A 144179-nucleotide genomic window follows, 5' to 3' on the forward strand; every position below is an offset into this window, starting at 1 on the left:
TTTGATGCTAGGCATCCCTCTGTGAGGGCCTACAGATGTGAGCCTGTTCCACCTTGACTATAGGTCAAAGAGTTTGAACTTCTTTGTGCTCTCTCAAAGTTGTTGACAACAGATGTGGGTAAAAAGAAGAGATTCTGACCTAGGGTGTGGCTGCTTACTATTTTGGGTATAGAGGTGAATCTATTCCACCTGGACCAAAGGTAGGAGAATTCAAGTCTATACCTTACATAATGCTAATGAACTCTTTTGCCTCCCCACTTCTTTTTTGGAGTCAAGTATATAGGTATGTGGAAAACAAACGTGGACGATTCACTGAACTTCCCTCTCGATGCTGTTCTGTGCTTCTGCCTCTTATTTCTCTCATATCTTTGTTCCTTTTGCTTTATATTTCTAATCCTCATGCTACTACCCTGGAATGTATGAATTTCGTCCAGGCTGGTCTTTGACATCCATCTTGGTACCCACTAATCATTTGTCTCTGTTTCCAGTCCCTGGGAAGGAAATTTCCAGAAATTGTGACTCAGTGACCTCCATCCAAAAATGTACAATTGTGAATATCTACTTTTTATGATATGTTTTACTGCCTTTTTTAACTTCTGTAACTTTCTTATGCAGATACACAAAATTTGTTTTGTTTTGAGTTGTCTGTTAAGTTTTGATTTTTTTCTGTTTGAGAAGTCTGTTCTGTTATTGTTTTGAGCTGCCACTTTAACTTGGCAAAACAGAACAATTTTTGCTTGCTTGCATAGATATTGAAGGTCTTCTTGTGGGTTTTGCCTTTAAAACACCCTTCCCCATTCTTTTCCTTCATGGCAATCTCAGATTTGAATCAGAGATTGTTTGTCCTGCTTAGCAGCTAATAAATAAATCTTGTACTTATACTTGCATTGAATCTATGATCTTTCCCAAGGAATCACAAACTCCATTACGCTATGTTGTTTGTTTCTTTATTTGTTTCTTTAGACCAGTAAGTAGTACTTGGTTTTACCCTAAGTGCATATGTTATTCAATCTCTGGTTTTGGTTACCCAAAAAGTATTGGGTATGGGTTCCATCTCAAAGTGGTCTTAGGTCAAATCAGATATTGGTTTGTTACTCCCGTAAGCTTTGTGTCACCATTGCTTAGCATATCTTGCAGGCAGGGCACCACTGTAGATCAAAAAATTTGTGGCTGGCTTGACGTTCCCCCTCCTCTTTGGTAGGTGCACACTACTTTTCTGTACCAAAAATATTAGCGGGGAAGGCTCTACATAGGCACAAGCTGGACTTCTTGACGTTCCATGAGTTGTGTAGGTGTTGCTCCAGCAGCAATGGAGCCTTGCCAGTCAGTTTGTGGAAAGCAACCTACAGACTTGGCAATAGCCTGGGTGGTTTGGGGATTCCTGTGGGATCTCTTTGGCCAACAACTCAATTAGAAGTAACCCAATCATGGTCCTTGAAACTCCATTTGGTGACTAGAAATAGTCAGTGGGACCCTGTCTCCCCCATTATTTGGAGACTTCATTTAGACTCCCTTCATAGACATATATATTTGGGGAAGTTTTGTGTACTTTCCCACAAATGGACCTTAATTTTAGCTGTCTTTCCCCAAATTGGAGTTTCACATAGACTAGATATTTTAAAGAGACTAAAATGTTTGAATTCTTTAGAACTATGGGACTTTTAAAACAAAGTGTGTTTTATATTGAGATTGTTCCTGTTAACAAGTAGTACTAGGGATTAGTAAGAAAAGGTTGTGGTTTAGTATTTTAATGCATTGGTATGTCAAATTAAGAAGGGCAATTGTCTTGGTTAGTATTTTATCAACTTGATACAAGTTGGAGTCATTTGGAAAGATGGAACGTCAGCTGAGAAAATGCCCCCACCAGACTGGCATACAGTCATGTGTATGGTATATTTTATTAATGGTTGATGTAAAAGAAGTCAGGCCACTGTGGGCAGTGTCACTGCTGAGCAGGTAGTCCTGGAGTACATATGAAAGGAGACTAAGCAAGCTGTGAGGTGCAAGACACAAAACAGACCTGCATGGCCTCTGCATCAGTTCCTGCCTTGGGTTCCTACCCTGATTTTCCTCAGTGATTGAGTGCAACCTGACAGTTATAAGATGAAGTAAACCATGTTTTCCCCAAATTGTTTTGGGTCATGATATTTTGTTACAACAATATAATTCTAAGACAGTAATGGTAACTAAGCATAACTAAAGACAATGGCTAAACAAAAATAAAATTAGTATGTCCTTCAGTTAATGTAGCACGTGACCATTAGCGCAGACACCAAGCTGGAGAAGCATCAAGTGGAGGCATGGAGGGGCTAAATGTCAAGGATGCACAGGGGTTCTGACAAAAGCAAAGGAGAGAGGCACTGGGGATATTTGAGCAGATAAGCAGAAAGCACCAAAAGGACAGGATGTCCCCGCCAGGGATCTTAAAGAACCAGTAGTTTGTAACAAATTTGTATTAATAACCTTGGAAAGATTAAGTAGCCAAGCTTGAGTAAAAGGAAAGTCTTTGATAATAAGACGCTCAAATAATTGAGACTACTGGATTTGTTATTCAACATGGATGCTGAGATCTTTCAGAAATTGCCAGATTTTTCATCCTAGAAAGCAATGAGGACAACTAGCTGGAATATCTACTGAACTGATGAAGTGACTATGATGTCAACAATGTGGTGAACAACAGTGTAGCTCTGGTTGACTGACAGTGGGAAGCAGCAGAAGGCAAAATTGCAATGACTCTCACATTTCTATCCTGACTAAATGAGTAGCTAGCTGCAGGTAAAAACCGCAATGGAGTTGCCATTTTAACTGAGCAAATGACGACTCCACAGACAGATAACATTCCTTGTTTTCCTTCAGAGGTAGATGTTATGAAAAGACTGAGTTCTGGATACATATAAGTAGTATGCTTTGTACCTATAGCTTTCAAGAATATGCATCAAATGAATGATATTTTATTTTTCTCTTTCTCATTCTGGATGATATGTGCATGATAATTACAAGTCTATTAACTCTCATGGGCCATTTACTTAATTTAACCATGACAACCACAAAAGGTGGAGCAATAAAATATGAAAGCATGAGTCTATGCCTTCTTGCACTAGAAATAAAAGGAAATTCTGTTTTGATGGTGACGATTGTTCTCTAGTACTAAGGACTGGACCAAGGGCCTTACCATACTCAGCAAGAATTTTACTCTTGAGTTAGATACTCAGAATTTTATTTCATTGGTTTGTTTTGTTTTAAGACAGGGTCTCATGGAGTTTACCAGACTGGTCTTGAACTTGTAATCTCCCTATGAAAGTCTCCCAAATAGCTGAGATTACATGTCTGAGCTCCAAGGAATTTCTTCTTAAAACCACTTATTTTGCAGCTTTCTATTATAGCTTAACCTAATCCTAATAAATGTGTTAAGTTTGAGGTACCAAGGAAACTCTTTTATGTTTTATATTTATTTTGGGGAATTTCTGACAGTATATTTTGATCATATTATTTCCTTTTTGGCAATTCCTATCAGATCCTCTTCCTACTCATCCAAATTCATGTTCCTTCCTACTCTTCAAAAACAAAAGAGTCAGAAGCGTGCATGTGGATGCACGCACACACACACAGATGACATCTGATTCGTGTTGTCCAGCTACTCCTGAGCATGAAGCCTGTCCTGAGGGATGCACAACTGAACATTGGCGGGGAACTGGACTAGACACTGGAGTTGAAGACAAGGGAGCGCAGATCCTTCTAAAAAAGGAAAGGACTATGATTCTGTTCTCAACCCTAAACAGCCTGATCTAAGAGGACAAAGGTTGATGAGTGTTTGCTTGGACAGATATCCACATTAAACCCTAAGTAAACTAGAAGTCAATGTTGCTTTGTATTTATAACGTCTGTGAAGACAGCAGTGACTACAGCAATTCTTTGCAAAGAGTGGTTAGTTTTCATGAACCGCTTATGTCACCTTACGACTGTTGAGTCCAAACCCTTTCCACTGAAGAAGAAATTATGATTTAAAAAAAAAACGAAGAGATAAAGACTCATATTGCTTAACCCAGTCCAATGGATAGAAAATGTTTGGAAATTTACACTGACTTCATTTGTACAGAAAATAATATGGAAGTAAAGAGCATGATTCTTTACAGACCCAACTGAATGCTTGAATGCTCACATATTTAAGAAAATATACGTGTAACCTATATTTACATTTGTTAAATTGCTAATGCTAGTATGCAAAATATCTATATAAAATATATAGGAATTAGGGTCTGTGTAGATGCTGTTTTCCAGCTGTAGACCTCACTAGAAGTAATAACCTGTGGCCATAGAAATCTCAGGCCCCATTCTCTCTTGAAGTTGGAGCCTCACCTTCATATACACAAAATAGACATCAGTGGATGTTAGAGTGGTCTCATATTGAAACATTACTAAGAATGTCCTTTGTGTTGTATGGCATTCTCTTCCAAGAAATCTTCAATAAATAAACCAATACCTGCATATTTGACATTTCTGGGATTTTGTCACTGTTTACATCCAAACTACATCATCTCTTCTCTTCAAAGTTTACTGTGTATATGCACAGTTAATAATGAAATGTGTTATGAAAATAAAAATCATGTGTGTCAGAATTGCATGAAAAAATATTTTCAATTACAAAAATCACATGTATTCTAGCTCCTTACTAACGCTCTGTTCAGGAATGGCTTGGCCCCAGTCCTTTCTTCCAGAGCAAACTAGAAAGTAGTGGTGAACCAAGACATTACAAACCCCCATCTAGTCAATCATTACTTTGTGCTTCAAATTCATGTGGCTGGGACCTCACTGAGTCAGAGACCTGAGGACCCATTTTCAGACTCCTAATCCAAGGGCTCGTCAAGGAACATTCAAACCACAACTGAATAAGAAACGACATTGGGGAAATCTTTGAGGTTTGAAAGACCCTGCCTGGAGACTCAGCTGTAAAGGGCTGGGGGAGAGGCAGAAAACACATCTGCCTACAGAGTAAGAAAGAAAGAGCATCAGTCTTCTTCTTAGGCTAGAGCAAAGTTGAGTTCTTCCCACAGCCTAGTGAAGAGGGGGACTGACAGAACCTCAGTGCTCTCCAGTTTTAAAATGTGAGTGAAAAGTTGAGAATGAGAGAAAAATGCTACGAGTTAACCATCTACTCAAAGCCTCTTAACTGACATCCATTAATGTACCATCTACGCTTTTTCATCTTGAACTCCAAGGAAAATTTACTGCATGTCTTGCCCCATGAAAATCCCTTCCACTGTCCCTCGCTTTTCAGTTGATGTTGGTTTCTTTCAAACAGACATTTGCATCATTTTTTTATGTTTAAGATGCTCTTATTGCATTTTTAAGTGGAAAAGAAAAGTTTACTTAAAATAAATTTTTCCATTAAGGAATTTTCCTCTTTGCAATTAAATTTGCTATTGGGCAAAGTATAGGAAAGTAATTAAATGCACACAAAATCATGTGGGTTGTAGATTATTTGGTTGCTTGGGGTCTCCTAGGATACCTCATTATTTTTCCACCAGCCCACACATCCTCTACATTCCTAATAAAACCTTTGGAATCTGCCGGATTTCTTAAGGCTCTCACCACTCTCTTCAATGACTTCACCATAGCATTAAAAAAAAAATCTAAAGTTATTTAGCATAATTTAACAGTATTAGTAAGATTTGTAACCGTATCCAAGGATATTAATTTGTTTGTTGTAACAACCACTCAAGCATTCCAAAAGGCTCTTCGAAGAAAAAGAACATGCCATATCAAATTTTCAGTAGTTTTATTGAAAAATGCCTCTTTTGTTTCAGAAATAAATAATATAAGGCAGTGAAATTCACAATCTGCAGTTAAAATATAAAAAGCAGCAATTCTATGTTCATAGTCTTGAAGACAATTTCCAACTGCTTTGATAACTAAGAAACAAGTTCTGCAAAAAGTTCATTCTAAATATACAACACAAACATGCAATTCCGTTTCTGCAGAATAATCTGCGATTTGGCGTAAATGTTAGTGTGTCAAAACAAGGAGGTCTACGGCAATAGGAAACAGTATCCAGTTGATACACTAGCTTCAGCTTCGTGGCGGAAGGTCTGTGGTTGTTAAGAGACTAAGAGTCTGTGCCCTAAAGCGGGACGGGAGGAAGGGGGAAAAGGAGAAACATGGCAGTGAGTTGGTGTTTCCCTCCATTTTGGTTTAAGGAAAGGAATGACTAGAAATGGGATGTGATTGAATTGCAGATTAGTACTGAGAAAGACAAAGGCTCTTTCCAAATATATAGCTGCTCTGGTTTCCAGGGCTTGCTGCTTCAACCTGGAAGTTTGGCTGCCACCGCCCACCCTGGGCGTGTTCTCTCCTCGCAGCTTCTGTGAACAGCGTGTGTTGTTGTGAGCATTTGAACGGCAAAGGCTTATAAATGTCTACAGACTGTCGCAGACTAGGCTGCCTGGAGAAACAAGGTTCCCTACAGTCAGAAAAGAGCACTGGTGGATGAAGCAACGCGAAGAAAACATCACAGAAAAGACGTACGCTGCCCTGCCTGACCTGTGAATGAGAATCCCAACACCTCCCACCTCGATGAACCCGTGGTCTCGGGTTCACTGCCCAGGGCCTGGGCGCAGGGCGCGCCGCCAACGCCTGTGGTCAGGGTGCTCCCGTTCAGGCTCGTCTGCACCGTAGTCCTCCTCATATTCTGCTGTCCTCTCCGGCTCCACAGGCACGATGAAGGGCTCACGATCAGGCAGGTAGGCCCCACCCTCGGGCACATAAGGCTCTGTCCGATTCAACATTACAGTTATGGCATGACTTGGAATGTACATACGCATAGTAAAAGTTAAGTCATCACCTGAGGTGACGGCCCTCCAGTCTTAATCTCACAACCATAAATAAATGCGTTACAGTGGTCCAATTCTTTCCATGTGCACATGCGCAGAGAGAATTTGGTAATCAAATGGGGAGGGGGCACACCTTCAAAGATCCAGCAGTAAATACAATCAATGGACAAACCCTGGCAAGGGTCAGAAATTATGGGCCAAAGAATTGTAAACACAGTACGTAGGTAGAATTTCTGACAAATCCCTAAATAACTGTTCGTAACTTCAAAGTCCTCACGTCAAAGAACAACTTGGAGAGCTGAGGACATGAAGCGAATGGGCGCCTAAAAACTGAACTCGGGTCAGACGGAACTGTCACCGGGTCTCACACAGACAGAGTTACAGTCAACGGGTGAGAAACACCTGGGACCACATCCAAACAGGAAGGAACGGTGATTTTAGACATTGGTTTGAAAACCTGTGCTTAAAAAAACCAAATGGGAGTATGCACACGGAATACTGAGAAGACACAGGCCCTGAACTCACGCATGCGCTGAACTCAGACACACCGCTAACAAGCAAGACGGGAGCAGATCCATTCGCTGTTATTGCAGAGAGCAAGCAGCCAGCAGGCTTGGGTGCAGAAGCAGACTGTTGGGTTGTTACAGAATTTTAGTGGGTAGGATCCCATCCAGATCATGTACAAGCCTCAATTAGTTTATTATTTACATAGGACATTTCTCTTCAACCAGGTTAATCGTCGTTCGTAACATGGCGTATCTCTGCTGGTTAGTAGCTTATTAGGCACCTTCGTCACAGCCAAGGGTCCTCGCGGCTGTGTCTGAACTTTCTAAAAGATGGTTTTCTACGTTACTGCTGAGAAGCATCGGGCTGACACCACTGCTTTTGTAACATTCGGGTTAGTATCGAGTCTCCACCCTCCTGTATGATGCCGACCCGGGTCGTTAACCATATCTGCGGTGAGATTTCCATACAGACTCATTTTCTAATAAGCACGTGCGCAAACATCTCAGAAACAGGGTTTTCATGTATTCAAACTGTAAGCAGCACTGGAGACTTAGAAAATTTGTTAGCCGGAACCTGAAACAGGTCAGAGATGATAGTTTTTAAAAGTTGAATTACTATGCAAAATATATATATACACATCCATCTATGTAAATGTTAAAGTATATATATATATCCATATATTTTCAGTTCACATATGCCATAAGGCAGTAATAATTTAAATTTGTTTTACAAAGAATTAAATTTTATTCTCACGAATGAGTTACATAGGACTATGCACTTGGATTTATTACTTTTGATAATATAAAATTATGCACATAAATATATAGATATATAGATATTTAGGTATTCAACTACTCATGCACTATTTGCTAGTAGCAAACCATATCAAACAGCAGTATCATTTTTAAACTTGCAAGATGCATGAGGATGCACTGATAAAAAGTCGCCATTGACCACAACATGCCAGTCTTCTATCCAGACCAGCATGCTTCCCAAACCTCACATCCCCAGTGTCAGGACAGAGACTTCTGCTGTCTACAAGTAGGGAACACTAGAATTTCATTAACAACCCTTTTAAGCTCCAGATTTGATAAGCATCAATTCCACGGCTGGTACGAGACAGTGAATTATTTCAGATATATTTCTTGTGCTATCACATGTAAATGAGATTCCAAAAATACTTTCACTATATATTTTCAGCATTCTATAACTGTATTTCTTTTTTGTTTATCTCTCTATTCTTTTAGGAAATAAAAAAAACTCATGAATTGGTAGCATTCATTTAACTCCCAGGAGAGTTGCAGAGAGGTTTATGATGTAGTTTGGTAAATCCAGAAATGCAGCAAAGGAAAAGGTTATTTAAATCCTAATAGTGAAAGATGTTGTGCTTTAGAGGGCAGCAACATCTAAAACACAAAACTGCAAAAAGCTTTGGCATCTCCAGAAAATCCTTAACTCTACCTTCCTTCCATCCTAGGGCTCCTTACTTGTGAGGAATTGCGATCCTTAGGTTGGCAACCACATACCTGGATAGCCTTGCCCATTGTATGGGATGCTGGCACACTGCGATGAATCACAATACCCAGGAGGACCTGGGGGTCCTCGGATACCTGAGTTTCCGGGACGGCCAGGGGGACCAGGAGGGCCTCTTGAGCCTGTAGACCCTGGTGGACCCGTTCTGGATTCTCCTTGTGGACCTAGTGTGAAGTTAAAACAAATACATTTCCCCTCTTGTCAAAAACCACCTGAGGCAGGCTCCAATACTCAAGGGACATCTCCCCTAACTTGAGGTTACACTGCCATTCACCAGAGCATAAGAAAGCAATTCAATAAGAAATTCTTATAAGAACCAAAGAACTTCCTTGTGATGAATTAATGCCAGCAATCCACCTCTGTAGCAATTTAATTTAAGGAAAACTGATGTGGCAAGAAGTAAGACAAGCTAAAATTATTTGTGAATTCTCTTGTTTGCTCCTATTCATATGGGGACAAGGATGCCTGGAATGGTTGCATCAGGCAGGAAGGTGAGTATCGGGTCCACACCTCCAGTTTATATGACACAAGTAACGTTCTTTCTGGATAAAGTGGCACTTAGTCATGATTAATGTAAATATTGTAAATATAAAGACTTAATCATAAGGTTGACCCTGGGTGCAAAGATCCAGCAACCACATAAAGAGAAGAAAAATATGGGGCAGCAAGATGGCTTTGGTGAGTAAAAGTACTTGCTACCAAGCCTAAAAACCAGAGTTCAATTCCCAGGACTTCTATGGCGGAAGAAGAGAACCACCCTCTCCAAGTTGTCCTCTGGCAAGCACATGTCATCATGGAATAAACACCTGTGCGCACACACAAATAAGTAGATGGTAAATAGACATTTAGACCGACAGACAGAAAGATAACTAGACAGACAAGCAGACAGACAGATACGGATATTTAGACAGAAAGAAAGAGGATTTTTTTAATCTTTAAATAAGAATAAAATTTCTTTTCAACCTAGTGAAAACAATGCGTAAGTCAACTGGACAGCTACTGCTTCCTTGGAGCACGCTGGGGAAATACTGTAAAGGAAAGTTTGTGTCAAGTCTTTCATTTTTCTCACTCTAATAACTCCATATTGAAGCATACTAGAAAAAATAGCATTTAGAGGGTATAAAGCAAACAAAAGCAACAACAACACAAAACACCACACAGAAAGTCCCTACCAAATGAAAGTAATCCTTCCTTCTTTAAGTCAGCGACCATCCCACCTTCATATACCAAAGCTGTGAGCAAACCCAATGGAGTATGCTCTTTAACAAAGAGAACAACCCAACTGGACTGTGCACTCAGAGCCCGCCATATTGGTGTAAAACTGATGCTATGAAGTTGCCTCTCACGCTTTATAGACTTTTCCAATCTGATGTCTTAACAAACCTACCTGGCGGTCCAGGCGGCCCGCGGGATCCTGGAGACCCGATACCCCTTTCACCTTTCTCTCCAGGCAAACCTACAGAGAGAGAAAGAGAAAGAGAGAGAGAGAGAGAGAGAGAGAGAGAGAGAGAGAGAGAGAGAAGAAAAGCATGGGAAATTTTTATCTGGAAACATGATTTTTCATCGTAAATAATAATAATTCAAGTAACTCATTTCCTTAGTGAAAACAGAACCTAATTTTTCCCAGAAGTTCACTCCTGAAGCCAAATTCTCTCTAGACATTTGTGTAATTCCAGGTTCATGGCCAAGAAACAAATCTGGCTGAAAGTCAGAGGGGAATTATTTGAAGGATACAAATATGCCTAATATATTGTCAAATAGTAATTAAAAACAAAGGTCTTAGAGAAGGCCCGTCAGGTAGACTTTAGGAGCTGTGTGTGCACAGCATTCACACCATCAGATAGCAGGGTTACATAACTCTTAAACTGGCATTCACTGACCTGAAACATCTGGAAGCCGAAAGATCCCGTTTTTCTTACCTCCCCCTCCCTTTCAATTTCATTTATCTACCATGAAATTAAAGTCAAACAAATATCCTAGAACCAGTGCCAGGCCTTGAATGAAGGAATAGAAAAAATTTGGACCTAAGACCATTGGGCTGCTCAGATGTCCTGGGTGGCTTCTCAGTTCTTGCCACAGTCACAACACTCGGTCAAATGTGAGGCCTGATTCCACGTGCCAAGACCCTGCTTCCCACGAATGCCACAGAAAGCTCAATGGATAGAAACGTCTCTACTGAGATCCCCTGAAAGTGGTGTCTATTTTCTCACACCCCTATCACCAGGATACACTCCTGTGAACTGCAGATTACCACAGGCAAAGGTGACCCCCAGGCAGCTCGTCTGGACTGTCCAAATAGCACCAAAGTGGCTCGCCAAATTCTGCCCTCCCAATACTTTCAACCTGCCCCAATTCTAGCACATGCAAGCTCTTCCCTTATCTCTGGGTAAAGTCATAAAGACCCACCTCGTTCACCAGGGGGTCCCTGCATCCCCGGTGTGCCAGGGAATCCTGGTCGCCCCCCAGGCCCTGGTTCTCCTCTGGCTCCAGCATCACCAGGGGGCCCTGGGGGCCCTGGTGGGCCAGGCTGGTTGCGATTTGAGTGGTAATCATTTGGAATCTGATTCAGCATCTGATTGAATCTGCTCATCTGGCCTGTAAAATAGAAAGACTTGTTAGAAAGAAACCCAGGAAGGGAAGTGCGAGACTGGGAAGTTGCTTCCTCTTAGCATCTAAAGATATCTACCTTCTTCCTTCCTTCTCTCTAGGAAGTGTTCTAATTAGTAGAAACAACAACAACAACAACAACAAAGAGATACATCAGCCACCCAGTACAAAATGACCTTTGATAGAAGGTCATTTCCCCAAAATGCTCAACTCAAGCCATAAGCATTGTTGTAAATATAAGAATTATCAAAGTGTGGGGTGGCTCTGAAATACAAATGGTAAGCAATGAATTACTACTTCCAGAGTGCTGAATGATGTCACTCAAAAGTGAGCCCTTTTGAAATAAGGACAGTGTGTCATTTTTCTAGATACCTAAGGCAATGACACCCAGATTTTAGCACAAATGAGAACTTTTGTAAGCGTACACTGAAAAATATATTATTTCTGGGCCTCATTTCCAAGCACAGTAATTCACTGGGTGTAGAACATAGTCTAGGAACTCTCGTTTCTAACAAGCAAATTAAACAATTTGAGGGGATGTGTTCCTTAGGATCATGCAGTAAGAAACACTAACTAAACTTCAGAGAGAGAGCCCTGAGTTGGCCTGTACTCCATCTTCCGAGAGAGAGAGAGAGAGAGCTCTGAGTTCAAGGTTGCCTACACTCCATCTTCAGAGAAAGAGCCCTGAGTTCAAGACTGGCCTGCTCTCCATTTTCAGAGAGAGAGCCCTGAGTTCAAGTCTAGCCCACACTCCATCTTCAGGCAAGGCACTGTCTGAATTGGGAATTTCTCTGATCAACTTCATGACTCAAGTTCCGTAGGTTTCCTAGAATTACTTTAAAAGTCATTCAAATGGTAAGCAATGAATTACTACTTATAAGTCGTTCACAGACTCCGATGGTTAACAGTGAATCACCACTCACTAGCTGTTCACAGACTCAGATGGTAAACAATAAATTACCACTTATTAGTTGTTCGCAGACTTGTCTTGCAACTGCTCTCATCATGTTCTGGGAAGCAATGTCTCCCTGGGTAATTAAATTTAAAAAAAATAAAATATTATTTCTATAATTTTGGATGTCAACATTTAACTCTTGAAACAAAATTAAGTCAAATTTTAAGAAATACATACCCTGTCACCTTTTTCTCCTTTTAACCCAGATTGGCCCTAAAACACAGGAATGTCACACTTTAGAAACAGGAAGATAGGGGCTAAAAGAGCAGTTCTCAACCTGTGGGTCATGACTCCTTGGGGAGTCAAATGACCCTTTCAGGGGGGTCACCAAAAAATGTCAGCCAGCCCAGATATTTACATTACAATCATAACAGTAGCAAAATTATAGTTGTGAAGTAGCAACGAAACTAATTTTATGATTGGGGGCCACCACAGCGTGAGGAACTGTATTAAAGGCTCACAGCAGCACTAGGAAGACTGAGAGCCACTGGTCTCAAGTGATACATAGACAGAAATGACAAGAGAGAGGCCAGAGCCCATCATCTAATTTAAGCCAACGAAATCTAATTAATCTAGCTAATTCTTCCTCCAGCTAATCTTTGTGAATTGAATAGGGGAAAAAAAAGTGTTTTTCTTTCTTAATTGTCTCACATGCAAACAACCACATAATCTTTATCCCTCTCAATCAGAAGCCCCTCCCTGTCCAGGAAAGGGCAGGAACTTCCTATCTTTCGGTAGCATCTTTTCAAACTGCCAGCTGCCATTACAGAAGGAACATCCAAGTCGTTAACAAATCCGATGTTGGAATACTGTTCCAGCCAAACCAACTTGGACCGTGTCTATGAAAACCATTGTAGTTCAAATCAGGGCCTAGTGTAACTATTCCAATATCCTCTTAACTGACCTCCCTACTTCCTGCTTTTGTTCCTAATAGCCTATTCTCGATACAGATGCAAGAATGGTATTTTTAAAGAAAAAGCACTTCACATGAGCTCCAAATAAATACATACCGAATTAAAGAATTATTCTAAGAAAAACTTGTGCTTGGCTTTCTTATTGCCAAGAGTATTATGTTTTGGTGGAAATATTAATAATGAATATGGAATTTTGTGCAAACTGCAGTTATTTTTTTTCATTTCTTGCTCTTTTGAAAAGCTTCTGACTTACTTTTTTATTTTATTCCTACTCCAAAATGACTATTTAAATTTTTCGAGAAATAGATTCACAAGTACCATATGTATGTCACAACTACCCTTCCAGCTCCCCACTAAGTCTTCTTGTGTCCCCCCCCCAATTCTTACTGTTTTGCACACACATACTGACACACAGACACCCTACTAAGGGAATTTAGTATTTCTCCTGTGTGCATATGTTTAGGGTTGACCATTTGGGGTTGGTAACCTATCTGGGTCTCACGTCTGAAGGAAACTAAGTTTCCTTCTCCCAGTGGCCATTAACTGCCTTCAGTTCTTCATCTAGGGGTGAGGCCTTGTGGTATCCCCCCCCATACATGTTGGCATGACAACTAGTGTTGCCATTATTCAGTCCTGTTTAGACAATCATATCGTTAGGAGTTCATGGGAATATTTTCCCCGTCCCCTCGTCCATGATCTTGTAGAAGCATTCTTAACTTACTACCTGTTACTGGAAAATCCATCTCCAGTAAAAGCAATAGAAATTTTTGAGCCTCTGCTTGCTAGATTAGCAATACCCTTGCCTCGTGCTAATGCAAAACTAAGCATGAAGTGTATGAAGTCTAATGGTTATTGCAAATACTTGTGGAAATTTTAGAAACTCCAAATTCAATAGGAAGGTACTAATTTGAAAGCACATGATAGGTATAATGATATTGCAATTCTTATTTCTCACTAAACATAAGAGTGAGAGAGAGCTAAATCAGATATAAACTGAGGAAGGACCACATTAGAAAAAGTAAAATAAGCAACTCAAGTTTAGCTTCTTATTTATTTGTTTGTGCTAAGTGTTGAAGCCACGGCCTTGCACATGGTAGACAAGCACTACACCACTGAGCTACCCCCTCAGTCTAGCACATAATTTTGTTTGCACACGCACATGTGTGGTGAGGGCACTTGAATATACATATGTCAGTGCATGTGTGCCATGCCATGGCATACATGTGGAGATCTGAGGACAGCCTTGGGTGTTCATCCTCAACTTCCATATTATTTGAGACAAAGTCTCTTTGCTGTTTTTCCACTGTGGGTGCCAGATCCCTAGCCTGAGCCCTTCCAGGGATTCTCCCATTTCTTCCTCCTGTCTCTCTGTAGGAACACTGGGATAACAAATACTCATACATGTCCAGTTCTTTAGAAATGTTCAGGAGATTCAAACTTAGACCCTCATGTTTGCATAGCTGGCATTTTTACCCACCAAGCCATCTCCTTAAGTCCCAGTAGACACTTTTAACACTGGTCTGATACTTCAGCATCCTCAGCTACGGAGCAAGAAACAAATGGTGCAGCTAAGCAGTGTTGTCCGCCAAAGGGTTAACATTCACAAACTAAGGAAGTAGGCGCCCTGCACTCCAATCATGCAGCTTTATGCCTTAAACGGCATACCACTTATAAATAAAAAGAATGATTTTGCTGACCCAGCTCTGAAGCTCTGAGTGTTTATGCAGTGCAGAAATATGTGTCTTGGCTCATACTCCCTTCCTCCTTTTAAAGAAACCCGATGACCACAATTTTCATCCCAGGAAATTATAGCAACCCAGGAGGGGGAAAAATATCTTTAGAACTATTCCCAAGTCAAATCCATGGGTTTATCCTTGTTTCAGCAAGGCTCCAAACACATTTATGACTGAGATAACCTAAATATGCCCAAGCCTTGGAGTTCTCATTATCTGTATCCACAAGAGAACAGAAGTCAGTAAACATGCAAAGCATCTACTTACTGGTCTGCCATGGTCTCCAGGTTTCCCTGGTTTTCCACTTGGCCCTGTAGCTCCTGGAGAACCAGGGGTTCCCTACAATCACAGACCAAGAAAGGCAATGTTAGGGTGAGGAAAAATCCTAGTCACAGTAACTAAATAACTGCAGCCAGGTTTAAAAACTTGTAAAAGAAGCAGACTATCATTACACGGTAAGGAAAAGGACAACCACATTTTGAGGTAACATGGGGGGGGGGGAGTAAGTCTTGGCATTTCGGTCTGCACTGTATCTTAAATCCAATGAAAAAATGCATGCACACGAATAACCAGCTTCACAATCTTTGTTGGACTACAACCCCAGTAATTTGCTACAGTGCATATCTACAGAAGGAAACTCCTGAATTTTTAGCTTATTTCTGAAACAAAAAAATAAGAATAAAAGCTCCAAAAGACAGGAATGGAAACTTTGGCTAGAGTGGGATTTAAAAGGTGGCTGGGTTTATCATGGTTTGGCGGCACTTCTGATGTCTGCAGAGGAGTCTAGAAATCACTTCTTCCTCAGGGACATTCCCCAGGCTCCAAGTCTCTCTAGCCTATCAGCGCTCTTCAACCCAGAGAAACCACAAGAATTCCTCCCTGGTGCTTTTAAGTCAACTTTCAGGCATTTCCGCCATATATCTACTGGGCTATTTATAATATAATATCTAATACATCTTGTTCTAAAGCCTACCGTTTCCATTAAATAGAATCATAAGATTTTTTAAATAGTTCTCTGTCAATTTATGCAAAAAAATTGAACTCTACAGTAAACACTTAGATTTAATATTTAAACCTGAAAACATATGTATTAAAGATAAATAATAAAATCACTTAAACATATGTTCCAGAATCTCCAAATCCTGCCACACAGACAGGGGCACAGCCACAGTCTCCATCCCACTGTGACCTCACCTATGGGCAGTGCTCCTCTAAGAAGCTTCAGAATCTCTTATCTTCAGTGTCTTCTCCATAAATAATAAGAAGACCCTTTAAGTTGTAGATAAAACCTACTTCTCCAGAATGACTGATGGTTACTCATTAATAATGTCCTTAACATTTAAATGTCACAAGCTTCAGAATCACGAGGTAACCATTGAGGTCCTGAACATAACCACTCAACACGGAGGAAAATCACGAGACTAGCCAGCTAGTAGCCAAGTCAGTCTGAGATTTTTCTAAAACATAACTTAATTAAGCATCTGTATTTTGACATATCTGCTTTCTCTAACACATTTTGATTTATTAAAAAAAAAAACAAAGCCAAATAGCTCATGTAACAATATACTCCAGAGCACAGGCAGAGGGTAACTCAAACCATGTTTTCTCACTAGCAAAATTAGAACAAAGGGAAAGAAGAGTGGGGGCCAGGTGAAGACCATGTAACCCGCTCGGCTCTTACCGGTGGCCCGGGCGGGCCTCTCGGTCCCATGGCACCATCCTTTCCAGTGAACCCCTAGGTAAGAATGAAATCACAATTACAGATTAGGAAGAGAATGAACAAGTGAAAGGAAGCTGACTAGACCGTTAAGAGTGAATGGGAAATACGAAGGACTGAGTACAGTTTGGTGTTTGGTAGATAAGCTTTCAACACGAAGACCATTTCAAAACAACTCATTTCAACTTACATTACACTGTTACAGAGCAATTAGTTCCTATGCTCGTTAATTTGTGGAGTAACACACAAAACCATTTTAAATGCCAAACTAATCTTTGTCAAATAAGGAAGATTCTGGCTTTTACTTCTATAAGACTGTAAAGAAAGGCGAAGAGAGATTGACTCTGTCCACTAAGCAGCTGCTCTCTGAGAGGGAAAAACTGTATTAACTGCCCTACACCCTAAGAGGAAAGGAAGTTTTCTCACAACGAGCATTAAACTCTCTCCCTTCTTCCACAGAGCCAAGCAGTGTCGGCAGCGTGAGCATCAAGGAGAGGGCAGGGTGCACCTCCCCGCGGGGCTGCCCTTTGGCTCCCGTGTCCCAGCTGATGAGCTCCTTCTCTCTGTGCGGTGCCAAATGACCTCTGCCCGGAGTGAGTCACCCTGCTACCTAGTCTGCTTTCATTCCCAAGACCAGATCTCTGAACCCCAGCCGAGGACTTCTGAGTCAGCCTTCTGTTTATGTTTGCCGCATTCCTCCGTCAGAAATGATTTTTCTCCCATTCTCTGCAGAGAGTAAGAATGATCAGGACCAGGCATGGTGGCTCCATGCCTGTAATTCCAGCATTTAGGAAGCTGAGACAGAAGGGTGGCTGCGAGTTCTGGGCCAGTCTGGCTTTGAAAAATCGAGCATGAAAGAATAATTATTTTGTCCGTAGTTATTCAGCATCCATATTTCTTAGTCTACGGACTTCACAAGAGCAGAAACTTAAAGGGTTTTATTTAAGGGAATTTTTGAAATACTCCACACCCAGAAAACATATATTTTCAGAAACTCAAAGGGATAAACTTTCAGGCTGCTCTCTGAAGGAGCAAGGCCAGCTTAACACAAACCAGATTCTGAGTCTATCTGATACAAAACCAACATTACTTCTAAGGGCCACTTAAGAAACAAGAATGTTCCAGTAGCTTTGCTGAGATGGTCGGAACGACATTTATTCCATATAAACATAGCCAACTGCTACCTAGTATGCTCTTTCTCATTCTTTAGTGAGTATGATGTTTCCAACAATCTAGTCGTGCTTGGGACTTCGAAGGAACATATCTAAATTGAGGAGAGGGGATTTAGTCTGATAGTCCTTAAAGGGGCTATCTTGAGTCACCTGCAGACCACCATGCTTCAACTTCTAGTTTCACTTCTTGTTGCAGGCCTGAAGCTGTTATGTTCAGCCATGTGACAGTGCTGAAGAGCCTAGCAATCATTTTACATAAATATGTATACCAGATACAAGTGCCTGGGGTTCTTCTGCTGTTTCCCCGTTGTCACAGGCCCTGCTATTCCTGCAGAGCCTTAATCCTTGGCTTCACTTCCCTGCTTCTGTCTCTAAGCCTGTTCTTTTCTTATTTTGTTGGCCAAGATCCCCCTACCCAGTCTCTCTGGATGTCTGAAGTTGTTTGTGGCCTGCTCCCTCTGTGCACCTGTCTTTAGCCTCAGAGGCAGTACTGAGAAATACGTAGGGAGACGGAGCTGTGGACGAAGGGGGGAACGAGTTCTTGAAATCTTTCTTCATTTTCATCCCAGACCAGAATAGACTCACCACAATGTTGGACCCGGATTATATTTTCAGAGACAAAAAGCACAGGTTCCCTCAGTCTTTCTAGAAACAGCACTCTGGAGAGCACCGCCCGCTATTCTAAGATGTCTTGGTGAACCATTGCTCCCAGAGTGATACATCCTCACCAACAAGTACTCACAGATATTAAGGTTATCAGATCACGTGCTTACTGACAGCGGGTATAGCACTAACCCTTCCAGAGAGGCTGATAGTAGCAGTTTAGCCTGACTGATAGAGTGCAGACAGCCTTCACGCTGTTGTTGAAACCATAAAATGATGAAAAGTTGCACGATTTGTGGGCTTTGAGGAATTTAACATCTCTAAATTCCTCTTACTAAAGCAATTTTGGTCTCTTCTTGAAACACATGTTCTCATAGCATTGGTGAGTGAGGCATAAATGTCATGTTCACAAGGTTACCAATTAGCCTATCCCAGAACGTAATGGCTTTCCTACCTTGTTATTACCTTGAGTCAAGAGCAAATTTGAATGCTGCTGCAAATAAAGTCCCTACTGAATACCAGCTCTCTGCACCGGCATCAATCTCAGAAGGGACACTTGTCTTCTGAAGGTGTAGAGTTCCTCAGGACTTCAAAAACAATGCTATGAAATCTAAGGCTACTCTCCAACTTATATAAAATCTATCTCATGATAAAGATTTTTATTTCAGAAACTAAAACAATTCCTAAGTTTCTTTAATGTTTTCCTAATCAGTTAAAAATGATTTACTGGGCTCTGAATCTAATACAACTTAAAAATTCTCAAAATTAAAATGTCAAATACTTCCCCCAAAGTCCCATCAATTTGTTTAAGGGAACTCATGGTGATTCTGATGTTGGATACCGATACCAGTTTGAAGCCTTCCACAAGATATGTGAATTCCACATCTACAACAGTGCAAACACGACTTGGGGATTCTGTAGTTAATGCAGATTTGTGGCCCAAAACTTACTCTGTCTCCTGGCGGTCCCATTGGTCCTGGTGGGCCAGGTAATCCTGGGGTTCCCTGCACAAAGGGGAGCAAGCAATTAGTGCACAGTGAAATACTGCGTGTGTAGAAAGTGATGATTAACATCCTTCAAAAATGTTAAAAAAAATAAGAAGAAGAAAGGAAGGAAGGAAGGAAAGAAGGAAGGAAGGAAGGAAGGAAGGAAGGAAGGAAGGAAGGAAGGAAGGAAGGAAGGAAAGAAGGAAGGAAGGGAAATACACAGTTGGGGGGGCTCTGAAAAGAAACAGAAGATCATAGCCAAACACAGCACCAGGCATACAGACATCAGTCAGCAAGGCAGAATCTGAATTAAACACTGTACCTTAAGCTCTAAGAACAGAGTGAGACGTGCAGGTTCAGCCTTACGCTTCACTACTTCACTTTTTCACCTTTTGTAATTAAAATTCCTTTTTCATATAATATATTCTGATCATGTTTTTCTCTCCCTCCAGATCCTCCCATTTCCACCTCACCCACCAAACTCTACAGTCTTTCTCTGTGTCTGTCTGTCTCTCTCTGTGTCTCTGTCTCTGTCTCTGTGTCTCTGTCTCTGTCTCTGTCTCTCTCTCTCTCTCTCTCTCTCTCTCTCTCACACACACACACACACACACACACACACACACACACATTCGCAACACTCAAAGACAGCTTTTCAAACAGCCCATGAGAACTCACAGTCCGGCCGGGAAGCCCTGGCTCTCCTGCGTCACCTTTCATTCCCTGGCGACCCTAGAGTGGGCAGCGAGAAGATGGTTCTCAGAGATTATGGAGATTAAGTTTAAAGGAAGAAGTGAGTCACTTATGGACTTTCATCAATTTATTATTCCAGTGTAAAGGTTCAGAGACAAGCACATAGGTCTGTTTTAGGGGAGATGAATAAACCAGTTATTATTATTATTATTATTATTATTATTATTATTATCATTAATCACTCACTTTCTCCAGTAAATGCCATCTGTACTTCCTACTTTACATTATACAATGTTATTATATATTTACATGATTATATATCTAACAAAAGTGATATGTGCATTAATTTTAGGAAGTTTTTGAGAGATCAAATAAGTAGAACAAATTTTTCTGCAGTTATTTATTGCATATTCCACTTACATATCTAAAATAAGTTTCATTTACTACAGGAAGCCTTTATGCCTACCTGTTCTCCTGGAATGGAGAGTCCATTGGGTCCCTGGGGGCCTGGAGGACCCTGAGGGCCTGGGGGACCTGTATCTCCACGGGGACCTGGAGGCCCCTAAAATATATGAGGAAAAGAGAGGGGGGATGGAGGGGAGGGTGGTGATGTAATAGCCTCCAGTAGGAACATTTAGATGTTTCTTCATAGCCTGAAAGCATCACCACTTAGTCTTCATAAACATTTTGGAAATACATACTTGTAGAAAACTGTGTTGATGTCATTCTTTCATTCCCTTTACTACATATTTAAAAAACAGAATGTGGTGAATTCACAAGAACACTTAGATTTCAATAAAAGTCCTATTAAAAGTAGACTTTTTTAAAGTGAAAAGCATTATATAATACAGAGTGCATTCATAGATTCCCAAGAGCTCAAAGTTTAAATTTCATTAGATTTAATCTTTAATAATTGCTCACTATTTCTGAAACCAAGAATAGTGATATACCTTGGGGCACACTAAACTGAGGTCAAATACCTCCTTCACAGAAACTTAAACAAGCACACTTCAACTAACTGATGAATATTTGGAATATTAAAATGTACTTACAACTGCTCCGTTGAGGCCCCTTTCACCTCTGGGACCTTTCGCACCAGGTCCTCCCTAAAACACATAAAAAGAACACATTTTGGTGTGAGCATAAGGAAAATAAAAATGGATATATAAAAAATAGTGTTTAAAGAAGGAAAAAATAGTCCCTAAACAGTTAATACCTTTACAGTTATTAAAATGACTTTTTAATATTTATTAAAATAAATATTTTATTTTATAAAATAAAATATGCAAAATAATAAAGTAAAACTCTCATGTTACAGCTGGTGTGCAGCACTGTGACTAATCGCTTGCCTAGCATGTGCAAAGCCCTGGTTTGAGGCCCCACATGGCTGAGAAATAAACTTGGGTCATACAAACCCACAAAAGAATAGAATTTCAAAACTTTTCACATTCTTTGTTTCTTCCTATTATACTTATAGCAGTAGAATAAAAAGAAAAATACATTTGAGAATTATATGAATTATATTCTCAAAGAAAAGTGGCCAAAAGAATTATATTGATTGAGGAAAATATCCTAATCTCTCTGGACCTCGGAGCATGTACTTAAGAAACAAGAATTCAAAGCCAACAAGCAAAGCCAAAATAAATATAATAATGACGTCAGAAAATGGTACCTGAAAACTGGAGGGAAAAAAAAACCTGAAAAGTATCTGTAAGATCCAAGTTATATGCCAAGTACGTATCAAATTAATGATACTAATTCCAGTGACATTTGAAACTGCTTATTAAAACTTGCTTGTAACTAACCTAAAATAAATTATTTACTATAACCCAAGAATAACAAGGGTTGGTGTTCTTGGTATCTTTGAGTTGCTCCCAAAGCAATAACTGTTGTCTTAAGTCAATGAAATTAGAGCAATCACTTTTATTCCTCAATGCGGCTCAAGTCGGCTCAACCCTAAACTGAGGAGTACACACTGATTGATCAATGTCCTCTACCATAATTGTCATCTTCAATGTTTCACTTTGCATTTTCTTAGTCTCCCATCTTTACTGCATAGCATCCAGTCATAGACTCTCCACTCAAGTTATTCCAAACTCTAGCACTTTCTCCCAGCGCTTAGACTATGACCATATATTTGAGTTGTCGTCTTCATGTACCATGTTCATGGTGTGTCCATGTCAAGTTCATATGTCTAGGTTCTAAGTAAGTTGTTCTTGACCAGCTTTCCAAACCATGGCTCTATTCCATTCATGCAAGAAACTTTCAGGAAATGTAAGACTTTCCAAGTTCTTGAATTTACAAATGGAAACCCAAGCTTATGTTTTTAAGAGAAAAGTCTTAAAGAGTGCCAATGTTATTAACCCTGGGCAGATATAGAAATGAGCCAAGCACTAGAACCAAATTATCTTTCAAAAAAAAAAATAATTCTTATTACACTCATGGCACATGAGTGGAAGTCAGAGGACAACTTGAAGAAGTTGGTTCTTTTATTTCACCTTGGCGTCCCAGGAATAAAACACAGGTCATTAGGCTTGGCAGTAAGGACATTTATCCACTGACTCATCTTGACAGCTCCCAAATTTTCTTTGTGATTTACTTCACTTCAGATCTCAAAATCTATTTTAAAGATGGCTAGAAGTTTAGCATATTTTATCGCCAAGAACACAAATGGGAAAATAGCATGTTATAGGTGATCATTCCAAAGATCCCCCTCCAAAAAGATTTCCAAACTAAACAATAATGCTCTAAGTGACTATTTTGGTCTCCTTACTGCGGGGCCTGGAGGGCCTGGAGGTCCAACGCTGTCCTGTGTACACGTGCAAGCATTCGGAAGAGCAGGGCATTTTGCTTCATCTCTCTGAAATGTCGAAAAGATTATTTGCAGATAAATTTAGTGAGGAGTGACAGGTGACATCCTATCCACTAACCCTATTTGCATACATAAGAATCTGTTTCCCAACTGGAAGAAATGGCTGTTAGTTATCATCGCTTATAAATTATCTAACAGAACCTTCTCTGGTCCTCTGATCTTTGTTTGAGCAAACCCCACACATAATAAAGTAATGTTCGCAAGATTAACAGAACAACTGGCCATTTAAAGCAATTTTCTTTAATCCCTGTTATAGAAATGCTACATATCTTAAACACCAACTCCATTTAATTCAGATAAATTAAAATTAAAAAGCCAAGCTTTTTGTCTTCCTCTATCATCCACATAGTGTTTTCCTCACTTCACTGGGACCTCTGCTAAACACTCTTATCACCAAAAGTTGATGGCACCTGCCATCACTCCCCCTCACTTCTCCTTGACTTGGTTTTCATCCTAGGTCCCCCACTATGCAGCATAACACCAGTGTCTGGGGCTATCTGTTCCAGGACTTCCTGAGAATACCAAGACCTAAGGATACTAAAATCCCTCTTAGAAAATGCTACAGTTTTTGCATGTAGCCTAAGTACATCCCCCTGCATACTTCAGCCCATGTCTAGATTACTTAGTACAGTGGAAGTGCTATGAATAGCTGACACCTTATGCTATCTAGAAAATAATGGCAAGAAAAATGTCTGTGTGAGGTTGGTAATATCTGTTAGGAAAATATTAGAGAAAAAAATGTTGGTAAGTTCAATAGATACAGTCTTTTTTTATATTTCCAGTCTGCATTTGGTTGAACCCACAGCTAAGAAGACCAGAGTCAGAGAGAACCAATGTATCTACTTATTAATTTCTCTCATTGCCGTTCACAGATACTCCTTTTTACTGCTACAACCCTGGCATATTGAGGGGTTGATGGATTATTACAAATGTTCACTAATATTTAATAGTAACATTTACCTAGCAAATATATGCAGCTGTGCCTGCCAAAGCATCATCTCACCAACAATAAACTTTAACCCGTACTGCCTATCCATAACACAGACACACACATGCACACACATATGTATGTATGTATGTATGTATGTTGTATTCCTTCCATCAAAGGACCCTTAGTAATCCAGAAAATTAGTAGCTTATTCGGTAAAAGGCTATTACGCTGTAGGAGGTCTGCAGTAAGTAGGTTTATCAAACACATGGGCTCAGCATGACCTTCCTGGCTGTTGCTGAGAGAATTTCCAGATATGGTCTTGTGCATGCCTCGCCTTGGTGAAGGGTCACATGAGCTCTGGCCTGAGCAGTAGCAGCTGAAAAGCACACACACGTTGCACATCTCTGGGCTCCAACCTAGAACTGCAGCTGTTGAGTGCTACTTTCTGTCCCAGGCCATTTGCATCATAAGGGTTCCTTCTTGGGGGACAAATAAAGCCAGGACAGGACTTACTCACCCGAGAGGGAATATCACAGCATCTGTCTCTGCTGGTCCACACTGGGCTGCAGACAATGTCAAAGCTCTGGATTTGGAACTGCAAACAACCAACAGCCACATCAGCTAAGCATGCAGAAAGACACTAAACATTTTAATCTTGCCAACTTCAGACAGAGTCTGTCTAGAGCTTACACTCCTGAGAACACTGTTATGCTTCTGTGTGGTGAGGGGAAGCAGGAAATGTGGGCCTAAAAGAGACAGTAATGGGAACTGCGTCTACCCAAAACCTATTCCAGATTCACTTGCTGAAAAGAAATGTTTGAGTGAGGGATTTAAGAACATTAGTTTCTGTGTTTAAATTAATTTGAATACTACACACTTTTAAATCAAATTTAAAGATATGTCTTTGTAAAAAAGAAATATTAAAGAAACTTTCACCTTATTCTATAGTTGATGACCTTTGCTTTAGAAATTTTTGTCTGGAAAAATCGACTAATAGTTTTTATGGCCCTCGGATGAATATTTCAGTGAGGCAGATGCCATCTCTCTTTTTAGAATTTAAGACAGAACTGTTTACACAAAAAGAAAAAGGCTGTCTAGACACAGCCATTCCTTTAAAGATCTGCTGGTTGTTTCCTCCCTGCAGCCTGAAGATCCTGTGCACGCTATTGGAGGAGAAAAGACATTGACATTTCCCCCAGCCATCAACCTCACAAACTACAATACCAACCTGCCAACCAACTGTTCTCTGTCGGGATCTGAGACCTGCTCCTCTAGAGGGAATTCAACTATAAACCTAGTCAAAATACCCTTGACTGAGGAGGTCTTAATTCTTCAACTGTGATGGTACTACTCTGCCATCCAAATATTTATAGGCAAATATGATCCCCAGCCATAATCAGAGAAGCTTCTCTTCGCAGTGAAGGCAGAGATACAAGGCTGCTGAGGATGCTTGAGAACACACAATCGTGAGTGCTCAGCCCTGAGCAGGACACTTATGCCACACTCTCTATGGCCCCGTTTATGCCCCCACCCCATGGCCCAGGAGAGAATGTCCTATCTGGAAGATAGGGATAAGAGTTAGGAGACGCTGTCTTCCGAGCTCTACGCAGCCAAGGCAGTCATCTTACTGTCACTATGGTTGCTTGCAATGGGCCTGCACAAGCCTGGGCCTGTCAACTGCCAATTGGGGAATCAGCCAGGGGTTCATAAGGCCCCACTTCTCCCTATTAGCCATTAGTCACTGATAATTTCTGGGAGAAAGGCAGACTCCATCTTCAGTTATGTAACTACTGATGAGCCCACCAAAGGACAGCTCCAAATCTGGTCACACGATCAATCTTGGTTAAACTCAGTGGGTCTCAAAAGGAGAGAGGATCAGAAATAAAAATATCTGATAATAGCTTTATTTAAATATCAAAGCCAATATTCATCAAAATGTTGGGTCTATCATAATTCTATTAAATTTATACTAATTGTTCCCATACTATAGCCAAAAAACTTATCCTGTCTACAGAAGAAAACTAAAATAATGACATTCAAAAATAATAATAACAGAAACCAAAACTGTTAGCTTCTAGGACAAAGTTTATTGGTTGACATTTAGGATGTCTAATGAGCCTGGGACAGTGAAAGTTTGAGACTTGAGTCTCCATTTCTGGATCACGGTGTGAATAAAGGCCGTGTGCTTGCCTTAAATCCAAAGCAATGAAACTTGAGATTGGGCGTCAGTTGGCTGCAGTGCCATGGCAATGGTTCTAAGACAACCCTCTCTGTGGGTGACAGGAACAGCTAATGACCGTGGAGGCTTCATGTCCCACTTGCACAAATTCAGGTTAACAATTATTTTGAAATCATGAACTCTTGCGACCTCACTGGATATGTAAGCATTTATTTGCCTTGTTTCTTTCCAGGGTGACCCTGTTTTAAGAGATTTCATGGTGTCTCTTGAAGCCTGAGTACCTCATTTTGACTACAGTAGTAACAAAAAGCACATTATAGTGTTCTCTTGGTAGCAAGTTCTCTGACTGTAACTTTCCCACACCTTCAAACTGACTAATAAACCTGACAGTTTAAAACACACTGAGGGAAATAAATAAAATTCAGAAAGATTTAGAAAATACCACATCAATCTTATTTACTAAAAGGCACTAAACATCAAAAATACCAAAATGCGTTACTTACTGTGGCTGACTTCTTCTCCCCTTTAAGAAGTTTTCCAAGAATTTCATAGCCATCAGTTGTGATATTTCCAGCTTCCTTGATATCTTTTTCTACAATTTCATAGCAGTCAATGTAAATCTTAACACTTTTTGAGGTCACTACAATATGGACCTAAAAAGACAATTTCCATTATGAAATTTCTCTCAAAAAAAAAAATAACCTGATGTTTGCATACTTTATATTACATTCTTTATAACTACTTCTTAAACCACTTCTTTCCAAGCCAAAAGTCTTGGGTTAAAAATCCAAGAACCCAGGTTTCAAATGATGTCCTAGGAAACGGTACTGGCCACTCACTGCATTTCAAAGTCTGTCACTCGTGTACATGGGTTTCATTTCATAAATTCCCATTGTGTGAGACAACCAGAGAGGATGTAGTAGATGAAAGACCTTGTAAACCATAAAGAATTACCTGAAAATGGTTAATGAACCACTATATATTTCTTTTTTGTTTTGTTTTGTTTTTTGTTTTTTTTGATTGTTATTATTTTATTATAAGTATGAGTTTGTCAAGCTTTGCTCAGGTTGCAAACCACTTTAGCAGATTTCCAAAATTCATTATGCCAATATTTTGTTATAATTTGCCAGATTTTGAACCACTATATATTTCATTTAGTACAAACAATCTTCAGAGTTATTAGTTAGATATCGCCCACTGATGTCAGTTCTGACTTGCTCACCCCTCCCATTCACAAGTAAACTATGTATCTCACAGCTCTCTGACATAGTAAGAGTTCGCACATCATGTACAGTCAAACCTGGAAATAATAGAACTCAAGATTCATCTGAAGAAAGAAGTGCACGCTGATTGAATTGCATCTGCTATTGGAGATGGCAGACATTAGGAAGTCTATGGACACAGAAAATAAGTGAAGCATTTGTATAGACACAAGGAAGAGAATGGCTGTGGGTAACTGTTGTCTTCACAGCTCTGCTTATGGATTGCACCATCTCAGCACAAATACCAAAGCAAGAATTTGGAGATTACTGTGAAAAGTTTACAGAAAGTTAAAAATATCAGAAATAGTTTTGACTGCTCTGGAGCAGGTAGAATAAGAAATTTTCCTAAAGTTTTATTTTAAAACTAAATATTTTTCTTACAAGGAGTCATCACCAAAGCACTGGCTCATAACATCTATGATAAATAGGAATTGCATGTCTTTGTATACAAGTAATTCATGGCTTACTAAAAATAAAGTTTAAACATCTGTGAGATAGTCAGCAAATACTGAACTCAAGAACATCCCATAAGCATTTCTAGGATACTTAGTATATAACAAAAATTAAAACTTTTTCTGGGGCTTTAAGTGAACAACCGCAGAAACAAGAATCCACGGGGGTTATTTCAAAAGCAAAATCATTTTTAATTTGTATCATTCAAAATATACTTGTCTTTCACTGTGAACCATAAATGTCTACATCCTAAGAACACATTTTGCTATAATTTATTCACTCATCTTACTGCATTTTAATCTTATGCATAATTGCATTTCAACATGGATTCTTCATCGGTAGATCACTGGCCCAAGAATTCAGGATTATGGTTGCCTGCATTGGCCTGAAGAAGATTGTGCCTGTCACCAGTCTAGCGTGGATGGGGAGGACTCACGGGACCAGAGCCTATTCTGATTCATAGTTATTAGTTACTAGTAGATTTGGGGCAGAGGAGACATTCATTGTCCTCAGTGTATACTACAAGTAAGTTCCTCAGGCCCCAGTGGATAATTTTGAAACTCATGGTCACACAGAGAGCCCTAGTTTAACTCACACGCAAACACTCACACACATAAAACTAAAATAAAATAGAGAATGGTGTTGAAAAGGAAAGAGGAAACACTGTAAAGAACTTTAAAACACTAGAGTATGAAGAGAAGAAAGGTACACATGGCCTGGCCCAGCCCACCCCGGACAAAGCCTACTCTCAGTCTTCATGGAAGAAGTTTCTGCTTAAAATGAATGAAGGTGAAAGAGAGACCCACGACTGCACAAGATGCTGAGAAAAGGAGATGATTGAGGGCTAAGCCCTAAATAAGCCATTTACACCACTCCCTTAAGGTTCAGGGAGCGCCCAAAGAAAAAGAGGTAGAAAGAATGTAAGATTCAGAAAACAGAGAACTGCAAGATGCTGTCTTCTAAGTAGGACATTGTCACAGCAGTCCTGAACTCATAGCGGCTGTGCCTACTGGCACTGGGTCCAAACAAGTGAGGAACTCCTAAAAATTAATTGTTGGTGGGGAAGAAGAACACAGAACCCTACCACTTACTGTTGTTCTACTGGCAATTAACAGATTCTTGGAGAAGGGGAGGTATAAGGTCCAAGTGTATAGCCACTGGAGAACCCACCAGTCTCTGGTGATTAGTTCTAAACTCATACTCAAACAGATGGGGCCGAGTTAAACTCTGATGTGCACTAAACTCATTAAAAGTTAGTAAATATGGGGGAAGGATTCATAAAACAGGGGTGCTGATAGGAAGGAATAAAGGAGGGTGGGGAATGTAAACACATATATACATTTATATGTACAATTCAATATATGTGAAATTGTCAAAAATACTAATAAAAAAGACAAAAGCAGAAGAACATAGAGAATTTGGGGGAAAGAGACAACCACTGAGAAGAAAGAAATATTAAAAGTATGGAAACTTCTCTAGGAAGACAAACAGTTCAAGGAAGGCAATGTTAAGAAAATTTTATCTTGATTTGCAATAATTAATTACCAGCAGTACAGATCTCTGAAAATACTGCCTGTTTGGCATCAATAAAATGGAGGGTTCCATGAAAGTTGGAGATTTTTTAAATAGCTATAAAATGACTGCAAGTTGTTCAGAGATTAAATTCTTACTATCTCCAGTGACTATGACAGAGGCATAAAATCATCTTCTCAGCATGCTACTCAATTATAATTTTAATAGGTTTATCAATGACCTAAGGCTGTTCCTAAGAACTTTGCCAGAATCAACATCTATTGTTGGATAAGGATGAGTCAAAATCAATCACATCCTCAAGTGAAAATGTCCTTTCCCAAGGAGGAACTTATCTACTGAATTGCATCAAGGTCTGTAAGATTTTTAGCAAGAAATACTCTACTATAGCATTTGGGTATCTTTTGGTTTCTTCTATTGCTGTATTATTGTTGTCATCATTATTGCTCCCCATAGCCATAAGAAAGCTTCTTGTCTCTTTAAGCAATAGCAGAAAAGCCCTTCTCCACTCTCATTAAGAATCTATAACTATCTATTCTATTGTGAATAAATAGGAGAAAACAGAAATGGGAGGATAAAACAGGAGGAAAAAGTGATGAAGGAGGGAATGAAGGGAGAGACAGCTAAAACAAAGGGCCATTTGAGGGGTCATGTGGAAATTTAATACAGTAGAAGTTTTCTGCAATATATGTACATATGTGAAATCAATCAAAATGAAATCACAAAATAACAGAAAAGACAGAACCCCAACTGAACATCTATCATCACCAAATAAAGCTTTCAGTACTGGTAATGGATTATATATAGTCAAATTGTTGGCCAAAAGGGTCTCATGGTAACCCCCAAACAACCCAGGCTATTGTCAATAATATTAGTGACTCTTCACTAACTGACAACAAGGTCCATGGAGAACTCAAGTTGCTGCCTTCCTAGAGCCTTCACCTCTATGGGTAGTTTTAATGGCACTGGAGGCTACTCTGCACACTACCAGAGGAGAAAAGTAAAAACCAACCCGGCTGCAAACCCTTCCATCTATATGGTGACCTGCCTGCAAGATACACCGGTGCAATAGTGGCACAAAGCTTGTGGGCACAACCAACGGATATCTGATTTGAGTTAAAGCATGGTCCATAAGATGGAACCCACACCCAATGCTGTTTGGGTGACCAAGAACCTAACATAAGATAGCCCAGGGACCTAGAGGAAAATAAAAAACTACTGCTATGCTGAAGGAATGTAGCAATAAAATGACTTCTAATGACATTCTACTATACTCATAGATCTGTGCTTTGCTCAGCCATCATCAGAGAGCTTCCTCCTACAGCAAATGGGAACAAATACAGAGACCCACAGCCAGACATTATGCAGAGATTGAGAGACCTTGGAACACTCAGGCCAAAATGGGATGTCTCCATCAAATCCCTCCCCTCAGGGTTCAGGGAACTCTCAGAAAAGGAAGACAGAAAGAGTGTAAGATCCGGAGTGGATGAAGAACACCAAAGAATGAAGACTTTCTAGACACACAAGGATTGACATATATATAAACTCAAATACTGTGGCAACGTGTACAGAGTCTGTGCAGTTGTACAACATATAAGGTCCTAGGGCTGAATAGAAAAGTGGACACACACACACACACCCATCCCCAATCCAGAAGCTATCTCGACAATTGATAGTCACATGCAAATGAAAACGAAGCTTTATCTAAGAATCTCACTAGAGAAACAAACTCAATAGCATATTTGTCGGTTCTTTGTTTCGTAACATTAAGTCAGAGTGATTTTTTTTTCTACATTACAGGTCCTTTGTGTATATATTATGGCTTCTGACTTGGGGTTTTTATGGTATTCCTGAGTGTGTGAATGTGTGTATCTCTGCATCTCTAAGTATTTCTTATGCTTTTTCTTTGGCTCCTTTTCCTGTCTTGTTGTTTTGTCATATTCCAATTTGTTTGCTTTTTATTTATCTTATTTTATTATTATTATTTCTTGGATGCCCATTTGGTTTTTTAAAGAATGAAGAAAGGACGTTGATCCAAATGGAAGGGGAGGTGGGGGAGGAACTGGGAGGAATAGGGGAAGAGAACACCATAATCGGAATATAGTATATGAAAAAGAAATCTATTTTAAGTAAAAGACTGAGAAAAATCTCAAAGAACTAATGTTATTTTAATACAGAGGGGAAAGAAATCTACTTCATGAATTAGAAAATGCTATGAAAAGAAATTAGGCAGGAAGAGACCTCAATGACCTATTCAAGCAAGAGAAAGTCTCTTTAGTTTCACTTGGGGATTAGAGTGAACTAAAAAGGCACGTTTTTGTGTATGTGGCTCTTCTTTTGGTATGTAATACATAGAAAAATTTTAGATTATCAGTACAATAACTTTGTACTACTATTAACACAATCCATTATGTGAAGAACAGCATTAAAAATGTATTCCCAAACTAGACTGTTCCTTTTGTTTCTAATAATCCAGTCTTGATGTGGGATTCCCCTCTGTATGCTGTGAATACCATTGGTTAATAAAAAAAAAAACAGTCTTAGGCCTGTGATAGGGCAGAGTAGACGTAGGTAAGAAAAACTAAGCTGAATGCTGGAAGAAAGAAGGCGGAGTGAGGGAGAAGCCATGGAGCCACCAGCAGAGACAGACATGCTGGAACCTTGCCAGTAGGCCAAAAACCTTGTGGTAAAATATAAAATAATGGAAATGGGTTAAATTAAGATGTAAAAGCTAGCCAATAAGAAGTTAGTGCTAATAGGCCAAGCAGTGATTTAATTAATACAGTTTCTGCGTGGTTATTTTGGGAATCTGGGGAACCAGGAAACGAACAAGTGGCCTACTACTATACAATCTCATTACTAGCCTTTGTCACGTGACTGTCCTTTAGAAACCTATAAGTTTCAACAACCCTCTCAATGCTGACAAAAACTCAAGATCTCCGAGTATAAGAAACCATCTCAAATATGTCTTAGAACTTGAATGTGATTATTTAGAAAACTCTGCATTAAGAAATTAGTGTTTTAGACTGTGTGTTCATATAATAATCTATTACATATTTACCTTAATCATTTTATCAATTATTATGAATGTTTGGATTTAGAAATGTTTATTCTACAGTTTGCTTACATGCTTGTAACATTTTAATAGGCAAGGAAGAAAAAGAAAGTGCCTGCACTCAATAAAATAATAATATGACCAACTAAAATATAATCCATTAAATTATAAACTCCTCAAAATAAATGACAGAAATGTTTACAATGAAGTGGTAAGTAGAGGGGCTAGAGAGTTAGATTAAAGGTTAGGAGCACTTGTAGCTCTTCCAGAGGACCTGAGTTTAGTTTCTAATTCCACAGTCAAGTGGTACACAGCTACCTGTAACTCCTGAGTTACATATATATATATATATATGGTATACATTTACACAGACAAACACACATAAACATAAATATCATTAAATCTTAGACTAGAAAAATGAAAAGCAGAAAAACAAGCAAACTTCATTATATATAATTATTAATTCAAACTTTGAAAGATACAGTGAAAATATATCAAAATACTAATGACAGCTATTGTTTTATTTAAATTTTATCTTTTGAATTAATCAAACCAATTAAAATAAAAGTTTGCAGAAGACATAGCTAGAATTCTAATTTGGTGTAACACTAAACACAACAAAATACTTAAGCTATTGTTTTTAAGCTCATATTCTTATTCTAAAAATAAGACTCAGATAAGCTTACATTTTTACCTTATGAAAACTTCCATAAAATAATGTCTTCACTTCGTCTGTGTCAAATGTAATTGTTTGCACCTCTCCTCTTGTATCCTTGTTAAAGAAAGATAGTGTCTTGCTAGAAGCTGCAATCAAGATAAAATCATTGTCAAAGTATATACATGGTGTGCTTCTTATTCAAAGTACACAGTATTTCTTGTTGGAGAAACTGAAAAGAAGTTCATTATCTGCCAGGGAAGATGTGTCCACTGGTACAATAGTGGCACAGCTCCATTGGGGTAACCAACCACTCTCTGATTGGATCTGTGCTGCATTCCACTGGAGGGATTTCAGGTCTGGCACTGTATACCTGCAAAGGCTCCCACAGCTGAGGAGGCCATCAGCCAGAATCAGAGCGAGGGAGGGGAGGCTGCTCCTCTTCGTTGGTAAATGAGCATGCTATCAGACTACCTTCTGAACACACGTGTTCATAACCATAGGTTAGCACCACTTTCAGTCTTTGTCAGAGAAGCTTCCTATCACTGCAGGCAGTGGCTACTGCTGAGACTCATAACTAGTCAGACTGTCAGTGATAAGTGATAGTGGAGTGCTCAGCCCTAAACAAGACGTCTCAATTACTCCTTCCACAACTCTGAGAACACTGAAGAAAGGGGGGCAAAAAAAAAAGTTTAAAAAAATAGAGGATAGAGAAATGTACGACAAAAACAAACAAACAAATGTCTTCTAAACATGGCGTAACAATTGCACTCATGAGCTCGCTGCAGTTGTGGTTGCCTGCACAAGATTGAATCCATTAACATTCTTCATTGATGCAGGAGAGCTCATGAGGTCCTACCTCTCCCTAAACAACCTTTGTCAATTAATGGTTGCCTGGGGAGATGCTTGCTTGCTTCTTCAGTGGTGTAGCCATTGAAATGCTGTCCACACTCCAATAAATAACTTCCCACTCACTCATGTATGGAATCCAAATTAAATTTAGTGCTTCACAAATAAACAATAAAAAAATAAGGGTCGGAGGGAGAGGGCTCTTGGGAAGAAGAAGGGTTGCAGCAGAGAAGGGAAGAGAGAGGAGAGAGGATAAGGGAGGTAAAAAGAAATAAGATTCACTATGTATGATAAAATTGGCCAAGAACAAATAATTTTCTGAAATAAATGAGAAAAAAGGAATTATTTCAATTGTGAGAAGATGCAATTTGAGTGTTTGCTGACTGACATGTTATTTGAAGACATTTAAATTTAAAATATATACCAAGTAAATAAATATATATCAATACATATATATCCAGAAGGTTTCTGGAGAAAGAAAGGATAAAGCATAGTCAAAACAATACATAGTTTAGTTGATTCTGTGAGTTTCCTTGTGATATACTTGACCCCTCTGAGTCCTACAATCCTCTCTCTGCCTCTTCTGCAGGATTCCTAGAGCTCTGCCTAATGTTTAGCTGTGGATTTTTACATGTTTCCATCAGTTGCTGATGACAATTGGGCTAGGCACCAATCTAGGCTCACAGAGACTAAACCCAACAACCAGGGAACCTGCATGAAATTGACCTGTGCCCTCTGCGTAGGTTACAGTTGTGTGACTTGGTCCTGTTTTGGGACTACTAAGAGTAGCAGCAGGGACCATCTCTGGCTCTGAGACTCTGCTCCTCATACTGGGTCACCTTGTCCAGCCTTAACACAAAGGGAGGTGTTTAGTCTTCCTGCTACTTGGTATGCTATATTTTGTTAATACTTATGGAAGACCTGCCCTTGCCTAAACAGAAACAGAGGAGGAGTGAATTGGGGGTGGGAAGAGAGGATTTGGAGGAGAAGAGAGAGGGGAAACTGTGGCCAGGACACAAAATAAATTAATTTTAGTAAAAGAAAAAACTAGACATAGGGTTTAATATAGGATAAAGTCCCTTACGATCAGCAATAACTCCAACTTGTGGTCTGTAGTCTCTGTCTGTGATTTGCCAAATTGCAAAGGGGTCACTGGGAGTTTCTGGGAGAAGTCTAAACAATAATATGATCGTGTATGAAGGAGGGAGTCCGTTTGGATGGAGTTCTCTGTTGGATGAAGCAAAATAAATAAATAAATGGGATTATTCATCAGTAAGAGACCATTTTAAACTTTTACACAAGAATCTCATTATAGGTAATACTAAAACCCAATCATAGTCACCAGGCCTTAGAGCAGAAGAAAAAACCTGTGACACAAACAAAGGAGCAAACACTTAACAGATTGCTAATAATTTGATCAAGTCACAAAAATGTGGGAAATTACTAAATAGCCTTTATCTTCCTATCCATAACTACTTTTTTCTAGACACATGGAAGTACTCACTTTAAGAGCGCAAACACTATGACTGTAGATACAATAAAGAGAGGGAGTCTTACCCAAATATACTTAATTTCTAGTGGCAGGGATCTGGCAATGTAGATAAAATGGCTTAAAGTTGTAATTTCTCTCTTGTTCTCACTATGCTCTTATACTTCTAAATTCTTCCCTGAACATCAAATAAAGCACCTCAATAAACTTACATATTCCCCAAAACAGGACCAACTGTAAATGTTTAGGCCTCGTACATATGCAAACAATTAGTAATGAAACAAGGATGTGATTCAACTAGACAGAAATGAGTTTTGGCTCTAAAGACATGAGACAAAATATTTCCATCCCTTGTGTCCTTCTAACATTGAATAAACCATTGTTCTGGGAGAATGTTTGAAATAGAATTAATGCTTTTCTGTCTGATACTATGTAACACTTTCTCCCTGGAGGCAGAACAAAAGCCTAGAGAGTAGATCCTGGGAAGGAAGGAGCTATTCCTCAGCAAGCTTTGGCAGGGGGTACAGGATACCTCTGAAGGCTCAGTGTCCTGAGGCAATGTCATTACTGTGTGCCAGGGTATGATGTGCTCTTGCTCCTTGGGCATAATCTCTGAGAAAGCTAACATGATGCCTTTTATGTGTTAAAGAGCTATCTTTTCATGTTTCCAGTTAAAAATACTGATTCTGGTTTTTTTCCTTTATTACCCCCATCTCTTTCATTTAGCCCATTTTTCTCCTTCCTTAGTGAACCAAAAAAAATCTGATTACATTTATTCTTCCTTTCAAGTCAAAAATTGTGACTTCTGAAGAGACAATAGGCTGCCATCATTTAAATTCATATCTTGAGGTGACAGAAAAAGTTAAATATAGAGTAATACTGTCCTCTGGAAAACTTAGCATATTGAACCATTGTAACTAAGTATAAAAAACTTCAGAATTTATAATGGATCAAACTACGCTATGTGCTCCGCCTTAAAACAAATTTCTTTTGGTTTTAGAATTAGCTTTCCATTGGCTTGCCTGATGCATTTCAAATTTCAGACATTATTTTCTGACCCTCTTCTACCTTTCTGGAAGTTTTGTTTCTTCTTGTCCTTTCCTTCCCTGGACTTGCCAAACACATATTTTTTTCAAAATAAAACACTTTCATTTTAATGACTAAGAAATATTAATGTCTGTTATCATACCCAGGTGCAAACCTTCATGAAATAGAATACATCTAGGCCTACCCAGCAGATTGCTAGAGTGTCTGCCAGTAACAACTACCCTCAGCCCGCCTGATTGTAGGCAAGCCCTTCGTTTTCTAAGGTCTGAAACCCGAGCCAGAACGTTTGCTCTCGTTCCTCACTTATTCCACCCAGCACTTCTGCACCACAGAGGTGAAATGTTCAAAATAATAAATGGCCTTCCTGTTTTAACAGCCTCCCTCAGAAGAAGGGAGTAAACTGAAACCCTAGCCTTCAGTTCCAGAGTGTGTTATCCATCGTGTTGTGACCAGGATAAGAGGCTTGGGTCTGGGAATAATGAGGTTTGGGAGACGGTTTTATGTGGACAAGCTGCTACATAACCCCAGGAATATAATTAAGCTGTGTTTAGGAAAGCAAAACAGCTCAACCATAAGGAGTTTTCTGGCAATCCTTAAGTTCCAAGATTCTAGGAAACCAGCAGCAATTCCAAGAGCCTCCTGACCACTCGAAGAAAAGGGGAGTCCCATTTTCAAACTTACGCTGTTGGCTGGTTGATAAAGGCATTCTTCTGAAGCCTGTAGGCGGAATAGCTGGGGAAAGACCCTGATTCCAAAGACACCCCTTGGACAGAAGCAAAATTCTTCTCTGTCAGGTTGTAAGCTTCAAGCATCTTAAAGCCTTGACATCAAAGGAGATGATATTAAATGAGTGCATTATAGTTATGTTAGGATGAATATCTTGAAATCTTGAAATCAATTACCTGGAGGACATACAAAGGCTTACCTGGTGAGGTGTAGCCATCCAGATAGATGAGAGGACAACCTGGAACATGAAATGTTCTTTCAGTATGAGTCACCAGCATGATTTAAAGAGATGCACAGAAAGTAGCAATGCACATGTACAAAGCAGAGTTTTTCATTTTTAATATACGATTTATTGCTAGGCATAATACACACATAAGTACAGCCCTGCCTAGGAGTAGTGCTCTGAACTTTTCTCATAGTCGTCTCCATCATCTAATACCACAAGAACTGTTGCTAATGGTTGAGGGGAAGAGAAAGGGATTTAATCTACCTTTATCATCTGTAGTGGAAAACTGAACTTGAAATTTTTACATTACAAAAAAAAAAAAAAACTAAGCCTCAACTGACTGAACTGAGAACACAGCTCAATGGCAGAGCACTAGCCTAGCACATGCTAGATCCTAGGTTCAATCTCTAGCACTCCAGAAGAAGAAAAACAAATAAACAAAAGGAAAAGGCTAGCTTTCTCAGTGTTCTCTTTGAGCAGAAGCTAGCAAGAGACCAACTGATTACAAACAGAAAACCACCTTACTGAAATTCTCCTATATATACAATTCAAAACTGAAGAGTACCTTACCAAATGCCATAGGCATTAGGCTGGTAGGAAAGATATATTAAAATGATTTGTTTCCATGTGGGGGTTATTATATCTTCAAGGCTAAAAATGGACCTCTGGTAAGCACACATTTAGACTGATCTCAAAAGAGCAATGATTCACTAGTTTCAAGTGATTTCCCAGAGTCTATTTATGCCCTGGACTGTATCCCACACAGTATGGATAACTGCCTATAAGCAGCCATTTCTCAGATGAGGTCATGACTCTGCGCTGACCGTGACTTACTTGAAGTGGCAGTTTCGCAAACAAAGGTGATGAGATTGTCCTCGATCTTCTCGAAAGATTCGAAGTCATCCACAATGAACACATGCCTTTCACTGGGCTTGCTGGCAATATTGGCGAGTTCATTGTAGTCCACATCAGCCACACCAACAACGAACACACTGAATCCTGCAAAGTCCCGTGGACAAGGGAATCACATATCCTCTTTCCATCATTTATTGTTTGAGCAATCAAAACTGAGAGCATCAGAGATCATGCTGTGTCAGCATGGACAGCAAGTACTTTTCAGGCACAAACTCAGCCTACGAGAAGAGTGTGTACTCTTAAACAAAGATACACCTCTTCCCTGCCACCCTATTTCTGGCATATAAAACTCAATTCAAACGACACCCTAACAACCAAAATGTGAACCTTTCAGTAGCAGAAGGGCTGTGCAGTGCACCTCATCTTTCACAGACCCACAATTCAAACACGCAAGTCCAACAGCTCTGTTGGGTCCCATTAACAACTTAAATGCAAAACAGGCTGTTTTAAATTTGAATTCTCAAACCTGATTTTTTTTTCATCAAGCTTGTGCTCAAGGGTAACACTGACTACCTTTAAAATAAAAACTACAGCGCTTACTGGAAACAAACATTCTACTATTTAAGCAAATATAAGTAAAGTTTTCACTCTAAATGCTTAATTTGACATCGTAAGAAACAGGCTACCTAAGGATTGAGATATTTACTGACGCAAGCATTCATATTCTCAACTTTTCTTTATGGCTGAACAAAATTCCTTGTGTGTGTATATCACATTTTTGCCGTCAGTTCATTTGTTCTACTAAGGGAGGTAGACAAGGCTCGGAATGAGAAAAGCTCCTTGGGCTCTTAAAAGGAGATCCCAACTCCTAATTTGTATATATGTGTCCTCATGTGTCCTGAGTGTGGATAGAGGCCAATAACTAGAAAAGAGCCCATGACAAGAGAAAATTATACCTTACGGGAAGGGAAGAGAACACATACCATAGGAAAATAGTTGGAGTAATATTTGGGGTAGAAGGGTACAAACAGGGGTAGAGAGGTTCAAAGAGATGGCAAAGAGAAGCAGGTGGGAGAGCAGCAGCCAAAGTCAAGTGTGTATGGGAATTCCATAAGGTAAGCTATTATTTTATAAGATAATTTAAAACTAAAACTAAAAGAAAATGGAATGGCTTCATACTAAGTGTGAATCACAGTCTCAGACAAACAATTGCGTGAGCTGATGACAACTTCCATGTAACCAAGTTCTCTACTGTTGAGTACAGCGGATCACACCTAGCATAGAATACTTCCCAAAATATGCTCACCTGAAGCCCTGCTTGGGGCAATGGCACAAGAGACAACCCTAATACAAATCCTAGAAAAGCCTGCTGTCCTGTCTAATAAGTCTAAACAACGAATCAACAGATCCATGCTATCAAGACTCCTAGGATGTCTGGTTGGCGAAATCAGCCCCAGCACCATCGCCCTGAGACCTCATACTTATTTGCAGTCTGCCTTTCAGCGATCTGCATTTGGTCTGCACCCGCAAGGATGAGCTACGGCAGAAGGAATCCTATGGCTTCCCTTGCCCAGGAACCAGTATCAAGATTCATCTTGGATAAAGCAAGAACATTATCATGGTTTTCTGTAGTCTTCCGCCATCCATTGGGGAGAGTCAGTTGACAACCCTGAACCACACCTCATGATATGAGTCCCATCACATGTCATTTTTAAAAAAGTAGCAATTCATTCCCTAATTCAATACAAATTAACATTTTAATTATGAAGCACACAACAAAACAAAGTAATAGAGTAAAATCAGCAGTATAAAAGACTCCCTCTTGCATACTTAAAACTTAAGGTATTATATGCCACAGAGTCCGTGTTTGTGCTTACCTGACTGCTGGATGACAAACGCTGCCTTCTTCACCTCATCCTGGGACCGGCCGTCTGTAACCACAACTAGCACCTTTGGGACGTTCTTCCTCATGCCGCTCTCCCAGGTCAAGACTTTCTCCTTGATGAACGTGAGGGCCTTGCCTGCAGAGTGGGGTGTGAGTGCTTTAGTGTCACCTCGGTGAGAACTTGCATTGACCATGCCCAGGTGACAGGGGAACGACTATCAGAACCAGATGGGCGCTGGCTTCCATCATCCTGCCAGCCCTGGGAAGAGAAGGCCTGCACCGGTGATGCTGCACGGTACCTGTTCTTGTGTTTCCTCCTCTGTACCGAATGTTCTGGAGGGCTCCAAGGGCCATAGCCTTATCGTTGTATGTGTTCAGCTTGAACTCGGACTTGACCTCATCACTGTACTGCACAAAGGAAACCTGAAGGGAAATACATTTAGAGACAAGTGTCATTTATTCAGTTTGACCTCAGTCTTCCGGTAGTTCCTCCAGTGGCAAAGTGGGGACTTAGGGGTCTTGGACTTAACAAGGTATTTTAAACTCTTAATACCTAATACTGAAACTGTGACTGCTGTAGTCTCATTACCGTCACTAATTTCCAATCTCTATTGAAACTGCAACCATTTTACATTAATGCCAAAAATTTCGTATGTGTCTTTCTCCAATGTAAGAGCAGATGAGTCCAGCAGGGTGACAGTGATAGCCCAGTGTCAGAAACAAGAGTTCACCGTCATGGCTCATGGGCTATTGGCTCTCGGCCACCTGCTTCTTCTCATGGACCGCACTCGTTCAACACAGTACACAAAAAATGTCATAGCATGATCATAATCACTAGTCATAACAAACTTAGTAGCAGTATGATTTACTGTGATTTATGTGATTTAGAGGTTTATAGTCGACTCACAGGCTCAAATCTTAGCTCTGGGTAACTATAGCTGTGTAATAGTGGGCAGTCCCTACTTTACTGGACTTTGGTTTCCTTATCAACAAGGTCAGGATAATTATATTTACCTTGTAGGATCGTCTTAAGGATTGATAACCATGTATTCAAGTGAAGCTAAAAGTGCGATTAATAGGTATTGTTTTTAGAAATCCAAGAAATAGCAAATAATAGCTTGGATAACAGTCTCAAAGGAGTTTGGAAGATCACCTCAAAGGGTTTAGAGTCAGAGTGTGGATGTTCATTTATTCATGGGTGTCCAGGAACGGTGGAGGAGGGTCTTAGTTTGGGGACAGGTTACAATGAAATGACTAATCACTCCTTGAGGCTTCTTGCATAAACATAAATTTCTCTAGCTCCCACTCTAGTACAAAGAAAATACGTTGGAAATGATTCCATAGGAATTTAATTGGCAATTACCATCTTAGAAAAGCAAACTAGCCTTGGGTCACTAATGGATGTTCTTCTGGCTGGGGTGATGTATACGATGGAATAGCAGGGTTAGACACACACCCTGTCCAAGCACCATTCTCATGCTGAGGGCACGACACGACAATGCATTTAATGTGCAGAACTTTGGATGACCCTCCACGGAATGAGCTTTGTGGGGAGTCTCAAGCAGGATGTTAGAGTCAGAATCTCCTAAATTCTCCAAGAGGAATATCATCTAAACAGAGAGGAAAGCTAAACGGATATTTACTTTTCTATTCGCTTATCCCCAGCACCAAATTCTTTCTCAAAGACATGTTCAATGGACGTAGCAAACCATGAAGGTAAAAAGACAGAACGGATACCGAAATGTCTTTCCACTTTAACAGAGAGCTGGAAGAAAACAGTAGACGCTGCTAATAATAAAATAGCAGGACATTACAGCTAAGCAGGCTCTGCTAATAATGCGACACTCACCTGAATCCCACCAGGGTTGACTTCATCAAAGGCCCCCACAGTATTAAAGATAAATTTTACAACTTTGTTAAAATTGTCATCTCCAATACTCCAAGAGGCATCCGTCAAGAACACAATATCTGCCTTAGCCCCTTTGCATACTGAAAAAACGAAAAGGAAAAATCCAAATCTTAATTTTCTCGTCACTTGGCACTGCATAACTGAAAAGCATCTAAAACCTCACTACTCCAAGTGTGGCTACATGGGGAACTGCTTGCCTTCAAGCCAATAAGAAATGCAGCCTCCTGGGCCCAGCCAGGCTCCTGAGTCGGAAAGAGTAAGATGTCCAGGTGGTGCAAATGTACGATAAAGTTAAAGAGCCCTGATCTAAATGACCTTCAGTTTTGGCTCTGCAAATACACTAATTAGATTCATTATGTAATATATCCTCTTGCCCCATGCAATTCTTCAAGCTGCTTCAAACAATAAATAAAGGGACTCAAATTAAAAGCAATAATAACCAAAATTAAAGGAAGGCCACCAGTGGGTCTGGAGATTTTTCAATATAATTATCAGATATTTAGCACAAACAAAAGGTTGCGTTCATTTTCAAATTAGAACATCATGACTATAAGTGGGGAAATAAGAAAGAAAAAGATAAAAAATCTTTAATTTGACTCATTTTGGACTTGCAGCCTAAAAAAAAAAAAAAAACATTTCTAGGGCAATGTTAAAAAAAAAAAAACTTTAGTTCATTCACACTTAAGGTATAGAAGTGTAACTTGAAGAGCAAGGTGAAAGTTCGGGCTGTGGGTGGCAATAGTGTGTGAGTGGGGCTTCCACCACATTAAAATGCACCAATCTTGTCGGGAGAGCCACCGATGGGGCGGGGAGAGCAGAAGTAGAAAGGTAACTGTGCTTCCGCTCAACTTGCTGTGAATCCACGACTTTCCACGGAAATGAAACAAGTTGTTTTCAACAGTCTAACTTAAAGAGGGTCCTTATTTTACTCTTTAAATACTACACATTTATTATTTGTTTCATTTGGTTTTCGGTTTTTCAAGACAGGGTTTCTCTGTATAGTCCTGGGTGTCCTAGAACTCACTCTATAGACCTGGCTGGTCTCGAACTCAGAGAAATGTGCCTGCCTCTGTCTCCTGAGTGCTGAGATTAGAGGCGTGTGCCACCATACCCAACTTTAAGTGTTTAATTTTTAGTTATATAACAGTTTTAATAAGAGTCCAACCACCTAGAAAAACACACTTAGAAAACTTAGAAAAACTTAGAAAAAAAACACTTAGAGAAAAATGAGATGTTTTCTAAATATCAATAAGTGGGGAAAAGAATAAACCAGCAATTATTTTGCTTAAACTGAACTTGAAGCAACAACACTAAGAAAAGAAAATGTCCCCAAATAACTCAAACAGCAGAGTTAAGAGCTCAGTGTGTTTTCACCAGTTCACTGCAGCTGACAATTGAGTCTCAGATTTTGATGAATGGAAATATTTTTAGCTTTGTATAATCTGGGGCTCTTCTCAGTTCAGAAGCCAGGAAATCTAACATTTCAGATACAGCCAAAAAGGTTCACAGCGCCTGCCCAGTGTGACTGTGGCCGATGGACGGTCCTGTTAGATCTCCTGCGAAACTGAGGAAGCAGAGTCCCAGCTAAAGGGCTGGCTTGGTTTATGACTGATTTGATTCACCCCAAAATGTGCCTAGAAAAGGGGGAACAAATTACTGGTAATTGTTTTTTCCTCTGTAAAAACTCCTCAGCAAAAATAGTATCAGAATGTTCTTTATCAATTCTCGATTGTGTGTATGTGGCGTGATTCTAGGATCCCTGCAGGCTGGTTGGTTTTATTTTAGCTTTACTTACCATCACGGGCAGGTGGAATAGTGGGAGGAGGAGAAGGCGTGGGCGGTTCCGTAGGAGCCTCTGTTGGTTTTACAGCTAGAATTCCAAAGAATAGTTAGAAAAAAAATGCACGCGTGCACATTCCCTACCCCACAAGGAAAGGAGTTCTTTAGGCCCTAGAAAGCGCAGGTTCGGCAATGATTAAGGGGAGATAGATGACTTTCTGTCTGGTCTGCATCCTCAGTCAGCTCTCAGGTCAATGACGCCGCGAAAAGGAGAGGTTCAGAAGGAGAACACGGGGCCTTCGGAGAAGCCACATGAGTAAAAGCCAGCAACGTGTTCACCTTCTCTCTGTCATCAAAGCCATCTCTCCCTTCCTCAGCCCTTGCCTTAAAATACCGCCAGTGAAGACCGTTTGCTACAAAGGTCCTGAGTTAGCTACATACTCTGCTTCTGGGAACCTTCCTAGTATTGCCGCTCCAATACTAGGGGAGGAGGGGCTTGCTCAGGTACCAGTGAGCCTCTCATTCTGCTCTCCCGGTCACTCAAAGCTTACTGGTCTGTTCTTTGATGGGGACTCCCGGCCCCTCCAGGTTCGGTGTCTGCACGAATACGGTGACGCCATACTCCGCCTCTGGGGAGAGGCCAGTGAAGCAGTGACTGGTTTCCGATCCTCGTACTGTAATTTCTTGTCCTCTGGTTCCTAATTGTGACAGCAAGGGGGAGCACAAGCGTTAATCACCCATCATCTGTCAGGCAACGTCACCATGGTTTATAAACAAAACCTGCATGGCTGCAGGTTAAGGGGTTTCCACTCCAGGCTCAGTTTGTTTTTTCTCTGACACATACCATCTGCAGGGCTCAGTTTCAGCCTGTAGGAAGTAGCTGCCCGATGGGGTGACCATTTGACACAGAACGTATCCCATCCAACCTGGTAAGTTTTCAGATCTGTCACGTTTAAGTACACTACAGAAGAAAAAAATAGATTCATTTTGTATGCTAAAGATAAAAGCATACTTTGCACCATAATACAATGTTCAAATATCCACAATAGAATAAAATTTAAATAAATGCTTGAAATCTCACCACGTCTTGTTATGAGAGACTTACATCAAACATGTATGAAAATGGGGCAGAAATAAAATCATCCTGCTTCTCCACCAGTGATTTCCTTATCTTTTTACCTTGAGACAAGGTCTTGCTTTATGTGTGTGTGTGTGTGTATGTGTGTATACGCATATATGTGTGTGTGTATGTATGTATATGGCTATTCTGGAATTCACTATTTAAACAAGACTGACTCAAACTCAGAGATCCACCTGCTCTGCCTCCCAAGTGCTGGGATTAAAGGTGTGCACCATACACCTCTCTTCCATCAGTGATTTTCAAGGAAAGAGATTATATAATCCCTAAAAATAATCCTACAATTTTTATTTTTAAAAAAGCCTTTGGAACAACAAAATCCAAGGACAAATCACTGATTTGTTATTTCATCAGATTATATCAATGATTGCAAGTGATACATTATCATCCAATATCAAAAAAAAACAGCAACACAGATCACTGTGGGTTAAATGATTTTGTACAACCTTAATATTATAAAAATCAAAGTAAAATATTCTCCATCAAATTAGTATCACCTCTTCCTCATATATATATATATATATATATATATGCATATAATCTACTAAATTGCTTAGAGATTCATCTGGATATTTTAACTAGATACAAAATGGTTTACCAATGTGATACTACAGAAAACGTGTACATTAGAGAAAAGTAAATTGCAACAAGATGGCCTGGAAAGTTTTGCTACACCATTTCTTATAATCCCAAAGCAATGCCCAACTCACATGTGGTGCCTTGATCTGTGAGGGGAACGCTGAGTCCAGAGTCATACTGAGCATAAACACTGACGTCATAGGTAGTGCTGGGATTGAGGTTGTGTAATGTGTATGATGTCACTTCTCCAACAAAGGTTTCCATGGGCTCATTGGACCCTTTAATAGCAAGAACACAGAATTAGAAAATCGCTTGCCTCAGTTTTTGTTCAAAATTAAAGATATTAACTTAAAAATCAAATGGTAGGATGAACATATGGATCCCAGTCATCGTTAGGGCATGTTTTACCATCTATGAGCCTCACTGTACAGTGACTAGGGATCTGCAAACCCAGTCTGGAGTCTGCAGTCTTATCCTCAAAGCATAGCACAGTATAGAGAATGAAGTCAGCATGTATCGATGACCCTTTAGGGAACCCGTTCTCTCCTTTCTTCTGAAAGCCTTGCTTTGCCAGAAAAGTGCTTTCCACAGACTACAGATTAGCATTTGTATTTGCTGTAGTGGTGATCTGAGAGCATTTATCTCGGACCACGTTCCACATTCACTCTCTACTGGAGGGCCTCCATTACCAACGCCCCTTCCTTCACACTTCAGGTTCTCCGCACATCTCTGGCACATGTTCACATTTGCTTTCTCGCCTTTGTCTGCATTGTTCACCATCTTCCAGAGCACATGAAAGATGCCCTAGGAAATTTACACACGCAGACAGAATATACATAGATATCAAATTGTTTACTCAAAGTGATGGTGATTTAGCTGAAAATCCCACTGGGGAGTTGAAAGCAAGCCTGAACAAACTAAAATTTATAAAACCTATGCCTCAGAAGGAATAAATTTTTAGTGTAATGGGGAAAACATAGACGTTTATGTGGGTTCAATCATTATTTCATGATCATAACAACATGAGTGGTGTTTGAATATAAGCATCTTTAATCTGCTCAACTTCGTGTACCAAATAAAATTTTTCCCTTTTAGACATAATATTTTTTATTGATTCTTTGAGAATTTCACCCAGTAGGATTTGGTCACACTCTCATTTCCACTCTTCCCCCCAACTCCTCCCAGATCTACCTCTGCCACCCCACTCTCTCCGGTTATGTATTCTTTCGGTTTAGTAGCCCACTGAGTCCAATTTTGTATATTACTGACAAAATGCTCTGCAGTATGGGGCCACCCACTAGAGACTGGTCACAGAGCAAGATTTTCAATTGTAAAAGTTGCCTCATGCACACCCAGCGTAATGGCGATAACTTAGACTGTTTCCAGAAATAGTACCTCCAGGGCAAAAGGTCTCGTTTTTACAAAAGAACCCAGCAGTGGGAAATGCAGTCAGGTACAATCATATGCAAATAACTTTCCAACATCCTCCTGTGATGATAAATGAGCCTCCTTACCAACTGGTTTGTACACAATTTTATATCCAAGAACTGGTGAGGGTGAAGGGTCCCAGGACACTCTGAACCTGGTGTACCATTCATCAGAGATGTGTATGTTCTGCGGAGGAAGCAATCCCACTGCAAACAAACATTGGCAAACGTCACTGCCTTGTTAGGACGCTTCTGTGACAATAGTTTAATTTCCAATAGCCTATCATTTCTTTACCCAGAAAACAATTACAAAGCCACTGTCAGTTTCCAAAGAAAGCTTAGTGTTCAAATGGACTCGAAATGGATAATTTTCAGAAGACCTCAGTAGCAAGGCCAGACGTGGTATGGAAGAAGGCTCAAAATTGTAGGCAATTGGAGAGATCTCATAATCTTCTTTACAATGAGTGTACTGCACAGTAATAGAACTTGAAGGTACATTAGAGACTAAATGGCAGGTACCTCCTTACATAAATGGAATATGATTTTCACGAAAGACCAGCAAAAATGAGTAAAACAACATTCTTTCCCACCCCTCCCTGTCCTCCGCATAACCTAGAGTCTCAGTCTCAGAGGTTTTGCCCTAAACCTACAATCTTTCCCAAAATGTGTAACTTGGAAATCAGTGCTGTTAACGTGGTATTCTACAGATCCATTGAATTATTACCCATAACATTAAAGAAATTACAACATGAAAACTGTATTTCCATGGGGAAAACTAGACATGCCTTTGGCCCTTTCTAGAGAAGTCAAAGTTTATTTAACATTTTGGTAAGCACAAAATTCTGAAATACTCCATTTTCCCCAGAAAGTTAACAAAATAGATTTTAAATATGAGAAAGTGGGAAAGTGGATTGCTCAGCTAAAAAGATCTAGTCACTAGAACATCAGTAAATAGCGCAGATTTCCAGGCTGTAGGCACAGAGTTGAATCAACTCCAGGAGGCTTTTCTGTTAGAAGTGTCTCGGTGCTGCTTGTCACAAGTTCTCTGATGTTCTCAAGAACACTTAAACCCACACAGACTTTGAACAAGTGAGTGGATAAAGAAATATAAACCATGCTAGCTAAGTAGATTTTCTGAATGAAGCAAGAAAACACGATGTCAGTGTTTATGGAACTGGAGTCCAGCCTGCCTTGTGGGAACCAGTGGTTCTCAGCCTTGGCTGCTGCACATCAGAAGAACCACAGGCTACATCTCAGGCCAAGTGCATTGGCTCCTCTGGAAAAGGCTCCCAGGTAAGCACATTTTGAAAAGATTTTCAGGTTCAAATAATAAAAACAATTTAGAGAATCTTTAAGCCACACGAAATTGCCACCAATATAGATCAAGGAGTGGGCCAGAACACTGGTTGTTCTCTCTAGATTATCTGAAGCAGTAATTTTAAGATACATTTTTAGGCAGCTGATTTATAATCATTCTGCTCCTTTATTTGTGTATCAAGATTCAATCATAACAAAGGGTGTCTGGCTGATACTATATTCAGTTACAACTACAGCTTCACCTGACATCATGCGTTACTCAGGGTATAGTATAAAGAAAAATAAAATGATCTCAAGCAAAGGAATAAACAGATCCTTACCACCCTTTTCCTCTTCTTATTATACCTTTAAATGGTTAAGAAACCTTGTGTCATCATTTTAACAAAATTCAGTGTTTAATATAGACTGTGATATGTGTTATTAATGTAGCATATGAGATATTCTGGCGAAGACAGAAATTTCTGTTTTAAATGGTTATAGTGACTGACATTAAAGGCATGAGCATGTTAAAGAGCAAAAAAAAAAAAATTATAAGACAACACTGACCAGTCCTTCCATTTCCGATTAGATGGCCACCATCCCCATCCTCATAAACAGCAATGACAGTAATTTTATACGGAGTGTCAGGTTGCAGGGGCTGCAGTAATACATTGTTTCTTCTGCCTGGGACTGTGGTCTGTAAGAAAGCTCAATTATATATTTATTTCCAAGAAGAAGACACCTAGATCAAACGGCCAATGCTGTTTTTATAGTCTCATAAGAAAAATGGATTCTTTATGCTTTCTTTTTGTTTCAAAATGTTCAGAGAAAGGCAAATTATCCAGCCTGCCTCTACACAGCTTGGGAGAATAGCTTAAGGCCTGACAGATCTGGGCTCAAATCCCAGACCAGCCACTAAGAGTCATGTGACTGAGCATCGCTGGAGGAGAGTAGGGACACTAAAGACAACAATGCACACACCATCCCAGAGGGCATCACTGAGCCTGCTGCATCTGACTTTGTCTGCTTCATCTTTCGTCATAGTGCATCACATTTTTCAGGAAGAGGACAAGTGTCAGTTAATGCTATGGACCAGGCGTCCACTCATCAGCAAAATGGACAGTTTTCCACCCTCAAGAATATTAGTTTAGCTGGTACTAATTAAGGTTGAGTTTGAAAAGGAGGAAGTGGAAAATGTATTAGACTCTCTCCTCAAAGATGAATGAACCAGTCATCTCTCGACCTTGCTTCTAGTCTTGTACAAACACCGTGGCTAAGTCTCCCAGCCTGAAATCCCGGAACTTCAAACAGGGAAGTGCTAAAAGATTTTCAATGTTTTCAGAAAGCTTAGGAACATTTTTTCCCAGCAAGGAAGAAAAAACACTAAACACGAGTAGTAAAATCATTGACCTCATTTTGATTCTTAAAAACTCTAATTGACAATTACTTATTTCTTATTAATAAAACAGGACTTCAATTAAAGATTGCCGTGTCTAAATCAAGAGATAAAATATTTCTTCACACGAAGTAAGTGCACGGAAGAAGAACAATTCTAAAAGGATGCACATAGGGACGGGGCTGGAAACCACAAATCTAACTACTTTACAGTCACCGTTTGAGGGAATCTAGGAGTTTATCACAGAAACGAATCAATTAAAAGTCAGTGTGCGTGGTTTCCAGCTATAATGAAACTCCAAGAGGGGCAAAGTATGGTGGCTCTGGGGTGGAGTGCTTGGCTAACACACTCAAGATCCTGGTTGATTCCCCAGTACCACACGAAGGAAAAGGGAAGAGCTGGAGCCTGTGTCTAGGGAGACAATACGGCAGTGCAAAGTGTGTGGAGAGACTTGGTTAAAGCCACTGGTACAGAGATTGTTCCTCATGCCCAGAGTCCTGAGTTCAAGTCTTAGTAGAGAATCAAGGTTAGAAGGGGTGGGGGAAGAAAAGGAGAAAGTTAGCTTAGAAAAAACTAACAAGAAATGGTGTACATTCCAAAGCAAAAAAAAAAAAAAAAAAAAAAAAGCACAGGAAAAAAATCTGATTTTAGAGAAAATGGAGACTGAAGGTGAGATGCTAAGGGGAGATCATGCAGGGAAATTGGACTTGAAGGGTAAGGTTCAAATAATCCTATGATCTGATCATTAATTTGGATGTTACAGATTAATATGTAGCATGTTACAGTAGACCTTTCAATGTAAGTAGGCAGTTAGACATATAAAATGAGACGGTTTTTCAGTTAGCCCTTATAATAGAAGTGATCCCCAAGTCATTACATGACTAAAGGAGGCTGAGCCCGGAACTTTGGTGTTGATATACTTACATATTCATCGATTGGATCACCAACGGTAGGAGAATAGATGATCCTGTATTGCTGAACTGGCCCATCAGCATGGTCCCAGGCTACGGAGAGGCTGTTGGTCGTCTCTCCAAAGACCCGTAGATTCCTTGGACCACTTCGTGGAACTAAACAAAATATGGTTGGGTTTGCTGCTTGCCTGACAGCATTTCCCAGGTCAGCTTACAGAAAGATCTTGCTAGAACTTCACCATTCATGATGCTCACTTCCCTATGATAAGGTTTACATTCTTCTGTGGTTTTAATGTGACATTACACAGCATAACATGCTACATTTCACAGCTACAATTATGTGCTGAACTTCAACAAAACAGAGCTAGCTTTGTGCCTAAATATGCAGACTGCAAAAGAGGGGTTTCCTTTTAGCCACTGTAACTACCTCCATTTAATGAAATAGAGAGGCTTAGACTTCACATTTACAAAGCACCTGTTTGGCAAGAAAAACCCAGTGCAATAAAAAAAGGAAGGGGGTGAGGAAAGCCCTCTTTCATCTAGAGTCCAGATTTTTCTTTTTTTAACGATGAAATTAAATTAATTTATCACAATAGATAGTTTTGCACACATAGCCTGAGCCCAAAATGTGAGTGTGGGAAATGCCAGGCAGAGGCACATGCAGAGGCTACCCTCCCCTTCAGAGAGTCCTCAGCATCCCTCACTCAGCACCCACCAGCCACTCCTCACTCAAAGACAAGAGATAAAGTGGAAAATGGGATTTTTGCCTCACGTGTTCGGCCCTGGCTGGGGCTGGGATTCCCCTCTCCGTCTGAGTAGAGAGCCACGATGTCCACGGAATAGGGTGTGTCAGGAATCAGCCTCTCCAGATGTACCGTGCGGGTATTCCCTGGCACCACAATCTGAAGGGGAGAAAAGGCGCCAAACTCTGTCTGACAGCCACCCAAATGCTTGCCAGGTCTTCAGTTAGTCAGCATAATAGTATTTATTGTAAAAGGCCGAGCCCGGGCACGTTAGGAGCCAAGTGTGCTTCTCAGCAAGATCTGCCTCTAGCACATTATTAGATACAAGTTATTCTCAGAAATGCTCGGATTTGCTTCTTATCGTCCATTTGCATTTCTCATAAATACTTGTAAGTGGGATATCTAGGATGCACGTTTTCTCAGAGGAGATCCTGAGTATCACGTACACAAGAGAGAAGGGATCCCATGCCAGTGCCAGAGAGGTTTAGTGGTAAGACAAAAATTTCAGATAAGGGCAATGTTGTATGAGTATGTCATATCATATACCGGGGGCATTAAAACCAACACTACTGCAGAATACACCCATCGCTTATCATTCTCTTATCTTTCCCATCATTTCTTGCTTTTGCAAAGACTTGTTAGTCCATAAATTTATTTCCCCCTCCGTGTTGTGCTGTTATTATTATTCACATAAGTAATTTATGGTTTGAATATTATTGGCCTACTCACAAACAGAACTAGAATGGCATCAGGAAAATGACTGCAAGTCTATGACCATACCATTCCAGACCATGCCTGATTTCATCTGGTCTCAAAAATTAAACAGTCTGACTGGGTGCTGGTGGTGAACACTTTTAATCCCTGTACTCAGGAGGCAGAGGCAAGCAGACCTCTGAGAGTTCTAGACCAGCCTGGTCTACAAGATCTAGTTCCAGGACAGGCTCCAAAGCTACAGAGAAACCCTGTCTTGAAAAAAAAATTAAACAGTCTGGCCAGCCCTTGAATAAAATACTGAAGAGACACTGTAATTTGTAATAACCAATAAAGGCATACTTAACATATATTCATAGCTAAGGCATGTGAACTTTCCCAATGTATTTATTATTGAAACGTCTAGAAATCGGCTGCATCTCTTATTATTATCACTAACTCAACTAATTCATGTTCCCCCCTCCAAGTTCTTTTCAAAGCAAACTTATAATCAACATGTCTTAACTCATCAAACACAATCATTTAAGTATTACATATTAGCATATTGGTGGGTTATCTTCTTAAAGGCTCCTAAACATGACTCAAACATGCAGCTATAATAATCAGGAAGTATAATCTTCATGAAAGGCAGCAACACCAACAATTGGCTGATTGTTCCTAACCATCTGCTATGGCGGAAGCCCCAGCAGAATCTACAAGGCTCTTTGCTGAGCTCTAAGATGACGAAATTACTTACGGAATCCGAGGGTCTTGTGCCAGCAACAGGGGAGTATACAATGCGGTACTGCTGTACTGGTCCTGGAGCAGGGTCCCAGCGGACATCAAGGCTGTTGGGCGTAGGGTTATACACTTGGATATTTCTTGCCAGGCCTCTCACCACTGAGGAAAGGAAAGCCAATGCCTGCTTCTCATGTCTGTTTACACATGTCACGCTTTTCATCACTCTTCCACAAGTTACACTCTCTAATGGGATAAAATCCTACCCACTTTGTACTGCTATCTACACACGAAAGCACATTAAAAACTCTCCAAAGACAAAATTAGCCTTTGCCAACGTGGAGCCCATGCTGTTTTCAATAAAAATAAGTGAATATGAGCAACAGAATTGGGCTGGCCATGAAAGGACATAGGACTAGGAAGAGGAAACAGAAGTAGATGAGTTTCCAGTAAAGTAATGGGGCCAGAGGAGAGATTTTATACAGCCTGCCTTCTAACCAACAGAAGGGTGTGGAGCCCTTCAGATTCAGTAGCTGCTTTCAGTCCTTCATCCTTTTGTTGGTTCCTGCCTTATTCAACACTAGCTATGGAACATCTTCTGTGATTTGTTTTTTAAAAAGACAAAGAGACAAGTCAGTTCTCAATTAACTTCCACCAATAAAATCTAGAGAATTGAATCTGCATACCAACCCCAAACTCTCCCTTAACCAACAGCATCCTCTCTCTATATCCCTAATGTTTCCCCAGAGGAAGCTATCCGTGCTTGTTCTCCCCTTCAACCAGCCGCAAGTGTGTTTGAAAAGTCAGAAAGATATTTATAAGTGTGCAAAAAAGTTCAGCAGTACCCGGAGAGCACAACAAAGCATTTAAGCTAATTTGTCTACATTATTCATGAATGAAAGCATACATATTGTTAATACTAAAAGCTCCACAGCAGCAAGCCAGGAAAAAATGCACAACCAAGTAATAAAGCGAACAGGTTTCAACAACCTATGCTATAAAATCCAGTGACAAAACCAAGCTTCATTCAAACTGACAAGGTGCAAAGCTCAGCCCCATATGTTTTTGTCAGAGAAAGAGACTAACTGAGATCATACAAGGATGAATATAACATACATTTGTAGATTCTGAAATTGCAATTTCAAAGTAACGTTATTTAAAGGTTACTTTATCCAAGAGGTTAATAGTTGGTGTCTGAAATGTGGACTGTAGGTCATTTTAATATTTTTAATCTCATTCTAAATTTTTTATAATTTTCTTCCATGGCCAATGAGACCTTTACAGCGAACAGCAAGATCTACAATGAAAAGTTAACTCTCATGCTTCTTACTCACACGTCCTTCCAGTGTCCGACGTGCGTCCTCCATCACCTTCTGTATAGACAGGAACCACTGTGACAGTGTATGGAGTATCTGGCTGCAGGTTCCTAAGAATGGCATAGTTGGTATTCCCAGGGATTGGTACCTAAAGATTTTAATAAAACACAGAGCATTGAGTTTGAAAATGGTAAAGGAGCTAGTACTAAAATTAAAATACCAGCTGAAAATGCCACCTCAAGGCGATTGCTAGAGGTTATGAAGACTTCTCTTAATACAGTGTCTCTCTATATCTCCCACTCCAACCAGCACCCCCAACCCACGGTCTTCTTACTCCCCAGGCTCCAAAGCACCAAATATATGCCCTCTATCAAGTCCTTTGCATTAGTATAAATTCTTCACCTTTAAACAAGTTAAATCTTTCCGTGTCCTTTAAAACCAGTCACCTAAAGTTTAAACAGACTAACATTTTCCACTTAAGAGTGAGTTCAGGGACAACTTGCTCTACATAGCAAGGTCCATGACAACCAGGGCTACACAGAGAGACGCTATCTCAAAAAATACTAATTACCTGTTCCTCTGGACCACCTGCTGTTGGGGCATAGAAGAGCTTGTACTGGCGAGGATTGCCCTCTGCATGGTCCCAGCGAACATTCAAAGTGCTGGTAGAAGGGTCATACACTCTCAAGTTCCTCACAGTATTCAGAGGTTCTGAAATACACAAGATATACGCTGTAGTGGTGCTCTAACTAGCAAATATATCTGAAACACAGGTCAAACAATATCTTTAGCCCACCTAGAATATAGCAGACACCCCACAGATATTTGTTAGAATAATAATTAAAGATATAAAAGATACACACTTCTGTGGTATATGGTATATATCTATCTGCCAGGCATTTTGGTTCCCTGAATTTTTTTTAATCCTGTTATATAATAACATCTTTTGTTGATACAAATCAAGACATAATTACAAACAGGGATATTAAAAACAACAAGTACTATCTTAAAAGATTCATCTATGATTCAGGGAACATTCTAGAGGAGGGTGCAGAGAGACTGTAAGAGTCAGAGGACCAGGAAGGCTGCAGTGAAATAGCCTCTCCTAAAAATGGCTGCATAAACAAGATCAGATCAATAGCAATATCAATGGGCATGTTGACATGGAATGGGAAAAGTGTCGTGGGGTCCCACCCCTAGACAAACAACTACAAGCAACAGTTGACTTCTGGGAAAAGGAAAATTAGCCTCTCCCGGGGATGAGGCCCCTAATTGGTTGTTCAATGCAGGGTTGCCAGCCTTGAAACCATATACATACAAACAACAAAATGGATTTAGCTGGCTGTATTTACATACATTTGTGCACACGCACACATATGCATGTGTGTGCAACAAATATAATCAAAGAAAAATAGGCTATTGACGGACGTGATGGTACAGGCCTTTAATCCCAGCACTTAGAAGGCAGAGGTAGACGGATCTCTATAAGTTCAAAGCCAGCCTGAACTACACAGTGAGTTCCAGGACAATCAAATTTATGTAGACAGAATCTGACTCAGAGGGAGGGAGGGAGGGAGAGAGAGAGAGCAGGCAGTCTTGATAGTAGGGAGGGTCTTGGGCACAGTTTGAGGTAAGGTAGCCAGAAAGGCCTAGAAGGAAGAAAGGGAATAGGAAGTGATACAGTTCTATTTCAATTAAAAATGTTCTTAATTTTTTTAAAATAAAGTTTTAAAACATCAGTAAGATATTCCATTTCCTCAGTGTTTGCAGAAGACGTGATTTCATTCCATGGTGATGATTAAGAAGCTGCAGGTTCTCACTTACTTGTCTTGCCCCTTCCAGTCATCCGGCCGCCTTCACCATCAGGATATAGGGAGGACACAGTGATGGTGTAGGGAGTGTCAGGCTTCAGTTTCTGCAGGACCACACTGTTCTGCCGTCCTCCTACTGTAGTCTTGAGGAAAACACTTCTTGGTAAGCATCAGCCTTACGCTTTCCAACCCTCTGGTTTATTAAATACAGCTCTTTCTCTGGGGGAACTATTCAAGACCCTTGCCAAGTTCTGGAACCACGTCCCACAATGAAGGCTTAAAATATATATCATGGCATAATTTTAAATGTAGAGTATGTGTCTTGGGTCATGAAAAGAATTTAGAGCTTTAAGTTGGAGACCTCGAAAAGATATTTCAACTTGCTAGCAGCCCCAGCATTGCAAAATTTCATCCAAAACACATTTCACAGAACTCTTCCCAAAAACAAGGCATTAATCATAAATGAGTTACAAAGGGTCTTTAAGATACCAAAGAACTGCACAATTTTAGAGGCTCCTCACCCTTTGGTATTTTTCCTGCTATTTTACAGATGTTTTTTATTTGCTTTAGAAACATATTAAAATGGTTCGGCAAAGGATCTGAAGCTCTTGGTGTTTCCCCCAAAAATTCTAACAGTGTTAGCTGTGTAAATGATGTGACCAGACCGCTCGCCAAGCCACACTCAGGCAGGGGTTCCCAGTGATCTCCATGATACAAGCCATGAGGTATGAAGCGTCTCAATTTCCTCCAATTATGGAGTCTGAAGTTTTTAATTCATTGCTCAAGGCTGTCTTGCTATCTTGTTGAAAGAAAATTTGTACGATTTGTTAACAGTCTACTGAATTCAGATGTTTATGCCACAGTAATTAAAATCACATGAAAATGGCACGGAAATGGCACGCTGCCCACAGTGAGTCCTCATGAAAATTGCTGGATGTATTAGCACTAACAGATGTTTCCAACTTAGCACCCATTCACTCCAACAGTCGGAGTTCCGGGACAGGGGGGAAACTCTGTGGATCACTGTAACCATCTTCAATATAAAGAAACTGAGCTACAGAGGCACACTGCAAACTCTCTGTAATCAGGGGATGTGGGAGAAAGAGATCAGGACAGGCAGAAGCCGTGTTTATAAAACTCGGACATGTAGCAGGTTGAAAGAACTTGTTTAGGAGAGCTAATCTTATCAGGAAGGAAATGGGTGTCTACTTATATATCTCCCTCCATCTTTCCAAAATAAGCCCAGAATTGGTGATTAGTTATTTGATTATTTTGATTACTTTATAGACTGGTATTCAAATGGGACTGGAGCACAGGTGGTCCAGCTAAGTTCATTCGCCAGGTAAGAGCCGTGCCCTTTACTATATATACTTATCCACTGCCAACTTCAACTCTACTAACCTTCTAAACTGGTGAAAGGTATGATCCATTTGCTTGCGCATAACACATTTACTGCTTAGAAATTCAAAACTTGTCTCTCTATGAGGTTATATAAGGAAATAATATAACCCTTGCCCCCCCCAAAGTCAGCAGAGTTCTAGAGCTAACCACAAAAAGACATTTGAAATAAGCCAGACAATAGAACCTATATAAAAATTGTGAGGTGACCTCATGAAAGGCAAAGCTGGTGAAATCCAGACAAGCAGCTAAATTAAACAAGAGAAACAGACAAAGACTATTAAATAAGGTCTGGGATAGTGAAGATGACAGCTGAGCTCCCAGTGGTATCACCTTTCGCATGGACCTCTGTTGTGGAATAGTAAAGATGTGCTGCCTTCTTTTATGCTGTGGAACATTTGTTTCATAATGCAAAGATATGTTGCATTCGTTTAACTCTGGTGTCCTTTTGTCTGCCTAAAACACCTGATTGGTCAAATAAAGAGCTGAATGGCCAATAGCTTGGCAGGAGAGAGAAACAGGCAGGGCTGGTAGACAAAGAGAATAAGTAGAAAAGAAGAGAAAGAAGAGGAGAAAAGAAGAAGGGGGCAGTCGCATTGCCAGACACGGAATAAAGAGGGAGGAAAGGATATATAGAAATGAGAAGGTGAAAGCCCAGAGGCATAAGGTAGGTGGGATAACTTAAGAAAAACTAGCTAGGAAAAAGCCAGACTAAGGCCAAGCATTTATAAGTAATAGAAAGTCTCTGTGTATTTATTTGGGAGCTGGGTGGTGGGCCCATTTGATAAATATTTAAATTGGGTCAGTGGACTTCTAGATCTAGAAATAATAGTCCTGTTACAATCAGAAACATTGAAGATCTACATAGACTCAGAGACCCTCTGGACATCGTCATGCTACTTGAGCACAGGACTAATGTGTACTTCCTAGGAACAACAACTCTCAGGTCTCACCAGCGCATCCTGTATCATCCTCCGTCATGCACTCCAGAAGGAGGGTCAGCTGGGTTCAAATGGTTCTACCCAGCACAGGAAATCCCACATTCCCTAACAAGGTTAATATTGTAAATACTCAGGGGAAATAGCTGAAGAGCAGCAGGCAGAATGTTTCCCATGTAAATTTTTACAGAATGAATTACCGTTTGTTCATTGCCTTCTCCTGTGGAAGGCTGATGCGTGATCCTGTATTTCTGAACACGGCCACTAGCAGGATCCCACTTAACAGTCAGACTGTTAGATGTGGCGTTGTACACCTGAAGGTTCCGGGGACCACTTTTTGGAGCTGAAATAAGATTGTTGAAAACATATTAAACGCATATAATAATCCCTTCTTTTGTGAAACCAAAAATAAATAAAAAAAAATAACTTGTAGTTTCCAAAGAAATCAAGGGAATTATGTAGTACTGGGTTTAGATTTAAATTTAAACCAATAATATGGTCACTGGATTTTAAACAGCTATTTGATATGGACTGAATGTGTTAGTCTCCCCGAAACTTTTCCCTCTTGCATAGAAAAACCCTAACACTCAATATGGAAGAATTTGCAAATGGAGCATTTGAAGATGATGTCATGAAAGTGGATTACTCAAGAGGGATTCGTCTTTATAAAAAAAGGCATGAGAGAGGGAGCTCATTTTCTCTCTTCCATGTAACAGCACAATGAGAAGGTGAATACAGACCCTACTCCCAGGAAGTGGCTGCCATCTTGTCTTGCTCTAGGACTTCCTATTCTCCAGACTATTTTGAGTACGGCTAGAGATTGAAGGTCAGGTCCTACAGATGCTAGACAAGTGTTCTAGTACTGACATTTTGTTATTCTGTTGGTTTTCATTTGTTTGGAGCAGAGCACATGCCCACCACATCTTACATGTGGTGGGCAAAGGACAATCTGGAGAAGTCAATTCTCTCCTTCGACTCAGACAATACTGGAGCTTGAACTAAGACTGCCAGGCTTGATGGCAAGCACCTTAACCTACAGTCATCTTGCCCAACCCTGATTCTTTTTTATTGTGAGTCAGGGTCTCACTAAATTGGCCAGATTGGCACCGAAGTCATGATCCTCCTTCTCAGCCTCCCAAGCAACTGGGATTACAGGCGTGCAGCACAAATCTGGCTTCTGTTCTCTAGAGTTATAGGTATATGAATATTTCCTGCTTATGCCATCCAGTCCAGCATTTTGTTATGGAAGCCCAAGCCGACTCACACATCCTTCCACAAGCAACAGAAAGTGTCTCCAGAAAGGTTGGTTTCGAGGAAAGCAACACCTTACAATTAAAATGCAGAAGGTTTGTTCACAACGCATTTTATGGCCCTATTTGTTAATTTACACCTTGTTCATTCAGACAACCTGATAGGTCAGTGTCTTACCTTGTGTTGTTAAAGGTATCAAACGCACTAAAAGAGAACAGAATTTGGAAAAACGTTAGTAATACAGCTACAGCTTTGTTTCTTAACATTTAACTTCAAACTATCAAGGTCGTATCTGGAAGTTAAACACCTACGTGTGCGCTCGGTGCCACTCAGGTCCTCGCTTTCAGACTCATCGGGGTAGATGGCAGTAATGGAAACTTCATACAGAGAGTTGGGGTTCAGATTTTCAAACACCAAGGTATTTTCATCTCCATTTAAGATGGTCTTAGGCGAAGAGGAAAGATCATATGCACACTAAATTAATAATCCGTTCATACCATGCACACCCAATGACACTGGGCTGACATCTTTAGGTGTGTTCCTCTCTACTGTTCTAGGACACGAGCCCAAATCCACTAGTCAGAAATGATGCTTATCTGGAACAGAATGTAGTGCATTTGGATGAGAAATGTCCCCCATAGGCTCAGATATTTGAATACTCGGTCCTCAGTGATCCCTCAGCTTCCCGTTCTGACTGCCATGTCTACCAGCAGCCATGTCTCCTCACCCTAAAAGATTTTTAACCCTCTGGGAGGTTAAGCCCAGTCAACTCCTCCTTCCATAAGTTACCTTGCCTGTGGTGTTTTATCATAACAGCAAAAGTAACTGATACATAGAAGTAAAAAATATTTCGGCCATGCTTCCCTAGAAGCAAATGGAGAAAGAGTGAGACCAAAGGGAGAGACAGCGAGCTGAGGTTACCTCCATCTTATCTGGACTGTCAACAGGTGCCCAGGTAATTCTGTACAGAGACACATCTGAAGCTCCATGGTCCCAAGTACCCCTGAAACTCTCTGGTGTCACTTCGGTAAACTGGAGGTTTGTTGGTGCTGGAACACGCCCTATCATAGAAAAGAAAAAGCAAGAGTTCGTGTCTCAATGGGACAACAAACTCAACTTAATATAATTAAAATGATTTATTTTGAACGATATGGTAAAAACTGACAAAACACATAGCATTATAATGAAATTATTTTACCAGCTTAGCTCATTTGAAAAACATAGGATGAGCAATGTATGGTTATAATGCATAGGTTACTAAAATATGTAAAATATACAAGTTTACTTTAATGATGACCTATTTAAAGTACTGTTTCATAATACTCTTCTATTACAGTGGTTCCTAAAGTTTTTGTGTCTCCAGTACTTTGAGAATCTGTTGTAGCAAAAATATACAAAGCACAAACTGTGGCTTGCAATTGGACACGGAATTGAACAGCTCGTGGACCTCACCCAGTCCGTTAGAGTTTCAAGGGTTGAGATTAAGAGATATCTCATCTTAGAAACAGTACAGCAGATACCACCTCCACACTATGACTCAAAACAACTCAACTGTTAAAGTCGCCCTTTAGAGCTACCTCAATTTAAAATCTTAGCATTTGATAACGTGCATTGAAAGTATAAATGTCGTTACTGAATTATCTGTTTCCTGACTTTCCTCACTTCTTATCCGTTGTTTACACAGAGGGGTCAGTTCGGCTCTGTCATTGTCATCTCTCCCTACGATTTTACCACATAAGAACTGACAACAGGACAACAAAGTGACTGCAGAATGTCACATCATTACAAGATGCAAAGTTTAAAAAGAGAGAACAAGGTGCATGCCTGAATTCCGGAATGTCTATCCAGTATAGACAAACTGGCATCAACTAAGCAGCTGAGCTTGGGTTCGGGATCATTGCCAGCCCTCTTACCGTATCAGAGGCAAAGATTCTGAACCCTGGCCTCTGCAAAAAGTTCCAGACTTTAGTGCTGGTCCCACCAGTAGATTACTGATGAAGCACGGAAAGCTATTTAGATTCTCTAGACTTGTGCTTCCTGCCGGAGCTACTAGGCAGATTTAGCTAATGAGAAATTAATGTGGCTAGTCCTAACTAAGAGGTGTTGTGAAGGCAAAATATAAGAACTTCCCTAAAAATAGTGAAATACTTTATTATAGTTGTGCTGAAGAATTGAAATGATACGGTTTATCATTTTGTGGTTTGAATAAAATCATTTATTAATGTTATGTGTCACCTTATCTTCTTTAAAGCAGACGCTGGAGATTTCTAAATTACACATGAAGCTCTTATTGCTTGTTTAGAATACTACTGGCTCTCAGCTTTCATTTTAATCAATATTGTGATTAAGTTATTATAAGTAGAACACTTGATTAGAACATCATATGCTTAGCACTGGGTTAAGCAATTCAATAACAGGAGCTAGAGATACAAAATAAAATTCTCTGTCTCGTTGGGAAAAAAACGGGGGAACCCAGTAACTATGAAAGGAAAAACAGAACTGAGCAAGGGGCATCTAGATCGTGATGGGGAAACTCACAGAGACAGCTGACCTGAACTAGTGGGAGCTCATGGGCTCAGGACTGACAGCTGGGGAACCTGCATGGGGCAGAGCTAGGCCCTCTGAATGTGGGTGACAGTTGTGTGGATTGGTCTGTTTGTGGGGCCCCTGGCAGTGGGACCAGGATTTATCCTGGGGCATGAACTGGCATTTGGGGGCCTATTCACTAAGTTGGGATACCTTGCTCAGCCTTGGTCCTGCCTTAACTTGATGTGTCAGGCTTTGTTTTCTTCCCATGGGAGACCTTACCCTCTCAGAAAATGGGATGGGGAGAGGAGGGAGCAGAGGGGAGTGGGAGGATGGGAGGGAAGGGGAACTGGTTGGTATTGCAAAATGAACAAAAAATGTAAAATAAAAAAAAAGAAGAGGAAGCATAATAACTAAGTTAAACACTACAGAAATACCACAGCAGAGAAAAACTGGCATCTGTGGAAGTTAGAGCAGAATGGAGCAAGGAAGGCGGGGGGTTTCCTGCCGGTTAACCTGTGTTTCTATACCATGCTGCCACTAAGTCCTCCTCTCCTCTTCTGGGATCTGACTGCTTATCCTGAATCCTGCTCACCTGATCTTGCCATGACCCTGAAACTCTCCATTAATCTTTGATCTTGACAACTAAATTGTGAACTGCTGAAGGTGAAGAGGCTGATATTTACTGTTTGGTAGTGTCTTACTTCAGAAGAAAATCAGAGAAAGTAATCTACAAACCCTAGCATCAAAGGCTGGACAAAGAGCATTAGAAATGGAATGTCCCAGTAAGTAGATTTGCAAGCACGTTAAATATTCCCCGTGTGTCCATAAAACAGGGCACAACTCACGGGTTGTCTCATAAGCCGTCGCTGGGGGAGATTCGCCCTCATCATACACGGCAGAAACGCTCACTGTGTATGGGGTTTGAGAGGAGAGGTCTTTGAGGGTAGTGCTGGCCCTTGATCTATCCATTTCCACCTGTAACAAGAAGAAAACAGTGGGACCGCTCCTTCAAGGATTTGCTGTGGCCTCTCTGATGCTCATTAGAGCTCTCAGCACAAGAACAGAAGAGTCGTGACTCCAAAAAAAGGTGAATTTTCAATTTGCTTAAGAATCCAAAACATAGGCACAACTTAAATGCTTCCAGAAATCATATGGACTGGAGTCATAATGGTCTGATTTTCAAGAAAGCAATGAATGCCTATGGCTTCAAGTAACCAAGCCATTTTTATCTGCATCTTTTAATATCATTGTTTATTGCTTTCAGCAATGCTCTCTTATACACATCTCATTTGTTGTGTGCAAGAACTTTGTGAGGCCCACTGTCCGTTAAATTCATTTGAAATGAAAACCCAAAATAAAATAAATGTGTACAGACATATAAATTAAAATTTGTGCAATACATAAATGACAAAGATATACAAAGGCATGAAGGTTTGGTTTCAAAAATACCTCTAGAATTCTGGCATTAAAAGCCCTCAAGCAGACCCAATTTTTAAACCCATCTTCCTAGGAAGCCACCCCTTTTTGCTCCCACATGGCAGTATAAAAAGTTATGCACCCCAACATCACCTCAAAAGTATCATCCCAAAAGGCACCTCACTCTCACAGTCTTTCTCACTGAACTGCCCACCTGTGCCATCTTACTATCTAACACACTCCCTTCCCTCAACTGCATCTTCTCACCATTGGGCATTTTTAGTCTTTCATAGACTAGAGAGCACCATATAAGGAAACTAGACAGGAAGGAAATGCCGCATGGATTCTATAACTCTTTATCTACTGAGGGATGATGTTTTTGAGATGAACACCACACAGCAGAACACTTCCAAACTAAATCTAACACAGTCCAATATCTTACTGATTTTCAAAAAAAATATCTTGACCTCACAAATGTTCCGCCTTTCATTAACAAAGTGGCAAGTGTTCAAAACACACTATCATCTGTCTACCCTTGACAAAGTTATGTTGTTAAGCCTTGCAGGAAAACAACTATTTCCATATATCGTCTTATCTCCAACCTACCTCCTTGAACTCCTCTTCTGGAGTTTTGTATCTAACAATGTATTTACGAACTTTCCCAAGCACAGGTTCCCAGATGACATTCATGGTGCTATGAGTCACATCTCTGAGTTTCACATCTTGAGGTCTGGGTAAGGGTACTGAAGAAGCACAAGACATTAGAACCAGATGTGGAGCCTCCACAACAGTCTTCAGCATCTGTAGCCTTCGGGAAGTTGCTTGGAGAAAACTTAAAGATGTGTAGCTACTGGTTTGTTGTTATTGTTGTTTTGTCTTATTTTGGTTTTGGGTTTGTTTTGTTTTGTTTAGAGACAGGGTATCTTTGTGTAATCCTGACTGCCCCAGAACTCACTCTTTCAACTAGGCTGGCCTCAAACTCAGGGATCCAACTGCCTCTGCCTCTCCATTTCTGGGATTAAAGGCATGCACCACCATGCCAAGCTTGATTTTTAATGAAAAAATAGAAATACCATTTTTTTTACCAGACAGAGTTGCTTCTTGTTTACATTAACTGCTTGCTGCTCAGCCATGTTGAATCATAAATTCACCATAAATGATGTGCCTTCAGATATTTAAATAAGATAATACTAAAATATTAATCAATCAAGGCATGCTCCCTTAAGGATGTTACAGATCCTCTCTTGATTACTTTTTATAACTTGACAATAAGACCCTATTCCCAAAGACACCAAATACCTGAGTCATAGAACATGGGATAAGTCCAGCTGATCATAACCTATGAACTGAATCCCTATTGATTAACTTTCATAGTGGTAGAAAGGGTTCTATACACTACCATAACCATCATTCTTACACAGCTGTGAATGCTGAAGGCTACAGTAATGACCAGGCTGGCAAGATAGGCTCACTGATCCACTAATGGCATGAAAGCCATGGGAGTAACCAACTACTTTCTGATTTGATTTGTCTTGCTCCAAAAGATGAAATACACACTCATCACCACCATTATCAAAGCCAACAACCTGTGATTGGGCAGGTCATAAGCCATAGATGAGAACATACTACTATTACTCTGATAAATAAATAAAATATTAAATCAACGCCCGATGACTTATCACTGTATCCATAAATTAATGTCATCACCAGGGAAACAGATGGTGATTAAAAACAGAAATCCACAACTGGTCAAGGTGTAAAGAATAAGATATTGGGAAGGTTTAGCCCTAAACAATACATCTACATTACAACCTCTCCTCAGAAATCATTTGAGAAAGGGGAACAGAAAGCTTTTAAAAGCTAGATGTGGTAGATGACTACAAGGTAACAGTATTCTCCAAACTCAACAGGAAAAAATGTACATATGAATTCACAGAAATTGTGACAGCATGCACAAGACCTGTGCAAACTTGAGCCAGACTTAATCAAGAAAGGAGATTGGAGGTGGGCATTAAGTCCCACCCCTGCTGAGATGCCATTGGCAATTGATACCTTCTGGGAGAATGAGTGTGTCAATTTTCTTTAAGTGAGTGGACCTGTGCTTCGTTGGCTACCTATATGCCAAGGGCATATGGGCAGCACAAACTGGACACAATAGGTTTTAAAAGGAAAACAGAACACAAAGTTAGGTGGTTAGGGAAGGAAGGTGAATCTAGGAGACACTGGGGGAATATGAGCAAGACACACTGCATGAAATTCTCCAAGAATTAATAAAAGAATATTATAGGGGTTACTATATAAAATAGTTATGAGAAATAAAAATGGACCAATGTTAGGTAACCACTAAGCTTGTAAGAATAGTTGCCTAAATCGTTGGAAGAAAATATAAATAACAAAATTTTGCCAAATCAAACAAATGATTACCTTTAAAAAAAAAAAAAGAAGATAATGAACAAAAGAAAACATCGTTGATTTTTTGCACAGGGTCTTTTTATACAGCCTTGGCTAGCTGAAGCTCATATTGTAAACCAGGCTAGTCTTTGAATGCACAGGATCTGCCTGATTCTGCTTCCTGAGTGGTGGAATTAAAGCTGCACACTACCACCCTTGGTTTTTTATTTATTTATTTATTTTTCTCTTGTTATATATATATATCTACCTCCTTCTAGCTGCCCACTGGACCATTTCTTTTTGTCTTTTGTTTCAGCTCTGTGGGTCTCTCATCTTGAATCCCTATTTCTGCCACCATCTTCTGTCTCCTCTATATTTCCATTGCTTTTGGTTTTCTGCATTGGCGACTTTCTCCCATCTTCTTCCCCGATTGCTGTAGTCTAGAACCATTCGCAAATCCCTGGTACTATTTATCTGCCATCTCACTGCTGGTCTTGGGTTTTCTAACATGTGTTTCCAATCTGAACTAAATCCCACCCTCTCTTGTATCACTACCCACATCCACAAAACCACCAGCCCTGGTTAGTATCTAACACATAAAAATGATGAATTTTTATACGCCGTCAATAAATTTATCCTGTCAGGCTCTTTCTTTTCTCTGCCACATGATGCTTATGTTTCCTCAATATCTTTCTTTCCATCAAGTTCCTTCTTCAGTTTCCTTAGAAGGTAGGCTAAGGAGCACTATATTTAAGACAAACATATCTCAGAAATTTTTACTTCTCCAAGCAAAATCAAAGTACACTTCTCATAAAGGGAACTCACTAAACCCTCAAGGGAACAACCCTCATCAGCCCAAGACACCGAACAGCACAGAGAATCACTGCAGATCAAGAAAAGGCCTTCTACACACAGCTTTCTATCACTCAGTGGTATGTCCCCAACTCTAAGCCTGATGACCGGGCCATAGTGCATGTTCAATTGTAGGATGGAGTGGACTGATTAATTGACATACTTGAAATGAGCATTCATAGGTGCCAGTTTCCACTTCAACAAGAACTCAAAATGCCTGAACTTAACTTAAATATCCTTCTCCAAACTGTAGCCACAGAATAGTCCTGGTCACATGTGTCTTACATGCTGTACTTCATAGATTAAACCATTCAGTGCTATTTCATGTCTATACCTTGATTAACACATTGCCTAGAGCAACTCTAAAACTCTGCTGCTGATAGGCTATGCCTCAAAATAAGGTTCATTAAACATAAAAAAGGATAGCTGGGCGGTAATGGTGCCTGCCTTTAATTCCAGCACTTAGGAGGCCGAGGCAGGAGAATCTGTGTGGGTTCAAGGCCAGTCTCGCCTGCAGGAGCCTGTTCCAGGACAGACACCAAAGCCACACAGAGAAACCGTCTTGAAAAACAAAACAAAACAAAAAAACAAAAAGATAGGCAGATTGATTGGTTGATCAGTCCTGACATGGCCAGATATGACAGAATACAGTCTCAGAAAAGGTTCTACTTGGAGGAATAAAGAAGGAGAGTGGAAAGGGACAGAGCAGTGAAGGACAAATATAAGGAAAGTGCATGGTATAAATATATGGAATAATGAAATTACACCTACTACTTCATATATTAACAAAAATAATAACTACAATTATGCATTAATTATCAAACTATCACTAACATCATGTGGAAATATTCCAACAAATGTTAACTTTAACAGCAATAAGAAAAGAAAAAAGCCAGTAACATCTTACATGTGACTTCCCGAGCTTTGGCAGGTTCACTAGTGAGGTCATGCAGGACAGCTTGAACCGTGACCTCATATTCAGTGTTAGGAAGGAGGCCAGTCAGCTGTACATCGTTCACTGTTGGACCCACACGCATCTGCACAAGAGCATGCCAGGGGAAAATAAAACATGTGAGTCAGGGCTTCCAATTTCTGGGAGATGCAGCAGAGGCCTGTTAGTAACCACTAGGTTAGAACATAGCTTTTACATTCAAAAGAACTGGATTATTTTTTTCTTTCATACCAATGTTTTTTTTAATGGGTTACAGGTCACAAAACTCATTTCTATTTTGGTTGGGGTATCAAGTCATAAATTGATTCATAAGTATTGGCAGTATAATAGAACTGTCAACCTATAAAGTCTGAGAAGAGCAGAGTGATTAAGAAACAGGTATCTCTCACCTCTTTGGGTTTTGCTGCTTCAGGGGTTCTAACTGGTTGGTGTGACACCGTATAGCCAGTAGCTCCTCCCACAGGCTGCCATTGCACATGCATGGTGGTGGGGCCAATGTCATAAATATTCAGGCTAACTACAGGAACTGGCACTATGAAAACACAAAAGTGGACATCAGTGGAATCCCTTCAAATAAATGTTTCCTATTTTGTTGATAACATATATGTTAACAGAAAGTGTGTTGCTTGAGAAATTGATGATTTACTATAGCTCCCTTCACCCATAAAGACCCAATGTCAGTGTAGATTGCACTTTATTCTCCAGGATACACATTTCAACTATTAAAAAGAGGAAAACGCTCAAAGTTCAGATTACAAATGGCATTCCAATGGAACCATATGAAAGCCAAAATAGATAAGCTTTCTGAGACTTTAATCCCTTTTTCTGGAACATCACTAAGCTATTTTTATTTTTTCGTCATAGAACTTCAGACAGAAGTTACTAACCTATTATTTCACTTCATTCTTCTTTAACGAAGAAGAAGATGATGAAGAAGAAGAAGAAGAAGAAGAAGAAGAAGAAGAGGAGGAGGAGGAGGAGGAGGAGGAGGAGACAGAGAGAGGAGAGAAAGAAAGGAAAGAAAGAAAGGAAGGAAGGAAGGAAGGAAGGAAGGAAGGAAGGAAGGAAGGAAGGAAGGAAGGAAGGAAGGAAGGAAGAACATACTTAAGATGTGAGTTGACATCAATGACTGGAACACAGTGAGTTTGTCAAAGGCTGGCAAAAATTTCCCATGTGCCATGACCTCTTTCTTTGTCTTGGAAAAGAAACAATGAGGTTATATCCTTGTTGCTGCTCCCCATGGGACTTACGGGTTTTCTCTGTGCCCTTCAGAGGCTCGCTGTATTCATCCTCAACCACAGAGTACACGTTCACCACATATTCAGTCTCAGGCTTCAGGTCTTTCAGCACTGTGCTGGTTTCCAGTCGACTCACATAAAACTGGAGGGGAGAATAAATGGAAGAACAGTCAATTCCATTCTTCAAGCCAGACCTCCAAGCACCTGTCTGAAGTAAGTTTAGAAGGTATCTCACGAGGCTTTGTCCTTTATTTTGAGAAATTACTAGATTGCAGAAAGATCTTAGGTGTGATAACATAATTTATTTTTTGACATTTTTATTGATTTTTGTTGAGCTCTACATTTTTCTCTGCTCCCCTCCCTGCCTCTCCCTTCCCCTTTAGGCCTCTCCCAAGGTCCCCATGCTCCCAATTTACTCAGGAGGTGATAACATAATTTTTCCCAGCTTTCATTGCCGTATTTGTAAAACTAATAAATTCTCATCCTTAATAAGATTCACTTGTCAACTTTCTGCATCTAATTCGAACTTATGAATCAATTAACTTGTTTGAAGAAATCATATTGATATGCTGAGCATTGGGAACATTTTTTTAAAAAGCTATTTCCCTTTCATGAAGTTCAAAGAGAACCTTGAGAGGAGCAGAGAGGACCATTCTCCATTCATCTATTGTTTCTCACCCAACGTTTTCCTCTGAGCTCTAATGAGAAGCACCCAATCTCAGCATGAGGAAGGAGGGCTTAAGAGTCATCTACTCACCTCCTGGCGTTTCCCTCCAGAAACAGGGTAATATTCCACCTTGTATCTGTCCACACTGTCAGAAGGAGGTGTCCAGCTCACTCTAAAGGAACGGTGAGTCCTCTCAGAAATAACTAAGTTAGATGGTGCTTCCAAGTCACCTGTGTGTGGAGATAAAGTATATACACTCTTTCATTTCTGTAGCAAGAGGGGGAAGTAGGAAATTAGATTGAAACAGCACTGATCTGTTTTTACAGCCTTTCCTTCACATGGGAAGAGAGTAATGAATTTATATAGAGGCCTATTGCTCACTGGCCTTTCTGAACAAATGGTCAAAAGTTTCCTTAATCTCAGAAGGTTCAACCTAGAGCTCTTTAAACACCATCTCCTGTTCTTTATGAAACAACTAGTCAAAATGTCACCTCGACCCAAGACTTCTGAGTCATCTCTGGCACCATTTCCCCTCTCAACCCATTTGCATAATCAGAGGAAGGGACCAATCAATTCAACTTTTCCATTGTCTTAGGTTAGACCAAGATCACTACCTCATTACTATTTCTAGGCATGTTATATTCTATGAAGATAACACTAGTTACTGTCTATGTTAAGTTTCTTATGTGTTTAGGTCTAAATAGGCAATAAGAAAATTTAATTATTTTTTACTCAAGAAAGAATGAAAATAAGCATGTAATGATATTTTTAAATATAGAAATAACCATTTTAAAATAGCCAGTCTGTGGGTAGATAAGAGTAAATAACAGTGTCTATAAAATAACAATAAAAATGGACATGACAAATACATTGTGGACAATAGCAAATATGTTGCAAATAATCTAAAGAGAAAGGAGTCACTCCTATGAGTCCATGACCATGGCAAATCACTTTCTTATAAACTCTTCTGGGAATCTTGTGAGCCCGAACTGGGTAAGAATGTCTACTCTTAGCAGCCTAACCTTTATTGTACTTGGGTCAAAGTCAAGCTTGCAAAATTATCAAGTAGTTTTACTGTCTGGGAAACTTCAATGAATACAACTATTACTTGGTTGATTAAAAAAATAAATAAAGATAAAAGATGTTTTCATCCCCACTCAGAGTTCACTCCAATTGAATAAAAAAAGACATTTCTCTCAGCTAACCCACAGCCAGAAGCCTACAAATTCTGGCTGCCCAGCTGGTCTATTTCTCCAGGGAAAAGGTCAGACTGTTGTTCAAAATCCAAAAGAGAAAAATCTTTAAAAGTTTGGAGACAGAAGTTCAAGAAGGAACATGAAAAATAAAATGTGAGTGTAACCAAGGACCCAAATATTGTGAAGCATTTCTGCCGCCCTGTTTACTGAACCACCCCTACGTCTCTGAAACCATTGCAAGTTAATGACAGACTGTCTGCACACAATTCACATGTCTAACAGAGACGTCCTCGTGGTCTAAGGAGCATGGATTTGTGTGTCGTTATTTTCGCAAAGCCCTTCAGTGTTGGTTCTTTCAATGTCCTATCCATCTGGGCCCTCTCCTGTCACTACAAACCCAGTTCTGAAATTTTGTTTCTAACCCCTAATCCCTTTCCATGGTTACCTCATTCAAAGCCCCACAACAACATCCCTAGGCGTTCGACCCCAACTGGGTAACTTCTCGGTATCTCTGTCTCTGCCAGTAAAGAAGGACTGCACTATTTCTAAAAGTCTCAAGTTTAGGACTGGAACTTCTCTTCACACCCAGGGGTTATCAGTGTGGAGCAGCAGATCTGACCGTCTACAACTGAAGAAGAGAAAGCAGGCATAGGATGCCTCTCCCAGGCCTCTGTCTTAGGAAGCTGGAAGAGGCCACCAAACATTACTTAGCAATCCAAATCTCTGGGCTTGTCGTCACCATCTGCGTGACATAGCACTGGCAAGAAACTGCGTGACTACAGAACAGATCCGAACCAGAAAGGGGGCGTCTCTTAACTCCCCTTTATTCTCTTCTCCCACTTTTGTGCATTTGCTGAGCCATAGAGCCTAAATAAATCCTTAAGGACACTAGAAGCCATTTTCTAGTTTGGTTCCGTCCCACCCACCCACCCCCAAAAAAATATCATTTACAAATGAACTAAAACAGAGATTCTTAACTAGGAAGTTCCCCCCAAGAAGACATTTGGCACCAGTAAAGACAATTCTACAAAAGTCTAGAATGGTTTCTACTATTTCTGTAAGGTTAAACTCATACTGACTTTCCCAGAACCAAGAAAAATAAATGAAGAACAATTTTACCAAAATCTTCCTATATAAAAAGGAAGGAATTTTCACTAACAAGGACAAAATTTCATAATTAATTTCCTAAAAGCCTTCGATTGTCCACTGTGTGCCAGATGCAGGTAACCTAAATTGTATGTCATATCTACACACCACAACTCAGGGGATGCTCCTGGCAGCCAGGAAGCAAAAGCCTCTAACGCTGCTGAGCGTTTCAGAGTGAGGTCCCCACCCAGACATAGCAGCACCTGGCTAAGCTTACCAGGGCCCTTGACGCTGTTACACAAGTTGCTGGTGAGGTCGTCCACAATCTTGGATAATGACTCAAAATCCGCCACATTGTATGCATGGATGTCATCTGGATCCGTGGCGATCATCTTTAGCTCAGCTTCATCAGCGTTCTTAATACCTTGGAAAACAGTTCATTACAAATTGAAAGCACCGTTCAAGAAATAGTGACGGAATGAGGCAAATACTTCAGGCCTCTTCTTTTTCTAAGTGCTCCACCACTGAGTCTGTATAGGGGTATATGCAGATGAGCACCAGGTGCCCACAGAGGCCTCTGTAGGCAAATAAATCCCTTGAAGAATCTTATTCTTCTCAGATGTAGCGAGGTCTTGATCACTCCAAAACTAGAGCTGAAATGTCGAAGTAAGTATTAGCTTTTTCCCCCTTTGTTAATTAATTTCAACTCCTCTCTCAGGAGACTTTTGTTCGGAAGTGACAAGAATTCTACCACCTTGTTGGTTTGAGTGACTATGGTAATCCAATAATATTTTTAACTACAAAAATGTCCTCAGCCCATCTGCCACCCAGGGCATCACTATCTTCTCCAGATCTTACCAATAGCAAACAGTTCTACTCCTTCATCCTTGAGTTTCTTTGATGGAGCCTCCACGTCGTCTTGTGATTTCCCGTCGGTAATGAGAACTCCAATTTTGCGAGCGCGAGGCCTCATGCCAGCTTGGGTCTTGAAGCTCTGTTGGCGAATGAAATTCAAAGCCATGCCTAGGGGGATTTTTAGAAGACAGCCAGTCACATCATTTCTCAACTCTCTGTCTGACCAAAAGCACGTGCCAAATCTGCAGCAAAGCGTCCTGACTTACCCGTGAGGGTGTTTCCTCCTTTGTACGGTAAGTTCGCCACAGCCTGTAATAAACTCTTCTTGTCTCTGTGGGCATTTAACTGCCACTCTGTTCTGGGGTCTCCACTGTACTGAGCGAGAGCTAAAATGACACCATGGATGTTAGGATGGATTAAAGATGGCAGTTAAGTTCTCAAAGATCTTCAGTGTTGTCGGAAACCTACCAATTTGGACTCGCTTGGGACCAATTTCAAAGATTTCCACGATACGAGAAATGAAGCTTCTCACGGTTCTAAAATTTGCGCGGCCGATACTCCATGACCCATCCACCAGCAAGACAATGTCTGCTTCCGCTCTGGTGAGACACTCCATCCCTGACACAGCAATCGTGAGACAGAACGGTAAGGAACACATAGTTGGCAGGTCGCTCCCTTTGCAGCTGCTGCCACCCAAGTTGTCTAGTTCAACATACCAGGTAAGCTTAATTTATTAACCTCAAATAAGTTACAAGAACCAATTTCCCCAAAGATGATTTCAGTGGCAAATCTTCATCTTTGACTCTATTTCCTGACCATGATCATAGAACCTAGAGATTTTAATTAAACCATGATGGTCAGTTTGAAAGGCTCACACAATCAATACCTAAAATAATAAATGTGAATGCATAGCTGTCTAACAATAAATATAAATAATTTGAATAAGATTTGGATTCTATATAAGGTAAGATATTGCATTCTTCACTATTTAAGATATTAGCAAATAAATATAAGATGAACTGATTAAATGTATAAACCATAAATGGTTTAAGTGAGCCAAAAATATCCCTTATAATCATTAAGATACCAGGTAACTATTACAAGTTATAAGGATTAGACACATGACTCTTAAAATCAGAACTTTATGAAGTAAAAACATGCTTTGAAAATCTAACACACTGTTCTATTGTTTCACTGATATCTGTTTAACTTTTTCATCTACTGTAGATAATTTCAGACAGCAAAGTTTGCACATTCAAAGAATTGAGGAAGGAGGAAGACAATTAAGAAAAATATGCAAAGAAATACACGAATCGAGGGCTGTAGGACAGACAAACACAGATACAAAGCGAAGGTGTTTGGGAAGAGAAAATAATCCCAATATCCTCAGTGACAAGCTACAAAATAAAAATATAAGCCAGTTAATGTCATCATAAGAGAAACAATGAAACAATGCAAAATATCAAAATGTGACTTTCTTCCCTCCACATCTAACTTTAAATCCTCTTTTTTCTAGAAGCTTGAGTCCCCAGCTATAAACTTCCCCATTTATTGCAATGTTATCAGATCATCTTTATCTCAATTTTAAAAGGAAAGAAACTTAGGTAATGCCCATCACACTACCAACTACACAGTGCCGTGTATGTCATACCTTTCCCAAGATGGAAGACTCCCAAACAGTGTTCCTAGGACCTACACCTTTAACATCTCTGGCTGTGCTAAGACTGACTCGTTTTAGCAAATGATTTTTTAAAAGTTTAGAAGTAAACTCTACCTCTTCCTCTCAACTTCAATTCTATTAAATGCTGTCTTGGTTCACATCAAACCTGTATTTATGGCAAGGGGCAGAATGTCTAAAGGGTTTGTGCTACCATTTTGCTTGCAAGTCATTGATTGCCCACTTTTTCATATGTAAAACCTTCTTTCTCAGCCCAAATAAGCCACTGAAGTAAAAATATATAATCGTTATACCAAAAGAAAATTGTATAACTAAAAAGAAAAATTAGAGAGCCGGGCAATGGTGGTGCACGCCTTTAATCCCAGCACTCGGGAGGCAGAGGCAGGCAGATCTCTGTGAGTTCGAGACCAGCCTGGTCTACAGAGCTAGTGCCAGGATAGGCTCCAAAGCCACAGAAAAACCCTGTCTCGAAAAACCAAAAAAAAAAAAAAAGAAAAAAAAGAAAAATTAGAAAGTGTAACTACTGCTGTCACACTGAATAAAACCCATTTTTAAATAATGGTATTTAAATAATGCAAAACTGAAAGAAAAAGCCAAAAATAGACTCAGCTGGATATCTTGAAGCAGTTCATTCAAACATAAAATAGTATGTGAATTATTTAAATATATTGTAGTGAAATTTTATAATTACTTGTCATTGTTTAATAACTTAACACTTCACATTTGAGATAATTTCACAATACTATTTCTTATAGAAATATAACACAGTTTCTTACCGGAGGATAAAAATGGCGTCACGGTTGTATCAGAAAGGGTTGTCATCTCTTGCCCAACAAGGGGTAAACTTTCTCCTCCATCAAACATCCCAAAGACATTGACTCTATAGGTGGTGCCTGCCCTGGAACAGGGATGTGCACAGTGGGTATAGACCATGGGCTCAGGGAAGCAGTTTCCAGCTTGTTAAAGATATCCGCCTTCATTAACAAACTTTTACCCACAGGAACTTAAAATGTTCAGTATTGTGAAAGAAGAAAAATAGCTGCCATCTCATTCCAGCCTGACTCACAGGGAAGCAGCCACCCAGCATTCCAGGGAGCTCCGGGGATTCACAGCACCATTTCTGGACTGGCTTTGCTGCCAGAGGCAGCATTCCCCCGATGTGCCTCAGAAAGGAGAGGAAAAAGTTGCTTTTTTTCTGTTGCCTCTGGGTGAATCTCAGAGGCTTAAGGAGATTGAAATGTTTGATGTCTGCAAGGTAACCCAGGATGCTAAGCACTGGGCAGCGTCAAACAGTGACATCACCAACTTTCATCCTATCTACACAAGTGATCATGAACAGCAAGCATTATCAGGTTTAATGTTATTGAATGCACACTCGAACAGAGGAAGTTTCTAAGAGGAACTTCCAGTAGCACGTTGGTACGACTGGATGGATGTGGAGTGCTGCTGTTCAAGCTCACACTCCTCTGTTTCCCAACTCACTGTCTGAAACTAGACCTTGCATCAACCCAAAGCTGTTTTGCCAGCTGGCAACACGCTCAGACTCTGGCCTTTGAGCTCCAGTGTGCTTCACTGCAGGGACACCCACACTGGGAGTCTCAGAATGAGTTACCTGGCCACACATTTCCACATGGCTGCAATTGTAAGAAAACTATGTGATAAGGACATGTTAAAATCCAGGGATTCCTTTTTTTTTAAAACAGTTATCCCTGATCACTTAATAACAAAAATTATTTGAAAATACAAACTATTTGTTTAATCTTAATTCTTTGCTTGTTCCTGAAAACAGATAAGAGGCGGTTCTTTGTGCCAAACCTGCTAATTTATATAAGTGATATAATCTTTTAGCACAAATACAGTTCATTCCTACCTAAGCTCCTCCAAGACAACTGTGTTGTCATATGGTCCAAGGACCAACTCCCCTAGTCTTCTGTCGTCTCCTGTGGGGTGGAATGTGACTTTGTAACCTTTCACTTCCCCAGGGGCAGGCTCCCAAGTCACGCGGAAACTTGACATTGTCGGGTCAGAAGTTTTGAGGTTCCTTGGTGATTTAAACCGAGAAGCTGTAAAATGAAAAAGGTTTTTTAAAAAAGATTACCAATAAGATAGGCTTAAGTGTTTTTTATTCACACCCACAAAAAATGACTGTATAGAGAGTCAAGTCCAATAGCACAAGATGTCAGGGTCGCTAAAAGCCCTGTGAAACGGAGTGTTGACAGAGCGGCATAAACAATTCTCGAGCTTCAGATGAGTCTTAGATTAATATATTAGCCGGTAGAATCATTTTACCAGGAACTAGATTTGCAAAGCAAATAATGCACTAATTAGACATGCCCCCTAATAAATACAACTTAATTTATTACAAATTGAAAGTGTTTGCATGCATGCTGCTGGAGCTTGAATCCAGGGTCTCACTCCTGTTGTGCAAATACTCGACAACTCAGCTACAGACACCCCCCCCTGCACCCCAGATTCAATTTGAAATGTTTACAGATGAAATCGATACATTCTAGCCTTCTTTTTGAAAGGTGGGATACTTTCTCCCCCAAAGGCATGCTTTGTATTATTATTGTTGTATACCTGTTGTCCCTGATCCTTGCCTAAGCTTCCCTTCTCCTGTCTTATACATCGGGAGAACTGTGATGTCGTATGTGGTCTGAGGTTGAAGTCTCTTTAGCACTGTTGAAGTGACTGTGGGTGGCACCTTAGCGACCATTTGTCTCCCTCCCCCTTGAGGGCGATACACAACACGGTAGTTGACAACTTTCCCTGGTGCTGGTTTCCACGTAACTCTCATCGTGTGTTCTGTTTCTTCATCCACTTTTAAGGTTTTGGAATCTTGGGATACTGTGAAACAAAAAAATAATAATAATAATCTATAGCATGTCAAAGAAAACTAATTTTGTTTGCCACCTCCTTCACGTGAGAAGAAACTGTATTCTTAAGTGTGGACACAAATGCTGAGCATCATAGTCTCTTGGGTTCATGATGGCATGTGAGCTTAATCTCAGGATGGCCTCGGTGAGATGCTTTTGCTTTATCCAGTTAATACTAAAAAAATGAAAGTTCATATTGCAGGGATTTCCTAGTTGCATTCTAGAAACTTTAGTAAAGGAAAAGGAATTCATCTCCAAAGATGTGGTTTTAAATTTTTATGGTGCTTTCTCTGTAAAGAATTCCTCTAGTAATAAAGCCACAAGGAATACTAAAGATCAAAAATAAAGAGTTAGAAATTTTATTCAGGCCTTTTCAGAAGAAGCTACAATCTGTAAGTAACTGGTCAGAGTTAGGATGATTGACAGCCATCTCCTGATTTCCATGTGCATGTAAGACTATGAACACAAAGGAATAGGCAACTCTAATAGGTGAAAACATCTCAAGGCTGGCAAATGAAAGCATACACACCAAGTATGTTAAGAAGCACTGTGTGTTAACATATATCTAATATGAAGCTGATACCATCACTCAGCTAGCTCTTTTAGCAATATTTAACTATTATGAGTAACTGTCAGAAATAGATCATCCAATATCTTCAAACAACAATATTCCCTTTCTTATAAATAATAAGTTTATCAGCAGAATCATTTAATTCAATACTAGAAGACTCGCAAGTACGCTAAAGCTGAAGGAAACAAAATCAACTGTCTTCTTTGATTTTTAAAGAAATTTTCATGGTCAAGTGGGTAAGAATCATAACGAAACAATTTTAAATAGGGAGGAAAAGAACTTGTTAAAATAGTTTTCAGACAATGATCGTCAGTTAGCACCAGTGAACCCTGAGACTTTAGGAACAGACTTGGGCTGACTCTGTGTTGACCATTTTGTTGCTGGTGTGCTTCCAGGCATCAGCACAGGCAGGTGGGACCCAGATGGAGCCCTGTGATTTTCCTAACTGCTGAGATGGTGGGAGTCCACATCGAATGGAGTCCACAGACAGAGAACTGCAGCAGAGAGAAGGCCACCGATAAAATGTCCCCAGACACACAGAAAAGCCTCCTTGGGTCCCCAACCCAGGGTAAGTCAGGGTATGTATGTAAGGAAAGTACCACAAACTAGAGAACACATCACCCAAAATAAACAGAACCACTCTTGAAGCTCACATGTGGCCAGAAAGTTTCCACCAGCCGGAAGACCAAACCTTAGAATTGTGGTGATGCCATGCAGAGTGTACAGCAGGGGATTGCTTCTATAACTGGTGTAGGAGGCCCGTCTGTATTTGTGTTGCTTTCATTGGTTATTAAAGAAACTGTCTTGGCCTAGTTGATAGGGTGAATCTCAGGTAGGTGGGGAAGACAACAGAATTCTGGGAGGAAGAGCAGAGTCAGGCAGACGCCATGGTTTTCCTGCCCTAGGCAGACACTGGTTAGACTCATGCTGGTAAGCCACAGTCAAGTGGTGATACACATTAATGGAGATGGGTTAAACTAATATGTGAGAGTTATCCAATAAGAGGCTAGAGATAATGGGCCAGGCAGTAATTTAATTAATGCAATTTCTGAGAGCTTATTTCGGGGGTTAAGATAGAGGGGTGGCTGGGACCAAAAGCCCTCTCCCTATTACAGATAACAAAGCAGAAGTACTTCTAAAATAAAACAGGTCTTAACATGAATTTCAAAAAGATCAAACTATTTCCAAATAACTACATTCTAGGTAGGGGAACAAGATTAATATTTATAGTAATATACTTTCCAGGACCCAATAAAATAAAACTCACAATATCTGGACTCAATTAAAAATTATATGGCACACTAAGAACAAATTTATGACCTAAATTTTGGATGTAACAATTGTGTTCTCCCCAAAATTCATGTTGAAGCTCTAACCTCCAATGTGGATGCTCACAGGTAGGACCTTTGGATTAAACAAGCTTATGTAGATGAGGTCCTAATCTAATGATATCAGTGACCAGTGACCTTAGTAGAGAAAGTGGAGACACCAACCAGGTCAAGCTCACCCTCCCTTATCCCCAACTCTGATGTGTTGTGTGTATGTATGTGTTCGTAGGTCATAAAGCTAGCAAATGGGGGATTCATAAGAGAAGAAGAGATTTTTGGGGGAGGAAATAGAGTAATAAAATATCTGTAACTGGAAAACAGTAGAAGGGAACTAACTAGAGAAAGAAAGCTGGAAACACGGAGATTATAGTCTGGAAGAAGAACAAAATAAAACGCATCCATGCACTGGCTTTGTGGGAGCCTAGTCTGTTTGGATGCTCACCTTCCTAGACCTGGCTGGAGGGGGGAGGACGTTGGACTTCACACAGGGCAAGGAACCCTGACTGCTCTCTGGACTGGAGAGGGAGGGGGAGAGGAAGTGGGGGGATGGGAGAAGGAAATGGGAGGAGGGGAGGAGGTGGAAATTTTTAATAATAATAATAAAATAAGAGAGAGAGAGAGAGAGAGAGAGAGAGAGAGAGAGAGAGAGAGAGAGAGAGAGACATCCAAAGAAAGCTAAAGCCCTTGACTAAGGTCGTGCAATCACAATTTGCTTGGTCTACATGGGAGCTGTATTTTCTTTCCCTTGTTTAGTATCCTAGCTAGATGATCCTTTTACTAGAAAACAAAATGGACACATACGTATGGCTGGGAAGAATTCAAAATTGTCCAAATATATTATTTTTCAGATCAGAGCCTGATTGGAACTTAAACCACACTTAAACATCATTCATGTTCAGTTCTTATTCCCAAGTGAAGAAAAAAAAAAAAAAAAACCTCAGTGGCTCAATTTCATGTCACCTGAACGGCTTAGTTCTTAGGTAGCACCAACATGTACCCACACACTCTTGGGAAGTCACCTACATTCAGTTGTGGCCTCTTTAGTCACAGGTTCTCCTTCTCCGCTGCTGTAAGTTGCAAAAACTGAAATTCTGTACTTGGTCTCTGGCTGTAGATTCTCTATCATAGTATGAATCGCATCTCCAGGAAGATTTTTCTCTCCAACCTCAATGTCATCATAAAGCGACTTCCATGAGACTCTGTACCCTCGAACCATTCCTGGAGCAGATGTCCAATAGGCCCCAATCGACGTGTTCGTGATGTCCTTAGTAACTAGATCTTGAGGTGAACCACGTTCTAGAACAGAGGTTAAAAGAGTATCACTTTTTAAATGTCACCTGAATAATTAAGTATTCCTTCATCCTGGTAGACATCCTAACTTGCTAGACTCAAACTCAACCTCTCTAAAATTGACCATTATTCCTGAGCTTTGGGGGTGTTTTTCATCAATGGAGCAAATTGGCAGAAGAAAACTTCATGCTGTACAATTCCTAACTATCAACCCCCATGTGCTTTTCCGTATTAGGGGCCCCTCTAGGCCAAGGCAGACACCCAGATTCGAAGAAATGAATGCTTTTAACTTTTTTCTAAAAGGAACAATGTCTGAATGTCAATATTTTATCAGATGTCAGAGTACTTTGGGACAAAGCCCACTTCCACAAAGGTCTCCATGTCATTACCAGAATGTTTTCCTTTCTCTCTAATTTTAATATACTCATTTCAATTTATGAGTTACAGTTACTGCAACCATCATATACTGCTTGCAAATCTTAGCTTCCACCCCAGTTTTCTGAGTAAACTTTAACTTGCATATTCGGTTCAAGAGAGCAAAAGTATAAACTTTTGACACAGCTTCACTCCAATGTCACCAATAATTCTGGACAACTTAAAAGTAACGAGTCATCAAATAAAACACACTTCTTGTTCTGTCTGATCAAAATTGTCTGCTACTAAATCATGGCTCTTTCATTAATCTATACTTCCCCTAAATGGAAAGACACAGAAACCTAAACTTAATGATAGGCATAGATGTCCTCTACTGAAACCCTCATTTTCCATATTTCAAATGTAATATAAATATAGTAGTCACTTTATATTGAATGCTTTTACTAGGGTTTATACCACACTGCGACATAACTATAAAGCTACCTGCCTCCTCAGCATACATTATGCCAATAATTGTTTTCCATTCATGTAAATGACAGTGCACATACTAGACTTTTGAAAGCTGCTATTTTCTTAACTCAGAGTGCAATGAATGTTTTGGAACTACTCATAAACAATTAAGCATCAACCAAAAATAAAGATAAGTATTAATGAAAAAAGCGTCAGTGCACAAACACTCTTCTCATACATGGTAGAACGTAGAGCGAAAGGTAAATAAGACAGAAGCTGGAAAGGCTACCAGATCCTAATGAAAAGTTCTTAGTCCATTAAAAATGACTTTGAAAGTAGACAGGGCATCTCATCTCTGGGAGGGAATTAGCTGCATATTTCACTGAAACCAAGAACACTTATTTTCAAGAACATAGTGACTTTTTTCCTCAGCACATAAAAATGAAAACCCTTTGCCCTGAGAATTTGTTGCTTGCATGGTGATAACCGCTACATCTTCTTCACTTGCAGAATATGAAAGTGCAACTTCCTATCGCTGGCTTCTTGCCTTGGTTTGGTTGTTTGTTGGTTTCTACTTGTTTTGATGACTGATTTCCTACTATTCTGCTAAGTTTTAAGTCTGCAACACACTTTCCCTTTGCTTACTATAGGCCAATTTTCCACATTTCTGAATTTCTTGGCCTGCAGTCAGGAGGACTACAGGGAAATGAACTCACTTAATAGTGACTTTGGATTTAAAGAAGCTAGTCAATGCACTAATGATATTCTCCAAGCATACCAAATTAATACCAGAGTAATCACCAATGTCTACTTTTCCTAAGTCTGTGTCTTTCAGTCTGCTTTTCTTCCTAATTTCTAAAGCACTGAATTTATGGGATTGTTTGTTTCCATGACAACAAGCATCAGTCTCACAAACACAAGCAAATAATTTCACTATGAGAAAAATAACAGGAAGAGAATTGTGGTTGAAGCAAAAATGTATTCACAGAGACATTTCTGAGCTTAAAACAAAAAGTTCCCTCATCACTAGACATGTCTTCCCATGAGTTTAACCAACTATTTTAAGAATCAAAAACCTTGTAAAACTAGAACAAAATACTAATAAAATCACAATAAAGACTTTGTCAAGTGCCTTAATGCCCTGAGATTAATTTGCAAAAGGCCTTTTTAAGATACAAATGAAATAGCAACTAAAGAATAGTTGACATCTCATTAAAGGCACACCAACAATGACCTGAGTGACCCCAGAGAAGAGTCTCAGTTACAAGGAATGGGCCTTTAACACCCAGCTTCTGACAAAGGTATATGAACATCATCTGTAGACACACTTTACCACATCCCCACAGAAGATGCAGCTCGGACCCCAAGGAAAGGAGACGAAGGTCTAATTCAGAAGCCATGACTGCAAAGATAAATGCTCAACCCGGTTTCTTTTATCAGTCAGAGTGATAAGAGTATCCCTCCTTGTTTAGGCTGTTATCCTGCATACTGCTCTTTGCCTCCACAGCAGGAGGCTACATACTCTAATGAAATGCAGGATGCTTTGTAACATGTGGAGTTTTAGAAAAGACAGTTCCTTGAGGAGACTAGGTATCAGGACTACAACCTATGAAGTATTTTCTTTTCTTTTTAAATGGGGTTTCGATTTGGTCAAACATTAGATTACCAAAAGCTAAAGCAACCGTATAGGTACAACAGGCAGGACACAGGGCTAGCATTAGGCTGGTGTTGGGGTTAAGAGTGCAATAACCTGAGTGGGCCACTAGCAAGCTATGTCACTCCCTAGTGCCTCGGCAGCAAAACATCTGGACTCAACGTGATTAGGAACATAACAATGTTTTGAGAGGCAAAGCTCAGCCCTGCTCAGATCAGAACACATGAGACTCTGTCTAAATACTAGCAGTTCCTAAAAATCTTTTAAATCTGCCCTGTGATTCTTTCCTCCAGGGCTCTTCACTCTTTTGTGTCTCTCTTCACACACTCTCCACTCTCCTTCAACTCCCTGCCCCCCACACCACACACACATACACACACACATACACACGCACGCACACACACCACTCATGTCTAGTTTCTTTTCTGTTGCTCCTCTCTGAAAGCTGTTTGAGCAAAAGATACACTTGGCCAGGGTGTCACTGAGTCTTCACTCTTGCTTTGTCTAGAATAATGGCTCCTTGAAAATGAAGACTTCATGAGAAGCAAAGCTGGTTAAAATAGGGGTCATGGTTATGATTGCTTGGCCCTTTCTGTATTTATAGCTTTATTGCCATGCACATGACTCAAAGTCACTTCAAAGCTGACACTCAGAGACCTGGGAAGCTGATTTAACTGACTATCACATACTTTCAGTGAGATGTGGGATGTCTCCCTCTCTTCTCTCTGGCCTATCCTGTCTTAAAAGAAATCGATTCTCAACACATGCCTGTTTTTGAACACTCAATGGCACTCTTGTGAGTTCAATCACAGTGTTGTCAAGGCAGGCATTTGATTGTTTAATTTATTTATAGTCCCTGCCATCAGGGAAGCTCCAGTTACCAGTAACTACCAGAAAATATTTTAGTTTGGTAAGACTGGGTTTGAACAAGCATCCATGTTTGGAATACATTAGGAGTGAGGGGAGGAGAAGAAAGCCAGAAGTTAGAGTCTGGTCTCCTGGCAGTGAGCAGAACCCAGCAGGCTTCGTTCCTTTGTCCCCACCTTGCCGAGAGGAGATCCACATCTGCTCCCTCCCTCTTGCATGAGCTCCTCCAATGTTTGTTTTATGACCCTGAGGATTGCTCAGGGGGGTTTCTCCTTAGTGGTATGTTTCAATAATGTTAATCTCCTAGTGCCTTCTTTCTCCTGCTCTGACCTGCGTACTTGTGTTTTCTATATTTCATTCATCTCTGGCAAAGACTCTGTGGCATTTTTTCAAGTGGCTCTTCTAAGTGTCATCTCTTCTTTTCCCTTGGATTCCATCTCAGTCGCATTCCTATACAATCTTCCTAGCACCAGTGTAAGTACAAGGAATAGGAGTATCTTTCTGTCCAAGATTTTAAAGTATAAAACTCAATCGGATTTTGAAATCTTGGTATTCAGCCAAAGGACTAAGAATAAGTGACTTTTGAGTACTTGGCTTTGAATAGAGCACCTATTGTAACATCCAGGGCTCAGGGGAACATGGCAGAAGAGCAGTAGAAAGAATGTGAGAGGGCAAAATGAGCTGCGGAACGCCATCTTTTGGACCTGATATGGCCTTTATTCTCGTGAACTTACAGCATCTGTGGCTACCTGCACAACTTGCACAGAGCCAAGCCAGTTAATATTTCAAAATGGAGGAGTTCAGGAGGCCCCACCCTTAGCTGAGAAGCTACTGGTTGTTACTAGCTGCTGGGGAAGGACGATTCATTTTGTTTTCTTAAGAGCAAATGGCCATTAGTAGATTGTCTATGCTCAGGTAGATAGCCTCATGTCCATTCATTAGTGCATTCAGGTAGCACCAATGGGACTCCAGTAGCTTTTTAATGAGGTTGTATTTTTTAATGAGGACATGAAAGTAGGAGGAGGATGTGTGTAGTATGAGAGGCAGAATGCTCAGGGGAAATGGGAAGAGAATCAGAATAAGATACATTGTATATGTGTATAGAATAATTTAAAAAAATAAGAATATTCTTTAAAGCAATTTTGGTGTTTGGCATCTCCTGACTACAAATAATGTTCATATTCATATGAACATGATTATAGAATATATATTACTATGTATTAACAATATATGAGCATATATGTGAATATATATTCAAAATATTTTTTTCCTCGTGTCTGCTTGCATCACCTCATTGCTGATGCTGTGGAATTGGTGCAGCAGACAGGTGTATTCCTCATGATCTGAACATTCACAAAGGGTTGAATTATACAGTTTTTCCACACGCTATGCCAAAGAACCAATGTCTCATTTAAGTAACTTTCCTATGTTTCCTTAGCTCTTTTCCATTTGCCTCCTGAAAAGGAAATTAGCATCCAATTCAAACATAATTAAAATATAAATTAACCAATGATAACTGGAGAATGAGTCACCCTGTAATGAAGCTGTGCTTCATCTTATAGATTGTCCCAGCCAGCCTTCACACGGCACTTTCAAAAATAGAAGTTCAATTCCAAACGTAATGTAAATGCTCTTCTAAATCAATGTGTCTTTTCCGTTAGAGCTCAGCTCAAACGCCATCCAACTTTCCATCGCAGACTACAGAAGACCTGCTTCTGGAAAGCATTTCCAACTCAGACTGCAGAAGACCTGCTTCTGGAGAGCATTCATGTGGAAACAGAACCAGAGTCACCATTCCAGAGGGCAAAGTTCACTGTCGACGACGACTCAGCTTAGCTACTTAAAAAAAAATAAGCAGTTTGTAAATATCTCCCAAAACTGCAGTGCAGCTTCAGAGCTGCAGGAGTAGAAATCTGTCTCTCCTAATTTTTGCCTCTCCAAGTCTGACTTAGCTGGAGTTCTCTGGCAAGCAATTAAATCACAGACAAGAAACTGAATTGGCATTCAGTGATCGTGATAAAGTTCCTTGGCAATGTCAGAGTGCTTGTACCCTCAATGTATGATTTTTCAAATTATGAGACAGCAATAAATCTAAGAAAACAGAGAAGCCTTGTTTAGTCCACCTTGGAGAAGCCCATGGCTTTGTGCATACGGCAGAACCCCTGCACTGTGCTGACGAACTCACTGTAACAAAATGTCAGCTGAGTCAACTTGGTTTGATCTGTAGGGAGCCATCCATAGGTCAGGCACTAGCAGGTTGCTACAGCAACTGAAACAAAGGAAATCCTGAAAGGGCATGGTTTCCATAGCTAGAAAATACTCAAAACTCAAAAACAGAGTTGTACTATTCCCAAACTGATATACCCATGCCTTTGCGGCGAATCCCTGAATCAAAGCGAAGCATTATTCACTTAGATTTATCAAAGCAGGTTGCCCTCTCTGTCACGTCCCAACAGTCAGTGCTAAGAGTTCTGTCCAGACGTAAAGTACATTTGCATGCACAGCCGCGTTTTTAATTACATTAAGTCTATCTACTTTAATGACAACAACGGCAGTTGGGGACAATATAAATCAAACGTAATGGCTTCTGGTCAGATTCCTCTGAAGTTCGGATCTGAAATAGTCATAAACTCTGCCTTTGTGATTCTATCACACAACAGTCCTAAGCCAACCATGAACTTCCCCGGTGCCAGTGCTAATAAATCTCTCTTCCAGAGACAGGGGAAATTTTCAGAGCACCGACCGCATTTCAAAAGGAAAAAGTGCGAGGAAAGAAATTCAGGCTAGAAATGGTTGTAGACCATACAAGGTATTCTAAAAAAAGAATAAGGTAGAACTTTTGTTCTTTGAATTGAAAGCCACATGTTCTCGAGATAATCTGCAAAATTTTTAACCTGCAGAAAGCTCTTGCTGGTTGACTCCAGGCCCTGGATAGAAGAAGCATTCCTTCAAGGTCTGTTCTTACCACCTCCTCTCCCAGGAGAGAACAGATTAGAAAAACAGCAGCCCTCAAAAGCATTTGCCTGGCTCTTCTCTGGGCTTTCCACTCCCCACATTCACCGTCGTATCCTATTCCTGTACATGGTATGTGGATTTGGCTGAACTGGTATAATAAAATGAAATGGAAGAAGCGGGGGCAAAAATCTTCTACTAATCTAGCCACAACTACACTTTCACAGACTCGTCAAGTTTACCACACATAACACAATAGAATAAATATGTCCATAAAAGCAGCAGGACAGCACTTTTGTAATCTTCATGATAGGCCAAGAGCTCCACTAAAGAGACAAAGACGTCTTTGATCGGCACAATTTAGTTTCAGCGAGTTCACAAATTATTTAGCTCTCTTCCTCCTCAACAAATGAGAAACAATGCTTTATTTATTTATTTATTTATTTTACTTCCTGTGCTTCTTCCTCAGAAACAGTTTCTGGTCAAATACATGTAGATGTGTGTGTGTGTGTGTATGTATGTGTGTGTGTGTGTGTGCCTACACTCACACACACAGATGATTTGGCTATTGCTCTATGTATAAAGTTATAAATTTATAAATATTATGCTACCTATCTGAACTAAAAAAAAATTACAGAACAAGAAAATGTTTACTGAAGGTTACAAAGTGCATTTTGCCATGTGAGATTTCTAGTACATTATTGTTGGTGAAGGATGCTTTAATTTTTTAAAAAAAAAATCAGGATGAGGTGGGGGCTAGAGAGATGGTTCAGTGGTTAAGAGCACTAACTACTCTTTCAAAGGACCCAGGTTCAATCCCGGAAATCACAGTACACAACTGTTTGTAACTCCAGCTCCAGGGGATCTGACACCCTCACACAGACATATATACAGGCCAAAACAACAATGTTCATAAAAATACAAATAAATAAATTATTTTTTAAAAGATGGGGTGAATGGCTATGCAATACCATTTCTCAGACTGGATGCAGCTATGGTAAACATTTACTCACACGAACTGTAGTTCCCTGCACTAGTTCCTTACAGACTAGCCCTACCAACATCAGGCAAGGAATGGGGAAGAAGGCCTCTGAACTATTAGATCCAACTAATGTTGGACATTTTGCCCAACTCCAGTGTTTTGTTTTAATTTTTTTTTGCACTCATAATGTACTTCCGATTAACTTTTTTCTAATTACCAATTTGCTTAAGTAATGTAAAATAGTATAATGTGGTTTCATAGTCCTTAAGCAATTATGAAAAGGGCATAACTAAAGTCAGAGAGTGGCCCCCACATAGCAAATGGAGTCATGGCCACAAACCCTCCGAAAGCTCCTCAGATGACAAGTTTCCCCAGCTCCCTTCCCTTGAGTATTGTCCATGTTCTTCACTGCATCAGCCCGTGTCTTTATGGCAGTTGCTCTCGCTCTATCTATATATAGTAGGTTGATTTATAGTATTCATCTTAAATATGTGTTCCTTTGGGGGGGGGTTCAAGACAGGGTTTCTCTGTGGCTTTGGAGCCTGTCCTGGAACTAACTCTGTAGACCAGGCTGGTCTCGAACTCACAGAGATCCGCCTGCCTCTGCCTCCCAAGTGCTGGGATTAAAGGCCTGCGTCACCACCGCCCGGCTATACGTGTTCCTTTTAAGAAAAAAAAAGACTACACAGTCAAGATTTCATTCTCTAAAAGCACTTCCAGCTTCTTCATGAAGAATTAAACACAGACTCAAGATTTTCTGGAACACGGGACATTACTTACCTTCAAGGGTTGTTCCTTTACCAGAAAGGGCTTCTCCAGCTCCAGACGCATACAAGGCTGTCACAGATATGTCGTATTCTGTCCCTTCCTTCAGTCGCCTCAACACTGTGTTGGTTGTCTCTCCCCTCAAAGTGACCTCTTGGGTTTCACCTCCTGCTGCTGGGGTGTATGTGACAAGATACTGCTTCACTTTTCCTGGTGCCCCACTCCAAGACAGCTTCAGAGTTGATGTTGTAGCGTCAGAAACTGTTAAGTCTCTTGGATTCCCTCTAACTTCATTAAAAAAGATAATAGTAGCAAAAGGCATTATTTAGTTTTTTAAAAATGACTTGAAAACACTCATTTTTTATATATGTGTTATATCAAATTTACATTCTATGTAATGACTCTGGCAGTATATACCACTGCCTCACTAACAAAATATAAGCTTTGCTAAATAGGGTCCTACACAATAGTAAACAATGAGCAAATGGCATCGAATTCCTTTTCTGTGCTTATACAAATTAAATCCTCCACAGAAGTCAGACATAGTAGCATACTTCTGCAATCCCAGCACTTAGGAGGGTAGGATAGAGAGATCACAGGTTTGAGGCTAGCCTGGGCCACATATATGCGTTCTATCTCAAAGGAAAAAAATCTTTTGTGTAAAATCTGCCATATAAAATATTCTCCTTAAAGCTTTCCCATAAGTTGAACCAAGTAATGTGTGTTGTTTCCGTGTGATCCGCGTATTTCCTTTACCTTCTTCGGTGGCTGCATTTCCTGTCAGTGGAGAGCCAGGTCCGGAGGAATATTCAGGAATGACAGATATTTCATACTTTGTGTCTGGCGTCAGGTTCTCCAGTGTTTTCCTCCTCTGATTGGCTGGGGTACTGACTTCTTTGCTTTCTCCACCAGATACTGGTCTGTATATAATTCGATACCTTAAGACTTTCCCTGGAGCTTGAGACCAGGTAATTTTAAAACTGTCCGTAGTCTCATCTGTCACCTTCAGGTTTCGTGGTGCTCCTTTTACTGAAATTTAAAAATGCATAATTCTGTTTTAAAGCTAGCCGATTTTATGTGAGTACAAAAAACTTGCTTTTGAACATTAATTATAGTATTTTTCTAACTAAATTCCAGGGCCAGCTTTATTTGTAAGCATTCTGGTTACAATATTTGTTTAGCCAGATCTTAAATAGATTCTGAAGCCGTTCTGCAAATATTTTTTTTATTTGTATGGTCATTTACTGTAGAGGAAAAACATATATGTGAATGGGAAGTCTGTGATAAGCACTTAATGAATATCATTACATATAAATCTCAAAGTTGAATTGCAATGTGTATAGCACAGACTTAGGATCTTCAAATAAATTTTCAAGTAAGAGCTCAAATGAGAAAACCATTGGACTTTATGTTTGGTAGACATGCTCAAGAAAAAAGACTGTGTATATGGACAACACGTTCAATAATGGTGAACTCGAAGTCATCGAGTTTTCAACTCATTGAGGTACAGCTGCAATGTAATGTGGTTGTATGCGGCCAACAAACAGAATTAGAAGTTTACTTAAAATGTCAGCAATCATGGGGCTGGAGAGATGGCTCGGTGCTTGAAAGTATGGCTGCTCTTCCAGAGGACGCAGGTTGGTTCCCACCACCCACACTGCAGCTCACAACCACCTGTTACTCCAGTTACAGGGTATCTCCTGGCCTCTGAGGGCACTGCACACACCTGGTACATACATGTGCAGGAAACACACCCAAATGCACAAAAGTAAAATGAATGTATCAAAATTTAAAAAGAAAAATTCAACACACAGCTAGCTCACTCCAGACAGAAAAAGAAAAAGAAAAATCCATCAGTAAAAGAAATAGCGGGGTGCAGTGGTTGTATACTTTAATCCCTGTACTCGGAAGGCAGAGGCAAGTGGATCTCTGTTGCTTAAAGCCCAGTTTGGTGTACATGGCCAGTTCCAAGCTAGCTAGAGCTAAATAGTGAGACTTTGATCCTTTCCCTAGAAAAGAAAGGAAAGAAGGAAGAAGGAAGGAAGGAAGGAAGGAAGGAAGGAAGGAAGGAAGGAAGGAAGGAAGGAAGGAAAAAAGAAAGGAAGGGAAAAAGGAAGGAAGGGAAAAAGGAATGAAGGACAAAAGGAAGGAAGGAAAAAAGGAAGGAAGGAAGGAAGGAAGGAAGGAAGGAAGGAAGGAAGGAAGGAAGGAAGGAAGGAAGGAAGGAAGGAAGGAAGGAAGGAAGGGGAGAAGTTGTAGTTTGCAAACTATCTATGATTCATTGACTATATCAAGAAAAAAGACCAATTAGTCAAAACAAATGACTAGTGGCTGTGAATCCTGGCTCTGAAGCTTAATAGATGCATAATTTGAGCCACAGATTGTTCAGCAGTTAAACATGACTACGTATTAGATTATTAAAATATCTGAATAAGATAATTCACGGGAAACATTTAGTATAGCATATGACACCTAGTACAGGCTCAAAAACCACCCGCTCAATTAAGATGTTAAATGTCAAAACTTGGCTATTTACAAATAAAATTTAGATGTCACAATTTTGTGAAAAGCAACAACCTGACAGGCATCAAGCTCTTTTGTGGTCACAAGTGTCTAAAAACTTGAGTATCTATGACTACCACTCAAACTCCCTTTTCTTCTTCCTCTTTTTTTAAGACAAAAAGTGAGAATGTGGTGTGTTTATTTCTGCTGTTTATTTTTATGTAAAGAAGTCATAATAAAAAGAACTCTATAAGTAATATTACAGAGGAAAACAGAGCCTTGTGGCCAAAAGCAAACAATGTCAATGTATTTGTAAGCATGGTAGATTTTCAGCCTATTAAAAGAATAAAAATAAAACCAAGTACAGAAAACACAACAGTTTTTAAGGAGTTTAATTGCTAGGTTAGTGTCCTAAAGTGACTAATAGTATAGTTGTCTCATGTGCCTTCCACCTCTTACTACAGAAAACTGTACTTGTTCTCTTCTGTTTGAAGAGAGGGCTGAAATAAAACCCAACAGCGTCAAACCTTAGTGTTCTGGGAGAATGCAAAACCATCAGTACAAACAGTGAGTCAATTTGTACCAGAAGATGTTAGAAGTAAATAGGAAAATTTAATTCAACAGCTAGGCAGACTGCTTCACATTCAGGCTTTTTGGTTTTTTTTAATTTCTTTTTAATTTTATTTCTAAAGTCATGTATCATTTATTCAGTTTTTAAAAGCTGTCAGACTCAAGTTTCTTCTTGAGCTGTGTTAGGCAGTATCAGCAATCAACAAAAAAGCAGAAATATCTTAAGTGCAAATATCTAAGTTATAAAAACACACAAAAAATGTGTTAGATATTTCAGTTGGCCTACAGTCATAACTATTTCTCTATCTTGTACAAAAGAAAATTATCAATCTTCTTTGAAAAATGTCTTAGCGACAAAGATATTCCCTAACTGTATCAGTAAGGTATGCAATAAATGCTGGATCTCTCTGCAAGTTCTTCTTGTACATCTTAACTTCTCATGATGCCCTTTGGATTCTTTCCCTTGCATCCAATCAAAACAGGGAAAAGAAGCCACATCTCTTGTAATCACTGTCTCCAATGTTAAGAGTAGTTTCCGTATCTTAATTTTTTTCCTTGGCCAGACTAAATGTCAAATGAAATTAATTATGCCTAAATGTATTCAGCTCTAATCAGTAAAGATGATATATCTCAGACACCAGTAGGATTAAGTCACTCACATCCCAGCAGCGTTTTTCACAGTAGCTAAAAGTGGGAACAGCCTAAATAGATAAATAACCAGAGCATGGTGCAGTCATTCAATGAGACAGCATTCATCCTTATAAAGAAATAAAATTCTGCCCAAGTATGGTGGCACAGGCCTTCAACCATAGCACTCAGGAGTCAGAGGCAGGCAGATCTCTGTATGTTTAAGGTTAACCTGATTTACACAGAGAGTTAAGGTCAACCAGGGCTACATAGTGAGACCGTGTTTCAATAAATAAATAAACTCTGACAGAAGCTACAACATGGATGAGGAATTACACCAGGTGAAAGAAGTCAGACAAAGGGACTAGCATCACATGATTACATTGGATAAGGGCTTACAATAGTCAGATCCAAAGAAACAGAAAGTTGGATGACAGTCTTAGAGCAGAGCGTTAGGAGATAGAGATTGGTTATGGCTACAGTGCTTTGGTTATACACAGCTCAGCACATGGATGGTGCTAATGATGGCTATACAAGGTCAATACACTTCGTGAAATGTTCACCTATTGACTAAAATGGCTGAAAAGCGTTTTGTTTTCCATTTTATTATCATGTACTAAAAGCAAGTGGTTTATTCATGCTATAACTTTGCTATCTAATGAATCCCAAGGTTTTGAGCAAACGTGGAAGACCGCACCGTACCTTCAGCTGTGGTCTCCTCTCCAGTCAGGGGAATACTGAAGCCATCCTCATACTCCGCTGTCACATTGATCAAGTACAGGGTCTCCGGCTTCAGGTTGCTGAGAACAACACTGGTGCTTGAAGATGGCTCCACCACTGTGACCTCATCATCCCCGTCGACATCCTTGTATGTAACGTGATATGAGAAAACATTTTCTCCAGCAGGAGACCATTCAGCTTTGAAACTATTAGAAGTCACCTGAGTAAACCGGAGATCCTTTGGTGGCACATACGCTGTTTAAAAGAATAAAAAAGAAATAACTGAATTTTTTAAATCTATAGAATAAAAATAGACCCCTTGCCTCTGTGCTTCTGAAATTGTTGATATTGATTTGGGAGCAGGGTCATTGAGAATCAAGCATATGACCGCTGAGAGAAGGCCTCCTTCTTAAAAGGATGTCCGGGTCATTTTCCTTGACTCTCCACAACAGTGATGATATTATACAAAGGAAGCAATTGATTAAAATGGAACTTGAATTCTGAGCTTCTCAAGACAAAACAGTAATGAGATAAATGTTCCCCCACAAGTGTCTGTCTAAACAGTAGCAGATTTTAAATGAACCATAACAATTTTCCCAGTCACCCTGGTCCTTGCATGTTAACCCTTAGTGACAGGTAGGCAGATATTTCAAAGTAACAGTAAGGCATTTTCTGCCATATGAATAACTATAGTAACTGGGATGGAGCCTCAGTGTGGAAAGCACTTGTCATGCAAGTGTGAGGAGACTGAGTGTGAATGCCCCAAATCCATGTATATCTGGGTGCAGTGGGGTTCCTCTGTAACCCCAGTGCTTCCACAGCAAAAGAAGAGGGTCTGGAGTCAAGAGAGCTCAGCCTGAAGACTGAGCCGCAAAGACTGTCTCAAATAAGGTGGGAGTCAAGGACAACACCTGAGGCCTCTGACCTCCACACACGTGCCATGGCATGTGCATGCCCGTCATCACACTCACATACAACTACATATACACATCTACAAAGGAAGGGTTTTCAAAATCATATGAAACTGAACATGCATTAAACTGATCAGAAGAAGAGACAATGCTTACTGCACATCGTCCTTGGGAGACATACCAGCAAGAGAGACGGGAATGTATAAAGTTACTCACAAAAAAAGACAAATGTGTAAATATGTCATATACTAGAAAACTGAAGGAGAGTTTAGAAAGGAGATAATATTTCTAATTAAACATTGGGAAGCAGAATTTAGACACATCAAGAAGAAAGAATAGCGAGTTCCAGATGTGAAGAATCAAGCCCCAAAACAAGAAAAGAAAATGCACAAAAAGAATCCAAAGGTTCAAGACTTTTAGTTGCTTTAGGTTCACAGGACCTGGATCTGTAGCTACACAGTAGAAACTCAGTAAGTGGTTGCTTAATTGGCTATGACAAACAGTGTGATGGAGCTGGGTCCTGAACTCCCCCAGGGATCTAGGGAGGGAACGCTCATGACTCTTTGGGTAAACAATCTTTTTCAGCAAATAAGAAATGATGTGCATACCCTGGAGAAAGTTATGTGTCAGACCCAAATATGCTAAATTTGATGGTTTTCAACAGCAGTGGGAAGTTTCCCTGTACCCAGTGAATCGAAGAAGAATCCTACCCAGGGTTTTAGAACTGGGAAACTTTGTTCACGGCAAAATAACTTTCCAAAATCTACCAACCTTTCTTCTTTATAGCTGCCAACTCTTGCTCAATTCTAAGACAGATGGACTGTGTGAGTTCAAACGATATCCTCTGGAAGGCATCAAAATCCTCCACTGTGAACACATGGGTCTCAGGGGGAGGAGAGGCAATGGCTTCCAGCTCGGAGCGAACAGCATCCTTTACGCCAACTGCGAAGATCTCCACGTCCGAATTCCTGAGTTTTATAGCAGGGTCTTTGAAAGCATCCGATGACTTCCCATCAGTGATGAGAATCATGACCTTCGGTACATTACTTCTTGAGCCTTTGTTAGGCACAAATATTTTCTCTCTGACATAAGTCATTGCTTTGCCTGTGTTTGTGGATCCGCCCCTGTAGGGGAAGGTGTTTATTGCTTTGATTATGTCTTCAACTCTGTTAAATTCCTTCAATGTGAACTCAGTGTGAGGGTCTCTGCTGTACTGGACAAGGCTTATCTGAACCCTGTTTGGTGAAATCTCAAAACTTTTCGCAAGAACTTCCAAAAAGGCTCTAACTTTAACAAAGTTTGCGATCCCGATGCTATAGGAACCATCGACCAAAAACACAATATCGGCTTTTATATCCACACCACGTGAACATTCTGTGAAGAGAAAGAAAATCCGCACGTAAAAAAACGTGAACTAAAATATAATCAAATTAAGATAGAAATAGCTCTAGATAGCTCACTTTCTTCATAAGTCTACTTCTTTTCAAAAACTGCTGCAGGACTAGGGAGGCAGCTTGGTGGGTCTCGCGCTTCCTGAGCAGGCAAGAGGATCTGAGTTTGGATCCTAGCCGCCCACATAAGAATCAAGTAGACCTTAAAAGCAGTGCCGGGGGCATGGTGACAGGCGGATGCTGGGGCGTACTACCCAGCCAGTCTAGACCAAAACACCAAGCTCCAGGCTCCAGGAAAGACCCCATCCATTCCAAAACAAAAGAACGGGAGAATGATGTGGGAGTGATTTCTTATTAATAAAGAAACTGCCTAGGCCCCTTGATAAGGCCCACCCTTAGGTGGGTGGAGAAAACAGGGGAGAATGCTGGGAGGAGGCTTGGTGGAGGAGTCGCCATGATTCTCCCGCTCCAGACAGACGCAGGTTAAGATCCTCCCTGGTAAGCCAGCTCGTGGGCTACACAGAATATTAGAAATGGGTTAGAACAATATGTAAGAGCTAGCCAATAAGATGCTGGAACTAGCCGGGCCAGGCAGTGTTTGAAAGAATACAGTTTCCGTGTAATTATTTCTGGGCATAAGCTAGCCATGCGGGCGGCCGGGTGCTGGGGACGCAGCCCTGCCGCTCCTACTTCAACAGGAGAAGAAAACTACCGCAAATACTGTGTTTGAAACAAAGTCTGGACTAGTAGGCCATACTGTGGTATTCCAACCCCCTTGATCAAATGACTGACTTACCCACTTGAACTTTCATTGGCTGAGTCTTCTCCATTACAGAAATCGGCTCACTGGATGTCAGTCCCTTCATGGCGGAAACACTGATCTGGTATTCCGTGTCAGCTGAGAGGTCGCGAACATTGAGTGTGGTCGTCTGAGGCCCCACACTCAAGGCGTGATGTCGGCTTCCTGCAGCCATTGGCGTCAGGAGGATTTTATAGCCCGTCACAGCGCTGGGAGATGGATCCCAGCTCAGCCTAATGTATTTTGATGACACGTCTGTGGCAACTAGATTTGAAGGAGGCTCAACGACTAGGAAAAAAAATGTGGTGGTTGTTAATGTACAGCTCTATTGGGTTTTACATTGGAACGTCCAATTCTCTTTATTCACATTAATGATGTCTACATCAGAACGTGTTCATGGATCCCTCTCCCCCTAATCCACCTGTATGAAAAAACAAACGGTTTCTATGGCCAGGATTTTAGTTAGTACACTGAAAAATTTGGTTGTGAAGAAAAAATTTTGAAATAAACTTATGAAAGTAGATTCAATGTTTAATCCTCTGAAACCACTATTTTCATTTTGAACTTGGCATTTTACTCATTGTCTTTATTTTCATGTCCCAATAGAGATGTTGGCAAACTGTTCTCTGTGTTGATTATTTATTTACTCACTACAGGCCCTGAAAAAAGATGAACGTAGCTGTGATGTGGTCGTGGCTACCCATGCAGGAAGTTCAAACAGCCACACAACAAAAACTTTGCCTGATCATGGCTAGCACAAAACTACACTTGACTAAAAATTAGCCTGTTCAAAGTAAGAAAGTCAAAGTGGGCATATGGATTTTGTGATAATACAGAGTGGGGGTGGAGGAAAGTTAGCCATTCTACAGGAAAGATAAAGAAAGAATTCAGAGCCTAGGAAGCGTGGAGAAGTCCTGGGAGAAACAAAGCCAAAGAATTTACCAAAATATGATTGAAGATGGAACCACATGGAAACTATACTTAACCCCTTGTCCATTCCCACAGTGAGAGGAAGACCACCATGGGAAAATATTGGGGTTTTCGGGGTTCAAATAGATACTTATAAAATACCTTTTGCAATGACTGCCCTCTCTTCTGTGTACTTAGAAGCAATAACTGGTGAAATGGGAAAACCTTTCAGATGTGGAAGTAGCAAATGGACCAATCTTCGAAGTAGCTCTAAGCTTTGAATGCATTAGGGAACACACACTAATGGGAAGCCCTTGTCCCTGGGCGGTTGATGGAAACAATGCTATCAGTCTTTCATGTTCTAGGATGCTATAGTGTCTGCAACCTGCCAAAGTTTAGGTCCACATATAAAATAATTAAAGCAAACACCAGAAAAGCCTGACTGTGGATAGACAATATGCACAAAAAGACTTTTTTATAAAAGTCTAATCAGTGGAAGAGGGGAATCTCATAAGGCCCCACCCCAGGCAAAGAACTACAGGCAACTAAGGAAGACTGAAAGTGGGAGTAGTTTTTCCTAGAGGTGAGCCCCCAACTGTTATTCCAATACCAAGTAAACCCTGGAAGTCATATGCATACAAGTAACACTAAACAAATTCAGCATAAATAAAAAGGCTGTACTCATATATTTATGCATCTACACACACAAACATAAATGCAACAACAAATAAAAATAATCCATAATTTGAAGGGAAGCAAGGAGGAACATGTGAGGGTTGGAGGAGTAAAAGAGAGAGCAGAAATTATGTCATTATATTTTAATTTTTTAATTAAAGTTAAAAATGTTAAATAAACTAAGTCTAATCAAATTTTACCCTCCCAAAACAATGTTCAGGAACTTCACAGAAACTAAGTATTTTGTCAGATTTCCCCTGGATGGAGGAAATAATACCATTGTATTAACAGTTTGAGTTCAGAAACGAGACAAGCACTGTAGGATACGGTTAAGATAGATCTGCTCTAGAATACCTGTAAAGCAAGAACTGCTGTCAAAAAGTTCTGGTATCTAAATACCTCTCAACAAACAAGCACTCACCTTCTTCTCCACTAACCAGTTCACCAAGTTGTTCATCCACTCCTGAACACACCTGGGAGATGATCTCATTCTGAATGTCCACAATTGCATCGAAATTGGCCACGTTGAAAATGTGGTTCAAGGAAGGTGTGGATGCAATTTGTTTGAGTTCTTTTGCATCTGCAGCTTTAATACCTTGAAAGCAAAGGGTTAGACTATGTTAAAATGGGAACCCTACCAACTGCAAGAAGTTCCTTGCAATAATTCTAAGTCTCAAACTGAAGATACTATTAGCCCTTTTTAAGTCAAAATCCAGAGTTGCTTTGACACATGCCTTTAATCCCACCACATTCAGGGCGGAGGCCAGAAGATTTCTGTGAGTTCAAGGACAACCAGACCTACATAGTGAAAACCTATCTCGAATAGGTAGATGATAGATGATAGATAAATGGCAAACAAATGTTCAATGACAAAGGATTTTACAATTTCACAAAAAGTAACCAGCCAAGGAGAAAAACAAATGGTTAATAGAGAGAGCCCCGCTCCCCATTTTAACTGTGCCATCACTTGTCTCTGACATCTGTAAAGATAATATGTTTTATTCCAAAGTGCTGGATGAGCTGGAGCCCTGTGAATACTTCAAGTATTATGTAATGCAGAATGCATAAAATCCATTTAATGATAATACAAGGAGGGTCTTTATTAGAATCATTGGCAGAATGTTCTTTGAAAAGTAGAGAGCTGGCGAGGCATGTTAACATCACCTCACTTAATCCATATGCTAAAAGAGTTTTATGAGGAAACAGATAAGCAGAACTTTTACTCAAGGGCAACTTGGCTTAACACCATTCTATAAAATGCAGTGAGCACTTTTGACAACACCCTTCCTTGAGGACTCAACCTTTATCTTCTGAAGCATTCAGTGCAATGAAGGAGATCTAGAAAGAAAATGGCTGGTCAGACTTCACCTACCCAGAGAGAAAACCTCAACTCCAATACTGCGAAGCTCCCGTGCTGGAATATCCACCTCATCCTGCGACTTGCCATCCGTGATAATTATTGCCACTTTAGGAAAGCCGACTCTTGAGCCAGCAGATTCAGTGAAAGTGTTCTTAACTAAGTAGTCAATGGCATCCCCTGCAGGGAAAAAAGAAACAGGCTCACGTACTCCAGGCTCTCACTCCTTTGCCAAGGTTAGACCCTAAGAGGTTAATTCCAAAGGCACTTGCTATGCAACCAAAATAGACACCTCATTTATTTTAAACAATAAAGGAATCTCCCTAAACATACCTGTCATTGTGTTGCCGCCTTTGTATGGTATTTTTTTAATTGCAGCAAGCAGGTCATCTCTTCGGTAATACTGATTTAAGTTAAATTCAGTCCTGGTATCCGTGCTGTACTGAACAACCCCAACCCTTGTTTTCTCCTCCCCAATGTCAAAAGCAGACACAAGAGCAGCCATGAAGTCTAAAATATACTTGAAATTATTTCTTCCCACACTCCAGGAGCCATCCACTAGAAAGACTAAATCAGTCCAGGCACTGACCGAGCACTCTGTAACACATTAAACATATTTTTAAATAGTTAGAACAGTCCACCTTTAAAAAACACAGGCTAACATTGCAAAAAATATTCCAAATCATTCTATTGCTTATAATGTATTGGACCCATTATTTTCCATTTGCACACATAAGACAACATAAAACCTTAGAACATCAAAGAATTTTCAGTTACCAAGATCCAATTTGGCGATTGGATGTCCTTAAATTGCTAGGTAAGACATTCTGTGCAAAGAAATAACTAGACACCCGATACACACTGCCCAGGAGAACGCAGTCCCAGCATGCACCCTGCCGACCTGTATTTCTAAACCACATTTTTACACTTCCCCAAATGAAGATTCAATAAAACATCTAGGAGACACACAAGGAATGAGTGTCTCCTGCCTTGTTACTTATCAACAAGGAAATATAATCTGTGCTCTTTAAGCAGATCAGTCTAAGTTGAAGAGAAGAACAAATATTTCATAGTCTGTCATATTTCCCAATATAAATGTCTGTTTATAGTCAAGGTAGTCTACACATACAGTCACACAAAGTAGCCAAAATATCTTTTCTTCGTTATCTCTATATTCAAATTTGACAACTAAGACCTCCATTACTAAACTCTAAGAGGAAATATTGTTGATGTAAGAGTCCATATGGCCACATGGTATCCTTAAGGGATTAAAATGCAGTGTGCTTTTATGACCACACGTTATCTTTTCTTCTTCCGTGGTCAAAGAAGCACGTTGGTTTTCATGAAAATCTGCATTTATAAGACAAAATTTAGTGGATTTCTGAAGATGTTTTTGTCCTTGAAGTTAGTTGGTAGATAATAAAAGAAGTATTTTGGCAAAGAGAAGCAGAAAAAGGTCCTGGAAAATTGTGCAAGGCAATTTCAAGTTGCATGCTTAAATAATTTTTGTATGCTATTTAATAGAGAGAGCAATTTTAGTCTTTTAAAACCCATATCTGGCAGAATATCTTGATTTAGGATAAATACTGATAGTTTGGGAAAATATTAATGTAACTGCATAGGAGAAACTCCATTTCAGATTATTGGACTTCTAAGAGAGAATGATAAACAGTTATCTAGAGGAAATTTTTCCAGAGAAAGAGGCCTCTGTGTTTATAATGTTTTTATGATCAATCTGAGTCATAAAGACAACTTACAAAGTGACAAAATCAGAAGTCCAAGAAACTCCTAAGGAGTTGGCTCTAGCAAGTCACACAAAGCACTGTCAGACAAAAGAAGGCTAACAGCCTCATAGCCAAGACTAAATAAAAGTGCTTTTCATCTGGTTATACATTCAATTTCTTAGAGATGGGTTGCAGGAACTCTGGAAAGACTGGGAAAGCTGACATCATCAGCCAACTCAGAAATATCCCAGAGATGAGCTCAATATACAAATAGACTTAAAGTGTGTTTCATAGCAGTTGGGTTGCTTTGAGCACTAAGGCCATCTCAGTCTTTCCCCAAACCTCTGTAAGTACCAGCTGTTGCTATAATTTGTCTTAGGAGGACATATTAGCCAGAAGGTCAGATCTCAAGGTTTATAACTATTTAGCTATACATTTCTCTCGTCTCACTAACTCCTTCTAGAGAAAGCTTATAGCTATTAATACAGAGAAGATAATCAAGCTTTATATATAATTAGAACATCTACGGCAGGACACTTGTAACTTCTACAAATCGCAAGCAAAAGTATAGGAAAAAACTCACTTTGTATCTCTGTTTTCCCAGGTTTCTTCTCCCCTGTCTTTGCTGGATCACCTGTTTGAACTGAGTCAAAAACCCATCATTAACAAAAGAAATTACCAAATATATGTACGTGTGTGTGTGTGTATGGGTGTGTGTGTAGAACATATACATTGTTCTTTGATATTGTGTTTCAAATGTTTGGTCTTGCCCAGATTGTTAGAATGACAAACAACAATTTCCTTACTAATAAGTTATTTAATGAAATGTCCAAGATATTTCAAAAAGACTTCATCGCTTGAAAATTTTGGTGTTTCAAATCATTTTCATTCAGAACATTTCTGCCACTTCCAGAGACCAAGGTTAAAAAGCATGAATGGATTGCTTGTAAGTACTAATAACAAGGGTCAAGGGTGCTGATATGTTACTTATATAATAGGAGATTAAATTTGAGGTTGGAAAATTGTCTGCAAAATGCATATACATGTTATCTATGTTAGAGTTATAGTCAAAAAACGAGGTTATCAATTTGATAGTGGGGAGGACATGGACAGAGTTGGAAGAAGGGGATTGGCTGGGGCTGAAAGGATAAAAAGGAGGGAAGGAAGAGATATAATGATATTATGAAAGTGCTCCAATGTGGATGTGCTCTTACTTGTCAGTTGACCTATAACTGGCACACTTTCTTCTACTTCATCATAGGAAGTTATAGTCACCACATACTCTGTCTCAGGAACAAGGTCTGTTAATAGAGTTTCTGTGGTGCTAGCTGCAAGGGTAAACTCTTTAGTAGGCCCCTCTGTAAATACAAAAAGAAAAATATGAATGCAACCCAATAATAACATATGACAAAGGAAGTCTACATGTATCCCCATCACTGAAAGTTTTGCCATGTACTCTGCCAAGACATCCCAACATTTTAACTATCTTCCAAAAAGAAGATGCTGCATTTTTAGAAAACCCAATATTTACAATAGTCTTGCCTTTATCTGACAATCACATTCAATACTTTTTAAAAGTTTGAAATTCCTCTAAGTTCAAGGTACATTAGACTATCAGACCAAAAATATAGCATCATTTTTGTTAAAAACATGAAATAATAAAACAAGTTATAAATAAAATATGACTCAGGAAGTAACTCAATTTTAAATTATAAATTGGAAGAGAACAGAAAAATAGAACCATATTCAAATTTGGACCATACTCTTCTAGGTACCAATAGTCCTCTGAATTTATTAAATTGGGTACCATATATGTCATGATATCATATTCTGAGTATTTACTTACATAATGACAGTGTACTTCCATCTAGATTCTTTTAACTCTCAGTTCAATAAGAAAGCATGATAGCTCCTATGGACTACGTGTCTGTTAATACTAAATTATATAAAATAATTCACAAAGCATAATGAAGAAAGGTAGCATATGCAAGAAAACTCTGAGAAATGCTCCTGATATCTATATAGGCCATGTACTGTATCTATGTGGGTCAGAGCACCATGGGACATGAGGACATTGGGGATATATTAGATTGGATCTTTGTGATGCCTGTTTTGAAGACTGGAAGCCAATATTCCAGTATCTAGAAATGGGCTGGATCCTATTTGGGCTCGTTTAGAATATTCTTTAAAATAGACGAAGCCATTGACCAAAGGAACTTAGAGAGAAACAGCAAAGGGGGGAGTTTTTACCCCTTCTTCAGTTCTTTAGCCATACTACCTATTTTTAAAAGCTCCCTTATGAGGAAGCATTTTAAACCACTGGTATTCTAAAGGTCAGAGAGTGAAAAAGCACAGCTCAAGTGGTTAGCAATACGGGCAATGGCCATATTCATTGCCAACCAAAGATTTCATATCTTCAATACAGATAGAAGGCAATACAAATAGTCACTTTCCCATCTGTTAGACGTTGGTTCTCCACACTTGGGCAACATGGTTAACACTACCAATAAAAAAACAGAACATCTGAAAGAAGTTCTGTTTTACTTCGCTTTGCTTACAATAAATATGAGGATTGGACTCTGTAGCCCTGAGTCCCCCAAATACCAGGTGACATCAACCAAATCCCTCTGGCTTGCTTATTCTTGCCCTCCTTGTGATTAAATGTGAAGTTAGGCAAACAGACGGTATGAACTCAATATCTGTCCCAAAACCTCAGAACTCACCTGTTGTAGAGTCCACCGTGATTCTGTAACCCACAATTGGATCAGATGGTCTCTCCCATGACATATGAACAGTATTTTCATCTATAATTTTAAAATTCAAGTCGGAAGGTGGGTCAACTGCAAAAAGAGAGTTGAAATTAGTTGCATTTTCCAGCGTCCGAAAATGGTTAATATATTAATGAAGAATTGTGATGAGCAAAGCTTACTAAAGTTGTCTTTGCATAAATTTGTTTCCAACAAGTATAAAAAATATCTTGTTGGATCAGAATAAAATTGAAAGCTGACAAGATATGACAAAACATCAGAAAGTGTACAAATTACAGAAGACAGCACGGAACACTTGATTCTTGAGTTGCTAGGTCATTCAAGAATGGCCAGCAAAATCAAGCAGAATAGAAATGTGTTTGGATACAAGAACAATGAAATCACATATAATAACCACATATGCAAACAATTCACATAACGATTAAGGAAATTCAATACATGCTGAGTGCACTTTGAACAAGCATGCCAAATCACAACCTGCTTACAACCATGGATGTTAATTTAGAACAGTGACATCATACATTTTTATAATGTGGAAAGAAAATCACTGATGGTTTAGGTTCAATTTCCGCGTTGTTGCTTTGATGATTGTTGTTTGATAAATCTCAGTCTGGGGCAGAGGATTTTAAAAATGTATTTGAGTGGAAAGGTGAAATCATAAAAAAAGTGAAATATGTCTTTCAAGAAAATATACACGAAGTGTGTATTGATATCAATGCAGGCAAATATTAAAATGAGATGTTAATTTATGAGTATATAAGCAGTACTAGAGATGTTTATAAAACCATATTCTGCCTGTTTACACCAATTTTCTGTGCTCCCAAGGTATAAACCAACACAGTCATTGCCTTGGTAGTAGGCCTACTCCATACTAGAAGTAGCATTTTAAGCTAAAATGCCAGGATGGCCCTCTACAAAACAATGATTAATTATGAAAAGACAACATCAATGTATATTTATGGGAAATTATTTACAGAACTTGGGGGACACAGTGATGAAGGATCAGCATTGGAAGACATGACTGTATAAAAACGTGGAGAAATCAATGACAGAAATAACTGCGAAGTACGGAAAGGAACAGCTTACATACAAAACTGTACAGCATCATGCATGTGTCAATGAAATGTTGGCTTATTTTTAGTTTCCCACAATGAACAACAGCTTCCATGTACAATAGTCGTTACACAAAGACATTCCTGAAATATTTTATAATGATATTCTCTACAGCGATGGTCATGCCTCCTCATGCAGCCTTATACTGACTCACTGTCAGTGCATGGTCGACGCCTTGAAAATCCTTACACTTGAAGCAAGTTCCATAAAATAGATGATTTCCAACCATATTCTACTTTAAATACCTTAGTCTACGGGTACCACGTCTTCTGAGTGGGGTGGCTTACCTCTGTTTTAAGAGGGTACCATCTCCCTTTAGAATTTTATGAAAGTCAATCGAAATGCGGTAATGGCTCTGAGACACGGTTCAGAATTTAACGGGGATTAGATTAGCTGTCTTTAACATTCATGGCACATTTTTGAAGGAAACAGGACTGATTAGGCAAACATCTGCTTTAATAAACCGCCACCTCCAGCTGTAGGAGAGGTCTTTATTTTTATTGGCTCCGCTAGTAGAAGAACGAATGTTACTTTCTTCCTATCCATACACAGGCAGTGAGATTAGGACGATTAATCTGCATGCACAGCTTAATCATTCAGCATTCTTCTGTCTGTTACCGTATTGCAACGTTTAGCTGAAGTCATCACTTAGTATATGTAACAAGCATGCAACAGATGTTAATAGGACGATGGGTATTAAGAATATCATTATAAAATATTGTTCCGATAGCAATGGCTCAGGACAAATTTAATGCAAAGGCAGACACAAATGGCCTGAGCAGCTTTTTAAAAATGAGTACATGGAAAAACAGTACCACCAACCTTGGAGGAAATAGGCCTGAAGCAGCGCACATTAGGTTAAAACTGCTGAAGGCCAGCAGCGGCCCACCTTGTTGATATCCAAGTGACCAGGAGTCCAGATAGACTGAAAAAATGACTGTGGGGGGAAAAGTCTTGAACATTTTAGAGGATTTTAAGGTGCTCGTGGGAAGTTAGATGTGGCACACGGGATTCAAAAGTAGGAAAAATGACCTATCCGTGTGAAAACCAGAACCTACCCCGCTGTTCTCATTGAATTTACCAAACATACAGCCCTTCAAGATTGTCATTTCGTTTACAAAGCTTGGGAGCTATCATTTTGAAAAAAAAAATGAAGTAGGTGTGACGGTATGACCTACATTGATTTAAATCATTACACATATTTGTCTTTATGGATTTGGAAAATTTTTTACATTAATTCACAACCACCATTATTACATTGTCGCAGAGCCTAGGTGTTCCCAAAAGTAATGCTGAAGCTAGCATTGTACAAGCACTAACTGACTACATATGGTTTGCAAATGCAAGCCACCATAGCCAAGACAAGGGAAACAGAATTAACATTATAACTAGCAATCTGGTGCCTGAAAGAAAGGAAACATTAGGTATCTGTAACTGGTAGTTTAATTTTATAATTAAACAGGATGTTTTTGTTATCAAAATACTGTGATATAAAAGTATCTTTAAGATGAGATTTTTGTTACACATACTGGTAGGATTTAGGACATGGTAGAAATAATCAAACTATGTAAAAATTATTCAGTGTCTTCTATACAACGTGCAGACATGTAGACATTTTACTTGTTGTTTCCTTTTGTATTAATAATAACCTAACTATAGGCCTTGTAATCTGTGATGTGATCTACAAATTAAATTCAAAAAAATAAGTACAGTTCATAGATAACAACAATTTTATCTTATAATCTATATCATTTTTATCACATTAGATTAAAAATAAATAGAAGAAATATTTCAGTCAAAAACGTTAGGATCAGCACACAGTACTTGTTAATATATACAGATTTTCTATTCTCTCAAAGTCACTGTTAGAATAAATTGTGGCTGTGCAGTAATATACATGTGGCGTGCTGACATCTGCAACTCAAATATAGATAGAATTGGGAAGGCAGCTATGTTCACCACTGTACCACCAATGTAGGTATAGGTAGAACTTGATATATTAACTTCACACTATTGTTTGAACAATTTTAAAACTAGTGTGTCTGTCTTGTTCTAAGGAAAAATAACCTTTTTTTCCAGTTGGAGCACCCAACAAGAATCTATATCCAAGAATTAACCATGGCAAGTATTTGTATGGAAGGATGAATAGGGAGGGAGTAGGAGAGTGGGTGGATGAATGGGTGGCTAGATGAATAGATGGGTACAATATAATATTTTATAGCCAAAATATCTAATAGCAACATTAAAATATCAACTTGAGGTACTGGAGAGATGGCTCAGTAGTTAAGAGGACCAGGGTTCAATTCCCAGCACACATGGGGCAACTCACAATGGTCTGTAAATACAGTTCCAGTGAATTTCATAGCCTTACACCAATTCACAAAAATAAAAATAAATATTTTTAAAAAAATATATCAACTTAAGGAATTCTCACTTCCTCATTTAGAAAATAAAACAGTCAGAATACATGATATCTATGTTCTCTGGTATGAATGTTTTGCTGCATGTCAGATACAGAATTATAGAAATATATATTAAATTAGTCCCTTAATCTAGACACAGAAATAGTTAAAGCATGACTTTAAATCCTTAATGAACTGATAATAATAATTTATTATGTTATAAACTATAAATAAAACTTACAAAAATTAAAACTCTGTATTTCACAAAATATGTGTCCATCTCAAACTCTAGATAAAGGAAAGAGGAACACTGACCTTTGACTGTTTAATGCAAAGTTAACTTATCTAAAAACCTATTAATATACATGATCCCAGCCTAATGCACACACTCTAGGTCATACAGAGCACTTGGAAAGATTAAAGTTTGCTAGTCGATTTAATAATTACTTAAGGCCAAAAAAGAAAGTAGTCTTTGCCTTTATATCTATTGGACACAGTAAATTAGCATGGAAATATAATTCATCATGCAAATAGAGGCAATGTGGAAAATTATTATCATGGTTTCTAAATGCAAATTTCAAAATAATTTAGATTAACATTTAAAAAACTGTGTTTCTACCATATAAAAAAGTATATTAAAAAGAGCCAGGAACCATAGGACTACAAGAACATATGAGTCAACAAAAGAAAGCAAAGTAGCCTTGGCTACCTTAGCAGAAGGTTGCAAACAGAGGGGCAAGCTGAAATTTTGAAACGCCCCAACAGAGAGATTTCAGGGGGGAAAAAATATATTTTCTAGCCCAACGTCTTCAGTAAGACTTTGGCCACAAATTTTGTTAGCTCTTCACAGGCTCCTGGGGCCACTTAGTTGGTAGTTAACACCAGAGCTGAGCTGCCCAACAAGGAGCAAAGAGTCTCCTGTGGCCGTTGAGCCCTTGAAGTGTGGCCAGTCCAAAATGAAAAGGCTGCAAGTGGGAAGCGCATGCCCAGCTCCCAAAACTTAGCCCAGAGTGCAGAGGAGCTGGCCTATAGTTTTTCTATCGATTATGTGTTGAAACAATAGCATTATGTTAAAAACCTTTCATAAAAATCAATTTTCCTCATCCCTTTATTTTCTTTATATGACTATAAAAAATGTTTAAGTTAGATATATGACTTTTAAGTGTGAATCATATTTCTGTATGACGCTGCCAAACCAGAAAACAATTCAAAAATGAATCTTATTAAAAGATACTGACTTAAGAGAGCAAAAGGCAAGAGTTTAAGAAAGAAAGAACTACACCATGTGAAAATTAATACAAGGTCATAAGATAAAATATGAGAAACAATGGGAATAATCAGGAAGGCACATAGTATAATGTCGTTTTTAACCGTCTTTTGCTGACTGGTCATTGCCAGTTCAGAACCCATGTTTTCCACTTACCGGTATCTCCAGCCTAACCCTATACTGGAGAATTCTCAAAACGTTTATTTCCAAAGAACCATTTTCTTAATGAGCAAGAAACGGGCCACTTCAGTGACTTATCTAAAAATATCTTTAGTAGTGCTTCCAGAAGCCTCTCAAATAAAATTCCTTCCTAACTGACGACACAGCAAAGATTACTGCAAGGCCACCTCATCCAAAAACTCCTTCAGGAAGCCAGGGTGGCCTCTGTATTTCCTCATCAGGTGGGCCGGACCAGCAAGCATCTCTGAATCTTAGACCAGCTACACATTTGGGGACTCTTTCTTTTCCTAACATTAGTTCTCTGTGCCCACAGTTTTGAAGTAGAACATTTAAAAAAAAAAATCAGGGTTGCCAAGAAACATCCCTACATGCCTACCCCTCTACAAGCAGGGCATTCCACCCTGGAATTTCCAGAGGCTACGGATGTCTCCTCCCTAACTTCATTAAAGGTGTTTATTTCATTGGAGAGGGTAAAAAAATTAAGAGTAACTCATTAATATTGCAGAATATGATAAATTTGCCAAATCTCAAATGATAGTTTCAAAGAGCCGGTGAGGTCATAACTTAGAAGTGGCTTCATCAATAAATACTAAGATATTAAAGCATCAAGCGCACCAAACAAAATAAAATTAGGCTAAAAGTTTAACAGAAGTCTTCTAGAGGGCAGGGTCACAAGGAGCCAATTCGGAGCTGCATTGTGGTGTCCCTGGTCACCTAGTGCCAAGGCGTTGAGGTCAGACGCGGCCAGGTCTTCCTGAGCCAAGCAAGGGTGAGCACGCCAAGGGGGTGCCCGGCTCGCAGCCGCCTCCAGGCTGGAAACCCTGGCCCAGAGCCAATCCTCCTGAGCTGGGTTGTTCTGGGACACATGCTTTAGAGACTTTGGAACCAAACACCAACAACAGAGTCCCTTGATTGAGTGGGTATCCCCTAGGTATTGGTTTCTGCTTGTCATTCCGCTACCCACCAAATCAAGTGACAGTCAGTTTGACAGTTGGATCCTTTGCCTAAAAGTCTGCCGAGCCAATTGGAGTCCCCTAATCTGCTCAAGAAGAAAACGAAAAGAAACCCAGACGCACGGAGCTGGCGGTGTTGGAGTCTTTTATTTCATGCTGTCGCCAAGGTCACAGTCTCGACCCAGGTGATCCTGTGAGGATGTCCATATTCTGAGATGCCTGGTACCCAGCCTTCCAGGGATCCTCTTGGTAGAGCTGGATGCAGCTGTTGCCCTATGCAGGGGACTGGTCCTCAGGGAAGGCAGCAGCGTCTGGGGCAGTGTGGACAGCACACTGCCGACCAGCACAGAGACCAGACAGCACTGTACAGACTAGGGGAAGCAGAACAGCAGAGCCGGATCTGAAAGTCTGGAAACGGACACACCTCAGAAGGAGGCGATTTCTCTGGAGAAGAGAAAGCACAGGAGAAGTGCAGAGGAAACAGAGCAAGCCACAGAAGCAGAAGAGAGGAGAGCCTTTTCCTTTCTTGAATTCTTCAGTATCACTTGCCATAGAGAAAGTAAAAGCATTTTACCTTCTGCCTCAATGGAAGACAGGAGTAGGGCCACGCCCAGGGCGGCCAGCGCTCGGGGAAGCCTGGTCTGCATGCTCTGGCCTCAGGCTCACAGCCTCATGAAGGGATCTGCAGGAGGAAGCAGTGATCCATCAGCACCCATCCTGAGCAGGCCAGGGACAGGTCAAACAGGAGCCTAAACATGGTCCAGAACCCAGTCAAATTTGCCATCATAAAAACGGCGGCCAGCCCAGCACATAATGGGCCTATTGTGGAGCCGATAGGTTTAATCGGGGACCTAGTAGGAAATTCTGGCTTAAAGAAGGTACTCTTCTCCGGGGTACTGTGCTCTGTGAACGCCTGACCAGACCGCACATGGCTTCATCCTGCCAGGATGATGGATTATTTAGAGGCGATTTTTATCCCTGACTCAGGCAAATGTCTCTTCCAGCTGGGGATTTCATTTGACCGTTTTTTCCTAACTGCTGAACTCTTTAGGTAACTGTGCTTTAGTGGTCCCAAGATAATTTGGAAAGAATAATAAACCTCTTTTATTCTGTTTTCTTCAGTTTATCCTGACTAAAGCTATGCAAGTCTTTAAGGTCTGGAATAGATTATACAGGGATATGCAAGGCCCAACTGAAACCCAATTCTTCTGATAACTATGCTGTTTTTATATCTGATGAACCCTTTACCAAAGAAGAGGGGGAAACCAACTCTAAAATGCATCGTAAAGAGAGTCAAAACAATAGAAAGAAGCAAAATACCTTTGTCAGTTTTCTAAACATTCTTAGAGTTTTAAAATCCTCAATAACTCATCTTTGTTTTTAACTAGTTCTTAATGCTGGAAGGTTACAACTGATATAAGCTCCAGAGCAAGAAGGTTCTATTCTGACTTTTCCCTGACTTTGCAACTCTGTTAATTCTTTAATGGTCAAGAGGCCTACTCTTCTTTTTGTAGTTTCCCGGAACACACACGGCAGCTGTTTAATGGGCTGTCCTAATAGTCTAAGTCCCAATCCAGAAACAAAAGTTACCATCAATGAGCTGGACTGAGAAGGTGCCTGTGGCCGAACACACACACACACACACAAACACACGGAGTGGGGGCTGGATTCAGAGGTACACACATTACTGTAAGGTGGCACCATAGACCTGGAGACAAATGAAGGGGGGAGGGGAACTGGTGCTTGGGAATCCAAAAATAAGCCAAAGGTTGGGTTCTCCTTGAGAAAAGAAGCTGACAGTCTCCAACCATGCCTTTCCAAATCTTTGGCACGCAGGTTAGGGAACCTTTCTTCATCTGAGTGTAAATTGCATTTTACATGTCTGATGAGCAGGCATGCCAAATTGCCCAGAGCTCCTTTTTATGAAGCCAAGATTAAAATTTTGGCGCGGCGAGGCGATCTAGGGGATTTTAGTAATGTCTTTTTCCTAATTAACAACTCTGACATTCTAACCCTTTCCTACATTAGTTATAAATAAATAAATAAATAAATAACCATGGCTGGCCCATTGTTGCCATCACCTGACCATGATGTTCATATAATAATTTGGAATGAAGTTGGCGGTTGGGCTCACGAAGACTTAAAGTGTGCCAATATGCTCACAAAAATCTGTGTGCAGTTTTTAGGGGGGAGTTGTTAATAAGCCGAACAAAAACTTGAGTCCTGGAAGTGCGTTTATCTGAGTCTAGTGCGCCACCTATCGGCTTCCTGACTCAGCATCAAGAATGAATCATCTCTCATTGGGGTATCCGATGAATAACTCAACCGCCTTAGCCAGCCAAGATTTCCGTCCGTATATGTTTTAAAGAAAAGCGTCTCTCTCCTTCTTAGCCAAAACATTTATCGGAGTGCTTAGCAACCCTTCATTGAGCATTCTCAGTCAGAGATGGCTGAAAGCGGCCGCCCCTACGTGGCAGTAGGATTTCCCTCACTTCCCCCTCATGAATGAAAAAGCATCAGCTGCCAGGAATGGGGGCGCTATGGGAACTGGTCCCTTTTGGACAACTCGCCCCTCCCCCACCCCTTGCTGGAAAAGGCCAACTCCTTAACTCTCTCAAGTTATTTTTTTTTTCAAACGCACCCACAGCCATACACATGTTCCATGGGCCCACCTAGATTCCAGGCGCCACGTGCCTCTTCTATAACTGCAATCTTGACCTTAGTTAGCCAAGGACGAGTTCTGTCTCATTTCTCCTCCCCCTAGCCCCCAACCCTCTCCATGGTTCCTTAGAAAACTCCATCCAACCTTGAAGTTGGGGATGGGAAGGTATACCAGAGATCCGAACTGGTCAAGGGAGGGTGGCTGAAGAAGCCAGACGCAGGTCTTGTTTGGCATAGCTCTGTAAATGCGCGAAATCCTCACAGGCTGATACCCAGTCTCTACACCCAGGGATTGGAGAAGAAGCCGTCTCAGGGGTCCCTCTGATCCTAAATAGGACTTAATCCCAATGCATTCAGGGGAAGCCCAAAAGGATGTCTCAGCAGCTGTGAAAAAAAAACAGCCTAACCCACCAACCCGTTGAAAGCACTAGAGGATGAAGCCAGGGCCGCTCCCGGGAGCATCTGGAAATGCCACTCGCTCCTAACCTCCCCGCGCCAGAGCGCTTGCCATTGGCCCTCCGAGTAATTCTGCCCGCGCGTGCAGAACTTCTGTTCGCTTTCGTGCAATGTCCTGTGCCCATGTTGCAAACCGGCAACCCTGGCAAAGCTGCAATCACCAGATAATAAAGAACGACCTACGCAGCCCATGCACTTCAAGGGAGGCGACACCGTCTATAGGGGACAATCCCCTGCAGATGGACAAAATAGAGCGGAATAAGCCATCTTTCCTTCGCCCTTCAAAACTCCAAAGAAATCGCAAAGTTTCTTGTTGCTCCGCAGATCTATCTCAGGCACACAAACCAATCACTTCCAAAGCGAACCAGCTCCAGCCGGGCGCTCTGCCTGGCCCGGGTTAAGATACTAGCAAGAAACGACTTTTTCCAGTTATCTTCGGGGAAGGCCTCTCGGGGTTGGGGTGAGGGGGGAACAGAAGCCATACTGACCTGAGCCGGTGGTGACAAAGGGAGCAGGCGTCCTGCAGCCAGCGTGTGGGACCCCCCCGGGCCGGTGAAAGAGCGCTGCGCCCCGGGAGCACCTGACGGCCACCAGCGTGAGAAGGGCAGCGGGAGCACACAGGAGTGGCGACTGGAGCGCAGAGCGGAGGCAGGGGGACTGACTGCAGCTGAGGGCGGACGCGTCTGCGGCGGCCGCCTTCGCCGACTGGGAAGAGGCTCCGCGCCGCGGGCTACTTAATAGAGGGCTGTTCCCGGCTCTCAGTTTACTCGGTTACGAAACGCCTGAGAAGGTGGAAGGCTGCCACGGGTGATGTATGCTACTCGGCGGTGAAGGAGGTCTACTTTTGGGAACGTGTGCATACTTCGAGCATTCCATCGGCGTGAGGTGGCGATCGCCGTAGTAGCAATGCCCCTCCGGGGGCGGGGAGGAGGGAGGGAGAGAGGGGGACAGCCGCAGCCGGGTTCCCTGCCAAGGGAGGCCGCCGCGGACTCCTCCGCTTGGGGAGGGCAAGGGGCTCGGGTTTCCCTATCCTGACGAATTTCTTTAATACGTTTACTTTCCTAAATTAAAAACAATGGAGAAGTGGGAAGCTGCTGTTAGTTTCAGAACGGCGGAATGGATAACCCCTGGTCCCTCACTCTATGCCATCCGCAGCCACCACCGTCTCCACCTTCTTTTCCCTCTGTCCTGGGTGCACTTAAAACCGATTTACAGGGTTTCCATTAACTAACTGTCTGTGCACGCGGCGGGCCTCTGTCTTTCCCAGTCTCCAAGCCGCGACTGAAAACTCGGACAGCCTCCTGCTCCCGGCTCATGGATGGGATGACTTTCCCAGGCCTGTCTGCCTAACCTGGTTTTTCAGGAGGGAGCTGGGCAGCTTCGATTCAATCTGGAGGGAGGGAGAGGAAAGCTACTGGTACCTTAGGGTCATCCCAACAAGTCACTCGAGAACAAGTTTTATTCACCATAGAAATTTCTTGCCAGGTTGGGAGCAACAGCTTGGCCCAAGTTGGAGATTCAGACTGTCAGCTCTGCCCTTAAAAATTCCTAGAGGTGAAAAGGATTAAGAGGTGCTTGTGAACGGGCGCGCGCGCGCGCACAGAGAGAGAGAGAGAGAGAGAGAGAGAGAGAGAGAGAGAGAGACGCACGCATGCTACCGAAAAGGCCAAATAGGAGCCAGACACTCTGCCAGCACACAGCCTTTTTCTACGGCTCCCCGATTCCCCGGCACTCCACCCCTTGGCCGCAGTGGGAGTCTGGCACTTGAGGATGCCAAATTGTACAAGACGCATGGGAGGAAGCGTCCAGTAGTCACACGATGTTATCCGAAAAGCGCTCGAGGACGGCTTCTTCTTACTCACGTTTGTGAGCTCGGAACTCGCCCCGTGGCTTTCGGCCTCTGGAAGCCCAGAGAAGTAGTTGCCTCTGCGGGATTGAACTAGTGGGTACTGGGAACAGGAGTAAAAACTGGACCCCGGATTTACTCGCCCCCTAATAGCAAAAGTTTAGCTAACGCCTGATGTAAGCCTTTCTTGCTTGCTTGTTCTCACCTCGGCAGATTTGCTCTTCCGTTCTCTAGGCACCATAGTCTTCAGAATGACAAAAACTCTCTACACTATGTGTTCCTTCCCAGCCCTCTTGTGCCCTCGCCCCACGCACAGACTGTCTCTGGCCAGAGCCAACCGGAGCAAGAGTCTGGATGGAAAGAAACGAGAAAAATGAGAATGGCCACCTCTGCACATTCTTGAAGCACGCGAGGCCCACTCAAAAAAGCCACTGGGCAACTTGCACAAAGCACCCACACAGGGCGCAGGCTTATCCCTCCCGTCTCCACAGTTCTGATGTCTGACAGATCGCTAGCGTGTGATCGCGTCTGGAGGGTGCAAACCCCAACGTGGGCGACACAGCTGATGGCTCACACCCCTGTGGTGCTTAGAGTCACCCAATGGATCAACGAGCCCTGCAGGACCTCAGCTTCCAAGCCTGCTCTTCAGATCCACAGTGCACGGGTAGGGAACACAGTCCAACATGGTTCCCAGACACGTGAGGGAAGGCAGCAACAAGACAGAGCAGAGAAGTTCCCGGGGCCATGGTCCCAGCACAGTGGAGGTGAAGGCCTACACCAGTCGTGGAATACGGAGACACACAGACAGACACACAGACAGACAGAGGCACGCACAACGACACTCCCTATCTAGAAATGGAAGACTGCAGGAGTGAGGAGTGTCTGTCTCCCCAGGCTTCCTCTTGCTTAGTCTTCAGTCTGAAGACTGAGTGGAAGAAGCTTCTGGGCACGTACATCATCCCCAGCCTAGAGCAGCACAGGGGTGCAGGGCGTGTGGGGAGGCTTCTTTTGTTCTGGTTATTCTTAAACAGGAAGGCTGGGAAATAATCGCTGCAAAAAAAATATATGTAACACAAACCAACCTCTGTAAAACAAACAGACGAAAAACAAAAACAAAAGCCTTCTCACCCTCAGAAGAACAATCCCTGCGCAAAATTTCAGGGTACTAGAAGAGGAAAGGGGAGCTAGGGGAGATAGGAACAGATACAAATTAATACAAGGGCGCTTATTCCCAAGGGAATATGGGCAGTTCAAATACTCCTCCCTGTCTGAATTGTTTGGTCTCCTGGGGCCTGTACGCTTGGCTCTTAGGACAGTAAACCGGGAAACGCGGACGAACCCTCTTCTACTTTGTGCCTTTCAAATGGCGCATTTAGTTCTTAACTCCGTTAGGTTTGCAGGAACGCGGTGGTTTTTGCTGACTGCGGCACAGCTGGTTGTAGTCGTCCAGTCTAGTTGCTTCCTGTGGGTCTTCCTCTTCAGAGGACACCACCGGGACCCACTCTCCTGGCTCTCCCTCTCTTGGGCTCCCACCTCTTCTCCCTCCGAGTCCTGGGTTCCCGGGGGTTCAAGATCCTGAGATTTCTTGTCACACAGCGCAACCTAGTGGTCAACTAAAAATCTAAATTGGGAAGTCAAAATTAGGGAGATGAACCTGAACTTTGAGAGTTCGGGGCGACTAGGGGAAAATCTTCCACTCAGCTACCTTACTCTTAGGACTATTACTTCAGGAAGGTTGGAAGCAAGATCTTTGCGTCTGTTAAGGCGCTTTCTGTAGAAAATCCGGCCCCAAGGCTGTGAGGCTCTGGACAGTTTTTGAAGTAAACGGAGGAAAGATCCATTTCAGAATGAAGCTAAGACTACAGCACCAACATTAACTTCCGGAAAATTGTAAGTGCATGAAATCAAGTTAACTAAGGTCCCTGGAAAGAGCATAAACAGTTTCTACTTCCGCTGCTGTATTCTGAGCCACCTCACAGAGAGGAAGGGAGAGGCCTGGCCTGAACATTCAGGCGTTATCCAACGCTGAGGACTGCGGGCCCAGCCAGTGCCTGTGAGCATCATGAGACAAAGGTCTCAAGAGAGGTTCTGCCTTTCCTCTACCTGGTTCTCAAGAGGCCGATAGGCAGCCTGACCAGGGGGAGCAGGAACCGAATCTGAACACTTTCCAGTCCCTGCGGGTAACTCTATGCATTTAATCAGCACCTTCTGAATACCGTCCACCTTAGTCACTGTTCTACTGCTGTGAAGACACCTTGGGCCTTTCAAATAGCGCCAATCTCTGGTGAGCAAGCACTCAATTATACGAGCCTATGGTGCCATTCTTACCCACCATCACACAAGCTCCAAGCAGCCAATATTAAGATAATGAAGACGAGGCCTTTCTTCAAAGCTCTGTCAAACAACAGCTGGGCACCTAAGGCGACTTCATGGACCCTGCTCGAGTATTCTGAGTACCTGGACCCCATAGACAACATCCCTGTCTTGCTAACAAGTTCAGGAACCCCAGGGCTAAAGCCATTCTTAAAGGAAAGAGTGGGGTGCAGAGCAGGCCTATCTTCTAGGTAGGCTGTCTTTATGGGTTTTTTTTTTTTCCAGTGATGCCAAAGACATTGCAGACTTTACCCAATCTCACTTTTGCTAAAAGCACAACCTCCCTGACCAGTGTCCAGGGTGTGAGCAGCTGTGTAGGAAAAAAAAAACAGAAAAACTTTATCACGTGTATCTTACTAAGCAAGATTTCTGCTCAGAACTCATAGGTTGCATAGAAAATTAGTTTCTGAGCCATGGAGTCACAGGCAACACCTGGTTAAAATGGACTACTTGGGTTCATTAAAAGTCAAAGACTGCTTGAAATGTATTTGGAAGTTAGTTAACTCTGATATCTTTGGACAAAATGTAAAAGGTAAGAGGAAATAAATCCATTTACAAATGAAAAAATCATTTGCCATTTCCTTCATTCCCTCAGTACAGTCAGCACTGAACACTCTCTCTCTTCCCAACACAGGAGACACGGAATCTCTTTGTTCGTAGCTGTCAAAGTGACCTACAGTGGGAATTTCTAGTCAGGCTACTACTGTCTACAGTCAGTATGTGCGTGCTGACATACATTTTCAGTTTGTAGAAATTGAAATCACGGGAACTCGTGTTCTAAGATCTGATCTTTGCTTTCACCTGCAGCTTCTGCTTGATTCAGTGTGACTAAGCAAAGGTTCCATTTTCTAATGTTTTCTAGTATATTTTTATACATTCACTAACGCATCCTGTTAAGGACATGACTGACCCGCAAGTCTCTAAAGCAGACATTGAAACAATCCTTAAACTACGGTGACGAGCGCCCTCTGGTGGAAACAATAACTAATTCCCTGATCCGGCTTAACTTCGTCTGCTATCCAGAGCATTCATTAGCAAGGGTTTCTCTACTCACAGAGTTCACCAAGGCACTCTGGGAGAGGTATTGAAGACCAAATCAAAAGAATCACCTTTCATACAAAATGTGTTAATGACAAGCAGAGAATTTGTAAAATTCAGGAAATAGCTAAGAGCTCGTGTCTCTGAAAGCTGAAGGACCAAAGTTAAAAATAATTTGGGGGAAAATAGGTGGAGCAAAAGATAATCAACACCGGAAGTAGAAACCAGTTCAGCTCATCCCAGTGACTTAGTCTTTCCTCAAACAAATGACAAGAGAGAAAGAGGCGTATGCCTTGTGATGAGATGGATTTTATGCTATAGAAACTAATTAAGAATTACAAAGGGTGATTTGAATGAGAATGGACCCATAGGCTCATATATTTTTGTACTTGGTCCAAAACTGGCAGAATTGTTAAATCCACACCAGGCTCACTCTCTCTCTCTCTCTCTCTCTCTCTCTCTCTCTCTCTCTCTCTCTCTCTCTCTCTGTGTGTGTGTGTGTGTGTGTGTGTGTGTCTGTCTGTCTCTCTCTCTCTCTCTCTCTCTCTCTCTTTCTATCTCTATCTCTCCCGTCCCCTCCCCCATCTCTACCTCCTGCTTGTGGATCAGCTGTAAGCTCTCAGCTACTGCTCCAGCAGCATGCCTGCCTCCTCCTGCCATGCTTCCTGTTGGGTTGGTTGTGGATTCACCCTCTAGAACTGTGAGTCTTAAATGCAGTGCTTTTCTTTTGTACATTGCCTTTGTCATGGTGTCTCATCACAGCAATAAAAAAATAAATAAAATAACTAAGACAGACCAGAGAGTAGCATATTGCCATGACAGGCCTGACCCTTACTGCTTTGTGAGGGAAAGAGGAAAACTTTAAATCTTTGGACTGGAAAATCAGTTGAACACTGTATGCAAGGATTAACGGGCAGTCCTAGTAGGAGCTCGGAAACCAATAGTACTGAGAGCAGTGTGGACTACGGAAGAGGCCTCGTTCAAGAGCTTTCAGAGGGGAACAATATTAGCAGCTGAACAAGGGATTATTCTTGTGATATGTTGGCAAAGAATATGAATGCTTTATGCCCTTGACTCTGCAAGAGGCTAAATTGGAGTGTTTTGAACTAATTTCATTGGCAGAGATGTCAGGACAGCCTCACAGTGACTCTGTCGGGTAGCTCTTAATGATCGCTTTTATGGTGATCCACAATGAAAAAGAACAAGCAGGGCAGGGTCAAAGGAGGTACAAAATACACAATTTGTGGAGGAAAAGAGCGGCAGGGAACGCAGTGTTGAAGCCAAGTCTTGTGCGCAAAGGTGTGAGTAGTTTAGAGAAAGGCCTGACGTTAAATGGAATAAAGTGAGTGGCTCATTTAAGGTAGGACCCCATCCTGCTTATCCAGCAATCCACAAAAAGAAAAGGCCGAAAGAATTTCTGTTCCCAAAGAGCAACAAGAAGGAAAAGCTATGCAAATATAATTCAAGGGGGGGCCATATTCCATCCCTAGCAGGCAGCATCAGCCATGTGGTTCTAACTTTAGAGTCAAGTTGTGAAATCCTCTTCCTTGGTTAAGGAAATCTGCTGAGCCCTAGCGTGTGTCAGGGGTATCCCTGCACGGAAGCCCGGAGACAGCACTGCATGAAGCTGTGAAGATGAAGCCTAGATTTTGTTGAAGACTCCAAGATGTTGAAGATGCCAGAGCCACGGCATATCTGCCAGGGAAAGCTGCATACAGGATGTAGAACCAGCCCAGAAGAGAAAAGAGTGTTGCAGTCGTTAAAGAAGGAACGGGAGGTTTGAGGAGCCCTACAAGCCCTTTGACATGAGACATGGAGCTACAGGGTTTAAAGTTTGCCCTGCTTGGTTTTGGTCTTGCCTTGGTTCAGTATCTGCTTAATGCGTTCCCATTCTTCTATTTTGTAATGATTATGTATATTCTGTGCCACTGTAGGTGGGAAGTATTCAATTTGATTTTTGGTTTTACAGGGCTTACAATTAAAAGATTGCCTTGGATCTGAGAAGAGACTGGGTCTTATAAAGTTTTAAGACAAAGATTTGGGGGGGTGGGAGGTTGAAGTTGAGCCAAATGCATTCTGCACTATGATAATGACTACAAACCTACAGGGACTAGGAAAGGCAATGTGGTTGTTCAATGAGAATGGTCCAGATATGTGAACTCAGATATGTGAACATTTGCTACCTAGTTGATGGGACTGTTTTGAGAAGGGCTAGGAGATGTGGCCTTATTGAAGGAGGTATGTCACTGGATGGACTTTGAAATTTTCAAAAGAACATACCAGACCCACCACCGTCCCTCGCTCTGCTGTGTGCTTGTGGATCGGATGTAGGCCCTCAGCTAGGAACCCAGTTCCATTCTTGCTTGCCTGCCTGTCATGTTCCAGGCCATGATGATCATGGACTTTCACCCTCTGGGACCCTGAGACCCAAATTCAAGGCTTTCTTTTATAAATTGCCTTGGTCATGGTGTCATGTTACAGCAATAGAAAAGTAACTAAGACGAGATTCTAATATTTTTATCCCTTTTGCGAGCTAACAAGTGTTACCTGCAGAATATAAGAAGCCGAAGACGGTTAAACACAGAATCAGCAGCAGTCACTGGGCAAAGCAGCACCTTTGTCCCATAAATGTTACATCAGAGGAACAGCACCTGAGTGTGGAATCTTTACTAAGGGCAGGAAGCTTGTTTGGCCTTTGTCCAGGAGGAGCTCCTGGTCTGCACTATGCTGGACACACCTGCCCTTGGCTCCGCAGAGAAATTATCTCTATCTTCCAAAACTTCTGCTATAAAGACACTCCCAAAGAGGTATCTTGGAACAAAGAGGGGTCCCTCTGTTGCACAGGAATGCAAAAATATGAGAAAACCATGAAGCTATGTCTCCCAATAATAAAGATTGTTGGGAATTCTTGGGAAGGAGCAAGCACTGTGTCTTTAAGTGATTCCTGAAAAATTTCTGGAAGAGGCAACTGCTAAAATGCTGACTGCCCTTACTACTTTCATTATAAGTAACTCAGAAGATTAAACATAGTGCTGTAGAAAATCATACAGCCAATAGCCTTTAAGTTAACCGCCCATTGGGCGTGGCCTCTTATACTATTTATGCCGATGAAAAGCATATGTCAGGTCTCTTTTCTGGCTGCCGGATTCGGTTTCTGTTTTCCGTTCCAGCAGAGGATTCTGATTTGTGAGTCTACCCCTAAATAAATCCGTCTATTATTCTCAATTCTGAGCTAGTGTGGGATTTCTTTTAAACATCCTTCTTCAGCATAGGAATGATAATGATTTTAAAAATCATGTCTAATTTCACAATAGAATTCCTGGCAATTCTATGGAAGAACGGCCTGTGCCAGCCAGGAAGTAGAACTGAAGGGAAAGAGTGCTGAGGTCCCTATAAGAGCGGAGTGTCTCACTCATGGGAGATGGTTCAGTGGGGTACACGCTTGTCTTGCAAGCATGGAGATCTGAGTTTGGATCCTCAACATCCATTCAAGTGGAGGTGGCACCTTATGTCTGCAAGCTCAGCACTGGGGGACAGGGAGCTGGGAAGTCAGGAGGATACCTGAAGCTTACTAGCCAGCCAGCCTCCAGAAAAATTCAAACTCCAGGTTCAGTGAGAGATCCTGTCTCAAGAGAATAAGACAGAGTAATTGAGGAAGCCACCCAGCATGGCCTCTGGCCTCTGGAAGGACACAGCTGTGTTCACGCGTGCACACACATACACACGCGCACACACATGCACAAAAGAACTCCAAGTCTCACATCAAGAAATGCTGTTTATACCAACAACACACAGAGGAATAAGGCTGGCTTAATAAACAAAGGTTGGTTCTTCTGAAGGAAGAAGCAGAGGTGGGGATGAGTTCATGGTGAGCCTAGACTACATAATGCATTCTAGACTGCCACAGACTTCATAACAAGACTTTGTACCAAAAAAGAAGAGGAAAGAATAAGAATTGAAAACACATTTTAAGATGACCTAGCACAGTCAAGTGACAGAGGACAATGGTGATGCTATGGCCAAATGTGGGGAAGTGAATCAGATTCAGTGGTACAATCAAATGGCTTTATATTTACTCCATATACAATCAAAATCCTCAGAATTTCTTCCTAATAAAAAGTTGATTGGTGATTTTTCCCATAAGATAAAAGGTTTGCATTTCAGGATTACATACAGAAGGCAGGGCTAAGACAATGGGTCTTCAGCCAAACTGCACAAAAGTTTAACTAGGAGAGACGAAAAGCCTCCCTGCTATCTATCTGAACTCTACCCTTAAACCAACTAAATTCCACCCCCAGGGAAGGCTAGAGCATCTCTGGAGTTCTGAAGGGGCCCAGGTAGTTCTTATGGCCACATAGTAGACACATAGGAATCTAAAACATGTTGATGATCCAGCTGCCACCCAGAGGCTGGAGGTGAGCCCTAACCACTCTAGGACTAGTCCCCAAATCATAGTACAAGAAGATATTTACATGTGGATTTGATATAAGAATTAGAATTAAGGAAGTTACAAGGAAAGAAAGCTGATTGCCCAGGGTCAGAGAGCTGATATGCAGAGAAACCAGAATCAAAAGCCAGGCTGCCTGCTTCCTCAGCCTCTTGCATTTCCACTTCCATGTGGCACCCAGAAAGGATTCTGTTTACTGTCATCACTGATTTAAAATTTAAATCAGACAAAAACATGGAACAATTTCGTGTACCAACGGACACACTAACTGCTGTTCTATTTCCTTGTTCTTACTAAAGTTTACACTGCTACATACATACCCAAAAATGAGATTAGGCTGTTTCTCTTCCGATGAACTGCAGTTAATATTGTACTGCATTGATGCCTAACAGATTGTAAATATACTTCTGGCAAAGCAATGACACTGGGTGGTCAGCCTGACCTGGTGGGGATGGAAATGTTCACAGCACTGAGATCAAGAAGACAAGGTTCCTTGACATCCTATAACCAATGCCTTCATCTTTCAGCAACAAAAGCTGAGAGCCACAGAAGACAAGAGGCGCGCTCAGTGTCTTGTCACTGTTAGCCCCGCCATGAGTACACTCCAGGTACCCCCCTGTATGATCTTCTTTCAGCTAATTCTGGTACCCTGCTTCTGGGGATTTTGTTACTTTTACAAAACGTGTGAGAATTTATTACCTCACTGTCTCCAGAACGGGGTTGGAAGACAGCCAGGAATGCTGACGCCAATCACAATGTATCTGCGTCTGCAACCTTTCAAAAGTGGAATGCAGCAAACGCAATGATGCGCAACTAGATGAGCCTGGACCACCCAACACTGCCCAGCCAACTGACACAGCTAGCTGCAGAGAAGACCAGATGCCGGGGCTCCTGCTCCAAAGCAAGCAAAATGGGAGGGATCTTAGGTTTTCATGCTGCATGCACTTGGCAGCACTGAGTATATACTCACGTTTTTAGGTAGAAGGACATAATATGGACACGAAAGGCAAGATATGCCTATTTCTCGAGCCTTGGAGACCTTGAGAACATTGCCTCACCTTTCCATACTCCTCTCCCAAGATTCCCAACACTGGCCCTCAACTGCTTTGGCAACAAAACATTAATATCAAATACTGAAACTCAAAGAACTCGTGAACAGCGGTTCTCAGTCTATGGGTTACAACTTCTTTGGGGGTCACATATCAGATATTCTGTATATCAGATATTTACACTATGATTCATAACAGTAGCAATGAAATAATTTTGTGGTTGGGGGCTCACCACAACGTGAGGAACTGGATTAAAGAGTCACAGCATTAGAAAAGTTGAGAGCCTCTGCCCATGAGGCAGCTGGTCCATGTGTGCTTCCCCCAAACACCTTGGATGCTCAAGTTCTTTCTACATATGCTCTGCAGAAGAAGGCTCTGTTTGAGAACACCACCTAAGGCAGTGTGTTTGCAGAGACATGGCACAGGGATTCCACTGAGGAGACAGAAGCAAGGAGCAGGGCTTGTGTGGTGGTTTCATTACCTTCCTTTCTGAAGGTACTAATTCTTTTTTTTTTTTTTTTTTTTGGTTTTTCGAGACAGGATTTCTCTGTCCTGGCACTAGCTCTTGTAGACCAGGCTGGTCTCGAACTCACAGAGATCTGCCTGCCTCTGCCTCCCAAGTGCTGGGATTAAAGGCGAGCACCACCACTGCCCGGCTGAAGGTACTAATTCTGTACATGAGAGTCCCACTTACTTCTCCAAGCCCACACTTCCAAATGCCCTTATCTTGGAACATAGACTTTCACCATGTGTATTTTATAGAGGCACAAACATTCAGTCTACAAGACCAACACTCTCTCTTAAAGAAGATCATGGTCTTGTGATTACTACTTTGGCAGCAAATCTTTTTCACGGACTCTTTCCTCAGTAAACAGTGACTGGAGACCCATGCACACTGTGCCAGGCACTAAAGCCAAACCCTCTCAAAGTGTCAATATTCTTACTTACAGATACCAGGTTTACCAAGAAATTGACATTTTGCCTCATTCCACTCAGTCTGGAGAAACAGCTGTCAAGCACAGAGGAAACTTGCATCATTGTCTCCAGAAATTTCTTAGCTCTCGGCCTTCACATATAACATAATTTTGACATTTGCTCTACTTGAAACTGTGCTTTGAACTATGGAAACAGCAGGTCCCCAGGAAACAAAGGAGCATGGAATCCTCATGAATGACATCACTCTTGGACATGTGTTTTCCCTGGCAAGTCATTTATTCCATTAAGATTTTCATAACAACTTACATTTGATCTTTCCTATCACAGACGTCATTGAAAAGATTACAGGACACCTTTTTTTTTATAAACAAACATTATTCTGGAAAGTAAAGAAGGAAAAATAAACGGAGCTATAAATAGACAGGAAATATAGGTTTCCAGAAAAATCTGGGAGTCTTATTAATGACTATGACGGGACCACTAGTATGAGAAGATTCTATCTGTACACTGGAAGTAAGTCAGAATAGGGCTCACATCCTCCCAAACACACAAAGGCTCTCTCTAGCACTGTAAACTCATGGGATGGAATTGGAGACTCCTTCAGCTTCCCCAGAACCTGTGACAGAAAGCAAGCCTCTACCATACAATCCCCCCCCAGACTTCTTGGCATTTCCTGTTTAGCATTTCCTGCTGTTATCCTTTATTCATTCCGAGAACTCCTCAAACCTGCTGCCCTGAGACTCAGAAGACAGCTCAGTTGGTAAACTACAAAATCATGACTATCTGAGTTCAGCCCCAGCACCCACATAAAAGCTTGTCTTGGCAGCACATAGCTGTAAGCCCAGGGCTAGGGGCAGAGACAGAAGTATCTGTAGCACTTCCTATCCAGCCAGTCTAACCAAAGTGGTTAGTTCTTCATGAAGTGAAAGACCCTGTCTCAAAATGGTAGCTGGGAAGCAATTAAGGAAAACACCGGGTATTGACTTCTGGCTTCACACACACACACACACACACACCACGCACACACATGAAGACATACACACAGACACAAAAAACCCTAAAAGGTGAAAATACATGTACATATAAATATACCCATGCAAGAAATTGTGTTCTCTTCTCTCTTCATGTGTATGTGCTTGTGTGTATGTGTGCATGTGTGTGTATGTGTGAATGTTTGTATGTGGGTTGTGTGTGTGTGTTTTTGTATGTAGTTCTGGGAATGGTACCGATGGCCTCATTCACGTTAGGCAAGTGCTCCACCTTCTGGCTCCATCCCCATTCTTATTTTTATCAGAATTTTTCATAATAGAAAAATTCTAGAAGCTACTATATTGTCCATCAAATGAATAAACACACACTATGCCTTGTTGTGAGATATTGTGTAAAGATACTGTGTAAAGATATATTGCTGTGATTAGTTTAATTAAGAGCCAAATGGCCAATAGCTAGGAAGGAGATATTTGTTGTAGGAAGGCTACTTGTTTGTTCCCAGCTGCTCAGCCTCAAAATAATCACACAGAAACTGTATCAAATCACTGCTTGGTCCATTAGCTCTGGCTTCTTATTGGCTAACTCTTACATCTCAATTTAACCCATTTCTACTAATCTGTGTATCACCACATGGCTGTGGCTTACCAGTAAGGTTCTGGCATGTCTGTTTTCGGTGGCAGCTACATGGCGTCTCTTGACTGCCTTCCTTCTCCTAGCATTCAGTTTAGTTTTCCCTGCCTGCCTCTGTTCTGTCCTGCTTTGGCTCAAGCCAGCTTTTTTTTTTATTCATTAATGGTAGTAACAGCATACAGAGGATAATTCCACATCACCTCCCCTTTTCTATCTAAATGAAAAGGAGGGTTTTAATTTTAATATAGTAACATTACATATAACAAAACAGGTATCAAGCAAGAATCACAGTTACAATATTTATATCTACTTTAACTTTTATCATAACTAAGGAAAACTATAACTATATATTCTTTAACTCCATCAACGACTCCAGAAGGATGTAATACCTAAGTTTACAGGAGGTGTATTATAAGCAAATTCCAAAACTCTAGAATTGACAGAGATATCTTGCTGCCTGGACAGTCACCCAAAGTTCTGTAATGTTTCAGGCATCCATCTTCAGCCCATTGTTCCATAGTATCTGGCAGATTTTTCCATGAAGCAGGAAATTTCAATGACAGTTCTACCTATATTGGCAGTTTGTCAGTCACTTTTTTTCTGTAGAATGTCTGGCAGACTCTTTCATGAAGCAGGAACCCTGAAAGACTGTCTGACATTTACGCAAGTTCAGTAGTCATTTTTCTGTGGATCCTGCACATCCAGTTTATACAACAACATCAAGCAGTCTAGGCAAGAGCAGTTCCATGCCCAAATGGCTAGCAAACTCCATAAAGGGCATCTTTGATCCCAAGCATCCTCTTGAAATAATTGGTGCTGCCAGGAGCAGATGTATCTCATGTCATGAAAAGTCTAAGTTATTAAAACACTTTAAATGCCATATTCTTATTCTGAAGGTCTCTGAAAGATTTGAAGAATAACTTATCTGATATCTCCATACATCTAAAAAACCTAACTAACATGACTACAAGCTTAACTATGATAGATGATTATCTACTAATCTATATTTTAATTATGCATATATTTTAAATGAGCTGCACAAACATAATACCTTAATCAAGATCAATATATATAGATTGATCTTAAATTTGTGTCCATAAACCAAGATCTGGACCAATGCAAAGTATCTATCTCTATAGCATATCCCCCTTTAAATGTAAACAAACATTTATAAGCAATCATTTAGGTAATGTGGGTGTAGTTCTCTCCAGACTTCTTCCTGCTTTTTGTTGGACAAAGTAATTTTGGGGGTTGTTTATGGCACTGTTTCGGAAGGTCTTGGTCCATCAAAACACATTAGTATGCAAGGATTACACAGGTTCTCATCTTCTGTGGAAACAAAAGAACCTCTTTTCCAAAGTAACAAATCCTTAAGCCCAAATTCTGAAGTCATTAAAATATCTTTGCTGATTTAGTTTAGTGGTCCATGCAATTAAATGTGCTTAGCTCCTGCACAGTCAAAAATTCAAAGAAAACACAATAATATACATAATCCAGACTCTCTGTGTATATTCTATCTTTATATGGCTTATTTTTCTTACTCTATTACTTTTTCTATGACTTCAATATTTAATTTATTATCTTTATTCCTTTCATCTATGACTATACCCTTTTATATTACATTTACTGTCTCTTTACTCTTTTTTCTTCTCTCTCCCAAGCCTACTCCCAAGTAAACACACTATGACCCATTTAGAGGTCTTTTTTATCTGTATCTGTCTTTATTGTGTATCTGTAATTATTTTCTGACCAGAAGCACTCTTTTTGTTAATGCTAAGTGGGCATGACTAGGGCCAAAGCTGCTTTGCCTCTTGGCCCCACCCAGTCCAATGTGTCAGAGGCATGTTCACTGCCTCTGCACACCACGCACAGTGCCCCAGTTCCAAATGTGCAGTGGGTCTATGTCACACCATTAAGCAGTTTGTAACGTGTTGCTCACAAAACCCATTTAAATGCTCCATAGCTGGAGCTCCCAAATGAGCCAGAGTTAGTGCTGGCAGCATGACCCAGGAAGCCGCCATTTTGAAGCCATGCCAGTTTTTTTTTTCCTGCTACTATATCAGGAAGACCTCTCTTAAAGGAGCTTCAGCATGCCTCCAGCAAGCAGAGCCCATCTGGAAAAAAATGCAGCTAAACCTTGTGTTTTGTGTCTAGAATTCCTTTCCAAGACCTCTCAGTTTTTATGTAGATTTAGCTAGCACACGTTGGAACACCAATTTGTAGTAGGGGCTGCTTGTTCATTTCCCAGCTGCCCAGTCTCTCAAAATAATCACACAGAAACTGTATTCATTAAATCACTGCTTAGCCTATTAGCTCTAGTTTTTGTTTTTTTGGTTTTTTTTTTTGGGGGGGGGAGGTTCTGGTTTTTCAAGACAGGGTTTCTCTGTAGCTTTTGGTGCCTGTCCCAGAACTAGCTCTTGTAGACCAGGCTGGCCTCGAACTCCCAGAGATCCGCCTGCCTCTGCCTCCTGAGTGGTGGGATTAAAGGCATGCGCCACCACCACCCGGCTTAGCTCTAGTTTTTTATTGTTATCTCTTGCATATTAATTTAACCCATCTCTATTAATCTGTGCATTGCCACATGGCTGTGGCTTAGCAGCAAGCTTCTGGCTCCTTTGTTCCTGGCAGCAACTATATGGCATCTCACTTACTCCACCTTTTTTCTCCCAGCATTCAGTTTAGTTTTTCCCACCTACCTCTATTCTACCCTGCCAGGCCCAAGACAGATTCTTTATTAACCAATGGTATTCACAGCATTCATAGGGGAATCCCATATCATAGGTGGTACTTCCAGACAGAGAAAGGAAGTAGGGGGAGATAATTGAGGTACAGAAAGACACAAAGGGAGTAGAACATACTAAATGAAAGAAAGGTTAAAAAAAAAACACATGGTAAAATGTAGATTAATAAAAACAGGTTAAACTATAAGAGCTAATGGGACAAGCCTAAGGTAAGACCAGGCATTCATAATTAATAATGTCTCCATGTCATTATTTGGAAGCTGGCTGGTGGGTCAGAAAAAGACTCATTACAATACATACAGTGGAATAAACTTACATATGAAAAGAAAAAACTGCTGGTAATGTGTGACATAGACTATGCAAGTATGAAAGAGTAAGATGCAAAAGCATGAATGCTACATATGATTTCATTTCTTGATGCCTCAGCACTAGAAAAATGAAAGGGAAAGAAATAAAAAAGAGGATAAGAGAGGAACCATGAAAAGACTAGAATGTAACCCTAGCACATGGTGGAAATGTTCTATATCATAATTATGGGATAGTTACAGGACTGGGTACATTTTATGGTAGATTAACTCTTCTGGGACAGTGCTTACTTTTGCTTTCCTCTCAATCCAGAATGCATTTTTCTCCTCCCCTTGGATATGATGACCCTAGGTTCTCCAGCCTTTGTCCTTTGGATAAGAACCCCACTGTTGGCTCCTATGGTTTTAAGGCCTTTGGAATTGGGCTGAGCCACACCACCCACCTTCCACATTCTCTTTTTCAAATGGTTGATATAGGATTCAGCTTCTGAAACTGTGTGAACAAATTCTCCTAATAGACTCCCCAAAAATCTAGAAATATAACAACAACATGAGCCAGCTATACCACTCTTTGACATATGTCCAAAGACTCAGTACCTTACTACAGAGATGCTTACTCATCCATGTTTACTGCTGCTCTTTTCGCAATACCCAAGAACTGAAAACACCTAGATGCCCATCAACTAATGAATGAAAAAGAAAAAGTGTGGCACGTTGACTGAGTTTTCTGTCCCACCTGGTCCCACAGCCATTCAGTCCCAAAGAAATACACAGAGTTCTACATTAATTATAAACTGGTTGACCTATTAGCTCAAGCTTCTTATTAACTCTTATAATTTATATTAGCCCATAATTCTTGTCTGTGTTAGCCACAAGCTTGGTACCTTTGTCGGCAAGGCAATCACATCTTGCTGGCTTGCTTCCTCTCAGGCTGGGTCACAACTGCAGACTGAATCTTTCCTCTTCCCAAAATTCTTGTCGCCCGGCCTCTACTTTCTGCCTGGTCACCCCACCTCTAGTTCCTGCATGATTACTGGCCAATCAGTGCTTATTTAAAATACAAGTGACAGGGTAGAGACCATTGTCCCACAGCAGTGGCACATTACACAGTAGAATATTACTTAGCTGTTAACAAAAATGAACAACCTGAAATTCTGAATTTTGAAGGTTATTCCCAAATTCATCAATATTAGACAGTTTGTTTCTTTAAGAAATTGAATATTTTTTAAAGATTAATTTTCTTTTTATTTATGTATATATGTGTTCACACAATGGTGCCAGCAAAGCTCAGAAGAGGTCATCTATCCTACGATACTTCAGTTACAGATAGTTGTGAACTACCTGACATGGAACCTAGGAACCAAACCTGGGTCTTCTGCATGAGAAGTGAGCTCTCTTAACTGCTATGCCATCTCTGACGGGCAGTGAGCTACAGTGTAAGAAATACTATATCAATATATACTTTATTTTAGTAGATACTTCTTGATGACCAGTTTTATATGACTGACCTGAGAAAACTTAGATAAGATTATTGTTCTGTTACTATTTTATCAGAAAACACCCTAAATAAATTCATATTGTCAAAATTTTCCTCAAGGGGAAAGGGAGTAACTGCAAAGTTCCAGGGAGATTGCTATGTTAAAAACAAACAACTGCTGCAAAGGACATCCTATCTAATTTCCTGAAACGGAAACAGTTTCTGGTACTGAATTTAGAACTGGGTCACAGGAACAAATTAGCCTCTAAACTATCATAAAAATGAGTCAATCAACAGAGGATACTCTTTAAGAATGTGTTTACCTACTGACTGTGTAAGAGATCATAACCAACAACAAAATCTTCCATGAGGTCCCTTATTTATCAATGAAAGCCAGAAATGTCTCTCACTATATTATGATTGTCAACAATCTTAAAATCAGTGATTCAAATTTTACTCTATCTCCTTTACACAGACTACATTATCACACACAAAAAGGCTCCAATGTACTTCATGAAAAAAAAATCCCTCTAACAATCTTTTTTCAAGTCCCTTCTTTTGTTCAAGATTAAAAGCAAAATCTTAAATGAACTTGTCAGCTGAAGAGTTTGATTTTATGTTGTTGTTATTTTGAATTTTTTGGTGTTTTTTTTTTTACTTTTTCTAATTTGGGAATTATAACACAATTATATTTCTCCCCTCTCTTTCCTCCCTTCAAACAGTCCTATATACCTCTCCTAGGTCTCATTCAGATTCATGGTCTCTTTATTGTTGCTGCATGCAACTATGTATACATATATACATATATATTATTAAATATAATCTGCTCAGTCTATATAATTTTACTTGTATGTATATTTTCAGGACCAACCATTTGGTATTGGGTAAGCAATTGGTGTGCCCTTCTCTGGAGAAGGGTAATTTCTTCCATTCTCAGAATTTCTTACTTGCCTACAGTTCTTTGTGGAAGGCTGAGGCCTGGTGGTCTTTCTCCCACACATTTTTTAAAAATATTTATTTATTTATTACGTATACAATATTCTGTCTGTGTGTATGCTTGCAGGCCAGAAGAGGGCACCAGACCTCACTACAGATGGTTGTGAGCCACCATGTGGTTGCTGGGAATTGAACTCAGGACCTTTGGAAGAGCAGGCAATGCTCTTAACCTCTGAGCCATCTCTCCAGCCCACTCCCACACATTTTTGCATGTCTGTCGGTGTTGCGCTTGTTCAGCTCATGGTTGAGCAACCATGTTGGTGAGACATTTCCTGAAGACACAATCTCACAGAAACCTCTCTGATCCTCTGGCTCTTACAGTTTTCCCACCCTCTCTTCCACAATTATCCTGAGCCTTAGGTGTAAGAGTTATGTTGTAGATGTAGATGTATGTTGGGATTGGGCTTCACAACTCTGTATTTTGATTAGTTGGGACTTTATCTAATGGTCTTTGTCTTTTGAAACTAGAAGTTTCCTTGATGAAGACTGAGAATTACACATATCTATGGACATAAGGGCCAATATTTAGAATGTAGTTGGGGATTATTGATGTGGGATATCCTTCTATATGCTGTGAATATGTTTTATTACCATTGGTTAATAAAGAAACTGCTTTGGCCTATGACATGATAGACTATAGCTAGGCAGGAAATCCAAGCAGGGATAAAGAGAGCAAAAAGGTGGAGTTGGGGAAACACCATGCAGCTGCCAAAGGAACAACATGCCAGAGCACCACTGACAAGACCCAGGGCACGTGGTGATACACAGATTATTGGAAATGGGTTAATTTTTATAGACAGCTAGCCAGCAAGAAACCTGAGTCATTGATCTGCTTGTAAATAATACAAGTTCCTGTGTGATTGCTCAGGGCTGGGAAGCCAGGAAATGAAAGCACAGCCTCAGCTACAGATTATGCTGGTTTAGTAAAGTGGCACTGATCTTCCAAGATCCATTATTTCATTAGCCTTGGGTAGTTAGCTAGGTTTCCCTACCAGGTATGATTTTGCTCTTGTTGAATCTTAAGTTCAATTAGAGAGCTGTGAGTTACCACTAAGATATGTGTGCCGCTACAAATCCTTAAGGCTGTTGTTTCATGCTTGTTGTTAATGTGGTTCATAGTTTGTAGGCGGAGATCATTCATTCATTCCTGGCCGCCCAGAGCCAAAATAATCACACAGAAGCTATATTAATTACAACACTGCTTGGCCTGTTAGCTCAGGATTCTTATTAACTAACGCCTACATCTGGAACTAACCCATTTCTATTATTTTGTATTTTACCATGAGGCTCATGGTTTACTGGTAAGGTTCTGGCCGGCACCTGTCTCCTTCAGCGGCCACATGGCGTCTCCCTGACTCTGCCTTCTTTCCTCCTCTATCTGCTTGGAATTCCCACCTTGATCTATTGTGCCCTTTCATAGGCCAAAACAATTTTATTCATTGACCAATAAAAGCAACACATATGTAGAAGGACCTCCCACACTAGTAATTGGGTAGGACTGTTGCTTGTTACCCTCATGTGTGTGCATGGAATTTTCAGGTATCATTAAAAGCAGTCCTTGGAGAGGAGGCTTTCAGTCTAACAGAATTTCAAAGAAGATCTACAATAAACACTTCTTAAAAATTCTCACAACAACAAAATAGAAGCATAAGATGTACTTTATTCCTAAAAAGTTGACATTACTCTAAAACAAACAACAGTTAGGTCAATATGATTGATAAATATAGTTGCAAAAATGCAATAAAATATTTACAAACCAAATACAGGCACATATTGAAAACTTTGCTTTTTAGCTGTTTAAAATACATAGTGACTTGGCTGTTCTGATTTGTTCTCCTCACAGTCAGGGGGCCCATCTGACCTAGGATGGAGATTTTAGGGAAACTTAAACAGGCATGCTTGGGTCAGAAAAGGGGAGGCCATAACCCAACTCCAGAGTCAGCTTTTTTATAAAATAGAAGAGCATAAAACAATATTTTAATATGATCCATACTCCAAAAAACGCCTGAATCCCTACAAAACTGAATCAGAGGGTCAGAAATACGATAAGATCAGGAAGTAAAAAAGGTTTAAAGATAAGAAACAAGTGATAAGGGATCACTTGTTTGTGTAGTGTATCAGTTGAAACAATTGTGAGAATTTGAAAATCTAGTGCCCATCAAGCTGCAAGTCCTGGGTTCATGCTAGCTGCAGCAGCACAGCAAGCAGCAGGTGGCAGAGCAGGGGGCTTCTGGTGCCTGTGGGAGCTGCCAATCACTATTTCCTGCATCACCCTAATCCAGCTGGAGTGGGGCAGAGGCATCCAGAGAAACCAGTGGTTAGAGATAGGAGCCAGCTAAGAGACTGAGCAAGTGGGAAAGAAGACATCCTTTCAGATCTTTTCAGCAGAGGAGGTGGGAGAAGCTTAGAGGAAAAGATGACAGACAGGAATTTCGATGAAGGGAGAATTGCTGCATCTTAGAGGCCTAGGAAGTCATAGAGAAGTGCCTAAAGTACAGCAGGCTCTGATGAGGCAACCAAAGAGACAGAGACAGAGCAGGCAGCTCCTAGGGAAAGAAGAGGAGAGACAGTGGTTGGCCATGGCTGGGGCCAGAGCAAGCTCCCGAACGGAGCTAAGAAGCACAGCTAGCTAACAAGGAGGCAGCCAAGGACAGAGCAAAGGGATGGGCAAGAGAGACAGAGCAAGCTCTGGGAGGGAGCTGGAAGACAGGGATAGCGAAGAGGCTGCCAGGAGCCCTAGAGGCCCAGGAGGGTGTAGACAAGTTGTCTGCTGTGACTTTTCTAGCAGTGGTAGGCTCCAGAAGCCAACAAAGCAGGCAACTTTGTACTGACTTTTACCCAGGTACCAGGAGACAGCATCTACGAGGTTCAGTGTCCCATGTCTGCCTGAGCCATAGGAAGTTTTTCTGTACCTACTGCCTATTCCCTGTCCTAGTAAGTAGCTGCTTCCAAATACCACATGGAAACTTATATTACTTATAAATGATCAGATGATACCTCAGGCTTGTTTCTACCTAACTCTTACATTTACTTATTTTTTTAAAGGTTTATTTATTTATTATGTATACAACATTCTGCCTGCATGCCAGATCTCAGTACAGATGGTTGTGAGCCACCATGTGGTTGCTGGGAATTGAACTCAGGACCTCTGGAAGAGCAGTCAGTGCTCTTAACCTCTGAGCCATCTCTCCAGCCCTAACTGCTGATTCTTAACTCTTACATTTAAATTAGCCAATATTTCTATTTATGCTTTGTCATATGACTCACAGCATGGTACTTCATTTTCTACAAACTTGCTTGCTCAGAGGCTGGCTGGAGTCTCCTTTGACTCCATTTTCCTTTTTCCCATCACTCTCAGTTTGGTTTTCCAGCCAAAACTTCTTGCCCATCAGCTGGCCTGTCAGCTTTTTATTAACCAGTGAGAGTAATACATATTCACAGTGTACAGAAGAATTATTCCACAGCATTTCTCCCCTTTTGTTTAATTGAAAAGGAAGGTCTTATCTCTTCCATAATGAGGTTTTAAAAATTATAGTTACAATATCCAGTCCATTTGCATTTGGCAAAATAAAAGAAAATACTAAAATATCTAGCCTATCTTGGTGAGTCTAATGTTTTCAATCTAATTCATTTTTTATCATAACTAAGAAAAACTACAACTATCTAGTCTTAAACTCCACTAAAGATCCCAGAAGAGTGAAGTGTTACCTAACAACAGGGATGTATTGCTACTGGGATAGTCACCCAAAGTTCCTCTGTAACATTGGGGTATCTAAATCTGGCCTACATCCCTAGCATATCTGACAGAGTTTCTTGTGAAGAAGGGAATTTTGAAGTACTGACCTACCTTGTCTTGGCAAAGTTTAGCAGTTGCCTTTATTATATCCTGCTGGTCCCATTTATCAGCAATTGAGGTAAGGGCAGTTTCTTTGCCCACATGGCTAACTTTTGCCATAGAGAAAACAAACTCCATACAGAGTTTCTTTGATGCCCATCATCTTCTCTGAAGTAGATTGGTGCTGCCAGTAACAGATGTGTCTCACTGTCATGAAAAGCCTTAGGTTATTAAACATATGAAATACCATAATATGTAGGTCTTTGAAGTGTTTGAAGACCATCTATTGAAATATATCTGTGTATGACCTTGAAAACATACCTAACATGACTATAATTTTGACTATTATAGATGACTATTAATCTGTATTTCTTAATTTTGTTATGCTCTAAGTATATTTTAACTCTTGTTTAAGGTATTGTGTTTATGCAGCTCATTTAAAAGTATAATGTAAATTAACAAATTTGTATCAATAAACTAAAATCCATACCAATGTAAAATACTTAAGACTAGGAGTTGCTTTTTTTAGTTAAAAGTAGATTCAATGATTTACCCTTTTATCCTATCATTTCTATATTACCCCCTTTTTCCTTTCAGAACAAGATCCCTGAATCTAATCTCCTTTGTTTAGTTTTTCTTCCTGACTATTACTAATAACAATTTATAACCAAACCCCTAAATAATGACAAATATCCATAATTTATTTTGGGGAATGTGGGCATAGTTCTCTAGATTACTTCCTGTTGATTAGGGGTGCTGGTAATCTTTGGAGGATCCTGAGAAAATTTAGGATTATGGCCAAGTCCTGACTGGAGTATTTTGTGAGGCTGGATCATCTCAGCCAGCAGCCATTCTAGATGCAGAATTCGGAGGAAACGGCAACAGAGGTGCTCTGAAATGTTGCATCATCTGGGCCATCCATTCTCATCAGAGATTTTTTTTTTTTTTTTTTTTTTTTGCAAAGGACAAAAAAATGGTGGAAGACTGAATAGATTTTATTAGTCTTGGTGATCACATCCAATAAAAATATCTTACTATGGTGGCTTGAAAGAAAATAGCCCCTAAAGGGAGCACCACTGATAGGGGGTGTGGCTTTATCAGTGTAGGTGGGACCTTCTTGGAGCACGTGTGTTGTGGAGGCAGGCTTTCAGCTCTCTTTGCTTAAGCTATGCTCAGTGTGGTAGACAATTCACTTTATGCTGCTTGCAGATCAAGTTGTAGAACTCTGAGCTCCTTCTCCAGCACGTTGTTTGCCTGCTACCATGTTCCTGCCATGATGATAACAGACTGAACCCCTGAAGCTGTATGCTAGCCTCAATTAAACGCTTTCATTTATATGATCATGGTGTCTCTTCATAGCATTTGAAACCCTCGGACACTTATATACTTGAAAACTATTGTAAAAGTATATTTTAAGCTATGGGGGCAGTCTGTGGTGCACACCTTCAATTCCAGCACTTGGGAAGCAGAGGCAGGAAGATTTCTGTGAATTCAAGATCACCCTGATCAACTACAGGTTGAGTTCTAGAATAGGCAGGGCTACACAGAGAAACCCTGTCTCAAAAAACTCTCTCTCTCTCTCTCTCTCTCTCTCTCTCTCTCTCTCTCTCTCTCTCTCAATTAGATTTTTCAGTGTTTTCACCAACAAAGTAAATGGATTTATGCATTTTTTGTTTTGTTTGGGGGGCAGAGGTTGAAACAGGTGGCTTACAACCATCTACAAATCCAACTCCAGGGGACCCAGTACCGTCTTCTGGCCTTTATTGGCACCTGTGCTTGTGTGCACCCTTACATAGACACACACACAACAATAAAATGAGATCTTCAGAGTTGGAGAGATGGCTCAGCAGTTAAGAGCACATCTGTTATTTAAGGGGAGCAAGGTTCAGCTCTCAACACCCACTTCTGGCAGCTCACAACCACCTGTAACTTCAGCTCCAGGAAATCTGAAGCCCTTTTCTGGACTCTGAAGGCTCCTGTACTCAAGTGTGTATATATCCACACACAGACACACATATATATAATTTAAAAATTCTTTAAAATCTTAAAGAAAATTTAAATTTTTAAAAAAGGTCTGTATATTATTGTTTGGTTAAAAGTGAGACTCAAGTCCTCTAACACCCCTATATCCAAAAGGCTGGGATGTAATATTGGGTTGGAAGTGTCACTCCCAGCCTGCCAAGCGCTGACCACTCCCACAGGGTATTCAGGGTCTCACCGGAACAAGGAACACGTGATTTGGGGTTTGTGTGTGTGCTCCCTCTGCCTTTCCCTCACCATGCTCTCCCAGCCACCCAGGAGTGTGCTGTCTATTAAACACGGGCATTTAATTTGGCTTAATCTGGTTTGATTGGAGTTCTTTGCGCCAGTGGAGAGGTTTTTCTTAACAGTTATAAATACAATTTTACATGTAAGAATTAAAAAATCAAGATCAAATTCTTATAAAATTTTTCTCAAATATTATGAAGTCAGATTGCATTCAAAGATGCTTATCAACTGTTCTTTTTTTCAAAAAAAAGAAACATGCAAAGTGTAGAGGAAAAATGAGTAGAATCCTTGTATCTAGTGTAAACATTAGAATGAAATAGTTGTTTTCACTGTGTTTGGGGTAAACATCAGAATGAATGGCTGTTTTCTTGAAGTACTTTGACTTTGGAGAAATCAATGTGGAAAACTGTGATTGTTTTCTGCTGTCTATCGAGTTGTTTTTCCAAAGGCACTTTATGGCTTTTGCACTTTACAGCTTTTGTGTGACTTCTTGCACTATGGGGTCCTGCAAACAGTGCCCATAAGGACAAAGGTTGCAGGGGTGTGATGTCATAGATTCAATCAAGGGCTTTGGTATGAGGAACTTGTTTTACCCAAAAAACATCTGTTGTATAACAATCAATAAATACACTTCTGAATGGCTATTCAGTTCCTCGAAATTGTCCCTGCTGCCACGGAGTCTGAATTGCATTTCGAGTGACCCTTTTTCTTTGAATATTCTGCGCAGCACAGAACACAAACAGCAAAGCATGCTTGTTACCGGATGTGCACTTAAGCAGTAGCTGAAAGAGGCCCCCTGGCACAATCAGCAAGAGAACTGGTATCCTTTCCTCTGTATCCAATACTGCCCTCTTGTGGTAACATGGCTTTTTTGCAATCCCTCACAATTTAAACACCCAAACGCAGCAAAACCACTACGGATTTTTACTGCATCAACTAATTGCTGAGTTGAACTGATTGCGCTCCAGTTGGGCTCTTTTAACTGAAATTGTTATTTACCATTAAGGTATCATGACATCTTGAATTTCAGCATTATATTTGAGAGTGCACTGGGAAAGAAAGCAAAAGAAACAAAGCAGAGTCTGTTGCAAAGAGCTTCTGACTGTTTTAGGAAGGAACTTCCTAGCAGAGGCTTGTACCTGACTGTAACACAACCCAAAGAACTTTGAACTATATATGTAAGTATCAAACGTCAAAAATCATGTCATGTCAAAAACAATGATTTTCTGTAGCTACTCCACTGGTATAGACACATAGAAAGACCCCACTATAGGCCAAACTGTCTCTGGAGGTTTGAATAAGAATGACCCCACAGACTTATATGTCTAAATACTTGGGGAGTGGCACTATTTGAAAGGATGAGTAGGTGTGGGCTCATTGAAGGAAGTGTGTCACTGGGGATGGGCTTCGAGGTTAAGCCAAAGTGGTTCTCCTCCTGCCACTTGTAGATCTCTGTGTGGAACCCTCAGCTCCTTCTCAGCACACTAAAACTGAGCAGGACCAAATCCCTTTCTTTTTGTAAGAGTTGCCATGGTCACAGTGTCTCTTCACGGCACAGATAGTGGCTAAGACACTGCCACCCAAGGAAAAAGCAGTGGCCCCAGAACCAACTGGAAGGTTGTAAATCAGTGAGCAGTTACATTTTGTTCTGCTGATAAAAGAACGGAACGATGTGAATATCCTGAGTCGTGGCATTATGAGCTTTCCATTTTATTTGCTTTTCACTCTGACTTGAAGGCTTTGTGGGGGGGTGCTAACGGGAATCCTAAAACAATCGGTACCACAATAGTGGTTCCTGGATTTGATGGGGTGGAAGCTCACTTCCTTTACTTTTAAATTAGAAGCAGAGGCAATCCTTTAATTTGTATCCAACCAAAATTCCTGCATGGAAACCCTAACCCCCAAGCCTCATAACTAGAGATCAGAACCAAGGGAACAGCAGTTAGGTGAGGTCATAAGGGTTGTGCCCTGCTCAGTATTGGTTCACAAAGGGAAGAGAAAATACAGTGTGTCCTCTGTGGACACACCAGGAAGAAGAGCCCTGTGAGAATGTGTCAAGACACTGCATCTGCAAGTCAGAGAAAGAGAGCTCTTACCAGGACGACCCGAATGGGCTGCTACGTTAATATTGAACTGTCCCACCTCTGAAACTAAGGAATAAATCCTGTCCCGTATCCCATTCAGTTTGTGGTTACCATTCCGTTACAGCCTGGGTTGGCTGACACAGGTCACAAAGCTCTAGAAGGCATGAGTTATCACTAACCACATTTGCCATGACGAAAAGGTGACTGTGGACACTGATGGGAGGTGTTATGAAATAGGATTTTAACTAGGCAAAAATGTGCTATATTTGTTGTGCTGTATTTGTTTAATTATGTAAAATTGTGTTGCCAGGAGAGCCAGGCTTGTTTGTCCTAGCCACCTGGCTTAGCCCTGAAATGACCACACAGAAATTGTATTAATTAAATCACTGCTTGGTCCACTGACTCTAGTTTCTTATTGGCTAATTCTTACATCTTAATTTAACCCATTTTTATTAATCTGTGTATCACCGCATAGCAATGGCTTACCAGGTAAAATTCCCAGCTTCTGTCTCCGGTGGATCCATGGCGTCTCTCTGACTCCTTTCTTCCTCCCAGAATCCAGTTCTGTCTTTTCCACCTACCTAAGTTCTGCCCTATAAGGCCAAGGCAGTTTCTTTATTCATTAACCAATACAGGTAACACACAGAGAGGACTCCCACATCAAAATTGTGTTGTATTTGTTTCACCTTGCCTGCCTAAGGCACCTGATTGGCCTAATAAACACCTAAACGACCAACAGTTAGGCAGGAGGGGGATAGGAAGGGGTGGTGGGCAGAGAGGGTAAGTAGGAAGAGAAATCTAGGCTTTGGGGAGAAGGCAAGAACAGGGGAGAAAGAGATGTATACTCCTTGGGCCAGAAGCCAGGCAGCTTCCAGTCAGCCAGATAGGAGAATCAGGAAAGTAGAGCATACAGAAAGAGAGAAAGAAAAGTAAAAGGCCACCAGGCAAAATGCAGATGAAGAGAAGCAGGTTAAGGTATAAGAGTTAGTGGACAAGCATAGGTTGAGCATTCATAATATGAAGTCTCCATGTCATGATGTGAAAGCTGGTTGGTGTCCCAAAAGAAAGCCTGTTAAAGAGGTGAGAAGTGCAACATTCTGGAAACATTTCTGCACTCACAGTAGAATTCTATCAGAGTATTCTCTTCCCCTTTCCTTACTAATTCTATTACTATGTTCTAAAACAACCAGAAAAATTTTTGCTCCTCACATACCTTGCTTCATAACACTTTTTAGAGACTGATTTTTTTAAGATTTATATATATGTATATATTATATACATAATATATATAATATATACATTATACACACACACACACACAGTGTTCTGCCTGCACATATGTCTGCAGACCAGAAGAGGGCACCAGATCACATTACAGACGGTTGTGAGCCACCATGTAGTCGCTGGGAATTGAATTCAGTATCTTTGGATGATCAGGCAGTGCTCTCAACTGGTGAGCCATCTCTCTCCAATCTGAGACTGATTATCTTTTACACAAACAAAGCTTGCAGCAACCCTGAGCCAAGAAACTTGATCAGCATAGTGCTCATGTGAAGTACCTGTGTCCCATTTTGATAATTCTCAGTTTTTGAACTTTTTACTACTGGCAAGCCTGATGTGGTGATCAGGAGCTAATGACCTTTTGTGTTACTATAGTAATTTGTGGTGGGGACTATGAACCTAACCCATACAAAACAGAGAGCTGAACTAAGAAATGTGCCACTAAGTGGGCATCTACCATCTTTCCCATGCTCTCCTTAGGTCTATCTCCTGTGATGCAAGGATATTGAGATTATACCATGGCTTCCTAAGTTCTCAATGAGAGAAATAGTCACAAGACTCTCATCTTAAATTGGGAGCTGGAAAGGCTTCACTTAGTGAGCAAGGTGTGTCAAAACTCCACACAGGCCAATAGCTAGGCTTATTGACCAAAAAGTTAACCATACTGTGAATACAAAGGGAAACTTCTAGAAGAAAATCTGAAGTACTGCTCTGGTGAGCATATGAACGGTAGAGAAGAGAGTCTTATTGCTGACATAAAGCTTCAGTGACCAGAGGAGACCAAACCAATCACATTTCCTTAAGCCAAGCCTACACCACAGCAAGTCACCCTTCAACTCTATGAAGGCAGGACGGTCAGAAGGCTGAAGTTATGGTAGAAGCTAGAATGCACTCTCCGTGATGCTGAGCCGCCTGCTGTATCACACTATCCCCCATGATGGTCTGCAAAAAACAGGGGGAAGCAGTGGCTTGGCTTATGAGATTTAAGAAAAAGAAACACCACCATAACATAAACATGCAAGGTAAGGATGCAAACCCTGTGTTGCGTTATTTAGAGCTCAGAGCAGGCTCTCTAGTGGCTTTAGCTAAGGTAACTGATGACGGCAGACACATTGAACAAAAGACTGTCAGATGAAAGAGATGCCATCAGGAGCATCAGGACTAACAAGAAGTCCACACCTGGATTCAGATGCCAAGGACAGGCTGGCTTTGCCGGAACTAAAGCACTTGGTCACTGAAGAGCCATGAGAGATGAGCGACACTGACATGACTTAGGAAGCTGCAACCGCTGCCCCTCACAGGTCACCAGGAGGTCAAGACCTCAGTGAAGGAAGCCTGTGGACACGTGGGACGTACAGTAGGTCTACAGCTAAAAGTGGGGATGAAGACATGACTGAATTGCTCAAAGTTCCTAATATTTAATGGATGAAAAATTATTATTTTTTTACTTTCAAGACAGGGTTTCTCTGTAGCTTTTGGTTCCTGTCCTGGAACTAGCGCTTGTAGACCAGGCTGGCCTGGAACACACAGAGATCCGCCCGCCTCTGCCTCCCGAGTGCTGGGATTAAAGGCGTGTGCCACCACTGCACAGCTTTTTTCTTTTTTTACTACTTTGCTTTTTGTTGCTATGAAAAAACACTGACCAAAGGCTGGGTGGTGGTGGCACTCAGGAGGCTGAGGCATGTGGATCTCTGTGAGTTCAAGGCCAAGCCTGGTCAACAGAGGTAGTTCCAGGACAGGCTCTAAAACTACTGCCAAACCCTATCTCAAAAAACAAACAAAAAACAACCAACCAACCAAACAAACAAACAAAAAAAAACACTGACTAAAAGCAACTTGGGGAAGGAAATCATTTCTTGGTTTGCAGATTATAATCCACCACCAGTGCATGACAAGGCAGAAATAAATGCAGAAATCAAGAAGAAACAGCTTCTGGCTTGCTTCCTCTGGTCTGCTCAGCTACTTGAACAGTTCAGGACCACCATCCTAAGCATGAAACTGCCTGCAGTGGGCTGGAGCCCCCTACACAAGCCAAATTGATGGATACAATCTCAGCTGATGTTCTCTTTCCAAGAGTCTCTGGTTTGTGTCAAGTTGACAAAAAACTAACCAGTACAATAGTGTACATTCACTGTAAAAGTTTCATTATGAAATCCTTGTCCATATATATAATCGGCCTCCATCCCTATCTCTATCCCCTCCTCCCAAGTTTCCTTACCTCTTCTCAGACACTTTCATATCTTTTTATATACCAGATTCTGCAGATGAATAGACATGTTATTTCTTTCTAAATCTGGCTTAGTTAGCTTACCATGATTATCTCGTTCCATCCACATTTTGCTTTGAGAAACACAATTTTTCTTTAGTGGAAAAAAAAACCCACAATGATGTATATGCCATGTTTCTTTACCCACTTCTGTCTGTGGGCACCTAGGCTAGTTCCCTAATGGAGCTGTTGTGACTACAGCCCCGATAAACAAGGGTGTGCAGGTGTCTTAGGGACCTTAGATTTCTTCAAGAATTAGTTACATTAGTGAGGTAAGTTTCTCTGGAAGGAGAATTAACAAGGGCAAAGAAAGCCACCTGCCTTTATTCATTAAAATAATATCAAGAATATTTTCAACAACTCACTAAAGGGAAGATTTACCTCCTACAAGAGGTTAATTAGGACCAGGCATCTTTTTTTTTTTTTCTGGTATTTTAGGTTAGGTTTTTAAAATGAGCTTTCTTGTTCATATAATGAAGTATTGCCAGTTATATCACATTAGTATCTTTTTATTCTTTATTTTTTAAAACAATCTTTTCTACTTTTACATACCCTATCCCAGTTCCCACTCCCTCCTCTCCTCCCACTCCCCCAACCTTCCCCCAACTCCACTCCCATCCACTTCTCAGAGAGGGTAAGGCTTCCCATGGGGAGTCAACAAAGTCTGGCATATCACTTTGAGGCAACACGAAGGCCCTCCCCCCTTTATCTAGGCTGAGCAAGGTATCCCTCCAAAAAAGAATGGCCCAAAAAGCCAATTCAAGCACTAGGGATAAATCCTGGTCCCACTGCCAGTGGCCCCAGACTGCCCAAGCCACACAACTTGTCACCACATTCAGAGAGCCTAGTTTGGTCCTATGCAGGTGCCCCTGCAGTCAGTCCTGAGTCAGTGAGCTGTTCCTGTGGGTTTTCCCTCGCTCTTATTACCACTCTTTCCTCTCCTCTACTGGTTTCCAGTTCAGTCCAGTGCTTAGCTGTGGATGCCTGCATCTGCTTCCATCAGTTGCTGGATGAAAGTTCTATGATGACAAGGTAGCAATCAATCTGATTACAGGGAGAGGCCAGTTCAGGCACCCATTAGAGC

At 40.6% G+C, this 144179-nt stretch overlaps 1 protein-coding gene across 3 annotated transcripts; it reads right to left on the bottom strand.

Annotated features, from left to right (window-relative positions):
* Positions 1-5759: 5759 nt before the first annotated feature.
* Positions 5760-113369, bottom strand: Col12a1 (collagen type XII alpha 1 chain). Of its 3 annotated transcripts, none has more exons than XM_050126312.1 (66): positions 113022-113369; positions 109991-110098; positions 103457-103573; positions 101948-102091; positions 101317-101376; positions 99343-99606; positions 99025-99189; positions 98074-98247; positions 96066-96356; positions 94650-95252; positions 92950-93222; positions 89305-89577; positions 88564-88836; positions 80237-80509; positions 77019-77285; positions 76309-76501; positions 75215-75336; positions 73229-73378; positions 73027-73146; positions 72764-72928; positions 72183-72329; positions 69714-69853; positions 68969-69098; positions 68108-68250; positions 67674-67803; positions 64130-64266; positions 62953-63082; positions 60500-60639; positions 59890-60022; positions 59756-59782; positions 58528-58670; positions 56005-56134; positions 54752-54891; positions 54199-54328; positions 52884-53026; positions 51466-51595; positions 50707-50849; positions 48954-49083; positions 47178-47297; positions 45795-45941; positions 44791-44907; positions 44498-44644; positions 43963-44037; positions 42108-42247; positions 40558-40681; positions 40251-40394; positions 38353-38517; positions 37492-37530; positions 37248-37386; positions 35115-35257; positions 33221-33330; positions 26730-26879; positions 24565-24642; positions 23018-23104; positions 21297-21350; positions 20711-20806; positions 20230-20283; positions 19519-19572; positions 16758-16811; positions 15344-15415; positions 12607-12642; positions 12436-12502; positions 11274-11462; positions 10255-10323; positions 8861-9031; positions 5760-6766 (listed from the first exon to the last, which is right to left on the bottom strand). In XM_050126312.1, the coding sequence occupies exons 2-66, from the start codon at positions 110061-110063 to the stop codon at positions 6591-6593; spliced, it is 9363 nt and encodes a 3120-aa protein (XP_049982269.1). In that variant the 5' UTR covers positions 110064-110098; positions 113022-113369; the 3' UTR covers positions 5760-6590. The 3 variants fall into 3 exon arrangements, with proteins under 3 accessions (XP_049982269.1, XP_049982285.1, XP_049982276.1); XM_050126319.1 differs by having other exon boundaries at positions 6624-7907; XM_050126328.1 differs by lacking the exons at positions 75215-75336; positions 76309-76501; positions 77019-77285; ... (10 more) ...; positions 101948-102091; positions 103457-103573 and having other exon boundaries at positions 113022-113359.
* Between the last annotated feature and the right edge of the window lie 30810 nt (positions 113370-144179).

Source organism: Alexandromys fortis, unplaced genomic scaffold (assembly GCF_014885135.2).
Source record: "Alexandromys fortis isolate MF-2015 unplaced genomic scaffold, M_Fortis_MF-2015_v1.1 scaffold_22, whole genome shotgun sequence".
NCBI lineage: Eukaryota > Metazoa > Chordata > Mammalia > Rodentia > Cricetidae > Alexandromys > Alexandromys fortis.

Coding starts and splice junctions, on each gene's coding strand:
- Col12a1 (XM_050126312.1), bottom strand. CDS start 110,063: ATGCAGACCAGGCTTCCCCGAGCGCTGGCCGCCCTGGGCGTGGCCCTA. Junction 26,880..33,220: donor TTTATGGAAGTTTTCATAAG/GTAAAAATGTAA, acceptor TTGTCTTTTTAG/GTCCATATTGTAGTGACCTC. Junction 21,351..23,017: donor CAGGCCCTCCAGGCCCCGCA/GTAAGGAGACCA, acceptor TATGTGTTTTAG/GGAGGACCTGGTGCGAAAGG.